Source organism: Nicotiana tomentosiformis, chromosome 7 (genome assembly GCF_000390325.3).
Source record: "Nicotiana tomentosiformis chromosome 7, ASM39032v3, whole genome shotgun sequence".
NCBI lineage: Eukaryota > Viridiplantae > Streptophyta > Magnoliopsida > Solanales > Solanaceae > Nicotiana > Nicotiana tomentosiformis.
In genome coordinates, this window is record NC_090818.1 from 40140730 (window position 1) to 40284908 (window position 144179).

General features: G+C 38.0%; 5 protein-coding genes and 1 long non-coding RNA gene across 8 annotated transcripts in view; 5 read left to right on the forward strand and 1 right to left on the reverse strand.

The window, feature by feature from the left end:
- The first annotated feature begins 33159 nt into the window (after nt 1–33159).
- On the forward strand, nt 33160–34164 carry LOC104112541 (uncharacterized). The gene is made up of 2 exons (XM_009622491.1): nt 33160–33451; nt 33563–34164. Exons 1-2 carry the CDS (start codon nt 33160–33162, stop codon nt 34162–34164), a joined length of 894 nt encoding a protein of 297 aa, XP_009620786.1.
- Nucleotides 34165–44940: 10776 nt separating this feature from the next.
- Nucleotides 44941–63987, forward strand: LOC104096997 (uncharacterized). Its single transcript, XR_686454.2, has 4 exons — nt 44941–47578; nt 60236–60303; nt 61823–61883; nt 63763–63987. It is a non-coding gene; the product is annotated as an uncharacterized lncRNA (long non-coding RNA).
- Nucleotides 63988–86468: 22481 nt separating this feature from the next.
- On the reverse strand, nt 86469–89613 carry LOC104093283 (D-amino-acid transaminase, chloroplastic-like). 2 transcript variants are annotated; one of them, XM_009599011.4, is made up of 5 exons: nt 89108–89613; nt 88913–88980; nt 88052–88227; nt 87113–87786; nt 86469–86899 (listed from the first exon to the last, which is right to left on the reverse strand). In XM_009599011.4, exons 1-5 carry the CDS (start codon nt 89142–89144, stop codon nt 86802–86804), a joined length of 1053 nt encoding a protein of 350 aa, XP_009597306.1. In that variant the 5' UTR covers nt 89145–89613; the 3' UTR covers nt 86469–86801. The 2 variants fall into 2 exon arrangements, with proteins under 2 accessions (XP_009597306.1, XP_009597307.1); XM_009599012.4 differs by having other exon boundaries at nt 86657–86899; nt 88913–88977; nt 89108–89253.
- Nucleotides 89614–101303: 11690 nt separating this feature from the next.
- Nucleotides 101304–104103, forward strand: LOC104107827 (pentatricopeptide repeat-containing protein At4g18520, chloroplastic). The gene has a single exon (XM_009616735.4). It carries the CDS (start codon nt 101783–101785, stop codon nt 103646–103648), a length of 1866 nt encoding a protein of 621 aa, XP_009615030.1. The 5' UTR covers nt 101304–101782; the 3' UTR covers nt 103649–104103.
- A 25390-nt stretch (nt 104104–129493) lies between these two features.
- On the forward strand, nt 129494–132093 carry LOC104107826 (protein CUP-SHAPED COTYLEDON 2). Its single transcript, XM_009616734.4, has 3 exons — nt 129494–130051; nt 130407–130690; nt 131324–132093. The coding sequence occupies exons 1-3, from the start codon at nt 129871–129873 to the stop codon at nt 131861–131863; spliced, it is 1005 nt and encodes a 334-aa protein (XP_009615029.1). The 5' UTR covers nt 129494–129870; the 3' UTR covers nt 131864–132093.
- Nucleotides 132094–141674: 9581 nt separating this feature from the next.
- The window catches only part of LOC104107825 (uncharacterized), a 13697-nt gene continuing 11192 nt past the window's right edge, over nt 141675–144179 (forward strand). The window contains exons 1-4 of one of the 2 annotated variants that reach the window (XM_009616732.4): nt 141675–141873; nt 141979–142042; nt 142207–142315; nt 143695–143757. In XM_009616732.4, the coding sequence (XP_009615027.1) occupies nt 141804–141873; nt 141979–142042; nt 142207–142315; nt 143695–143757 (306 nt within the window). In that variant the 5' untranslated portion in view covers nt 141675–141803. The remainder of the gene's footprint in view (nt 141874–141978; nt 142043–142206; nt 142316–143694; nt 143758–144179) is intronic. The other variant, XM_009616733.4, reaches the window with a different exon arrangement.

The following is a 144179-nucleotide window of genomic DNA, read 5'->3' on the forward strand; positions in this document are numbered from 1 at the left end:
GACGCTACCATTCAAACCTTATGCACCGCGCATTACAAAGAGTTCGGGAAACAAACTCTTTCAAAAGCGTTTCTAAGAACTATGCCAAGTGGGCGGTGTTGTATTAGCTGATCTGCCCTCTTCATAGGCTTACCACGAACACCGGTGGTGAATTATCTCTCCCAAGGCAAATTTCTTCTTTTGTTATGCTGACTCAACACTGTTGAGCTGACCCATTTCTTAACATACTCTTCGACTCTTCTTTGGGGTAACCCTTACCCCTATTTATACACAACGATCATAAAAGTAGAGATCCATACAGACAAATCTTGTCATGAACCACATAGTCCAGACTCTCGTCAACAAGTGTACTTACTCCGAAGCACCCCAAAATCCGCAACAGTGACGTCCACGCTGAGTAGACCTTCTACAAATTTAGAGTTGTTTCTATAACTCCTTTGATATTGAAGTATAGGATTATTAAGGAGGCGTACATACCGCAAGTCCTAACCTTATCCTCCACAAATCTCAGGTCTTAAACATGTGTAAATTTTAGGGAACTTTTCAGTACCACATATATACATTTCAGGCCAAAACTGATATAATACATGACCCCGCAATCCACCCATTGGTAGTGGACTCCCCCCACTCGGCGCGAAGTCATAGGTCACAACGTCCAATGATCCTCAATAATAACCTTCACAGCTTGTATAAATCAACCAGACGCCAACGTCCGTTGCAACCCCACATGATTCACTAGGTGATCTCTCAATACGTCCGCATCTTCAGTCAGAACCACACGTTGAGGCAATGTTTGAGCATCTCTGGCTCCCTCATAGTCCATATACGACATTACAACCGTTGACGCACAACTGATACCGAGTGCGCAATGTCATACACGAGTGGATACAAAGGAATATAAGATATATGTTTCAAGCTAAATCAATGCCGCACGATAAGGAGTCAAAGAAGTGAATATTTCCTAACAGTTCCATAGCCTCTCGAAGATAAGTACAGACGTCTCCGTACCGATCCGCAAGACTCTACTAAACCTGCTTGTGACTCATAACACCTATGAACCTAGTGCTCTGATACCAAATTCCCTCTGTAGGATGTCGTGATGGCACCTAGTCTCTAAGACTAGGTAAGCCTATCAATGCGGAATAATAATAAATATCTTAAATAAATAAACTACAATTCAAACAATTTTAACTCCCAAAACCCGGTAGAAATAAGTCACAAGCTTCTAAGAATTTATTCTTTATGTCTCTATACATCAGAGTCTAAAGCAAATAAGGAAGACAACATAGTAAGATAGAAGGGGACTCCGGAGTCTGCGGACGCTGGTAGATATACCTCGAAATCTCCTTGTATAGCTAGTTTACTAATGCGTGGTCTGATAAGATGTACCTGGATCTCCACAAAAAGATGTACAGAAGCGTAGTATGAGTACACCACAGCGGTACCCAGTAAGTGCCAAGCCTAACCTCGGTAGAGTAGTGACGAGGTCAGGTCAGGCCATGCTGGAGAATAAATAATGGCATGGTAAAATGTTTAAACAATATTATAAGATAAAATGATAATGAAAATGAATCAAGTAGTATGTCACATTTAATTACATCAAATAATGGCAAATAAATACCTCGTTGAAACAAAACAAAATTCTTTTCAACTTTAAGAAAATCACAACAATAATCAAAGACAACTACGGCCATAAATCAATATCAACAAGGGAACTCCCGAGGTACCGCCTCGTAGTCCCAAATCATAAATAAATTCACAATATCTCATTTCCTTATATCACCGCGGGAGCCTTCACAATTTATTTAAAGAAAACATTTTTTTCCGAAATAGCATCCCGCGTTTTAGCCACCCTTATCACACCGCATGACTTCTAGTAGTCACCCCTACTAGCCACGCGTATCAAGCCACCCTTATCTCACCGCATGCGTTTCAACACCCAGACCTTATACCACCGCATGCGTATCAATATCACAATATATCACAATTTGCACCTCAAGTGCTCAAATAATTTAACTTGCCAAAATAATTCAACAACAATATTTTTTCACAATAAAGAGCTCACGGCTCATGCCAAAATAAATCATCAATAATAGTTTGCCACAATAAAGAGCTCACGGCTCATGTCAAAATAATTCATCAATAATATTTTTTCACAATAAAGAGCTCACGGCTCATGTCAAAATAATTCAACAATAATATTTAATTTAAAGAAAATCAACCTTCAAATAATGCACAGAATAAAAGAAACCAAGTTTCAACTAAACAGGTAAAATAATTAGTAAGAAAAGATCTAACAAATTTGAAGTATATATCTCAGATCAATGATGAAGAATATAACAAGATAAAATAATTTAATAAATGCGCAACAGTGATCTACACAATTTAAAAATATAATCTTTCACAATTTAGCCCGTGTACACACTCGTCACCTCGTGCACACGACTTTCAACACATTTCAATAATCACATCAATACCAATCCTAGGAAAAATTTCCCTCACATAAGGTTAGACAAGTCACTTACCTCGACTTGCTCCAATTTAACCAAGTATTATGCTTTTTCCTCGATTTTCCGACTCCGATCGACTCGTATCTAGTCATAATTAATTCGATACAGTCAACAAAAATTATAGTAATCAATTTCATAAGAAAATATTATATTTTCATTAAAATTCAAAATTAGCTCAAAATTTGCCCGTGGGGCCCACATCTCGGAATCCGGCGAAACTTATAAAATCCAACAAGCCATTCAATTACGAGTCCACCCATACCAATTTTACCAAAATCCGATAACAACTCGACCTCCAAATCTTAAATTTTTGTTTTTGGAAGATTTTGCAAAAATCTTGATTTTTCTTCCATAAATTCACGGATTCATGATGTAAATGAGTACGGAATCATGAAATATAATCAATATATAGGATAAGGAACACTTATCCCAATATTTTCCCGTAAAAATCGCCCAAAAATCGCCCAAGAACCGTGCTCCAAAAATCCAAAACGAAATGAATGAAATGACCATTTTTGGTCCTCAAGTTTCTGCCAATCCGTCACTAAAAGTCCATTTTTCGTCACTAAAAGTCCACCAGAAACTGTTCTACCAGCCTTCCTTCAATCCGTCATAACTTTATTTACAAATGTCTAAATGATGCATGGTTTAACTTTCTGGAAACTAGAATCCAACGACTACAACTTTCATGTTTTGCAACTTTTCTGATTCCTTATGAATTGTGAGATATAAGCTTCCAAAGTCGGCTCCATGCATCAGAATTTCTGGCGAAACTGCTCTACTAGCCTTCATTCAATCCGTCATAACTTTCTGTACAAATGTCCAAATAATGAATGGTTTAACTTTCTGGAAATTATAATCAAACGACTACAACTTTCATGTTTTGAAAATATTCTGATTACTTATGAATAGCGATATATAAGCTTCCAAAGTTGGCTCCACGCACGAAATTTCTGCAACAGAAATTTCCAGCACTCTTTGTCCGAAATCCATTCCGTTTACCTTCCGAAATCCACCCGAGACCCTCGGGACCTTAACCAATTATTCCAACATGTCCCAAAATACCATACGAACTTAGTCGAGGCTTCAAACTACATCAAACAGCATCAAAACGACAAATCGCACCTCAAATCAAAATCAATGAACTTTGAACTTTCAAATTCTATATCTTGTGTCGAAACACATCAAATCAATTCGGAATGACTTCAATTTTTACACACAAGTAATAAATGACATAACTGAGCTATAAAAATTTTCAGAATCGGATTTCGACCCCGATATCAAAAAGTCAACCCCTCGGTCAAACTTCCCAAAAATTCAACTTTCGGCATTTCAAGCCTAATTCCACTTCGAACTTCCAAATAAAATTCCGATCACGCTCCTAAGTCCAAAATCACCATACGGAGTTGTTGGAATCATCAAAATTCTATTCCGGGGTCATTTGCACATAATTCGACATCCGGTCACTATTTAAACTTAAACTTTAAATTTTTCATCAAAATTCCATATCTCTGGCTAGAGACCTCAGAATTTGATTCCGGGCATATACCTAAGTCCCAATTCACGATACGGACCTACCGAAACTGTCAAAATACCAATCCGAGTCCTTTTACTCAAAAGATTGACCAAAATCAACTCAGTTGTCTTTTAAACATCTAATTCACATTTTAATCTATTTTTCACCTGAAAACTTTCTGGAAAATTTTTACGGACTGCACACGCAAGTCTAGTAATGATAAATAGTGCTTTTCGAGGTCTTAGAACACAAAATTAATTACTAAATTTAAAGATTACATTTTGGGTCATCACAATTAGAGGATCGGGTTGCATGCCGCAACAGAATTAATTATAATGAATATATTGGAGGATCGGGTTTCACGCCGCAACAGAATTATTAAAAAGTCCATATTAGAGGATCGGGTTGTACGCCACAACAAACTTATTAAAAGTTCATATTGGAGGATCGGGTTGCCCGCCACAATAGACTTATTTAAAAGTTTATATATACTTGATTGAAATAAATATATGACAAACTTGATTAAAATGAGTATATTAGAATAGCGGGTTGCATACCGCAATAGAATGGAATATGAATATATTGTGAGAGCGGGTTGCACGCTGCAACGAAAATTGATGGAAATGCTAATTAGTTATGATTGCTGAGTTGGCTTCAATTATTATAAATGAGTTACCTGATTTATTTCTATTATTTGTTATTGTTACTAATATTGCGTACATGTTAATGTAAGTGACCCGTCTTAGCCTCGTCACTTCTTCGTCGAGGTTAGGCTCAGCACTTACCAGTACATAGGGTCGGTTGTACTGATACTACACTCTGCACTTCTTGTGCAGATTTCGAAGTTGGTCCCAGCGGCGCACCATAGACTTGCTCGGATTTCAGCTACTCGAGGAGACTTGAGGTATAACTGCATGGCATCCACAGTTTTGAAGTCCGCGTCTATTTTACTTTAGTTGTTTGTTTATTTCCAGGCAGCTTTTTTTTATTCAGACCTTTATTTGTATTATTCTAGAAGCTCGTTGTAACGACCCGGCCGATCATTTCGAGAGTTATAGCCCCGTTTTCCCCATTTCTACTTCTTTTTGTGTTATTCAGCTATATTATGTCATATCGGGTTAGTTGGTTCGGGTCCGGAAGGAACTCGGAGTGAAATGAGATACTTAGTCTCATAATTGAAAAATTTAAGTTAGAAAAGTGGACCGGATATGGACCTATGTGTAAACAACCTCGGATTTGAATTTTGATGATTCCAATAGCTCCGTATGGTGATTTTGGGCTTAGGAGCGTGTCCAGAATATTATTTGGAAGTCCGCAGAGGAATTATGCTTGAAATGCCGAAGGTTTAATTTTTGAGAAGTTTGACCGGGGAGTGGGGTGACCTTTTGATATCGAGATCGGAATCCGATTCTGAAAATAGGAATACCTCTGTTATGTAATTTATGACTTGTGTGCAAAATTTGAGGTCAATCGGACGTGATTTGATAGGTTCCGGAGTCATTTGTAGAAATTAGAAATTTCAAAGTTCATTAGGCTTGAATTGGGGTGTAATTCATGGTTTTAGCATTGTTTGAGGTGATTTGAGGGTTCGACTAAGTCCGTATGATATTTTAGGACTTGTTGGCATATTTGTTTGAGGTCCCGAGGGGCTCGGGTGAGTTTCATATGGTTAGCGGGTTGGATTTTGGACCAGGAACTATGCTGGAATTTTTGTAATGCACCATCTGGTTTCCTTCATTGCGTTCGCGAGTGGAGCCTCGCGTTCGCGAAGAGGAACTGGGAGGCTGGAAATATTTGCTCTTCGCGTTCGCGAAGAGAAACACGCGTTCGTGAAGGGTGGACTGGGTGTGCATCGCGAACGCGAGAGGTGTTACGCGTTCGCGAAGAAGAGAGGATGCAACCGAAGACCCCCAGGAAATTGGTCTACGCGTTCGCGTATGGGGGGGTGTCGCGTTCGCGTAGTGAGGAGGAAATGAAGTATTGCATTCGTGATGGGTTGAACGTGTTCGCGTAGAAGGCATTGAGGCAGAGGCATTTTGTGCTTCGCGAACGCGAGGGTGATGTCGCGTTCGCGAAGGAGGAAATTGGACGAGAGTTATTTTGTGCTTCGCGAACGCGAGGCACTGACCGCGTTCGCGAAGAAGAAAAGTCTGGACAGTGAGTTTACGATTTTGGGTGATTTTCAGAGGAAACAACGGGGTAATTATTCTTAACTCAATATTGGTTAAATTACCCGAATCCTTGGTTGTTTTTATCATTTAAATTGGTGAATTGAGTTGGGGAAAATTTGAAAACCCTCTTGGTTTAAATTGAAGATTTGAGGGTCGAGTTGGGGTTGGATTTTTGTAAAATTGGCATGGTTAGACTCGTGGTTGAATGGGTTTCCGGATTTTGTAACTTTTGTCGAGTTCCGAGACGTGGGCCCCACGGGCGATTTTTGAGCTAATTTTCGGATTTTTATGGAAAATCATTATTATCTTGTGGAATTAATTCCAATAAATTTTATTGACTAAAATGAATTATTTATGACCAGATTCGAGGCGTTTGGAGACTAATTCACAAGAAAAGGACGTTACAGAATAAGAATTTTGCGGTTTGAGGTAAGTAACGATTGTAAATCTAGTCCTGAGGGTATGAAACCCCGGATTTTGTATCGTTCTACTATTTTTAGTGACGCACATGCTAGGTGACAGGCGTGTGGGCGTGCACTGTTGGGTATTGTGACTTGGTCCGTCCCGTAGTAACTATAAGGTCACATACTTTGCTGAAACTATATGATACTTATATGTTTTAGAAAGAGTTTCTGTAAATTGGGCTGAATACCATGTTTGGGCCTTGCGCCAGTGCTGTTTGGACCCTTAGGGGCTTTATCTTACTATCCTCTCATTGTTTTCAATTGAAAATCTATAATCTGTCATGTTTATACTTGTTTACCGCATAACTCAGTTTTTGTGACTCTATTTTGATGCATATAAATGTTTTAGGCCGAATGCCCTGTTTTACTGAAATGCCCGAATGGCTTGAGAGGTTTATGACTGAGTGAGGCCGAGGGCCTGATTTGTGAGGATATTAATGGGATTGGGCTGCACGCCGCAGCATGTTTGATATCGGCCGAGGGCCTGATTATGAGGATGAGTATGGATCGGGGCTGCCCGCCTGCAGCATACTTTATTATTATAGCACGTGAGTTGTCCGTACAGATTATAGCGCTTGGGCTGAAGGAGCCCCTCCAGAGTCTGTACACACCCCCAGTGAGCGCAGGTACCTACTGAGTGCGAGTGCCGAGTGTTGAGTGACTGGGAGGCATGGGTGATTGTGAGGTATTCTCGAGTGGCAAGAGTGATTGTGAGGTATGCCCGAGTGGCACGAGTGACTGCGAGGTTTTCCCGAGGGGCTGTATATGAGTGATGTTTTGCCCGAGGGGCTCTTTATGATTTCATCATTTTTTCTCACCTTTGCATTGAGCCTTTGTTTGAAAAACTGTTGGAAAAAATATCTTTAAATGATTTTTACTGGAACTAGGTCTAAACGAGATGATTTGATTCAAACACTGATTTTTAAAGCATGTTGTACTTTACTGAGATTTTATGATATGAACGTTATATGCTTTATTGCTCGTCACTACTGCTCAATCTTTATTTATTGTTGTTACTTACTGAGTTGAAGTAGTCACGTTACTCCCTGTACCTTGTGTGCAGATTCAGGTGTAGCTGGACACGGTAGCGGTTATTGAGTGTTCTGGTAGCAGATTTTCTTGGAGATAGCAAGGTAGCTGTTTGGCGATCGTAGCCCTTGCTCTTCTCTCTCTTATCTTCCTTTAGTTGTATTTAGTTATTTTCGAGGCTGGGTTAGCCTTGATATTGTTAGACAGTTTATAGTAGATGCTCATGACTAGTGACACCCCGATGTCGGGCTTTTCTTTCCACACTTTTATTTTGATTAGAACTCCTTTTCGAAGGTTTTTATGTTAAATAACATTAAAATTATCTTTGAAATGAAATTATCGGTTTGTTTTGGAAATGAGTCGGCTTGCCTAGTTCCATGATAGGCGCCATCACGATAGGGGTTAGTTTGGGTCGTGACAGATTGGTATCAGAGCCTAGGTTACATAGGTTTCACGAGTCATGAGCGGGTTTAGTAGAGTCTTGCGGATCGGTACGGAGACGTCTTTACTTATCTTCAGGAGGCTGCAGAACCTTTAGGAAACTTCACATTCTTGAATTCTTGTCGTGCGAATCTGTTAATTCTAGTAACTAAACATCTGTTGTTTCATTCTCTCACAGATGGTGAGGACTCGTACTACCGGTCATGAGCGCCAGCCACCAGTACCACCAGCCAGGGCCACGAGAGGCCGAGGCCGCGGTAGAGGCCGTGGTAGGGGAAAAGGTGCAGCCCGTACAACAGCTGGGCCAGTACTTGCAGATCCACCGGTTGTCCCAGATCAGGACCAAGTTCCAGTTGTTGATGCACCAGCTCAGGCACTACCTGTGCCTATTATGATTCCAGGCCTTCAGGAGGCCCTAGCTCAGATTCTGACAGCGTGTACTGGCCTTGCTCAGGCGATCTCTATTTCGACGGCCGCAGCCACTTCTCAGGCCAGGGGAGGCACTCAGACTCCCGTTGCTCGCACACCCGAGCAGGTTATTCAGGGACTTCAAACATCGGAGGCACCACCAGCCCAGCCGATTGCTATTGCTCAGGATTATGTGGTTCCTACTATGACTGAGGATGATCAGCGTAGGTTGGAGAGGTTTGGGAGACTTCAGCCACCACCTTTCAGTGGCACAGAGAGAGAGGATGCTCAGGACTTTTTGGACAGGTGTCAGAGGATACTACGTACTGTTGGTATTTTGGAGACTTGTGGGGTCTCATTCACTACCTTTCAGTTTTCTGGGGCTGCACTCAGATGGTGGGAGACTTACGAGAGGTGTTGGCCTGTTGGCGCAACACCCCTTACTTGGCAGCAGTTCTCCGTGGTCTTTTTTGAGAAGTTCGTGCCTCGATCCCGCAGAGAGGAGTTGCGCAGACAGTTTGAGCGACTTCGCCAGGGTGATATATCTGTGACACAATATGAGATGCGGTTCTCTGAGTTGGCCCGTCATGCGATCTGGTTGGTTCCCACGGACAGTGAAAGGATCATGAGGTTTATTGATGGTCTCACTTATCAGCTACAGTTGCTCATGACCAGAGAGAGGGTTTTGAGTGCTACCTTTAATGAGGTTGTCGACATTGCTCGGAAGATTGAGATGGTTTGCGGTCAGGAGAGGGTTGCGAGGGAGGCCAAGAGGCCTCGTGGTCAGGGTGGATTCAGCGGTGCTTCTTTGGGGGGTCAGTTCCAGCACGGTAGAGTCGCCATTTCAGATAGGCTCAGTCAGCTCAGCCATTTCATCAGGGTGCATCATCTGGCCATGGTTCTCACAATTCTCACCAGGGCCACTCAACACTTCCCTTCCAGTTCAGAGCTCGTCCCATGCTCCACCTGTTCATGGCCCTTCCATGCCAGGTTCTTCTACCAGTCATCCCGGTGCTAGGGGTTCCCTTCAGTTTTCGCCACCAGCACCAGGGAGTTGTTTTGAGTGTGGGGATCTTGGGCATATGTGGAGGCAGTGTCCTCGTCGTCATGGAGGTCTATCTCAGCAGAGAAGTCAGCCTCCGACTACAGCACCAGTTACCTCACCACCCGCCCAATCAGCTCGGGGTGGAGGTCAGTCAGCTAGGGGTCGCCCTAGAGGGGGAGGCAGATCAGGGGGTGGTCAGGCCCATTTCTATGCTCTCCTTGCCAGACCAGATGCTATTGCTTTAGATGCTATGATTACAGGTATTGTCTTAGTTTGTCATAGAGATGCCTCAGTATTATTTGACCCTGGCTCCACGTATTCATATGTTTCCTCGTATTTCGCCCATTTTCTAGATATGCCCAGTGAGTCCTTAGTTTCATCTGTACATGTATCTACTCTTGTGGGCGATACTATTATTGTGGACCATGTATATCGGTCATGTGTGGTGACTATTGGGGGTCTAGAGACCCGAGTAGATCTATTGTTGCTCAGTATGGTTGACTTTGATGTGATATTAGGTATGGATTGGTTATCTCCATGTCATACTATTCTAGATTGTCACGCTAAGACGGTGACGTTGGCTATGCCGGGAATTCCGAGGGTTGAGTGGAGCGGTTCTGTAGATTATGTACCAAGTAGGGTGATTTCATATTTGATGGCTCGACGCATGGTTGAGAAGGGTTGCCTATCTTATTTGGATTTTGTCAGGGATGTTAGTGCAGAGACTCCTGTCATTGATTCTGTTCCGGTGGTACGTGATTTTCCGGATGTGTTTCCTGCAGACCTGCCGGGCATACCGCATGGCAGGGATATTAACTTTGGTATTGATTTGGTGAGGGGCACTCAGCCCATTTCTATTCCACCGTATCGTATGGCACCGACGAAGTTGAAGGAATTGAAAGAACAACTTCAGGAACTCCTTGATAATGGGTTTATTCGGCATAGTGTGTCACTTTGGGGTGCACCGGTTCTATTTGTGAAGAAGAAGAATGGTTCCATGAGAATGTGTATTGATTACGGGCAGTTGAACAAGGTCACAATCAAGAATAAGTATCCTTTGCCTCGCATTGATGATTTATTCGACCAGCTTCAGGGAGCAAGGGTGTTCTCTAAGATTGATTTGAGGTCCTGTTATCACCAGCTGAAGATTCGGGATTCAGATATTCTTAAAACAGCTTTCAGAAACCGATATGGCCATTATGAGTTCTTGGTGATGTTTTTTGGGTTGACCAATGCCCCAACATCGTTCATACATTTGATGAACAATGTATTTCAGCCGTATTTGGACTCATTCATTGTTGTATTCATTGATGACATCCTGATGTACTCTCGTAGCCAGGAGGAGCACGCTCAGCATTTGAAGATTGTATTGCAGAGATTGAGGGAAGAGAAGCTTTATTTAAAGTTCTCCAAATGTGAGTTTTGGCTCAGTTCAGTAGCATTCTTGGGGCACGTGGTGTCCAATGAGGGTATTCAGGTGGATCCGAAGAAGACAGAAGTGGTACAGAATTGGCCCAGACCGTCCTCAGCCACGGAGATTAGGAGCTTTCTTGATTTGGCGGGTTACTACCGTCGCTTTGTGGAGGAATTTTCATCTATTGCATCGCCCTTGACCAAATTGACCCAAAAGGGTGCTCCATTCAGGTGGTCGGATGAGTGTGAGGAGAGCTTTCAGAAGCTCTAGACTTCTTTGACCACAACTCCAGTGTTGGTTCTACCATCAGCTTCAGGTTCTTACACCGTGTATTGTGATGCCTCAAGGATAGGCATTGGTTATGTTTTGATGCAGGAGGGTAGGGTGATCGCCTATGCCTCACGCCAGTTGAAGACCCATGAGAAGAACTATCCTGTCCATGATCTTGAGTTAGCAGCCATTATTCACGCCTTGAAGATTTGGCGTCATTATTTGTATGGGGTTCACTGTGAGATCTATACTGATCACCGGAGTCTGCAGTATCTGTTAAAGCAGAAGGATCTTAATTTGCGTTAGCAGAGATGGTTGGAGCTTCTTAAGGACTATAATATCACTATTTTGTACCATCCGGGGAAGGCCAATGTGGTCGCCGATGCTTTGAGTTGTCGGGCAGAGAGTTTGGGGAGTTTAGCATATCTTCCAGCAGCAGAGAGACTATTGGCATTGGATGTTCAGGCCTTAGCAGGCGAGCTTATCAGATTGGATATTTCGGAGCCTAGTCGGGTATTGGCTTGTGTGGTCTCCAGGTCTTCTCTTTATGACCGTATCAGGGAGCGTCAGTATGATGACCCCCACTTGCTCGTTCTTCAGGATAGGGTTCGGAGAGGTGATGCTAGGGATGTGACTATTGGTGATGACGGCGTGCTGAGAATGCAAGGCCGGATATGTGTGCCTAATATAGATAGGCTTCGAGAGTTGATTCTTGAGGAGGCCCACAACTCGCGATATTCCATCCGTCCGGGTGCCGCGAAGATGTACCAGGATTTGAGGCAACACTATTGGTGGAGGCGGATGAAGAAAGATATAGTTGGGTTTGTGGCTCGGTGTCTCAACTGTCAGCAGGTTAAGTATGAGCATCAGAGACCGGGTGGCTTGCTTCAGAGATTAGAGATCCCAGAGTGGAAGTGGGAGCGGATCACCATGGACTTTTAGTTGGGCTCCCACGGAATTCGAGGAAGTTCGATGTTATTTGGGTTATTGTGGATCGACTGACCAAGTCCGCGCACTTCATTCCAATTAGTACTACTTACTCTTCAGAGCGGTTGGCTGAGATTTACATCCGAGAGATCGTTCGCCTGCATGGTGTCCCGGTTTCCATCATTCCAGATAGGGGCACTTAGTTCACATCACAATTTTGGAGGGCCGTGCAGTGAGAGTTGGGTACTCAGGTTGAGTAGAGCGCAACTTTTCACCCTCAGACGGACGGGCAGTCCGAGCGCACTATTCATATATTGGAGGACATGTTGCGTGCGTGTGTCATTGACTTTGGGGGTTCATGGGACCAGTTTCTGCCACTCGCGGAGTTTGCATATAACAACAGTTAGCAGTCGAGTATTCAGATGGCTCCGTACGAGGCTTTGTATGGGAGGAGGTGTAGATCTCCGGTCAGATGGTTTGAGCCAGGTGAGGCTAGGCTCTTAGGTACAGACTTGGTCCAGGACGCATTAGATAAGGTGAAATTTATTCAGGAGCGGCTTCGCACGGTGGAGTCTAGGCAGAAGAGCTACGTGGATAGGAAGGTCCGTGATGTGTCTTTTATGGTTGGGGAGAAGATTTTGCTGAAGGTATCATCCATGAAGGGTGTTATGAGGTTTGGGAAGAGGGGCAAGTTGAGTCCCGGGTTCATTGGGCCTTTTGAGGTGCTTTAGAGGATAGGAGAGGTGGCTTATAAGCTTGCCTTGCCACCCAGCTTGTCGAGTGTGCATCCAGTGTTTCATGTTTTCATGCTCCGGAAGTATATTGGAGATCCGTCCCATGTTTTGGATTTCAGTATAGTTCAGTTGGAGGGTGATATGACTTATGATGTGGAGTCGGTGGCTATTTCGGATCGGCAGGTTCGAAGGTTGAGGTCAAAGGATATAGCTTCAGTGAATGTGTAATGGAGAGGTCAGCCTGTGGAGGAGGCCACATGGGAGACCGATCGGGAGATGCAGAGCAGATATCCACGCCTATTCGAGACTCCAGGTATGTTTCTAGACCCGTTCGAGGATGAACGGATATTTAAGAGGGGAGGATGTAACGACCCGGCCGATCGTTTTGAGAGTTATAGCCTCGTTTTCACCATTTCTACTTATTTTTGTGTTATTCAGCTATATTATGTTATATCAGGTTAGTTGGTTCGGGTCCGGAAGGAACTCGGAGCGAAATAAGACACTTAGTCTCATAATTGAAATATTTAAGTTAGAAAAGTGGACCGGATATGGACCTATGAGTAAACGACCTCAGATTTGAATTTTGATGATTCCAATAGCTCCGTATGGTGATTTTGGGCTTAGGAGCGTGTCAGGAATATTATTTGGAAGTCCGTAGAGGAATTAGGCTTGAAATGCTGAAAGTTTAATTTTTGAGAAGTTTGACCGGGGGGTTTACTTTTTGATATCGGGGTCGGAATCCGATTCTGAAAATTGGAATACCTTTGTTATGTCATTTATGACTTGTGTGCAAAATTTGAGGTAAATCAAACGTGATTTGATAGGTTCCGGAGTCGTTTGTAGAAATTAGAAATTTCAAAGTTCATTAGGCTTGAATTGGGGTGTAATTCATGGTTTTAGCGTTGTTTGAGGTGATTTGAGGGTTCGACTAAGTCCGTATGATGTTTTAGGACTTGTTGGTATATTTGGTTGAGGTCCCAAGGGGCTCGGGTGAGTTTCGAATGGTTAACGGGTTGGATTTTGGACTTTGAACTGGAATTTTTCTGATGCACCATCTGGTTTCCTTCATCGCGTTCGCGAGTGGAACCTCGCGTTCGCGAAGTGGAACTGGAAGGCTGGCAATATTTGCGAAGAGAAGCTGGTGGACTGAGTGTGTGGGGGGGTGTCGCGTTCGCGTAGTGTGGGGGGAACGAAGCATCGCATTCGCGATGGGTTGAACACGTTCGCGTAGAAGGAACTGAGGCAGAGACATTTTTTTGCTTCGCGAACGCGAGGGTGATGTCGCGTTCGCGAAGGAGGAAATTGGACGGGATTTATTTTGTGCTTCGCGAACGTGAGGCACTAACCGCGTTCGCGAAGAAGAAAAGTCTGGGCAGTGAGTTTAAGTTCTGAAAATGGGACTTCGTCCCATATTCAGTTTTTCACGATTTGGAGCTCGAAATTTAGGCGATTTTGGGTAATTTTCAGAGTAAACAATGGGGTAAGTGTTCTTAACTCAATATTGGTTAAATTACCCGAATCCATAGTTTTTTTATCATTTAAATTGGTGAATTGAGTTGGAAAAAATTTGAAAACCCTCTTGGTTTAAATTAAAGATTTGAGGGTCGAGTTGGGGTCGGATTTTTGTAAAATTGGTATGGTTAGACTCGTTGTTGAATGGGTTTCCGGATTTTATAACTTTTGTCGAGTTCAGAGATGTGGGCCCCACATGCGATTTTTGAGCTAATTTTTGGATTTTTATGGAAAATCATTATTATCTTGTGGAATTAATTCCAATGAATTTTATTGACTAAAACAAATTATTTATGACCAGATTCGAGGCGTTTGGAGACCAATTCACGAGAAAAGGACGTCGCAGAATAAGAATTTCGTGGTTTGAGGTAAGTAACGATTGTAAATCTAGTCTTGAGCATATGAAACCCCGAATTTTATATCATTCTACTATTTTTAGTGACGTACATGCTAGGTGACGGGCGTGTGGGCGTGCACTATTGGGGATTGTGACTTGGTCCGTCCTGTAGCAACTGTAAGGTTGCATACTTTGTTGAAACTATATGATACTTATATGTTTTAGAAAGAGTTTCTGTAAATTGGGCTGAATGCCATATTTGGGCCTTGCGCCAATGCTGTTTGGACCCTTAGGGGCTTTATCTTACTATCCTCTCATTGTTTTCAATTGAAAATCTATACTCAGTCATGTTTATACTTGTTTACCGCATAACTCAGTTTTTGTGACTCTATTTTGATGCATATAAAAGTTTTGGGCCGAATGCCCTATTTTGCTGAAATGCCCGAGTGGCTTGAGAGGTTTATGACTGAGTGAGGCTGAGGGCCTGATTTGTGAGGATATTTATGGGATCGGGCTATACGCCGCAGCATGTTTGATATCGGCCGAGGGCCTGATTGTGAGGATGAGTGTGGATCGGGGCTGCCCGCATGCAACATACTTTGTTATTTTAGCACGTGAGTTATCCGTGCAAATTATAGCGCTTGGGCTACAGGAGCCCCTCCGGAGTCTGTACACACCCCCAGTGAGCGCATGTACCTACTGAGTGCGAGTGCCGAGTGCTGAGTGACTGGGAGGCATGAGTGATTGTGAAGTATTCTCGAGTGGCAAGAGTGATTGTGAGGTATGCCAGAGTGGCACGAGTGACTGTGAGGTTTGCCCGAGAGGCTGTATATGAGTGATGTTTTTCCCGAGGGGTTGTTTATGATTTCATCATTTTTGCTCACCTTTGCATTGAGCCTTTGTTTGAAAAACTGTTGGAAAAAATATCTTTAAATGATTTTTACTGGAACCGGGTTTAAACGAGATGATTTGATTCGAATACTGATTTTTAAAGCATGTTGTAATTTACTGAGATTTCATGATATGAACGTTATATGCTTTATTGCTCGTCATTACTGCTCAGTGTTTATTTATTGTTGATACTTACTGAGTTGGCATACTCACGTTACTCCCTGCACCTTGTCTGCAGATTCAGGTGTAGTTGGACATGGTAACAGTTATTGAGAGTTCTGGTTGCATATTTTCTTGGAGATAGCAAGGTAGCTGTTTGGTGATCGCAGCCCCTGCTCTTCTCCCTCTTATCTTCCTCTAGTTGTATTTAGTTATTTTCCAGACTGAGTTAGCCTTGATATTGTTAGACAGTTTGTAGTAGATGCTCATGACTAGTGACACCCTGATGTCAGACTTTTCTTTCCGCACTTTTATTTTGATTGGAACTCCTTCACGAAGGTTTTTATGTTAAATAACATTGAAATTATCTTTGAAATGAAATTATCGGTTTGTTTTGGAAATGAGTCGGCTTGCCTAGTTCCACGATAGGCGCCATCACGACAGGGGTTAGTTTGGGTCGTGACACTCGTGTACTTGTGACACCAATTCTGGGATGGTATTTAGACACCGTTGTTTTTATGAATTATTCACTACATTTCAGACTTTACTTCCGCATTTGTTCTTTGTTATTAATAAATTTAAAAATTAATTTAAAAATAGATAATATTATTCTAACGTTGGCTTGCCTAGCAAGTGAAATATTAGGCGCTATCACGGTCCGAAGGTGGGAATTTCGGGTTGTGACAGTTCGTATCAGAGCACTAGGTTACATAGGTCTCACGAGTCACGAGCAATCTTAGTAGAGTCTGAAGGATCGGTACAGAGACATCTGTACTTATCTCTTAGAGGCTATGAAGTTTAGGAACAATATCTCTTCTTTGTTATTCTGTCGTGTGAATTTATTCTATCATCGATGATTGAACCATTCTATTCTCTCGCAGATGGTGAGAACACGTAATACCTCTATCGATGGATAGGGACCAGAACCCCCGGTGGCAACTATGGCCAAGGGTAGAGGTCGAGGTCGTGCTAGAGGCCGAGGTAGAGCTCAGACCAGAGCTCGAGTAGCTGCACCTGTTGTAGAACCTCAGGTAGACTTTCAGGAGGAGGTTCCAGTTTAGAATGTTCCAGTTGGACCAGTTCAGGTCCCGGAAGGATTCATAGCTACTCCAGTGCTTCAGGACACTTTGGTCCATTTGGTGAGTCTTATGGAGGGTGTGGCCTAGAATGGTACATTTCCAGTGGCACCAGCCTTCTCACAGGCTGGGGGAGGAGCATAAATTCCCACTACTCCCGCTCCGGAGCAGATAGATCCCCAGAATCAGGCTCCAACAGCCCCGCTAGTTGGGGTAGTTCAACCAGTTGTTGCGGCACAACTGGATAAGTTTACTAAGCTCTTTCCAGTTCACTTCAGTGGTACACCTTCTGAGGACCCACAGGATTATGTTGAACACTGCCACGAGGTGCTGCGGGACATGGGTATAGTTAAGACAAATAGGGTTGATTTTGTTGTATTTCAGATAACGGGTTCCGCCAAGAGGTGGTGGAGAGATTATACATTGACCAGACCAGTTGGAACACCTGCACTTACCTGGGAGCAGTTCTCTCAGCTATTTCTAGAGAAGTTCCTCCCTATCACACTGAGAGAGGAATTCCGCAAGCAATTTGAGCGTCTACAATAGGGCAATATGACTGTTACTCAGTATGAGTCCTGTTTTGTGGATTTGGCCCGTAATGCTCTCCTTTTACTACCTACTAAGGGAGAGAGAGAGAGTGATGAGGTTTATTGAGGGACTCACTCACCCTATCAGGCTTCAGATGGCCAAGGAGACCGGAAGTGAAATTTCTTTTTAGGCGGCTGCTAATGTCACGATGAGGATCGAGATGGTTCTTGCACAAGAGAGAGGGCATAGGTCTGATATGATGCCTCATCAGTTCAGTGTATTTGATGGTGCCTCGTCTGGAGGCAGGGGTAATTTTGGTAGGGGTCATCCTCCCAGACCATTTCATTCAGCACTTCATGCATCTCCCAGTGCTTTATGGAGTCATAGTCATATTATTCCTTACTAGGGACAACCAACATTTAGTGTACATTCAGCTCCTATCAGTGCACCACCACTCCAGAGTTACTATAACGGTTATCCGGCCCATCTAGGTCAGCTTCAGCTTCATCAACCACGACATCAGGATGGGTGTTATACGCGTGGGAACATTGGCCACATCAGGAGATATTGCCCTAGATTGGCGAGTAACCGATCTCGGCAAGATTCTCGTGCCATCATACCGGCACTGGTTGCTTCACCGCCTGCTCAGCCAGCTAGAGGTAGGGATCAAGCAGCTAGAGGTGGAGGTCAGTCCATTAGAGGTGGAGGTCAAGCCATTAGAGGTGGAGATCAGACCGTTAGAGGTGGAGGCCAGCCAGTTAGAGGCCGTCCCAGGGACGTAGTTCATAGTGGTGGGGCCCAACCCCAATTTTATGCTTTTCCAGCTAGGCCTGAGGTCGAGTCATCTGATGCTGTGATCACATGTATTATTCCAGTTTGACATAGAGATGCTTCAGTTCTATTTGATCCAGGATCTACTTATTCCTATATGTCCTCCTATTTTGCTTCATATTTGGTTGTGCCTTGTGATTCTCTGAGTTCTGTATGTGTATCTACACCGGTGGGAGACTATGTTGTAGTAGATCATGTCTATCGTTTGTGTGTGGTTACTATTGGCAATCTTGAGACTAGTGTGGATCTTCTACTTCTTGATATGGTAGATTTTGATGTCATCTTGGGTATGGATTGGTTGTCCCCTTATCATGCTATATTGGATTGTCATGCCAAGACAGTAACCCTAGCCATGCCGGGGTTACCTCAGCTAGAGTGGAAATGAACTCCTGGTCACTCTGCCAGCAGGGTTATTTCTTATATGAAAGCTCATCGTATGGTAGAGAAAGAGTGTCTAACCTATTTGGCTTATATTCACGATCCCAATGCGGATGTTCCTTCTATGGACTCAGTACCAGTTGTTCGTGAATTTCCAGAAGTATTTCCTACGGATTTGCCGGGGATGCCACCCGGTAGAGATATTGACTTCTGTATTGATTTGGCTCCGGGCACTCAACCCATCTCTATTTCACTATACCGTATGGCCCCGCCAGAGTTGAAAGAATTGAAAGAGCAGTTACAAGACTTTCTTGATCAGGGATTCATTAGACACAATGTCTCACCCTGGGGTGCACCAATATTATTTGTAAAGAAGAAAGATGGCTCTATGTAGATGTGTATAGATTATCGGCAGTTGAACAAGGCCACTATCAAAAGCAAATATCCGCTGCCAAGAATTGATGACTTATTTGATCAGCTTCAGAGTGCCAAGGTATTTTCGAAGATCGATTTGAGATATGGTTACCATTAGTTGAAAATTAGGGCATCCAATGTCCCTAAAATAACCTTTCGGACTCGGTATGTGCATTACGAATTCCTAGTGATGTCATTTGGGTTGACAAATGCCCCAGCAACATTTATCGATTTGATGAATCAGGTGTTCAAGCCTTATTTGGATTCTTTTGTGGTTGTATTCATTGATGATATCTTGATTTACTCCAGCAGTCGAGAAGAGCATGAGCAGCATCTTCGAAGTATGCTTCACACTTTGAAGAATAATCAGTTATATGCCATGTTTTCAAAATGTGAGTTTTGGTTAGACTCAGTTGCCTTTTTGGTGCATGTGTATCGGCAGAAGGCATAAAGGTGGATCCTAAGAAGATTGAGGTTGTTTAGAATTGTCCTAGACCTACTTCAGTTACAGAGATCCGGAGTTTTCTGGATTTAGCAGGTTATTATCGTCGGTTTGTGGAAGAGTTTTCATCTATAGCAAGCCCATTGACCAGACTGACCTAGAAAAGTGTCCCATTCAGATGGTCAGACGAGTGTGAGTTGAGTTTTCAGAAACTCAAGACTGCTTTGACTACGGCGCCAATGTTGGTATTACCCACAGGTTCAAGATCGTATACAGTATATTGTGATGCATTTCACATTGGGCTTGGTGCAGTATTAATGCGAGATGACAGGGTGATTGTATATGCGTCGCGGCGGTTGAAGGTTCACGAGAAGAATTATCCTGTTCATGACTTAGAACTGGCAGCCATTGTTCATGGGCTGAAGATTTGGAGGCATTACCTCTACGGTATCTCGTGTGAGGTATTTACTGATCATCGTAGCCTTCAGTACCTGTTCAAGCAAAAAGATCTTAATTCGAGGAAGAGAAGATGGTTGAAGTTGTTGAAACACTATGATATTACCATTTTGTATCACCCCAAAAAGGCCAATGTGGTGGCCGATGCTCTGAGTAGAAAGGCTGTGAGTATGGGCAGTCTTGCATATATTCCGGTTGGTGAGAGGCCATTAGTTGTATATGTTCAGACTTTGGCTAATGCGTTCGTGAGGTTAGATGTTTCAGAACCCAGTCGGGTTCTAGCTTGCACAGTCGCTCGGTCTTCTTTATATGAGTGTATTAGAGAGAGGCAGTATGATGATACTCATTTACTTGTCCTTAAGGAAACAGTAAGGCACGGCGATGCCAAACAAGTTGCTGTGGGGGAAGATGGAGTTCTGCGAATGCAGGGTCGTATTCGTGTGCCTAATGTGGATGGGCTTCGTGAATTAATTGTTGAAGAGGCACACAGTACTAGGTATTCTATTCATCCAGGTACCGCCAAAATGTATCAAGATTTGCGGCAACATTACTGATGAAGGAGAATGAAAAAAGACATAGTTGCATATGTAGCTCGGTGTCTGAATTGTCAGCAAGTTAAGTACGAGCATCAGAGACCTGGTGGTTTGCTTCAGGAGTTAGAAATTCCTGAGTGGAAGTGGGAGGGTATCACTATGGATTTTGTTGTTGGGATCCCACGGACTCAGAGAAAATTTGACGCAGTTTGGGTCATTGTGGACAGGTTGACCAAGTCAACACATTTCATTCCAGTGGCAGTTACCTATTCTTCAGAAAGGTTAGCTAAAATTTACATTCGTGAGATTGTCCGCCTTCACGGTGTGCCAGTGTCTATTATTTCAGATCGAGGTACGCAGTTTACCTCACATATCTGGAAGGCTGTACAGCGCGAGTTAGGCACGCAGGTGGAGTTGAGTACACCAATTCATTCACAGACAGACGGATAGTCAGAGCGCACTATTCAGATATTGGAAGATATGTTCTACGCTTGTGTTATAGACTTTGGAGGTTCTTGGGATCATTGCTTGCCACTTGTGGAGTTTGCTTATAATAATAGCTACCAGTCGAGCATTCAGATGACTCTATATGAGGCATTATACGAAAGGCGATGCTGATCTCCAGTTGGTTGGTTTGAACCGGGAGAGGCTCGATTTTTGGGTACCGATTTGGTACAGGATGCCTTGGATAAGGTCAAGATTATTCAGGATCAACTTCACATAACTTAGTCTAGGCAAAAGGGTTATGCCGACCGTAAAGATCGTGATATTGCATTCATGGTTGGAGAAATAATATTGCTCCGGGTTTCACCTATGAAAGGTGTAATGAGGTTCGGAAAGAAGGCCAAGTTGAGCCCTAGGTATATCGGACCCTTTGCAATTCTTGATAGGGTGAATGGAGTAGCCTACAGGCTTGCATTACCACCTTGTTTATCAGCGGTTCATCCGGTGTTCCATGTGTCTATGCTCCATAAATATCATGGTGATCCGTCCCATGTGTTATATTTCAGCTTAGTCCAATTGGACAAAGATTTGACTTACGAGGAGGAGCCGGTGGCTATTCTAGCCCGGCAGGTCCGACAGTTGAGGTCTAAGATTTATCCTTCAGTTCGAGTGTAATAGAGAGGTCAGCCGGTAGAGGCATCTACCTGGGATTCCGAGTCGGACATGCTGATTAAATATCCACACCTTTTCTCCAGCTCAGGTACTTTTTCTAACTCTGTTCGAGTACGAACGTTTGTTTTAGAGGTGGAAAATGTGATGACCTAAAATGTCATCTTTAAATTTAATAAGTAATTCTATGTTCTAAGACCTCGAAAAGCCCTAATTATCATTCCTTGACTTGTGTGCGCAGTCCGTTAAATTTTTCGAAAAGTTTTTATGTGAAAAATGAATTAAAATGTGAAATAGAGCCTTAAAACTCAATTGAGTTGAATTTGGTCAACACTTTTAGCAAATGGACCTGGATCAGTGTTTTGACAGTTCCAGTAGCTTCGTGTCGTGGTTTGGGACTTGAGCGTATGCCCGAAATTAAATTTGGAGGTCCCTAGCTCAAGTTATGACCATTTAACGGAAACTAGTAATTTAAAGGCTAAAGATTTTCAAGTTTGACTACGGGGTTGACTTTTTGATATCGGAGCCGGAATCCGATTCTGGAAATTTGAATAGCTCTGTTATGTCATTTAGGACTTGTGTGCCAAAATTGAAGTCATTCCGAATTCATTTAATATGTTTTGGCACGAGATTTGCAAATGGAAAAGTTTAAAACTCAAAGTTCGAATCGAGGTGTGAATTGCAATTTTGATATTATTTGACGTGATTTTAGACCCCGAGTAAGTCCGTATTATGTTACAGGACTTGTTGGTATATTATAACGGGGTCTCGAGTACCCCGAGTGTGATTCGAATCGAAATCGGAACAAGAATTGGACTTAAGCAAAAATCTGAAATTTGGCCTTCTGGTGTAATCGCACCTGCGGATATTTGACGGTAGGTGCGAGCTCACAGAAGCGAGCCTTCGATCGCAGATACCCCCGGGCGTGGCTGGGCATAAGTACCCAGGTGCGAAAACCTGCACGCACCCGCGCGTCCGCAGAAGCAGACACAATAATCGTAGAAGCGGAGGTCAGCACAGGTGCGCATTTTTCCTCTGCAGGTGCGAGGCCTCGCCTGGCAGCCCCATTTCGCAGATGCGGGATTTTTCTCGCAGCTGCGAGCTCACATGTGTAATCCCAGGCACCGCAGGTGCAGAAATGCCTGGGCAGTGCATATATCGAAGAGTCCGATATTATTTTCATATTTTGGTCATTTTGAGCTCGGTTAGGCGAAGGTTTGGGCGATTTTTACGGGAAACATTGGGGTAAGTGTTCCTTATCCTATATTGATTATATTTCATGATTCCATACTCGTTTATATCATGAATCCGTAAATTTATGGAAGAAAAATCAGATTTTTCTAAAATCTTCCAAAAACGAGAAATTTAGATTTGAAGGTCCATTTGATATCGGAATTGGATAATTTTTGTATGGTTAAACTCGTAGCGGAACGGGTGTTCGGATTTCGTGAGTTTTTTCGGGATTTGATGTGGGTCCCAATGTCGAATATTTTAATGAATTTCGGATTTTTATACAGAAAATTAGTAAATTCATATGGAATTAATTCCTATGATTCGTATTGAGTATATTGAATTGTTTATGAATAGATTTGAAGCTTTTGGAGATAAATTTAAAAGGAAAAGATGTGGTCGAGTAATTGATTGGAATTTACAAAGCGAGATAAGTGTCATGGTTAACCTTGACTTGAGGGAATAGAACCATTAAATTATTTGTTATGTGAAATGCATGTGAATGACGTATAGGCGAAGTGACGAGTGTCTATATATCGTCAAATTAATTGTTTGAATGCTTACTTGAAAAATCATAAATTATTTTAAATCATGAACTAATTATTATAATAATAGTTTCTCTCCTATTCTTTGTCAAAAATTAATTCTTGAATTTCTTCATTAATTGTTACATGCTATTTGAATTATGTGTCTTAATTGTTATTTGACATTTAGCATATTAAATATTAAACTGCATATTTTCTTTCTGATTTCCATAATAATTTGCTATTTGTCTTTATTTGTTTCATAATTAAATCATAATTATTGTATGCATGTTGTCTTATAATTTTATATTAATTATTGTATTTATTGGGGAAATTTCTTCTATAAGAACTGGTAAACGAATATGTTGGATGAGCGGGTTGCACGCCGCAACAAAATTGATTATAATGAATATATTGGAGGATCGGGTTGCACGCCGTAACAGAATTAATTATAATGAATATATTGGAGGATTGGGTAGCACGCCGTAACAGACTTATTAAAAAGTTCATATTGAAAGATCGGGTTGCACGCCACAACAGACTTATTAAAAGTCCATATTGGAGTATCGGGTTGCACGCCGCAACAGACTTATTTAAAAGTCTATATATACTTGATTGAAATAAAAATATGACAAACTCGATTAAAATGAGTATATTAGAGGAGCGGGTTACACGCCGCAATAGAATGGAATACGAATATATTGTGAGAGCGGGTTGCACGCTACAACGGAAATTGATGGAAATGCTAATTAGTTATGACTGTTGAGTTGACTTCAATTATTATAAATGAGTTACCCGATTTATTTCTATTACTTGTTGTTGTTACTAATATTGCGTACAGGTTAATGTAAGTGACCCGTCTTAGCCTCGTCACTTCTTCGTCGAGGTTAGGCTCAACACTTACCAGTACATGGGGTCGGATGTACTGATAATATACTCTGCACTTCTTGTGCAGATTTCGGACTTGGTCCCAACGGCGCACCATAGAATTGCTCGGATTTTAGCTACTAGAGGAGACTTGAGGTATAACTGCATGGCGTCCGCAGTTCTAAAGTCCCCGTCTATTTTACTTTAGCTATGTGTTTATTTTTAGACAACTTTATTTATATTATTCTAGAAGCTCGTGCACTTGTGACACCAATTCTGGGATGGTATTTAGACACCGTTATTTTTATGGATTATTCACTATATTTCAGACTTTACTTCCGCATTTGTTCTTTGTTATTAATAAATTTAAAAATTATTTTAAAAATATATAATATTATTCTAACATTGAATTGCCTAGCAAGTGAAATGTTAGGCGCCATGACGGTCCGAAGGTGGGAATTTCGGGTCGTGACATATTGTTTATACTACTAGTTTATCTATATCTATCTCTCTCTCTCTCTCTCTCTCTCTCTCTCTCTATATATATATATATATATATATATATATATATATATGTAATTAAAAACACGAAGACCATTAGCGAAATATTATTCGCCTTTTTTACCCTTTAAAAATCGATTTTACATTGGTTAAAATTATAATTTGAATTACTTTCCTAATATTTAGGACTTTAAACTCAAGTCAAATTTTATTTACTAAACCATTCCTTATTGAATTACGTAAGAAGTCCTAAATCTTTCCTAAATTTTATGACCTCTTCAATTAATAAAAGAATATTAATGTTACTATATCAACCTATGGTACACGTTAGAAATATAGTGATAAAAACTTCTTTTCAAAACTTCTCCATATGTACATGTTAGGTTTGTCTTTTCCCCCCTTAAATATAATTAATCATTTAAGTTAGGTTAGTATAATTCTATTAGTGGTAAATATTTATACAATTATGAGAAATAAATATATCGACATAAATCTACATTCTATGTTAGATATAATGATAACTTCCATTAATATTTTATAGGCTATAGATTACAATTGATTTTCTGCATATTAAATGAGCTAATATCTTAATTCTATATAATTGAAGTATTTTAGTAAAAATAAAAAACAAAATAGAGAAAGAATAAGTACGAAACTATAACTAAAATCGATAATTTTGACCAACACTTCTTCAATTTTCCTTCTTATTTAACATAGATTTATAACCGTTATAAATTAAAACCAATTAACTCTATATGATTTAATTATTTTAGCAAAAATATTTAAAAAATAGAGAAAGTTTTTTGTGAAAAAAATATGTTTTGGTCCTATGGTAATATATAATAGTATGTCCATTACCCTTTAGTCAAACACCCCTTTTATTAAACTTACTTACCAAAATTTAAATACAAATTCTAATTAACACTTTGATTATGTATAGATTATTTCAATATCCATAATTATTATACTATTTTACTCAATATCAAATTCTAGAAATATTTTCAAATGATAATTAACAATTGGATATCAGGTATACATAGTTTACTAATATATATAAATTTTAAAGTTTTATATGTATTAATAGGGTACACGCTCATAGGACGTATCCCGAAACTAGTATAACTTAAATACTTAAATTCGTCTTGAAAAACCTCTAGCAAGGCATTGGCACGTTCCTTGACTTGGGATTGCGCAAGGCCATAGTAGTTTTTTTTTACATACAAATCGAACTAATTAGTGCACACTCGTGTTTTTTTTTTAACCGTCCATAAGGATATTATAATGCATATTAAACGTATGATATCTATAGACAAAAATTATGAGCAACACGTAGGAAAACTATTTTTGATCACCACTCAGCAGTCAGCAGGGGATCTTTTGAATAAATCATATAATGACTCCAACAGGAAGCTTCACCAACTTTACGGCCATATTTCCAATTCCGGCACAGCAAATACAATAAGGACACAAACAGCTCAACAAGGACCTGCAATATTAAGAACCAAAACCTCAAAAAGAACTAAGCTAACAACAAACATAAATGCATAGGGGATCAAAATTTAAATTTATACGAGTTATTCACATTTATATTGATGAAAATAGATAGAGTACGAATAATATGCTTGAAACTTGCCTACTCAAATGACCTAAATGTTAAATGTATGGTCCTATAATTGGGAGAATATAAAAATGGCACAGATGTGCTCAGACACAAGTGTTATAGACCCTCATTTTCAATTTATATGAATCTACTTATTTGGATACTGTATTTATGGAAAAGACATGACACATGGACTATCAATAAGTTGACGGGGCATGGTATGTGGAATATCGATATAACGACAAGTGGTGTTCTAAATTAGATGAGTTAAAGAATGCGAAAAGGGCACGAGAGAAATACTCACGGGGTTACACTGAGGAAAAAATCAAACATGACAGCTGTAAAGGAGAAACAGAAACGAAATGAATAAAGGCTATTAAGAAGGGAAGATACACAAACCTGTCATAAATAAGGAAGGGAAATTGGTGCAGTTACAAGGAATCTTTAATCATAAATATTTCCGTTACGGTTGTACATGGTAACGGGTAATCAAGGCAATTAATATCATTAGTGAGCCCAAATTAAATAAGGAAACCGTTATAATTGTATGCTCCTATATAAGGACTGAAATCTCATCTGTAATGGCAAGAAGCAATTATTATTGAAATTTATACAGTTATTCTTTGCTTTACTCTCAAAGTTTTAAGCCGTAATTTTGGGAGTGATTATCAGTTCATTTCACATTTTCTATGTCAATTATTTTCACTCGTTGATTTATTCTTTCAAATTGTTGAGAAAGTGAAATAAATCTTGGTTATCAGTAGCCCAATTTCTTCTAGATATTGACTTTGATAGAGAAATCCATTTTTGGTTAAACAAATTGGTTCCGTTACCGGAAATCTGATAATCTGTTCACTTTCCAGTCTTTAACAATCAAATATGTCAACCGTTAATGACAACAACCAGCTGAACCAACAAGGTGTAACTCCACCACACCACACACCTACGGGATCCCCTCAACAGTCTCATGGAAGTTCGCCTGAAAGATCCATTTTACGTACTGATGATCAACACGGAAACGACCAAACTGTGGAGCAAGACGCTCTAAAGTAATTGATTACAGAACACGTGAACAATGTACTACAAGCTTTTGTTAGAGGATTACCCAATGCGGCGCAAACTCCTCCACCAGTTAATACAGTGACTTTGGAGAACCCGCGTTCAGGGCTTGATAATTCTGGAAGTGGAAAAAATCCTAATGAATCTCGTGATAGAGGGTCAGGTACTCCAAATAATTCTAATTTACAAAGTTCAGTGCTAACTTTGCAGAAACAGTTGAAGGAACAGAATGATCGCATAGAGCAGATACCATGCATACTACCCGTAATCAAATGGGTGAATATTGTCAAGTATTCACAACAACCCTGAAAGCCAAGTGAGACACCTTTACCAATTTCCAAAAAGTTTAAAATGTCTGATATTCACAAATATGATGGAACACCTGACCCTCGAGATCATGTAACTGCGTTCACTACTGGCGTGATAGGCAATGACTTAACCAAACAGGAAATCGAATCGGTTTTGATTAAAAAGTTTGGTGAAACACTTACAAAGGGAGCGTTAACGTGGTATTTTCTTTTACCCGAAAATTCTATTGATTCTTTTGCTGAGCTTGTAGATTCATTTATAAAAGTACATTCGGGGGCTCATAAAGTTAAAAAAGGATGGAAGACATCTTTAAGGTTAAACAAGGGAGTACGTAATTGCTCACGGAATTCGTAGATAGATTACAGGGGGAGAGAATGATGTTACCTCGAGTACCTGATAACTGGGCGGCTATGGCATTCGCGAGCAACTTGAACAAGAAAAGTTCAGAAGCCACGAGGAGGCTGAAAGAAAGTTTGCGAGAATTTCCAGCAACAACTTGGAACGATGTGTAGAACAGATACAATACGAAGTTGCGGATAGAAGAAGATACGGTCGCACAGCCAAGGACCGATGATAGGCCTGGATCGAGATGTTCAGAATCAGAAAGAAGGTTCGGTAAAATAGGTACGAGCCGTAAATGGGACCTGTAGGTCAAAACTCTAGATCTAAATAGGAGAGTGCACAATTCGATTCAAGACCAAGGCAAAAATACACGAGTTCTTCAGCCAGGTTCAAAAAGGAACGAGCCCGAAGCAATGATTCCAATACGCAAACAAGAATAGGAAATTATAGCTTTAACATCAGAACCTCCGAGTTAGTAGTTGTTTTAATAGGTATGAGGGATAAGGTGCGATGTCCTAAGAAATGAGATCAGATCCAAGCAAATGAAATCCAGATTTTTGGTGCGAATTTCATAATGATCATGGCCATAAAACAACAGATTGTAGGCTTCTGCAAGGAGAGGTCGAGCATTTGTTGAAGCAGGGTTATCTTACAGATCTGTTTAATGAGAAAGGAAGACAATCATACATAAAGAACAGACAAGAGCCCCCAAAAATCTCCATCACCAAAAAGAACAATCAACGTAATAATTGGGGGAGATGAGGTCAATGGAGTAACATATACATGCACAAAAAAGACATCAAAAGTCACGGTCACTCAGGGAAAGCGAGTTCGCCATGTCTTGGATAGCGACAGTATAACATTTGATGATGAGGATGCAGACGGCTTGATGATTCCTCACAAAAATGCACCGGTAATATCTTTACTTGTACATGATACTAACGTAAGACGAGTTTTGATTGATTCAGGTAGCTCAGTGAACATCATTTTACTGAGGGTAGTGAATGAAATGCAAGCTAATGATAAGGTCGTACCAAAAGTGTGGTCCTTGTCCGGGTTTGATAATTCAAGTGTTATACCAAAAGGGGAAGTTGTACTAACCACATTTGTAGAAGGGGTCGTCAAGGATACAAGGTTCCAGGTGATAGACTTGGACATGGCCTATAATATAATTCTAGGAAGACCGTGGATTCATGATATGGATGTTGTCCCTTCCACATTGCATCAAGTTATCAAATTTCCTTCACAATGGGGAATCTGTCAAATCCGTAGAGATCAACAAGCTTCAAGAAGTATCAACTCAGTGGTGATCGCAAGCACGGTAGCCAATAATGCAGAAGCGAAATAGCAATTACAGAATTCGATTGAGGACACTGTTGCGAAAACCTCAACAGAAGACACGCAAGGACAGACTGATGTTGATTTGAGACCCAATGTTATTCAAGAGCCAGAAGAAAATGAAAATATTAAAACAAATACCGAGAAGCTCAAAGCTATAATATTATTTCCCACTAGCGAGACAAAAGCTTACGTCGTAGCAAATTTAAGCCCAGAAATGAAAGGTAAGTTAATTGAATTTTTACGAGCTAACGCAGATTGCTTTGCTTGGTCGCACTCAGATATGACAGGTATACCACTGGAGGTGATGACTCATAAGCTGAATGAGGATCCTTCACACCCACATGTTAAGTAGAAGAAAATAAAGCATGGGTCCTTAAAAAATCAAGTGATCCCGGATGAGGTACAAAAGATGTAAAAATTGGTTCAATACGAGTGGTAAAGTACCCTGACTGGTTAGCCAGTACTGTTGTGGTTCTAAAAAATGGAAAATGGTGAGTTTACGTAGACTATACTGATTTAAATAAGGCTTGTCCTAAAGATTTATTTTCTTTACCACATATAGATTAATTAATTGATTCTACTGCAGGTCATGAACTTTTATATTTTTTAGACGCATATTCAAGTTATAACCAAATAAAAATGGACCCTATAGATGAAGAAAAAATTTTGCTTGTAACAGACACATGGACTTATTGTTACAAAGTAATGCCATTTGGCTTGAAAAATATTGGAGCTACATATCAAAGATTGGTGACTAAAATATTCCAAGAACATCTAGGAAAAATTATGGAAGTCTACATAGACGATATGTTGGTCAAGTCGACACAAGCAGAGGATCATTTTCAACACTTGTCAGACACCTTTGAGATTCTCCGCAAGTACAACATGAAGTTAAACCCGGGAAAATATGCTTTTGGCGTGGTGTCAGGTAAGTTTTTCGATTTTCTTGTTTCTAACAGGGGTATTGAAGTGAATCCCGCACAAATCAAAGCTATTGAGGAGATACCATATATACTCACGAGCAAGAAAGAAGTGCATAGATTAACAGGCAGGATAGCAGCTCTAGGGAGGTTTATATCAAAGTCATCAGAAAAAAGTTTTAAATTCTTTTTAGTGCTGAAGAAGCAAAACCAGTTTGAATGGACTGACGAGTGCCAGCAAGCTCTCAAGTACCTAAAGTCATGTCTATCAAACCCCCTTCTATTGGCCAAATCAAAAGACAATGAAAGATTTCTCATTTACCTTGCTGTGTCAGAAGTAGCGGTAAGTGCGGTGTTGGTACGTGAAGATAAAGGTAAACAATCCCTAATTTATTATGTTAGTAAATCTTTACTAGATGCTGAGATACGGTATCCACACCTAGAAAAGCTCGCGTTAGCTTTAATTATGGCCTCTAGGAAGTTACGACCTTACTTTCAATGTCATCCTATTTCTGTTATACATGTCATCCTATTTCTGTTATAACTGCTTTCCCCTTAAGAAACATACTACATAAATAGGAATTATCAGGTAAACTAGCTAAATGGGCAATAGAAGTCAGTGAGTCTGATATCATATATCAGCCTAGGACTGCAATAAAATCGCAGGTGTTAGCAGATTTAGTAGCGGATTTTAGTACGGATTTAGTTCCTAAGGAAGAGAAAGAACTACAGGTGTTTACCAGAGCTAATCCAGGGACTTGGACTCTGCTTACTGACGGTTCCTCAAATGTTAAAGGAGCAGGTTTAGGAATTGTTCTAATACCACCCTCAGGTGAAGTCATAAGACAAGCAATAAAATGTTATACAACCACTAACAATGAGGCAGAGTAAGAAGCCGTGATTGCAGGCTTGGAATTGGCACGAGAACTTGGTATCGGATAAATTGTGATCAAAAGTGACTCGCAACTGGTGGTTAATCAAATACAGGGGACTTACATGGCAAGAGAGACGCAAATGCAGCAATACCTGGGGAAGGTACGAGAATTACTTGGACAATTTCAGACATGGAAAGTCGTGCAAATACCTAGGGAGAAAAATGCAGAAGCAGACACATTGGCAAATCTCGCATCTATCGTGAATGTAACAAATGCAGAAAATTTCATTGTGATAGATTTGTTTCATTCGACACTCGATCAAATCCAAAATGAGGTAAATTTTAATAATTTAACTTGGGATTAGAGAAACGAATTTGTGAACTTCTTGCAGTATGATATCTTTCCTGAAGATAAGAGGAAGTCAGAATTGCTACGGCAGAAAACTGCTTGATATTGCTTAATTCGTGAAAATTTATATCGTAAAATGTTTGGTGGACCTTAGGCACGGTGCCTCGGTCCATCACAAACGGAGTATGTAATGAGAGAGGTACATGAGGGGCATTACGGTAATCACGTCAGGGAAAGATCGTTGGTGAAAACATTAATAAGAGCAGGATATTATTGGCCAAAAATGGAAGAAGAAGCAGAAAACTTTGTAGCTAGGTGCGATAAATGTCAATGATATGCCAATTACATGCACTGACCGGCACATCTGTTGCATTCAGTTATTTTACCATGGCCCTTCATAAAATGGGGCATGGATATCTTAGGGCTATTGCCTCAAGCTAAAGGTACGGTTTCTGTTAGTTTTAACAGACTATTTCTCAAAATGGGTAGAAGCAAATGCTTTCAAACATGTGCGGGAAAAATAAGTTGATGAAGTGGCCCCCAGGCCAACAAACATGATCCTAAGGGATTATGCCAGAACAGATCAGTTTGACTGTGAATCAAGTGTTAGAAGGCCACTAGTGGCCGCTAATAATTTGAAATCTGAACTGGCTTAATTCAAGCCATACAACAAAATTGTGTATTTAATGGAGAAACCAATGAGGATCCTCATACTCATTTGATAGATTTTCTTGAATTGGTTGAAACAGCAAAATACAATGGTGTCTCACTAGATGCAATTAAGCTACACTTGTTTCCCTTCTCTTTAAAAGGAGAAGCAAAATTATGGCTACGTAGTTTACCTAGAGGATCTATTACAACATGAGACCAAATGACTCAAAAATTTCTTAATAAATATTTTTTCCCAGCTAAAGCCACTAAAATGAGGCAGGACATAACTAATTTTATGCAAACTAACACAGAGTTAGTCTACCAAGCATGGGAGAGACTGGAAGCTATGTTAAGAAACACCCACATCATGATATCCCTGAGCACATGTAATTATATATTTTTTATCATGGCTTAAAGCCATCAACAAGAAATGTTATAGATGCTGCAGCTGGAGGTGCCATAATAGGAAAGACTACTGCAGAAGCTTTACATTTACTAAATGTGATTTCTGAAAATGCAGTTCAATAGCCATCTAACAGAGTTATCCTTAAGAAAGCTGCAGCCATAAACCAATCTGATGTCCTGACAACCTTGTCAAAACAAATTGCTTCTTTGACTCAAAAGTTTGATACTATTTAGGTAAATTCTCAGCAAAATATTGGGTTTGAAAATTATGATATATGTGCAGGAAATCATCAGAACCATGAATGCCAAGCGAGCAATCAAGTTGAAGAACAAGTGAACATGATTGGATACAAAGGCTACCAATATGGTAATTCTCTGGCCCAAAAGCACCCTGGTTTCCAATAGAGTAATCCCAATGGAGCAGAAAATGCTCAGCATTTTCAAAAACTACCAACACAAGCACTACCTGGATTTCAAGGATAAAACAGGATGCAACAAAATTTTAGGCCATATCAACCTAGACCATAACAACATGCACCAACCTTGGAAGACTTGATGTACAAGTACATCAAAACAACTCATGAGAAGATGGGAAGTCAACATGCTTCTTTCAAAAACTTGGAAATTCAAGTAAGTCAATTGGCCACTATAATTTTTGAAAAGATCCATGGACCATTGCCCAGCAATACAGAGAAAAATTCAAAAGAACATGTCAAAATAATTGCCTTGCGATCAGGTAAAAATCTTGATGATCCATACCCCGACAAAGAAGGTAAGTTAAAGGAAGATCAAGCTCAGAATCAAACTGTTGATAATAGCAAGAAAAGAGCTGAATTTGAGACAAAGAAAATGAGTGCTCAAGAAAGTAACGAAAATACCAGTGATGAGCCAATTCCTTTTCCATAGAAAATTAGAAGGGAAAAACTTGATCAACAATTTTCTAAATTTTTGGAAATTTTGAAACAATTGTATATCAATATTCCTTTCACAGATGCTCTGACCCAAATGCCATCATATGCTAAGTTTTTAAAAGAAATTCTTTCCAGCAAAAGAATTAAGAGAACTTCTGTGGTTAAGCTAACAGAAAAATACAGTGCGATTTTGCAAAATAAGTTTCCACAAAAATTTGGAGATCCATGTAGTTTTACTATTCCTTGTACTGTAGGAGGAACTCATTTTGAAAAGGCTTTATGTGATTTTGGGGCGTCAATCAATTTGATGCCTTTTTCAATTTTTCAAAAGTTGAAACTTGGGGATATAAAAAATACAGTTGTTTTTTTACAGTTAGCTAATCAAAGTACAAAAAAGGCAAAAGGAATCATTGAAAATGTTCTTGTTAGAGTTGATAAGTTTGTATTCCCAGTAGACTTTATAGTCATGAAAATAGAAGAAAATACTGATATACCTCTTATTTTGGGTAAACCTTTTCTAGCTACAGGAAGAGCCATAATAGATGTACATCAAGGACAATTGATCTTGAGAGTGGATGAGGAGAAAGTAATTTTTGATATGCAAAAGATGATGAGATATCCTGATGATGACTCATCATCTTCTTATTTTATCATTGACCTGCTTAATGATCTTGCAGATTAATACAAAGATGATCAGTTATTTTCAGATTCATTGAAAAAATATTTAGCAAAATCTGGCACGACTAATGATGAGGATGCCACAATTAGAAAAGAAGCTAAAACCTTAGAAAAAGAAGAATAGGGAGAAGATACACTATCAGAAACAGTTCAATCAAAAACTGAACTTAAAGCACTACCCTCTAATTTGAAATATGTTTATCTTGAGAATGAATCTTTTCCAGTAATTATTTCATCTTTGTTGACTAATGAACAAGAATTGCAGTTGATCAAGGTACTGAAGGAACTTAAAAAAGCTTTGGGTTGGACAATTTCAGATATCAAAGGAATCAACCCAGCCATATGCACACATAGGATACTGATGAAAGAAAGCTACAAGCCGATTGTTCAACCACAAAGAAGGCTAAATCCAGCAATGCAAGAAGTTGTGAAAAGAGAAGTGGTAAAACTCTTGGCAGCTAAAATCATTTACCTAATCTCAGACAGTCCATGGATGAGTCCAGTACAGGTAGTACTAAAAAAGGGAAGTATGACTGTTGTAAAAAATAAAAATAATGAGCTCATATGTAAGGCCCCGTAAAATTTTTCCTAAAAATACGGATTCCGTGATGCCAAAGTAGGCGTAAAGGTTAATAATAGTAAAAATTCTTCGAGGCGAGCTTGCGAGCTGCGGTTCAAACTTTTTGGATTGAAAAGTACACTGGGAGTTAAAGGAAAATGTTGGGCTGAAGTACGCATTTCTGCGGCCCATTCTGCGGCCACAGAACCACTTTGAGGACCGCAGACTGGTCGCAGAGTGGGGCAGATTTATGGGCATTTTTTATGTCCAATTTCGCGGCCATTATGTGACCGCATAAACATTTTGCGGGCCGCATTCTTGTCATATATCCCACCTTGAGATTTTTCGGAGGGAGGTTCTGAGGTGCACTATGCGACCGCAGAACAGGTCTGTGGGCCGCTTAGTAACCGCAGACCAGGTCAGTTTCTTTCCAGCTCTGGCACCCATTTTCGCGGTCATTTCGTGGACCGCATAACCATTATGTGGTCGCATATGCGACCGCAAAACCCGTTCCGGAGCTTCAATTTTGGGGTTTTAAAACTCGACCCTATTTCATTAAAACACATCCCATGGACCATTTTGATCATATTTTCTGATATCTTTAGAGTGAGCTAGAGGGTCCTAGTGGGAGAAGTGATCTTCATCACATTGCTCTTCAATTCTCACTTAAAATCTTGAAGATTATCAAGAGAGGCACCTAGGTCTTCTTTCTAAGATGTAAGATTCTATCACCCAAACTCTTAATTTCAAAATGTAACTAGAATGGGCCATTAGTAAGGTAATTCATGGGAATGGGAGTGCTTACCTTGCATGCATGTATCCTTGAAGTATGTGGGAAGATTGTGAGCTAAAAATAGTAGAGAGTGGGTTGAGAAATGATGGAATCTTCCACAAAAGAGCCTTAGGACCTTAATGCGCACCAAGTGTTTGATAAAATGCTCAAATGAGCTAAAACCATGATCATCTTCCTAATTTTTGGTTCAACTTTTTATATTTCTAAAATAGATTGAAGTTGCTAAGAATTCCGGATCATTTTAGAGTTGAGAAGTTCAATTGAGGTATTTTGGCTAAACCCTCTTCTTCTTAGAATCGAACCCCACAGTGTTTATGTAATTGGAGTAAGCCCTTGATCATTATAGAATTGGCGATTTCTAATGTGTTTGTGTTGGAAAATTTAAGTTCAATCCTTATTCTAAATGCTTCATCATGATATCTTGTTATTTGAGGATGCGTTCAAAATGTGGAATATGTGCTAGCAATGTTAAGACTTCATGTCAAGTTCAAAATAATGGTTGTTATGCCAAGTTGTATGAAAAGCTTCTATGTGTCTAAGATTTCCTAAATTGCTCATATGTGAATTTAACGTCTTGAATGGGAAGCCTTATTGTTGTTGATAATAATAATGTTGGGATGTGGAAAAGAACTTGAATTATGGAATACGGTCTAGCGCCAAGAATAACTTTATAATTGGGGCCACTCGTGCCATTATATTGAAAGTATGGGAAAGAAATATGAATTGAGATGACTGATTGAATATGGGTGATGTCTCAAATGAGATGGCCTAGCTAATCGAGCCGAGATCGGACTCCGTGTAAGAACACAGTGGTATTGTGAATGAAATTATAAAAATGGTTGATGTCTCAAATGAGATGGCCTAGCCGATCGGGCCATGATCGGACGCTATGCCGCACACATGGTGGCATTGTGCTAGAAGTTATAATAAAATTGTGGTAATGTCTCAAATGAGATGGCCTAGCCAATCGGGCCGAGATCGGACTCCGTGTAAGAATACAGAGGTATTGTGAATTATGAAATATCGGTACTAAAGACCACCCAACCTAATAATATGGAAATTGACTCGAAAACGTATATGATCCTTAACTTGTTGTTTTAATATTATTTGAAGCCCTTATTGAATTCTTGATTGTTCCTCTTGTATTATTATTCATTCTATTGAGTTGGTGTTTAGTTTTACAAACTAGTGCTATTCGACGGTACTAACGTCCCTTTTGCCGGGAGCGCTGCATCTTTAAATAGATGCAGGTGGTTACATAACAGACAGTGTTGATCACAGATAGTGATGCATCCTCTTCTCAGCGGACTCGGTTAGCCCCATTTCTTTCTGGGGTCTTGTATTGTACCTTTTGTTCATATTGATCACTTTTGAGGTATAGCCGGGGCCTTGTTGCCGGCATTATCTTTACTCTCTTTTGTATCTTTAGAGGCTCCGTAGACACTATGTGGGCTGTATATGGGCGTTGGGAATGTTAAACAAGTATATGTTGTGTTTGATCACTTGTTCCTCTCAGACTATAAGAATCGGTGTATTTTGAGACTTAAAGGCGAAATAACTAATGAAACGGATTAATATTGTATGCATGAACTTCCTTCTGTCTAATTAATGAAATTACGTCCTTTCTTGATCATGGGTTAATTGGGTAGATAGTATCTAACAGGCTTGGTCGGCCGCGTTCACTCGGTTGAGCGCCGGTCACGCTTCCCGAGGTTGGGGCATGACATCATACCTACCCGGACAGTCCCATGATGGAGAGTCTGTATTGATTACAGACGGTTAAATGATGCTACCATAAAAGATCACTTTCCTTTACCCTTCGTTGATCAAATGTTGAAAAAGGTAGCGGGTCATGGTTTTTACTATTTTCTTGATAGTTACTCTAGCTATAATCAAATTCCAATAGCCCCTGAAGATCAAGATAAAACAACATTCACTTGTCCTCATGGTACATATTCTTATAGAAGAATTCCTTTTGGGCTATACAACGCACCGGCCACTTTTCAACGTTGCATGTCCGCCATCTTTTCAGATATGACAGAAAAACTTTTAGAAATTTTTATGGATGATTTTACTCTGTGGAAAAACTTTTGAAAATTATTTGCATAATTTGACTCTTGTACTTGAAAGATGTGAAGAGGCAAATTTGATTTTGAATTGGAAAAAATATCATTTTATGATTAAAGAAAAAATTATTTTAGGGCACAAAATCACTTATGAAGGAATAGAAGTAGATAGAGCAAAAATTGATTTAATTGCAGGATCCCTCCCAGAACTGTGAAAGGCATCAGAAGTTTTTTGGGACATGCTAGTTTTTACAGGAGATTCATAAACAAATTCTCAAAAATTTCAAAAGCTCTCACAAATCTTTTGATGAAAGATGTGCAGTTTGAATTTTCTGAAAATTGCAAGAAAGCTTTTGAATCGTTTAAGGAAAAATTGACCAAAGCACCAGTTATTGTTTCTCCAGATTGAAATTCACCATTTGAAGTTATGTGTGATGCAAGTGATACTGCTGTTGGAGCCTGTTTTTGGATAGCAAAAGGACAAGATCTTTCATCCAATTTACTATGCCAGAAGAAATTTGAATGAAGCTCAATTAAACTATGCTACAACAGAAAAAGAACCACTGGCGGTAGTAATAAATTTCGTTCTTATTTAATTAGAACAAAGGTCATTATTTTTACTGATCATGCAGCATTAAAATATCTTTTGGCAAAAAAGGAGGCAAGGGCTAGACTGCTAAGATGGATACTTTTGTTGCAAGAATTTTATCTTGAAATAAAAGATAAGAAAGGAACAGAAAATCAAGTGGCAGACCATTTATCTAGATTGGAATTACCACCCGTTGAGACAATCGAAATCAGAGAAGAATTTCCAAATTAACATATTTTTCTATGCAAAACAGGCACCTTGGTTTGCTGACATTGCAAACTACCTAGTAGGACATTGGATACCAAAGGAGTTTTCTCCGCAACAAAAAAGGAAACTAAGGACCGATGCTAGACATTACTTCTAGGACAATCTTTATTTGTTTAAATTTTGTTCAGATAATATTGTGAGAAGATGTGTTCGAGAAGCAGAGATGAAAGATATTTTGAGTCATTGCCATGACAGAGCAGTTGGTGGACACCACAGTTCCACCAGAACATCTTCCAAGATTTTAAAAGTATGATTCTATTGGCCTACTTTATTCAGAGATGCAAGATCATATGTGTTGACATCTGACAAATGCCAAAGGGCAGGTAATATTTCAAAAAGAGATGAAATACCTTTAAATTCCATACTCATATATGAAATATTTGATGTTTGGGGTATAGATTTTATGGATCCATTTCCTTCCTCACAATCATGTCGATACATTTTGATAGCTGTAGATTATGTCTCAAAATGGGTAGAGGCAATTTCAACAACAACGAATGATTCTAAGGTTGTGTGCAAATTCCTTAAGAGAAATATCATCACTAGATTTGGGACTCCTAGAGTAATAATCAGTGACCAAGACACACACTTTATGAATAAATAATTTTCAACGTTGTTATCTCGATATGGGGTCACATACAAAACAGGCACACCCTACCATGCGCAGACCAGTTGTAACGACCCGACTTGTCGTTTTAAGAATTTAAGCCTCGTCTCACGGCATAAGGCCCTGAGCAGCTTCTTATTATGTGTATTGACTTACGTGCGCGGTTGAATTTAGTTACCGGATAATTTGGAGTAATTTGGGATACTTGATCCCCAAAATAGAAGCTTAAGTCTTAGGATTTTTATCGTAGTCGGAACTATGTGAAGACGACTCCGGAATGGAATTTTGATGATGTCAATAGCTCTGTATGGTGATTATGGACTTAGGAGCGTGTTCAAAAATTATTTGGAGGTCTGTAGAGGAATTTGGCTTGAAATGGCGAAAGATGAATTTTTGGGAAGTTTGACCGGGGGTTGACTTTTTGATATCGGGGCCGGAATCTGATTCTGAAAATTGGGCCGGAATCTGATTCTGAAAATTGGAATAGCTTCGTTATGTCAATTATGATTTGTGTGCAAAATTTGAAGTCATTCCAGATTGATTTGATGTGTTTCGTCACAAGATATAGAATTTAAAATTTCAAAGTTCATTAGGCTTGAATTGGGGTATGATTGGGACTCGAGCAGGTTCGTGTTATGTATTGGGACTGGTTGGTACAATTGGACGGGATCCCGGGGGCCTCGGGTTTGATTCGGGGTGGTTTCGGACCAAGTTTGGGTGTTTTGATGCTGCTGGTTCTGGTGTTGTTCTTCGCGTTCGCGAGGAGCCTCTCACGTCCGCGAAGAGGGATTTTGCTGTTGGGACTTTGTTCTTCGCGTTCGCGAATAAGGAAATCTCTATTGCAATAGTCTGATTTTGGAGGCTCATATCTCGCAATCTATAAGGAATTTGGAGATGATCTAAAAATAAAAATTGTAGCCCTTTGTGTCTAGTTTTCAGAAAGATAAACCATTTATCATTTGGAGTTGTGTACCAAACGTTATGGTAGATAAACTATAGGATGTCTGGGAAGAGTTTGGAAATCTCTGTTGCACAGGGCTGATTTTGAAAGATTATATCTCGCAATCTATAAGGAATGAGGAAATGAGCAACAAATAAAAGTTATAGTCCATTGAGTCTAGTTCCCAGAAAGTTAAACCATTTGTCATTTGGAGTTTTGTGTAAACAGTTATGACCATTATACTAGAGGCTGTTTGAGAAGAGTTTAAAAATGGTTGTTGGAGAATTTGTTCATCGCGAACGCGAGGAAAGGGTTGCGAATGCAAAGAACAAATCCCTGGGCAGCAGAATAAAGTGCAGATTCGTCTCATTCTTCCATTTTTGGAACAAGGAAGCTCGGGTGAGGCGATTTTTCGAGAGTTTTTCAAGGAAAACATTGGGGGTAAGAATTCCTAACTTTATTTTGGTTAAATTACATGAATCTAGTATTGTTTTTATCACTAAATTAGTGAATTGGGTTGAAAATGGTAGAAATCCTCTAGACTTTAATTTAAGACTTGAAGGGCGATCCGTCATCGGAATTTGATAATTTTGGTTTGGTTGAACTCGTATCGGAATAGGTGTTCGGATTTCGTAAAAATTTTGTCGGGTTCCGAGGGGCGGGCCCCGCGCTGATTTTTTAGAATAAAATTTTAAGTTGGTATTTTATTATTCGAAATTATTTTTCGATGAATTTTAATGAAGTTGTACAATTAATTTGGATAGATTTGAGATGTCCGGAGGTCAATTCAAGCAAGAAGGCGATTTTGAAATATCGGCATAACTTCAATAAGGTAAGTATCTTGCCTAACCTCGAGTGGGGGAATTACCCCTTAGGCATTGAGTCTTATGTGGAAATTGTGTGATTTGAAATCCGTGTACGCGAGGTGACGAGTACGTACTAAGGCTTATATGTGCAAATTTTATTAGTTTAAAGTTTTAGGCATTCTTATGTATTAAATTAGATAATTGTTGGCATTAGTAAATTCTTGAATTATCACGCCTCATTCCTTATTTGTCAAGTTTGTATTTTATATAATAACTTGGTGTAATTGTCATTTGGATTTTATGTGAATTACGTGTGTTTGTTGATTTGATAATTTTCTTGGAATTAAATTCATGATGGAATCCTTATCTGCAAATATTTATTAAATAAGTTTAAATTGAGGAGTAAATATAATTATCAAGAATTTGGATTGATAAAGGTGTTGCCCTATACTGAGTATTTTTTACCTCTGTTGATTGTTTTGAGGTTTTATATACGTTGTGTGGAGCCTTGGGCTATTTGTTGAAGAATTTATTGATTCTGCTACATATTTGGAATTTGGTTTTGGTCAATGGCAAATTGTGATATGAATTGCTATATTGTGTTGTAGTTTAAACATTCTCCTTGATGTTATTTATGCTTCCTACCTTGCTTGTTAATGATATACATGTGCTTGGTAAGGAAAAGTGTAAAGCACGAAGGGTGATGCCGTGCCATTTGAGAGTGTAAAACACGAAGGGTGATGCCGTGCCATTTAAGAGTGTAAAGCATGAAGGGTGATGCCGTGCCATTGAGAGCGTAAAGCATGAAGGGTGATGCCGTGTTATTTCATTTATATTATCAGGTGAGGACGAGAGTAAAAGTACGAAGGGTGATGCCGTGCAATTATTTTTATATTATAATATATTTATGGCACGAAGGGTATTTCCGTGCAAGCGAGGACGAGAGACATACATTATAATATGATATCGTTTTGTTGTGTATACATTCATACCTTTATCTGGAGATGTTATTGTGCACCTATGTTTTCTATGTGACTTGTAGTCGTTGTTGCTTCCTGTGTGCCTCCGTGTTATTTCTTTTATTGTTTTAGGCATTTCTCCCACCTAGTTGGTACTGTTATATGTATGCACGGTAAAAAAGATATAAATGCACGAAAGGTGTTACCGTGCTAATTGATTTGATCTACATATATGTATTGGGTGAGAATGAGATAAGTGCACGGAGGTATTGCCGTGCCATTTGATGTGATATGTTGAATATATTTCTCACGTTAGGAAAGTTAAATGAGGTGTCACAAGGTGACTTTTATTTGAAAGAATTATATTGGAAAGATATTTACTTGAAAGAAGTATATTTAAAAGATATTTACTTAAAGAATTATATTGGAAGGATATTTACTTGAAAGAATTATATTTGAAAGATATTTTCTTGACAGAAGTATATTTGAAAGATAGTTACTTAAAGAATTATATTGGAAGGATATTTACTTGAAAGAATTATATTGGAAAAATATTTACTTGAAAGAAGTATATTTGAAAGATATTTACTTAAAGAATTATATTGGAAGGATATTTACTTGAAAGAATTATATTATAAAGATATTTATTTGAAAGAATTATATTAAAAAGATATTTATTTGAAAGAATTATATTTGAAAGATATTTACTTGAAAGAATTATATTCGAAAGATATTTATTTGAAAGAATTATAATGGAAGGATATTTATTTGAAGGAAGTATATTCGAAATATATTTATTGAAAAGGATTATATTCTAGAGAATTTTATTGAAAAAAAAACTTATAGATAAAGATGTATATTGAAAGGATTTGATTAATTGGTTGTATCTGTGTTTATTATTCGTTTGAGTAATATTTACGGTATTCCTGTTGCCTTGCTGTTTAAATCATTAGTTGATAATTTATTTCTATTATTTTGTATATCATATTGCACAAGTTATTAGATTAGTGAGTGTCTTCATTGTACCTCGTCTCTACTCCACTGAGGTTAGTCTTGATACTTACTGGGTACCGACCGTGGTGTACTCATACTATATTTTTGCACATTTTTGTGAAGAGCCAGGTATTGGAGATATCGGACTCGGACAGAGTTAGAGTGGGGTCGCAAGAATTTAAGGTAGAGCTTCTTGGTCGTCGCAGTTCCTTGGAGTCTTTCCATTTTATTGTACTGTTATTTATTATTCAAACAGTATTGAGTATTCGATCCTTGAGATTATTTTATGTATTCAGTTAGAGTTCGTGACTCAGTACTACCGGTCTTGGGAGGTTGTATGTTCTTATTCGTTCCCCTGTTAGTTTTGGTTGCTTATTATAAAGTTTCAAAAAAAAGGGGGCTTCGAAATATAATAAAAATCGGCTTACCTAGTCTTAGAAACTAGGTGCCATCTTGACGCCTGTGGTGGAATTTTGGGTTGTGACACCAGTGGTCAAGTTGAGGTTTCTAATAGAGAATTAAAAAGAATCTTAGAAAAGCCTGTTGGCACATCACGTAAGGATTGGGTTTTAAAGTTAGATGATGCATTGTGGGCCTATCGAACTGCATTTAAAATACCTATTGGGACTTCACCATATAGACTGGTTTTTGGAAAAGTATGTCACTTACCTGTTGAAATAGAGCACAAGGCTTTTTGGACAATGAAAATATTGAATCATGATATAACCGGTGCTGGCAAAAATAGAATGTTACAAATTGATGAGTTCGATGAATTTAGGCTGAATTCTTATGAAAATGCTCGTATGTATAAAGAGAAGGTGAAAAAGTGGCATGACAAAATAATTCACCACAAAGAATTTCAGATCGGTGATCAAGTGCTTTTTTATAATAGTCGACTGCGACTATTTTTGGGAAAGTTTAAATCCCGTTGGACTGGGACATTTGTAATTATAGATGTTAACCTGCAATTGAAATTCAAAGAATCAGTGGATGGGAGAGATTCAAGGTAAATGGGCACATGTTGAAGTTGTATTTTGGAGGACAGTATGAAAAGCAAGCTCTTGTGCTTGAAATACGGTGATGAAACAGGGAGCAAGAATAAGTCGAGCCGTCGACGTTAAACTCAGAACTATTTTTTTTACACCCATAGACACTGAGGGTGAAGCAGTGGAGCCTCATAAGCCCAATATATATATATGTTTGATCAATTACTTAATCAAATAATCTAGTTAATATCCAGGTTATTATACAACCAGAACTAAAATGAAGGCCTCTACAAACACAGTGTCATCTGCACAAGAGTAAATCCAAGGTGATCGGTATGCCTAAGTAACTGGTTGGTTAACTATTTGGTCATAACTAATCTAATATTGGCACATGTAATTTTCTCGTTTATATTTAAACTAGGACCCCATAACTGGTAAGATCTAAAATATTTCCAGTCTATTTGCACATAGAATATGTGCAGTCACAGTTTCTTTCAAACTTTCTTTTGTGATTGTAATTTTGAAAGCCAAAACTATTTTTTTACTTTATGTTTATATAGTAATATTCCTAATATATAGTTAGTTTGTTACATAAATAATACTTAAATCTTTTATTTATATATACATATATATATATATATATAACTTGAAATATTATTTTGAATTCCTAAAAGACAGAACGTAAGGATGCCATCCCTTAAATAAGGATGTCATCCTTATTTTAACTTTCTTTTGCCCTCTTTTACCTAATTATATAGAGTTTAAAGTGGGGGACCAATAAAAAAGATAAAAATCTTTTAGCTACCGTTTTTGTTAATAGCCACCACAATGAACACTTGTTCTTCTTTTCTTCTTCTTGTTACCAGCCACCACCATGAACGACCCTTCTTCTTCTTCACTCCTTCTCTTCTTCTTTCTCCATTCTTCTCTTAAACATTATTGACTACTCTATCTTTGGCTCTGCACTTGTTCTTTCTCTTCTTCTTCTTCTTCTTCTTCTTCTTCTTCTTCTTCTTCTTCTTCTTCTTCTTCTTCTTCTTCTCTTCTCTTAATCATGGCTAAGAAATCTGCTAGCAACCCTCTATAATCTGAAACATTGGTTAACCCCAAAAGAAAAGTCATCCATGAAAGGGGCTTGGATTTCGACCCAGAAGCAGGAGCAATGCAAGAGTTTATTGTCCAAATAATCAACAAGCATAAGTGGGAAGAATTTGCACAATCTCCGGGTAACTTTGTTCTTGACTTTGTTACTGAATTTTACCAAAATCTGAATAAAGAGAAGAATGAAAGCATTGTTAAAGGAAAGAAAATTGATTTTTCTTCTGAAAAAATCAATGAGATTCTTAATCTTCAATTTGTGGATGACAGTGAGGCACAAGAGTTTTTTAAGGTTCCAAACTTGGAAATTATTGATGAAAAGTTGTGCCCTTTTGGAGCAAATTGGGGATATGATACAAGGGGTAATAAAATCAGAATGAGAAGTGTGAATTTAGGATATAGAGCTAGAGTTTTGTTAGCTTTTATCAGCTCTAGGTTTATTCTTAATTCAAACAGTTCTAAGATTTATTTGAATAGAATTACTCTCTTGTATGTTGTGAGTATAGGACTACTATTGGATATTGGAAAGTTGATAAATGAAAACATGAAAACTTATGAATGTTTGGGGTTTCCTAGCACGATTACTAAGTTGTGTGCTTCTGTTGGGCTAAAAGTTACAAGCAAAAAACTGACTCTGTCAAACAAATGAATTGGAGAACGCTTCTGCTCTCAAATTGATCCGACTGATGGTCCTAAAAGGAAGACAGAGGAAGAGGAACCTTTGGAGAGGAAAATAGTTTCACATAACAAACAAGATGCTTGGCCTTTGGCGGTAGAGGAATTGAAAAATCAAATGAGCCAAATGGAGAAAAGAATAAGGGAGGCAATCGGGGCTGGTTTTAGTGATCTAAAAAATGAAGTGAGACAATTGAAGGAGAGCCAAAATGAAAGGTTTGATATAGCAGAACATATAGATAACTTCTTTTTCTCTCGCTGCCCCTTTCCTACTGAAAGTCATGCCTATTTTTATAGGAAAAGAAAACCATATACTCCAAGGATGCCATCCTCGAATTGGGGATGTGATTCTTCATCTGGGATGTGGTCTGGGATGCCATCCTCTATTCTCAATTTCCTCCAGCTTTCTCTTCCCATGGATGACAACCCTGGATGGAGGATGTCATCCTTGGCCCTCTGTCTTTGCTTCTGCTTTCTTTGCTCTTCTTTCTATTTTCTTCTTCTTTTTCTTTACCTGCAATACTTAATATATATTTGTACCAATATTGAAATAAAATAATACAAATAAAAGTAAAATATTTATTTGTTTAATACTATATATACCAAAAAATATATATATAATTTATACTTATCAGCAGGTTCGATGGTCTGATTTCGGAAGCTTATATTTTTTGATCTATAAAAAATTTGGAGATGATCCAAAAATGAAAGTTGTAGCCCTTTGAGTCTAGTTTTCAGAAAGGTAAACCATTCATCATATATGTAACGATCCGTCCGGTCGTTTTGAGTTCTAACATGCCGTTCGGCGGTTTGAGGCCTTGAGTAGTTTCACTTCAGGTACTATGACTTGTGCGCATGGTTGGAATTGAATTTCGGAAAGTTCGGAGTTGATTTGGAAAGAAAACTCTCATTTCAGAAGCTTTAAGTTGGAAAAATTGACTAAGGTTTAATTTTTGAGTAAACGACCTCAGAATCGGGAGTGAAAGGTTCCAACAGGTTCGTATGATGATTTTGGACTTGGGCGTATGTCCGGATCAGATTTTGGATGACCCGGGAGTGTTTCGGCGCCTATTGTGGAAGGTTGGCATTTTGGAAGAATTTCATAAATTTGGGTTGAAGTGCATTTCAATGTTATTAATGTCAGTTTGGGATTCTAAGTATGGGAATAGCTCTGTATGGTAATTCTGGTATTGGGAGCACGTCCGGATATGGATTTGGAGGTCCGTAGGTCATTTTAGAGTCATTTGGCAAAAGTTAGAAATTTGAAGGTTTTTGAGAAATTTGATCGGGAGTGGACTTTTTGATATCGGGGTCGAATTCCGATTTCGGAAGTTGAAGTAGGTCCGTAGTGTCGAATGTGACTTGTGTGCAAAATTTGAGGTCAATCGGACGTGATTTGTTAGGTTTCGGCATCGAATGTGGAAGTTCGAAGTTCATTAAGCTCGAATTGGGGTGCGATTCATGATTTTGATGATGTTTGGCATGATTTGAGGCCTCGACTAAGTTCGTAATGTGTTTTGGGATGTGTTGGTATATTTGGTTGAGGTCTCGAGGGCCTCGGGTGAATACCAGATGGTTAACGGATCGAGTTTGGACTTGGAAGAAGTGCCGAGGCAACTGATATCTGGTGCAATCGCACCTGCGTTAAAAGGGCCGCATGTGCGAGCCCGCAGGTGTGGCGATGTGGTCGTAGAAGCGACATTTGGATGGAGCTGGGATGGCCATAGATGTGAGGATGTTTCCGCATCTGCGAGCCCGCAGATGCGAGGAAAGCTCCGCAGAAGCAGAATGTGAGCTGGCAACTGGAGTAGCAGAAGCGGAAGGTTTCCGCATGTGCAAGACCGCAGGGGCGCGTTTGGCATCGCAGGTGCGGAGCTGTGCTGGGTAGAGGGTATGCGCAGGTGCAAGGTTTTGGCCGCACCTGCGAGACCGCAGATGTGGTGAAGCCGTCGCAGGTGCGGTAGTCGGGCTGGGCAGTGTTCTTTTTAAACAAAGGGGTTGGATCAATTCCACTTCATTTCGTCCATGGAAGCCGATTTTGGAGCAATTTTGGAGTGCCATCTACATCAACTATTACGGGGTAAGTGATTTCTTCACATTGTGAGTTAAATACATGATTTTTATATGGATTCAAGCATGAAAAATTGTAAAAACTTGAGATTTTGAAGAAAAACCTATAAATTGGTATTTTTGGATTTTGACCACGAAATTGGACATGGAATTTAAAATAAATTATATATTTGAGTTTGTGATGTTATGGGTAAAGTTCATCTTCGAAAATTTTCGGAATCCGGGCACGTGGGCCCGAGGGTTGCTTTATTGACTTTTCGAGCGGAGTTGGGAATTTGTCTAAATTGATTTGTTATGAGAATTAGAGTGCATTTTTAGTGGTTTGCACATTATTTGACTAGTTTTGGAGAGGCGGCTATCGATTTGAGGTGTTAGAGGGGCTTTGGAGCCGGTTATAGAACTTCGGAGCGAGGTATGTCTCCTGTCTAACTCTGTGAGGGGGAAATTACCCTTAGGTGTTGTATATTGATGTGTGCTACTTGTTGTGGGGGCTACGTACGCGCGAAGTGACTAGAGTCCGTACATAGATACATTCATGTTATTGTCCGGGTAGGCTTAGGTTCACATCATGCTATAGCTGTACTATTTGAGCAGTCTCCCGCCTATTAAATTCCTCTGTTTTACATTACTACTTGAGATTAGACTTGCTATTGTAGAGACTTCACGAGTTCATGATTAGTCACCGAATAATTTTACTCCTCTTACGACATGTTTCTGTGATATATATGTTTCATTGAAAGGATTTTGTTAAATAAATTACAACTCACACGTTTATTCGTGAGTGGGGTCAAGGACCCGTCAAAGATCCTTATTCTAATGGGATCGGGCCGATTGCCTCGGCAAGATTTATGTCATGATCTAATTTTCTCATAGGTCGTGATGGCGCCCAACACCATTGTTAGGCAAGCCAACACTGATAAATCTAGTGGTTTCCACTTTTAATATGTTTGCAAAATGAATAACTTTCCTCATTGATAAAGGTTTTAGAAATTTACTACTGTAAAGTAATTAAACAAAAGCAACTGAGTGTGAATCGAAGTCATAACAATAAATCCAAAATCATAAGTCTACTAGTGTGTACCAAGACATGGTGTCAGAAGTGTGTGGGCTACTAGCAGAATATACAAAAGAATACTAATCTATTGTCTCAAGGAAATAGACAGAAATATAAATCCAAAAGAGAGATTCTGGCTGCTGCTGAACGGCTCGGAAGGGCAGCTCACTGTGTAGTCTCGTTCTAGAAGTCAAGTGTGCGCGCCGGACTGGTAACCAGATGCACCTACCTCAGATCCTGCACATCAAGTGCAGAAGTGTAGCGTGAATACATAAACAACATGTACCCAGTAAGTATCTAGTCTAACCTCGAAGAAGTAGTGACGAGGGGTCGACTTCGACACTTACTAAGGGCCAAAAACATAATAATGTGAGGTTCTAATTAAGCATGTAATATACAATGATAATAGCACTAAAAACAAGAAGTAAGTAGGCAAATCCTTCTTTCAAGTAAGAATCAGACCTTTTCTTTCATCTATTCCTTTAACCTTTCAAGTCCGTAAAACATTATTAAATATAAAGAAGGGATTTCGGTATCACTACGCACGAGTTATGCCGAGGACGTACGGCCCGATCTAAGTATACATAATAATATATTGTGCACTGCCGAGGGTCGAACGACCTGAACCATATAATATATCAATAAATCTTGCCGAGGCGAACGACCCGCTCCCATGAGAGTAGTGGAAGTTTACCCCACTCGCGGAACATATTTGTGAAGCGGTTGAACATATAATTTCTCAATTCATCGTAGTATTTCTCAATTCCTTTCTAAAAATAAGAAATTCAACTTGGAGCTTTAAATATTGAAACCCTCAACTTCCACTTTAATCCAACAACTAGTAAGCATAAACAAGCAATGGTATCAACAAAATATGGTGTAAGCCTAAATCTACTCGGACATAAGCATAAATAGTAGTTATGCACGGACTCTTGTCACATCGTGCGTACGTAGCCCCCCCACAAATAGGAGTACATATTGATTAAGTTCACCTATGGGGTTAATTCCCTCTCACAAGGTTAGAAAAGAGACTTACCTCATCTCAAAGCCTACTTCCCGGTTCAAGAATGCGCTCACACCCTCAAGTCGATGCCGAATCAATCCAAACTAATCAAATAATATATAAACTAATCAATACGTGCTCAAGAGTTCGTATTCTATCTTTTAAAGAGGTTAACCAACCTTAAAAACAAGATTCTAAGAATTCACCCCACCGGGCCCACGTGCCCGGATTCCGGAAATTTTCTAAGAAAGTTGTTACCCATAACCTTAGGAAAATAAATATATGATTTTCACTAAGTTCCACAACCATTTTCATGGCAAAATCCCATTTTTATTATACCCCAGGTTTTTCATCTAAACCCCTGATTTCTACCAATTGTCATGTTAAGATCTACTCTTAATCTATGTATTAAACTCACATTAAGTATCAATTACTTATCTCACAAAGCTAGGTTGAAATCCCCTCCTTAAAAGCTCTCAAATCGCCCAAGAGTTGAAGAAAATGTGATAAAAATGGCCTAAGTCCCCTATTAAATGAACCCTCACTGCCCAGTGACTTTGGCACCTGCGGTGCTTTGGACCGCATCTGTGGCAATTTCCTCGCAGGTGCACCTTTCCCTCACTTGGCCAGGCTCCGCATCTGCGGAAAAGGAGGCCCGCTTCTGCGAGCCTAGTCGCACCTGCGACCATGGCTCTCGCACCTGCGCTCACGCAGGTGGTCACAATCTTCTGCATCTTCGGATTCTGGGTTGCCCTCCATTTCTCGCTTCTGCTGCTCGTGGCTCGCACCTGCGATCCCGCACCTGCGGCTAGCCAAGCGGAAGTGCTATTATGAAAATCTGGGAGCTTTAGCTGTTGCTCCATGCTCCCAACTTGGTTTAAGCCTCGTCCGATTGACACTCGGCGCCCCCGGGGCTCCGCCCGAACATACGAACAAGTTTAGAGTCATAAAACTGACTTGCGCTAACTCTCGGAACGCCTGAAATAACAATAAAACTAAGAATCGCACCCCAAAACCAATTGAATCAAACTTACAAACTTCAAGTTCTTCTATTCACTCAAAATGCGCCGAAACATACTTAGACAACTCGGATTGACACCAAATTTTGCGTGCAAGTCTTAAATGACATTACAGAACTATTCCTGATATCGGACCTTGATAACACCAAAACCCGCTCCAAACCAAATTTAAATACCTTCTTAAACCTCCAAAGAACCAACTTTCACTATTAGGCACCGAAACGCTCTCGGGTCATCCAAAACCCATTCCGAGCATACGCCCAAGTCTGAAATCATCATACAAACATATTAGAACCGTCAAATCCCAATTCTGAGGTCATTTGCTCAAAACGTTGACCGAAATCAAACTTAGCCTTTTAAGGCCAACTTAAGGAACCAAATATTCGAATTTCTACCCGAACCTTTCCAAATTCTCGAACTAACCATCCCCGCAAGTCGTAAAACAGTAAAAGCACATACAGAGAGTCTTATTTAAGGGAACAGGGTTCTAAAAAGAAAAATGACTAGTCGGGTCATTACATTCTCTACCTCTTAAACAAACGTTCATCCTCGAACGAGTCTAGAATCATACGAGGATATCTGCTCCGCATGTCCTTCTCGGACTCCCAAGTTGCCTCCTCGACTGGTTGGCCCCTCCAATGGACCCTCACCGCGGAAAGAGACTAGAATGAGTGGTAAAATCACCACTCATCACTGCTTCTCATAACCCAGGCTCTCATCTAACTGAATCGTGCTGAAGTCTAACACATGTGACAAGTCAGCATGATATCTCCGGAGCATAGACACGTGGAAAACCGGATAAACTCGCGATAGAATGGGAGGCAAAGGCAAACTCAAAAGCAACCTCCCCAACTCGCCTCAACACCTCTAATGGGCTTATAAACCTTGGGCTAAACTTGCCCTTCTACCCAAACCTCATGATACCCTTCATCGTCTAGACTTTCAAGGGAACCTTCTCGCCCACCATAAATGATAAGTCACAAGCCTCCCGATCCGCGTAAATCTTCTATCGGGACTGTGTTGTACGAAGTCACTCCTGAATCAACTTTACCTTTTCCAAGCCATCCTTAACCAAATCAATATCATACAACCTAGCCTTGCTGGGCTCAAACCATCCAATGGGAGAATGACATCGCCGACAATATAAAGCCTCGAACGGAGCCATCTCGATGCTGGACTGGTAACTGTTGTTGTAAGTAAACTCGACCAACGGCAAGAATCGATCTCATTGCCCTCCAAAGTCAATATCACACATGCTCTGAGCATGTCCTCTAATATATGAACTGTCCGTTCCAACTCACCATCAGTCTGCGGATGAAATGTCGTGCTGAGCTCTATGCGGGTTCCCAACTCACTCTATACCGCTCTCCAAAAATGTGAAGTAAACTAAGGACCTCTGTCTGAAATGATGGAAATGGGCACATCATGTAGCTGAACTATCTCCTGGATATAAATCTGGGCCAATCTCTCTGAAGTATATGTAGTCATCACAAGAATAAAGTGTGCCGACTTGGTCAATCTGTCAACAATGACCCAAACTGCATCAAACTTCCGCAAAGTCCACGGCAACCCAACTACGAAGTCCATAGTAATGCGCTCCCACTTCCACTCATGTACAGTGATCTGCTGGAGTGGACCTCCTGGCCTCTGGTGCTCATACCTAACCAGCTGGCAATTTAGGCATCTAGCTACATACTCAACTATATCTTTCTTCATCCACCGCCACCAATAGTGTTGCCTCAAGTCACGATACATCTTCGTAACACTTGGATGAATGGAATATCGAGAACTATGTGCCTCCTCTAGAATCCTCTCCCTTAGGCCATCGATATTAGGAACACATAGATGACCCTGAAGCCGCAGGACACCATCCTCGCCAATAGAAACCTCTTTGGCACTACCCTGTAGTACCATCTCTCTGAGAACCAACAAGTGCGGATCATCAAACTGTTGAGCCTTGTTCCGCTCCAATAGTGAAGACTGGGCAACGATGCTAGTAAGAACTCGGCTGGGCTCTGAAATATCCAACCTTACAAGTCTTTTAGCCAAGGACTCAATGTCTAAGGCTATTGGCCTCTCCTTTGTTGAAATGAATGCCAAGTTATCCATACTCTTTGCCTTCCTGCTCAAGGCATCCGCGACTATATTCTCCTTGACCGGATGATAAAGAATGGTGATGTCATAATCCTTCAGTAACTCAAGCCATCTACGGTGCCTCAGATTGAGATCCCTTTGCTTGAACAAATGCTGCAAACTGTGATGATCGGTGTAAACCTCACAAGACACCCCATATAGAAATGCATCCAGATCTTAAGAGCATGAACAATCGCGGCCAACTCCAAATCGTGCACAGGATAATTCTTCTCATGGGGCTTCAGCTGACATGAAGCATATGCAATAATTCGTCCCTCCTGCATCAATACACAACCCAAGCAACCACGTGAAGCGTCGTAATACACAATATACATACCCGAACCGGAAGGCAACACTAGGACTGATGTTGTAATCAAAGCTGTCTTGAGCTTCTGGAAGTTCGTCTCACAATCATCGGACCAACGTAATTGAGCACCCTTCTGGGTCAATCTAGTCAAAGGTGCTACAATAAATGAGAAGCCCTCCACGAACAAGCGTTAATAACCTGCTAACCCCAAGAAGTTCCTGATCTCGGTCATCGAAGTAGGACGAGGCCAACTCTGAACTGCCTCAATCTTCTTGGGATCCACCTTAATGCCCTCTCCTGATACCACATGCCCCCAAAATGCCACAGAATCTAACCAAAACTCACACTTGGAGAACTTAGCATATAGATTCTGTTCCCGTAAAATCTGAAGCACCACTCTCAAATGCTGCCCGTGCTCCTCCATGCTACGTGAGTAAATCAAAATGTCATCAATGAAGACAATGACAAACGAATCAATATAAGGCCTGAAAACCATGTTCATCAAGTCCATAAATGCCGCTGGGGCATTAGTCAGGCCGAAAGACATCACTAGAAACTCAAAATGGCCATATCTAGTACGGAAAGCAGTCTTCGGAACATCTGAGTCCCGAATCTTCAACTGATGGTACCCTGATCTCAAGTCGATCTTGGAGAACACCCTAGCACCCTGCAACTAGTCAAACAAATCATCAATACGCGGCAACGGGTACTTGTTCTTAATGGTGACTTTGTTCAACTGGCGGTAATCAATGCACATTCACATATTCCCATCTTTCTTCTTCACAAATAATACTGGTGCACCCCAAGGTGATATACTCAGTCTGACGAACCCTTTGGCTAGCAATTTCTCAAGTTGTTCCTTCAACTCCTTCAATTCTCTCGGAGCCATACGGTACGGTGGGATAGATATAGGCTGGGTACCTGGAGCCAAGTCAATACAGAAGTCGATATCACGATCTGATGGCATGCCTGGGAGATTAGAAGGAAACACATTGGAGAACTCCCAGACTACTGGTACTGAATCAATCGTCGGAAACTCTGTAGTAGTATCCCGAACATAGGCTAGATAAGCCAAGCAACCCTTCTCAACCATGTGTCGAGCCTTCATAAAAGTGATAACCTGACTAGATGTACTGACAGATGAATCATTCTACTCTAATCTAGGCAACTCTGGCATCGCTAAGGGAACAGTCTTGGCATGGCAATAAAGGATGGCATGATATGGGGATAGCCAGTCCATGCCCAGGATGACCTCAAAGTTGGTCATATCAAGCAACAGAAGATCCGCTCTAGTCTCGTATCCACAGAATGTGACCACACAAGACCGATGGATCCGATCCACAACAACAGAATCGCCCATAGATGTGGACACATAAACAGGAGTACCCAAGGACTCATGAGGGATATCCAAAAAATGAACAAACGAGATGACACATACGAATAGGCAGACCCTGGATCAACTGGTATTCAAGCTTCCCTACCGCAGACAGAAATAATACCTGTGATCACGGCATCTGAGGCCACTACATCTGGTCTGGCCGAAAAAGCATAAAATCTAGTTGGAGCGCCGCTGGATGGCCTCCGCGTGCCTGACCTCCTCCCTAGGACAACCCCTACCCACCTGCCGTCCGCCTGTGGGCGGCCGGACGGCTGGTGCGGCTACTAGAGCTGTAATCATGGGCTGCTGACCCTGCTGCACTGCCTTGCCCCGAAGTCTAGGGCAATGCCTCTTCATGTGACTAGAATCCCCGCACTCATAACAACCGCTCAGAACGGTGGACTGCTGCCCTGAAGTCTGACCCTGATGGCCTGAATACCCACCGGGAGGACCCTGGATAGCTGGTGGGCGATATGAACTCTCTGGCATGGCACTGAAGTAGGCACTAGAAGTACCCACTGAAAGAACCATGAATAGCTGGCAGGCGGTAAGAACTCTTCGGCATGGCACTGAAATAGGGTCACGCCGGAATACCTTGAGGATGTGGTGGTGCTAAATATGGGGGCCTGCTAGGCTGACCCCTCCCAAAATGACCTCTTTCCCCTGCTGGGGAACCTCTGAATTCTCTAGAAAAAATGTGATACCCCTCTGACGGTAACCCTCAATCCCCCGAGCAATCTCCACTACCAACAGATAAGAAGTCCCTATCTCAACCTCCCGGGCCATACTAGCCTGAATACTAGAGTACTACCCCGCAACAAACCTCCTCACCCTCTCTGTGTCAGTAGGAAGTATTATAAGTGCATGGCGAGACAACTCAGAGAATCTCGCCTCATAGTCGGTTACTGACATCTGACCCTGCTCGAGCTGCTCAAACTGACACCACAACTCTTCCCTCAGGAAGGGTGGAATATACGTGTCCAAGAATAGGCGGGTGAACTGGTCCCAAGTCATGGGAGGAGAACCCGCTGGCCTGCCAAGGAGATAGGACGTCCACCACCTACGTGCTCTGCCCTCCAACTGGAAGGTAGTGAAATCCACCCCGTAAGACTCCAATATGATCATGTTGTGCAGTCTGTCCTTGTACATATCAATGAAGTCCTGGGGTCCTCATGTTGCTCACCCCTAAAGACCGGAGGGTGAAGCCTAGTCCATCTGTCCAAAAGCTTCTGCGGCTCACCGGCCACAGCTGGTCTAGGCTTAGGTACATCTGCTGCAACGGGCTGGGCCCCACTCACGGGTAGTGTACCCGGGGTTTGATATACGGCAGCTGCATGCCCAGGTGCCTGAGCAGTAGGGGTCTGTGTTCCCCTCCCGCCTGAAATGTGACTGGGTCTGCTGGAAATAATCCAGCCTGGGTCATAGAATCCATGAAAAGCAGCATACGGCCCATGATCTCCTGAAAGCCCGGTGCTGACGTGAAATCTACTGGGGCTGGCTCTACTACGGGCACCTCGCACTGCTCATCCATAATGGGATCCTCTACTAGCTCCGCTGGCGGTGCAACCGTGGCAATTATGGGACGTCCTCGCTCCCTACCTTGGGCCGGTGCACTCCCCCGGCCTCTGCCTCGGTCTCTAGCCACATGGGGAGCAGCCCCTCCCGGGTTTGGAACCACCATCTGTGAGAGAATAAGAGGAAGAAACTTAGTACACCATCAACCGCACGATAGTAGATGAATAAAGAATAGTTTCCTAACACTCCATAGCCTCTCGAAGATAAGTACGGACGTCTCCGCACCGATCCGCAAGACTCTATTAGGCTTGCCCATAACTTGTGAGACCTACGTGAACCTATTGCTCTGATACCATATTGTCACGACCCAATTGCCTCATAGGCCGTGATGGCGCTCAACACCGTTGTTAGGCAAGCCAACACTGATAAATCTAGTGGTTTCCACTTTTAATATGTTTGCAAAATGAATATATTTCCTCATTGATAAAGGTTTTAGAAATTTACTATTGTAAAGTAATTAAACAAAAGCAACTGAGTGCGAATCGAAGTCATAACAATAAATCCAAAATCATAAGTCTAATAGTGTGTACCAAGACCTGGTGTCACAAGTATGTGGGCTACTAGCAGAATATACAAAAGAATACTAATCTACTGTCTCAAGGAAATAGACAAAAATATAAATCCAAAAGAGAGACGCCGGCTACTGTTGAACAGCTCGGAAGGGCAGCTCACCGTGTAGTCTCGATCTAGAAGTCAAGTGTGCGCGCCGGACTGGTAACCAGATGCACCTGCCTCAGATCCTGCACATCAAGTGCAGAAGTGTAGCGTGAATACATAAACAACATGTACCCAGTAAGTATCTAGTCTAACCTCGAAGAAGTAGTGACGAGGGGTCGACTTCGACACTTACTAAGGGCCAAAAACATAATAATGTGAGGTTCTAATTAAGTATGTAATATACAATGATAATAGCACTAAAAACAAGAAGTAAGTAGGCAAATCCTTCTTTCAAGTAAGAATCAGACCATTTCTTTCATCTATTCCTTTAACCTTTCAAGTCCGTAAAACATTATTAAATATAAAGAAGGGATTTCGGTATCACTACGCACGAGTTATGCCGAGGACGTACGGTCCGATCTAAGTATACATAATAATATATTTTGCACTGCCGAGGGTCGAACGGCCTGAACCATATAATATATCAATAAATCTTACCGAGGCGAACGGCCCGCTCCCATGAGAGTAGTGGAAGTTTACCCCACTCGCGGAACATATTTGTGAAGCGGTTGAACATATAATTTCTCAATTCCTTTCTAAAAATAAGAAATTCAACTTGGAGCTTTAAATATTGAAACCCTCAACTTCCACTTTAATCCAACAACTAGCAAGCATAAACAAGCAATGGTATCAATAAAATATGGTGTAAGCCTAAATCTACCCGGACATAAGCATAAATATTAGTTATGCACGGACTCTTGTCACATCGTGCGTACGTAGCCCCCCCACAAATAGGAGTACATATTGATTAAGTTCACCTATGGAGTTAATTCCCTCTCACAAGGTTAGAAAAGAGACTTACCTCATCTCAAAGCCTACTTCCCGGTTCAAGAATGCGCTCACACCCTCAAGTCGGTGCCGAATCAATCCAAACTAATCAAATAATATATAAACTAATCAATACGTGCTCAAAAGTTCGTATTCCAACTATTAAAGAGGTTACTCAACCCTAAATGCAAGATTCTAAAAATTCACCTCCGGACCCACGTGCCCGAATTTCGGAAATTTTCAAAGAAAGTTGTTACCTATAACCTTAGAAACATAAATATATGATTTCTACTAAGTTCAATAACCATTTTCGTGGTAAAATTTTATTTTTATCAAAACCTAGGTTTTTCATTTAAACCCATGATTTCCATAAATTTTCATGTTAAAATCTACCCATAATTCTATGTATTAAACTCACATTAGGTAGAAATTACTTACCTTCAAAAGCTAGGTCGAGATCCCCTTCTTAAAAGCTCTCAAATCTCACAAGAGTAAAAGAAAATGTGTTAGAAATGGCCTAAGTACCGTATTAAATGAACCCTTCTGCCCAGCGATTTTCGCACCTGCGGTGCCTTGGCCGCATCTGCGGTCCCGTACCTGCGGAAAAAATCCCCGCAAGTGCGCATTCCTCTCACCTGGCCAGGCTCCGCATCTGCGGATCATTGGGGCAGCTTCTTCGAGCCCGTCCGCTCCTGCGATCAGGTCCCTCGCACCTGCGGTCATGCAGGTGCGCCAAATATTCTGCATCTGCGGTTGCTGGACTGCCCTTAATAGTTCGCTGATGCAGCTCTTGGCTCGCACATGCGGCTAGCCAAGAGCAAGTGCAATTATAACAGAACTGAAGCTTTATCAGCAGGTCCAAACTTCCAACTTGGTCCGAGACCCGCTCCAAACCAAATTTAAAGAACTTCTAAACCTTCAAAGAACTAACCTTCACTATTAGGCACTGAAACACTCCCGGGTCATCCAAAACCCGATCTGAGCATACGCCCAAGTTCAAAATCATCATACAAACCTATTGGGACCGTCAAATCCCGATTCCGATGTCGTTTACTCAAAATGTTGAACGAAGTCAAACTTAGACTTTTAGGGCCAACTTAAGGAACCAATTGTCCCGATTTCAACCCGAACCCTTCCAAATCTCAAACTAACCACTCCCGCAAGTCATAAAACAGTAAAAGCACGTACGAGGAGTCTTATTTAGGGGAATGAGGTTCTAGAAAGCAAAACGTCTGGTCGTTACAATTTATGTACCACACTCTCATTGGAGCAGGCCGTTCGCCTCGGCAGTTTAATAGATGCATCTATGGTTCGTGCCGTTCGACCCTCGGCAGTGCACAGTTTAAATATTTATGTTAGATCGGGTCGTACGCCTCGACATTTCCTATAACATATCCTCATGGAATCGTGCGAAATATTTGGCAAGAAGCTAGTGTATCCGTGAATTTTCCTGATTTGAATTATGACAATCTATTTGAGGAGATCCACTACATCTATATATATGCTCCGGTTAAGGAGGGGATTTCTAATGGAGAGCTTGAGTTCATTGCAAAGAGGGGAATTTGTACCACGTAGTTTATGCTTGTTTATTTCACTTATTTACTCTGCCTCATATTTATTTACCTCTTTACTGTACCTGATATTATTGGACCACTAGTAAGTGTCGATGTCGGCCCTCGTCACTACTCTTCCGGGTTAGACTAGATACTTACTGGGTACACATTGATTTACGTACTCATACTACACTTGCTGCATATTTTTGTGCGGGTACATATATGTCTAGTGGCCTTGTGAGAGCAGAGACATATTTATATGTGGGGACTTAGGTGAGCTGTATTCTATATTACGATCCACAACCAGCATAGTCTCCCTTAGAGTATTTATATTATTTTTTCTTCCTGTCCAATTTGTATTCCGGACAGATGCTGTATTTTATTTTACATTCCTAGTTTATGCTCATGCACTTGTGACACCGGGTTTTCGGGTGATTATGGGTTGTTCAATATTGAGATTGTGAAAATACTTTCATTTACTGTGGAAATTCTACCTTTTATTATTAAATTGAAGGAAATCATGATTTCACATACTAAAATATAGTAATTAAGTTAATTAATTATTGTTGGCTTGTGTGACAGCGGTGTTAGGCGCCATCACGATCTATAATGGATTCTGAGTCGTGACAATATGGACATTTGTACAAAAAGTTATGGTCAATTTACTAAAGCCTGGTAGTGCAGATACTACTGAACTGCGACCGCACAATTTGGGTTGCGGTCGCAGAACCTAGAATGTGCGGACCGCACAAAAAAAATGTGTTCAGCACTTCGAAGGTCAGATGTGGTACCATATAAACGAGGTTTTCATCGCATTTTTTATTTTTGGACCTAGAGAGCTCGGTTTGTGGCGATTTTTCGTGGGTTTTTCAAGAAAATCATTGGGGTAAGATGAAAATTTGGAAAAAATTGTAGAAATTTCATAAAATGAATTTTTGGGATTTTAAGGTCGATTCGGAGTCGGATTTGAGTGAAACTAGTATGGTTGGATTCATATCGGAATGGGTGTTCGGATTTTATAAAAATTCTGTCAAGTTCTTAAAGGCGGGCCCCACGTTGTCTTTCAGTTGACTTTTTAATAAGAAACTTTAAGTCGACGTTATATTATCCGAAATTATTTCTGATGAATTTTAATGAAGTTATACAATTAATTTGGATAGATTTGAACTGTCCGGAGGTCAAATCAAGCAAGAAGGCTATTTTGGAATATCGGCCTAACTTCAAAAAGGTAAGTATCTTACCTAACCTTGAGTGGGGAAATTACCCCTTAGGCATTGAGTTGTATATGCCATTTGTGTAATGTGAAAGCCGTGTACGTGAGGTGACGAGTACGTACTCGGGCTTATATGGGCAAATTTTATTGGTTTAAAGTCATAGGCATTTTAAGTATTAAATTAGAAATTGCTGGCACTTATTAAATCCTTATTTGTCATGCCTCGTTCTTTGTTTGTCGAATTTGTTTTATATGATAATTTGGTGTAATTGCTACTGTAATTTTTATGTGAATTCTATGTGCTTGTTGAGTTGACATCTCCTGAAAATAATTTTATTATGGATTTTCCATCTGTAAATAGTTTATTAAATATGTTTTATTATGGATTTTCCATCGGATTTAAGAAGCGGTCGTTCTTGCAGCGTTATATTTCCATCTTTGCAGTTGCATATTTACTTTTGGGACTACGAGGCTGTTCCTCGGGAGATCCCCCTGTCTGCATATTTATTTTTGGGACTACGAGGCGGTTCCTCGGGAGATCCCCCTGTCTGCATAATTACTTTTGGGACTACGAGGCGGTACCTCGGGAGCGCTCCTGTTGTTTACCTTTATTTGCTATGTTATTTTTTTCTATAATTTCTCATTCATTTCATTATATTATTATGTCTTCTGCCTTGTGAATTGTCCGTGCATTTGTGATATGAAATGTGGGCATGAGGTGCCACGAGTAAATAATGATAATATTGGCACGTGAGTTATCCGTGCGGTTGTGATAGAGATATGGGCACGAGGTGCCATGAAAATATGAAAGTGGGATGAGATCCGTAATTTTTATGATTTTGAAATGAGGTATCACATGGTGACTTTTACTTGAAAAGAATTATATTCGAAAGATTTTTTTTGAAAGAATTATATTCGAAAGATTTTATTTGAAGAATTTTATTCAAAAAATATTTATTTGAAGAATTATATTCTAAAGATACTTATTTTAAAGGATTATATTCGAAAGATATTTATTTGAAGGAATTATATTCAAAAGATATTTTATTTGAAAGGATTATATTCGAAAGATATTTATTTGAAAAATTATATTCGAAAGATATTTATTTGAAAGGATTATATTCGAAAGATATTTATTTGAAGGAATTATATTCGAAAGAAATTTATTTGAAAGGATTATATTCGTAAGATATTTATTTGGAAGGATTATATTCTAAAGATTTCTATTCGAAAAACTTGTAGATAAAAGATGTATATTTTGAAGGACTTGATTAATTGGTTGTGCTTATGTTCATTATTCATTTGGGCAATATTTATGGTGTTCTTGCTGCCTTGATGTTTATATCACTAGTTGATTATTGTTGTTATCACTACTATTTGTCTTTCTATTATTTTTGTATGCTATACTACACAAGTTATTTGACTAGTGAGTGTCTTGACTATACCTCGTCACTACTCCACCGAGGTTAGAATTGATATTTACTGGGTACCGACTGTGGTGTACTCATACTACACTTCTGTATATTTTGTGCAGAGCCAGATTTTGGAGATATCCAAATCGGGCAGAGATTAGAGTGTGATCTCAAGGATTCAAGGTAGGGTTGCTTGGTCGTCGCAGTCCTTTGGAGTCTTTCCACTTTATTGTACTGTCAACTTTTATTGGAACATTATTGTATATTCGATCTTTGAGATTATTGCATGCATTCAGTTAGAGTTCGTGACTCAGTATTATCAGTCATGGGAGGTTGTTATATTTGTTTCCGCTTATGGTTTCGACACTTGTATTAAATTATATGTTTCAAAAAAATGGCTTCAAATAAAATTATAATCGACTTACCTAGTCTTAGAGACTAAGTGCCATCACGACGTCTGATGTGGGATTTTGGGTCGTGACAAAGCGGCACCACAGATGCGTCGCCTCGCTCGAAGAAGCAGAAAGAGGAGGGGTCAGCGAGCTCCGTAGAAGCGAAGCATTTTCTGCGATGAATAGGTCCGCAGATACGGAGAGAGGCATCCTGGCCAAGGTCCCAGGTTCGCGAGGCGAGCCGCACAAGCGGGCTCGCAGATGTAGGACTTGGCCGCAGGTGCGAAGGGTCGGTGGGTCGTGCGTGTTCCGCAGATGCGGACAGTTGACCGTTGAAGCGGAGATCCTTCCGCAGGTGCGGAAAAACTGTTGGGCAGAAGGGGTGCATTTAAGTCGAGACTTAGGCTTATTTTTTCATTTCTCTCACTTGTTGGTCGAATATATAGCTCTTTAAGGAGGGATTTTCACCTAGCACTTTGAGGTAAGTGATTTCTATGCAATATGAGTTTAAAATATAGATTTTGGGTAGATTTTAACATGTAAAATTGTAAAAATTATAGGTTTAGATGGAAAACCTAAGTTTTGGATCAAAATGGTATTATCCACGAAAATGGTTATGGAATTGGGTAAAAATTTTATATTTGAGTTCATGAGGTTATGGGTAACATTTATCTTTGAAAATTTCCAGAATCCGGGAATGTGGGCTCGGGGGTGAATTTTAAGAATCTTCCAATTTGGGTTGGGTAATTACTCTAAAAGTTAAATTATGAACTTTTGAATATGTATTGACTAATTTATATAACATTTGACTAGTTTCGGATTATTCGACACCGAGTTGAAGCTTTAGAACGAATTTGTGGGCCGAAAAGTGAGTTTTGAGACGAGGTAAGTCTCTTGCCTAACCTTATCAGAGGAAATTTACCCCATAGGTGATTTAAATTACTATTTGCTTCTAATTGTTGGGGATACATACGCACGAGGTGACGAGAGTCCGTGCGTAGCTACTAATTATGCTTATGTTCGGGTAGCTTAGGACCCAAATCATGAAATACTTGTAATATTTGCACCCTACTTGTTAATTAAAGTGCCTAAATTATATTGAAAACTTGTTAAGGAATTTGTAAGGACCTAATTATACTTACTTGAGTTTTTGGCGGGTTACTCTATCGTTAATAGAAATTGTACTTCCTTGTGCATTAGCCTTGTATTAGCTTCTAAATCAGTTTTCATAATTATCCTCTCTTCTTGTGGAGTGGGCCGAACGCCTCAGCAGTAGATAGATGCATTTATGGTTCATGCCACTAGACCCTCGGCAGTGTACACATTATTCTGGATTGGGCCGTACGACCTCAGCATAAATCTTGCGTAATAAGACTCGGAGCCTAATTATACTTGATATTATTTTATGGCTTGAGAGGTTGTAATTGTTAATGACAGAATTTGACTTGGAATTTACAGTTAGTGAAAGAATTATGTACTTACTGTTTGTTATTGAGTTATTATTATTGTTTATATAACCCATGCTTATTTAGAATTTTTGTATTTTATTGTTAGCCCATAGTAAGTGTCGAAGTCGACCCCTCGTCACTACTTCTTCGAGGTTAGACTAGATACTTACTGGGTACATATTATTTATGTACTCACGCTATACTTCTGCACTAATCGTGCAGTATATAAGGCAGGTGCATCTGGCAGTCATATCGGCGCGCACCTTCGTTACCCTGATGCCTAGTGGTGAGCTGCTTCCTGAGCCATTCTGCAGCACCTAGAGTCTCTCTCTTGTATCTATTTTCTGTCTACTTTATTTCAAATAGTAGTTAAAGTTTTGTATATTCTACTAGTTGTTAATACACTTGTGATACCAGGTCTTGGCACACCTACTAGTATACTTTATGATTTTGGAGTATTTATGTTACTATATTTGTCTACTCAGTTGCCTTCGTTTTATTTTATTAAATTTTTTACTCCTTAATCTCTTAATAAATGTAATTTAATTACTTGGAAATTTATAAAAAGAGTAATCACATGGTCAGTTCACCGTTGGCTTGTCTAGTGGAGACATTGGGAGCCATCACAACCTATAGGAGAAATTGGGTCGTGAAAACGGAAGTCAAGAATTTCTTCGAAGACTTCCATGGTTGCTGAAAAAATGAATATGTGGTTACATGAAGGAATTCAAGGCAACAAAAAAACACTTATGTGCAAAGTTCCATTTTTGTGGAAAAGACATGTTTTCTTTACCCACTAGTGAGGTCAGCAACAAAGCGGGCGTACCAGCCACGGTCACGATCATCCTTGGGGCTAACTAAAACCCTTTTACTTCTACCCACGAGGGAAAAGACCCCTTCACGAAACAACTTGGGAGAGTAAAGATGAAGTAAGTGATGGAAGGTAAAAGGAGCAAAAACCAAATCCGGCAAATAGCGAAGGCATGCCACAACCCTCCACACGATGGGACTAATCTGGCCAAGGCAAACATTAAAATAGCGACCAAACTCGATGATCACTGGATCAATGGGAGGCTTGAACCCTAAAGTGAAAGGGTAAGTATAAACGAAAGAAAAGCCACTATGATAAGAGGTGATTCTTTGATTGGCACCAGGAATTAAAACTGGGAAATCTGGTTTTCAATGACATTCTCGTCAAACTAAAGAAAGAAGAACGTGAGTGATTAAACTTGGGTAACGTTCAGCAGGGTTAAGGGATGCTATAAAAGAAACTTGATTCTTCATGGTCTCAATCTGACACATAACAAAACTCTTGAGGAACAATCTCAGAAACCGTAGGCTCACGCATAGGTTCATTCAGGTCCCTATTTTTAGAAAAATATCTAAGGGTCAAAGGAGCCCTAAGTCTAGAAGAAGATGGTCTAGCGGAACTACTTTCCACCTCTCCTACTCCTAGTAGGGGCTGTAGAAGGAGAAAGCTCGTCGACGATCAGAACTTGTGAGGGTCTGATGTTGAAGAAGACATGTTTAACAAAGAAAATACAGAGGAAAGGTACAGAAATACGAAGAAGGGTTAAGGTGGTGGATACAGAGAAGAAGGAAGAAGGTTTCAAGAAATCAAAAAGGATGAAATATTTATAAGGAGATACAACCGTCGTTAAAATTGGTCATTATGAAGTGTCATAATGGAACCGTCACTTCGTGACTGACGCAGCCGTAGAAAAAACCCTAAAAAGCGTTGAGAAACTGCAAAACCAATCATAAGAAGCCACGTGGCATGGACATTAAATGAATGTGACATACGTCACATCGATTCTTAAGGAGGCATAATGATACTCGAGAAACGACGGTAAATAATTCCCGCCACAAAAACTTACCACTTCCCGAATATTCAGAAAGTGGGGGGGACTATCTGTATTGGTGAAAAAATACATGATATGTGGACTATCAATAAGCTAATAGGGCATGGTATGTGGAACATCGATGTAGCGATAAGTGGCATTCTAAATTAGATGAGTTAAAGAATGCAGAAAGGGCATGAGAGAAACACCCACAGGGTTACACTGAGGAAAAAACCAGACCTAAAACCTATAAAAGGAGAAACAGGAACGAAATAAATAAAGGCTGTGAAGAAGGGAAGATACACAAACATGTCATAAATAAGGAAGGGAAATCGGTGCAGTTACAAGGAATCTTTAATCATAAATGTTTCTGCTACGGTTGTACATGGTAACAGGCAATTAAGGCAATTAATATCATTAGTGAGCCCAAATTAAGTTAGGAAATCGTTATAATTGTATGCTCCTATATAAGGACTGAAATCTCATTTGTAATGGCAAGAAACAATTATTATTGAAATTTATATAGTTATTCTTTGCTTTACTCTCAAAGTTCTAAGCCGTAATTGTGGGAGTGATTATCAGTTCATTTCATATTTTCTTTGACAATTATTTTCATTTCTTGATCTATTCTTTCAAATTGTTGGGAAAGTGAAGTAAATCTTGGTTACCAGTAGCCCGATTTTTTCTAGATATTGACTTTGACCGAGAAATCTATTTTTGGTTAAACATATACAGAGTTTAAGAAAGAAACGAAGTCGTTTGAAACTTGTGATCTTAAACATGTAATAACATTTGTTTAGCTTTAAAAGTTTGAAGTTTATGCTTTTAAACATGTTATAACATTTGTGTGACTATAAAAGTTTCTTATTAATAGTGAAATGTGAAGTTTAAGTTAAATTGTATCCAAATTTAGAGATCAGTCATTCTTCTTTAAATGGGTTAAAAAGAAAATAAATTCACATAAATTGAAATGAATTGAGTAATCGTTAACACGCACAATTTAGATTGAACAAACGAGAGAAAAAGTAAGAAACATGGTCATGGAAAGAAGAGAACGAACCCGAGGAGCCAGACAACGGCTCCGACGAGAGACAAGAGTAATGCAATTAAAGCAGAAGGCAAAGCTAATAAGAATGCCAATGGTCTGCAATATACCATATTCTTGTTCTTCTTTTTCTGTCACGACCCAAAATCCCAACCTGTCGTGATGGCGCCTATCTCGATACTAGGCAAGCCGATAATCTCAATAAACCAAAACTTCTCTTTAAGGTTGAAAATATAACATTTAAATACAATACAAACACTCCCCAAAACATGGTGTCACTGAGTACATGAGCATCTAATATGAATACAAGTCTGAAAAATATAGTCTATAATAGTCTGAGACCAAATACAATAAATAAAGAGATAGAGAAGGAGAGACAAGGTCTGCGGAACACAACAGCTACCTCAAAATCTCCTGAAAATCAACCGCGCAAAAGGGTCAACACCCGCTATATCCGGGTATACCTGGATCTGCACACGAAGTGTAGGGTGTAGTATGAGTACAATCAACTTAGCAAGTAACAATAATAAATAAGGAATTGAAGATAGTAACGAGCTACACAGTTATGGTTCATTTCCAGTAATTCCAGCAAAGAATAGACATGCTATCAAATCTGGCAGTTTAATGTCAAATCAATTTTTATACAGTTCTTATTCATGTAATCCGTATATCAACAATCTTTCAGAGATTTCACAATAATGACAGATAGCAACTAAGTGCAACAATAAATGGAAATCAAATACAACCTCTTAGGACAACAATCACTCATTGGGCTCCCAACCCTCATCACTCACTCTCAATGGGTACCCGCGCTCACTGGGGGTGTACAGACTCCGGAAGGGCTCCTACAGCCCAAGCGCTATAATCTGCACAGAAAACTCACGTGCCATAATATAAATATCTGGATCCGCACGGCCAACTCATGTGCTATAGTATAATATAAGGATCTGCACGGCCAACTCACGTGCTCCACGGCCAACTCACGTGCTATGATATCAATATCTCACAATCAGGCCCTCGACCTCTCTCAGTCATAAATCTCTCCAGTCTCTCGAGCTCTCATTATTCATGAAATCAGCCCAAACAACAATGATATGATGTATCAATAATAATAACAGAGACTCAGATAAAATATGCAAGTAAAAACTGAGACTGAGTACATATAGAATTTAGCAGGCAATTCAACAAGTACGCGACCTCTGTGGGTCCCAACAGTACTATCACATAGCCTAAGCATGATTTCTAACATGATTTACATTCAAATCTTATCAACACATAGAGAGCATATAGCAAACAACAAATTATTCAACTTTACAGTTTTCCCGGGACGGACCAAGTCACAATCCCCTCGGTGCACGCCCACACGCCCGTCACCTAGCATGTGCGTCACCTCCAAAATAATCACATGATACCAAAATCCGGGGTTTAATACCCTCAGGACCAGATTTAAAACTGCTACTTACCTCAAAACGTGAAACTCTTTACTCTGCTATGCCTTTGCCTCGCAAATCGGCCTCCGAATGCCTCGAATCTAGTCAAAAATAATTCATTTCAGTCAATAAAATTTATTGAAATTAATTTCATAAGAAAATACTATGTTTTCATAAAATTCCGAAATTTAGCTCAAAAATCGCCCGTGGGACCCACGTCTCGGAACCCGACAAAAGTTACAAAATCCGAAAGCGCATTCAACTACGAGTCTACCCACACCAATTTTACCAATATCCGACCTCAACTCGACCCTCAAATTTACAAATTTTATTTCCAAATTTCTAAGTTCCAATCTCCGATTTACACCTCAAAATCATGTAATCTAGTCGAATCATTCGATGATAATTCAATATTATGGAGTAGAAATGATCACAAGGGACTTACCTCAAGTTTTCCTTTAAAATATATCAAAAATCGCCTCTCCTCAAGCTCCAATTTGTCAAAAATGGCGAATGGGACGAAGTCCCTGGTTTTATAATTCTGCCCAGACAACCTCGGTTCTGCCTCGATCTTGGCCTTCGATCCTAGGCCTCGATCCTGGGCCTCGATCCTAGGCCTCGATACTGGCCCTCGATCCTGGTCCTCAATCCTAGGCCTCGATCCTGGCCCTCGATCCTAGGCCTCAATCGTGGCTTCGATCCTGATCCTCGATCATGGCCCTCGACCCTGACCTTCGATCATGTCTTCGACCCTGCCTTCGACTGTGACCCTCGACCCTCGGCTCAACCCTGGGCTCGATCATGGCTTCGATCGTGGCCCTCGACCCAGGGCTCGATCATGGCTTCGATCGTGGCCCTCGACCCTGGGCTCGATCATGGCTTCGATCGTGGCCCTCGACCCTGGGCTCGATTTCTGGCTCGATTCTGAGAGATTTCTGGGCTCGAATCTGGCAGAAGAAATTTCCAACAGAAGGAAATTGCAGCAGGTATTGCAGTTCAATTTTTGATCCGTTAACCATCCGAAACTCGCCCGAGGCCCTCGGGACCTCAACCAAATATACCAACAAGTCCTAAAACATCATAGAACTTAGTCGAATCCTCAAATCACCTCAAACAATGCTAAAACCATGAATTACGCCCCAATTCAAGCCTATTGAACTTTGAAATTTCTAATTTCTACAAATAACGCCGAAACCTATCAAATAACGTCCGATTGACCTCAAATTTTGCACACAAGTCATAAATAACATAACATACCTATTAAAATTTTTAGAATATGATTTCAACCCCGATATCAAAAAGTCAACCCCTCGGTCAAACTTCCCAAAAATTCAACTTTCGGCATTTCAAGTCTAATTCCTCTACGGACCTCCAAATATTCTTCCGGACACGCTCCTAAATCCGAAATCACCATACGGAGCTATTGGAATTATCAGAATTCGAATCCGAGGTCGTTTACATATAGGTCCATATCCGATCCACTTTTCTAACTTAAAATTTTTTCAATTATGAGACTAAGTGTCTCATTTCACTCCAAATTCCTTCCGGACCCGAATCAACTAACCCGATAAGTCATAAATCAATATCAAGGTATAAATTGAGAAGTAAATGGGGAAATGGGGTTATAATATTCAAAACGACCGGCCGGGTCATTACATTCTCCCCCTCTTAAACAAACGTTCGTCCTCGAACGAGTTTAGAATAATACATGGAGTCTCAAATAAGTGTGGATATTTGTTCCGCATCTCCTGCTCCATCTCCCAAGTAGCTTCTCCGACTGGCTAGCCTCTCCACTGCACCTTCACTGATGCTATGTTCTTTGACCTCAGCTTTCGAACCTGCCGGTCTAAAATAGCCACCGGCTCCACATCATAAGTCAAATTACCGTCCAACTGTACTGTACTGAAATCCAGAATATGAGATGGATCCCCGACATACTTTCGGAGCATGGATACATGGAACACTGGATGAACACCTGATAGACTAGGTGGCAAAGCAAGTTCATAAGCCACCTCCCCAATTTTCTTAAGTATCTCAAAAGGCCCAATATACTGAGGGCTCAACTTGCCTTTTTTCCCGAACCTCAACACTCCCTTCATGGGTAAAATCTTGAGCAGAACCTTCTCCCCAACCATGTGAACAACATCACGAACCTTCCTGTCGGCATAACTCTTCTATCTAGACTATGCCGTGCGAAGCCGTTCTTGAATTACTTTGACCTTCTCTAAAGCATCCCGAACCAAGTCCGTACCCAATAGTCTACCCTCACCAGGCTCAAACCAACCCACCGGAGACCGACACCGTCTCCCATATTAAGCTTTATACGGAGCCATCTGAATGCTTGACTGGTAGCTATTATTGTAAGCAAACTCTGCGAGTGGCAGAAATTGATCCCAAGAACCCCCAAAATCAATGACACAAGCGCGTAGCATATCCTCCAATATCTGGATAGTGCGCTCGGACTGTCCGTCCGTCTGAGGGTGAAATGTTGTACTCAACTAAACCTGTGTGCCCAATTCTCGCTCCACTGCGCTCCAAAACTGTGAGGTAAACTGCATACCCCGATCTGAAATAATGGACACCGTCACACCGTGTAGGCGAACAATCTCGTGAATATAAATCCTAGCCAACTGCTCCGAAGAATAATTAGTATCGACTGGAATAAAATGCGTAGATTTGGTCAACCGATCTACTATCACCCAAACAGCATCAAACTTTCTCAAAGTCTGTGGGAGTCCAACTACGAAGTCCATGGTAATACGCTCCCACTTCCACTCTGGAATTTCAAGTGTCTGTAGCAATCCGCCCGGTCTCTGGTGCTCGTACTTTACTTGTTGACAATTTAAACACCGAGATACAAACCCAACTATATCTTTCTTCATCCGCCTCCACCAATAGTGTTGTCTCAAATCCTTATACATCTTCGCGGCGCCTGGATGAATAGAGTACCGCGAACTGTGAGCTTCCCGGAGAATCAGCTCACGCAAACCATTTACATTAGGTACACATAGCCTGCCCTGTATCTGTAATACACCGTCATCTCCAATAGTGACTTCCTTGACATCATCGTGCTGAACCGTGTCCTTAAGGACAAGCAAATGTGGATCATCATACTGGCGCTCTCTGATGCAATCATATAAAGAAGACCGAGAAACTATACATGCCAAAACTTAATTCGTCTCGGAAACATCCAATCTAACAAACTGATTAGCCAAGGCCTGAACCTCCAAGGCTAAAGGCCTCTCTTCTACCGGTAAGTATGCTAAGCTGCCCAAACTCTCTGCCTTACGACTCAAGGCATCGGCCACCACATTGGCCTTTCCGGGATGATAGAGAATGGTGATATCATAATCTTTAAGCAACTCCAACCACCTTCATTGCTGCAAGTTAAGATCCTTTTGTTTAAACAAATGCTGTAGACTCCGATGATTGGTATATACCTCACACTGGACACCGTACAAGTAATGCCGCCAAATTTTCAAGGCATGAACAATAGCTGCTAACTCAAGATCGTGGACTGGATAATTCTTCTCATGTACCTTTAACTGTCTGGAAGCATAGGCAATCACCCTACCGTCTTGCATAAGTACTGTGCCGAGACCAATCTGCGACGCGTAACAATACACAGTATAAAACTCTGAACCTGTAGGCAACACCAATACCGAAGTTGTAGTCAAAGTTGTCTTGAGCTTTTGAAAGCTCTCTTCACATTCATCCGACCACCTGAACGAAGCACCTTTCTGGGTCAATTTAGTCATAGGCGATGCAACAGACGAGAAACCCTCCACGAAACGATGATAATAACCCCCCAAGCCGAGAAAACTCCGAATTTCAGTAACTAAGGATGGTCTGGGCCAATTCTGAACTACCTCTATTTTCTTCGGATCCACCTTAATACCTTCACTGGACACTATATGTCCCAAGAATGCCACTGAACTAAGCCAGAACTTACACTTAGAGAATTTGGCATAAAGTTTCTCGTCTTTCAGCCTCTGTAATACAATACCCAAGTGTTGTGCATGCTCCTCCTAGCTACGTGAGTACACCAGAATATCATCAATGAATACCACGACAAATAAATCAAGATATGGCTGAAATACACTATTCACCAAATGCATAAATGCTTCTGGGGCATTGGTTAGCCCAAAAGACATCACAAGAAATTCATAATGGCCATAACGAGTCCTGAATGGCGTATTTAGAATATCCGAATCCCGAATTTTTAATTGGTGATACCCAGACCTCAAATCAATTTTGGAGAACACCCTCGCTCCCTGAAGCTGGTCAAATAAATCATCAATACGCGGCAATGGATATTTATTCTTGATTGTAACTTTGTTCAACTGCCTATAATCAATGCACATTCGCATAGTACCATCTTTCTTTTTCACAAACAGAACCGGTGCACCCCAAGGTGACACACTAGGCCTGAAGTTGCTTTTTTAATTCTTTTAACTCAGCCGGTGCCATACGATATGGAGGAATAGAAATGGGCTGAGTGCCCTGCACCAAGTCAATACCGAAATCAATATCCCTATTGGGTGGCATACCCGACAGGTCTGCAAGAAATACATCCGAAAAGTCTCGCACGACTGGTACTGAATCAATAATAGGAGCATCTGCATCAATATCTCTCACAAAGGCCAAATATGACAAGCATCCCTTTCCAACCATACGTTGGGCCTTCAAATAAGAAATTACCCTGCTAGGAACAAGATCTAGAGAACCCCTACATTCAACCTTTGGCAACCCCGGCATCGTTAACGTCACGAATTTTGCGTGACAGTCCAGAATAGCATGACATGGAGACAACCAATCCATACCCAGGATTACATCGAAATCAACCATACCGAGTAATAAGACATCAACTCTAGTCTCCAGTTCCCTAATAGTTACCACACATGACCGATACACACGATCCACAATAATAATATTGCCCACCGGTGTAGATACACAAACAGGTGAAACTAAGGACTCACATGGCATATCCAGATAATGAGTAAAATATGATGATACATATAAATAAGTGGAACCATTGTCAAATAATATAAAAGCCTCCCTGTGGAATACTGAAACAATACTTGCGATCACTGCGTCTGAGGCAACAGCATCTGGCCTGGCAGGAAGAGCATAGAATCGAGCCTGCCCGCCTCCTGATCGGCCTCCCCCTCTTGGGCGACCCCTAGCTGCCTGATCCCCACCCCGAGATGGCAGGGCGGGTGGTGTAACTGCTGGTGCTGGTGCCGTCAGTCGAGAACTCTGCTGTGAAACCCCACTCAATAGCCTAGGACACTCTCTCTTGAAATGACCAAATTCTCCTTACTCGAAACAACCCCTCCTCTGACGGAACTGCTGCTCCTGATAACCCGAGGAATGACCTGCAGAAGCCTGTGTGGACGAGGCATGATGAGAACTCTGCACTGGTAGTGCACTGAATGAAGACTGGCCTGAGTGAGCACTGTAAGAACCATAGCTAGCGGATGCACCACGATGAGCTGGACGACCCGTCTGTGCATGCCTGTAAGAACGACCCTTACCACGGTGAAACTGACCCCCTGAAGGAACACCGTTGTAATCACCCGGACCACGAGGACTCTCAGCTTCTCTCTCTCCATGTTCCTGGCTACGAACCATCTTTATCTGTTGAGCAATGTCCACTACCTCATTAAACGTAGCACCATATACTCTCTCCCTATTCATAAGTAACCGCAGCTGATATGTGAGGCTATCAATGAACCTCATAATCCTCTCCCTATCAGTGGGAACCAACCAGTCTGCGTGACGAGCCAACTCAGAAAATCTCATCTCGTACCGCATCACGGACATATCACCCTAGCGAAGCTGCTCAAACTGTCTGCGCAGCTCTTCTCTGCGGGACTGAGGTACGAACTTCTCCAAAAACACCACGGAGAACTGATGCCAAGTAAGGGGTGCTGCGCCAACAGGCCTACGTCTCTCGTAAGTCTCCCACCATCTGAGTGCAGACCCAGAAAATTGAAAAGTAATGAATGAGACCCCACTGGTCTCCAGGATACCCGCTGTCCGAAGCATCCGTTGACACCTATTCAGAAAATCCTGAGCATCCTTTGACTCAGTACCGCTAAATGGTGGAGGTCGAAGCCTCTCAAATCTCTCAAGTCTCCTCTGCTCATCATCTGCCATAACAGGAACTACTGGGCCTGAGCAGCTGCAACCAGATGGGCTGGTAGTGCCTCCAGTATCTGAAGTCCCTGTACTACCTGGTCTGGAGTACGGGCAATGGGGGTTTGAGTACCTCCACCAGCCTGAGAAGTGGCAGGTGCGGCCTGAACCGAAATCACATGAGCAAGACCAGTGCATGCTGCCAATATCTGGGCCAAAGTCTCCTGAATGCCTGCAATCTCAATTGGCACAGCTGGTGCCTGAGCTGATCCTGTCGGCTCAACTATATCTGGAATCTTCTCCTGAGCTGGAACAACTAGTGGTACTACAGGTGCTATTCCAAATGTGGTACAAGCTACACCTCAACCTCTACCTCGGCCCCGGCCTCTACCACGACCCCGGCCTCTCGCGGCCCTAACTGGTGGCTGACCGTCCGATCCGGTAGTACGTGTCCTTACCATCTGTGAGAGAATAAAATAACAGAAATTTAGTTTTCAGAATCAACAAATTCGCACGACAGAATACAAGAAAGTGAAATTTTCCTAAGGGTACTGCAGCCTCTCGAAGATAAGTACAGACGTCTCCGTACCGATCCACAATACTCTACTAAACCTGCTCATGACTCGTGAGACCTATGTAACCTAGGCTCTGATACCAACTTGTCACGGGCCAAAATCCCAACATGTCGTGATGACGCCTATCTCGATACTAGGCAAGCCGATAATCTCAATAAACCAAAACTTCTCTTTAAGGTTGAAAATATAATATTTAAATACAATATAAACACTCCCCAAAACCTGGTGTCACTGAGTACATGAGCATCTACTATGAATACAAGTCTGGAAAATATAGTCTATAATAGTCTGAGACCAAATACAGTAAACAAAGATATAGAGAAGGAGAGACAAGGTCTGCGGAACACGGCAGCTACCTCAAAATCTCCTGAAAATCAACCGCGCGAAATGATCAACACCCGCTATGTCCGGGAACACCTGGATCTGCACACGAAGTGCAGGGTGTAGTATGAGTACAACCAACTCAGCAAGTAACAATAATAAATAAGGAACTGAAGATAGTAACGAGCTACACAGATATGGTTCATTTTCAGTAATTCCAGCAAAGAATAGACATGTTATCAAATCTGGCAGTTTAATGTCAAATCAATTTTTATACAGTTTCTGTTCATGTAATCCGTATATCAACAATCTTTCAGAGATTTCACAACAATGACAGATAGCAACTAAGTGCAACAATAAATGGAAATCAAGTACAACCTCTTAGGACAACAATCACTCACTGGGCTCCCAGACAACAGCCTCTCTAAGTCATAAATCTCTCCAGTCTCTCGAGCTCTCATTATTCATGAAATCAGCCCAAACAACAATGATATGATGTATCAATAATAATAACAGAGACTGAGATAAAATGTGCAAGTAAAAACTGAGACTGAGTACATATAGCATTTAAGAGGCAATTCAACAAGTACGCGACCTCTGTGGATCCCAACAGTACTATCACATAGCCTAAGCATGATTTCTAACATGATTTACAGTCAAATCTTATCAACACATAGAGAGCATATAGCTAACAACAAATTATTCAACTTTACAGTTTTTCTGGGATAGACCAAGTCACAATTCCCTCGATGCACGCCCACACGCCCGTCACCTAGCATGTGCGTCACCTCCAAAATAATCACATGATACCAAAATCCGGGGTTTAATACCCTCAGGACCAGATTTAAAACTGCTACTTACCTCAAAACGTGAAACTCTTTACTCTGCTATGCCTTTGCCTCGCAAATCGGCCTCCGAATGCCTCGAATCTAGTCACAAATAATTCGTTTCGGTCAATAAAATTTATTGGAATTAATTCCATAAGAAAATACTAATTTTTCATAAAAATCAGAAATTTAGGTCAAAAATTGCCCGTGGGGCCTATGTCTCGGAACCCGACAAAAGTTACAAAATCCGAAAGCCCATTCAACCACGAGTCTACCCATACCAATTTTACCAAAATCCGACCTCAACTCGACCCTCAAATCTACAAATCTTATTTTCAAATTTCTAAGTTCCAATCTCCGATTTACACCTCAAAATCATGTAATCTAGTCGGATTATTCGATGATAATTCAATATTATGGAGTAGAAATGATCACAAGGGATTTACCTCAAGTTTTCCTTGAAAATATATCAAAAATCGCCTCTCCTCAAGCTCCAATTTGTCAAAAATGACGAATGGGACGAAGTCCCTGTTTTTATAATTCTGCCCAGACAACCTCGGTTCTGCCTCGATCTTGGCCTTCGATCGAGGTCCTTGATCCTAGGCCTTGATCCTGGGCCTCAATCCTGGGCCTCGATCCTGGCCCTCGATCCTAGGCCTCGATCCTGGCTTCAATCCTGATCCTCGATCATGGCCCTCGACCCTGGCCTTCGATCATGTCTTCGACCTTGCCTTTGACAGTGATCCTCGATCATGGGCTCGATCATGGCTTCGATCGTGTCCCTCGACCCTCGGCTCGATCATGGCTTTGATCGTGGCCCTCGACCCTGGGCTCGATCATGGCTTCGATCGTGACCCTCAACCCTGGGCTCGATCTAAGCTCATATCTGGGCTCGATTCTAAGAGATTTCTGGGCTCGAATCTGGCAGAAGAAATTTCCAGCAGAAGGAAATTGCAGCAGTTGTTGTAGTTCAATTATTGATCCGTTAACCATTCAAAACTCGCCCGAGGCCCTCGGGACCTCAACCAAATATACTAACAAGTCCTAAAACATCATACGAACTTAGTCGAATCCTCAAATCAACTCAAACAACGCTAAAACCATGAATTATGCCCCAATTCAAGCCTATTTAACTTTGAAATTTCTAATTTCTACAAATAACGCCGAAACCTATCAAATCACATCCGATTGACCTCAAATTTTGCACACAAGTCATAAATGACATAACATACCTATTAAAATTTTTAGAATATGATTTCGACCCCGATATCAAAAAGTCAACCCCTCGGTCAAACTTCCCAAAAATTCAACTTTCGGCATTTCTAGTCTAATTCCTCTACGTACCTCCAAAAATTCTTGCGGACACGCTCCTAAGTCTGAAATCACCATATGGAGCTATTGAAATTATCAGAATTCGAATCCGAGGTCATTTACACATAGGTCCATATCTGGTCCACTTTTCTAACTTAAATTTTTTTTAATTATGAGACTAAGTGTCTCATTTCACTCCGAATTTCTTCCGGACCCGAACCAACTAACCCGATAAGTCATAAATCAATATCAAGGCATAAATTGAGAAGTAAATGGGAAAATAAGGTTATAATATTCAAAATGACCGGCCGAGTCATTACATTTTCCACCTATTGCACCAAGTAATTAACCCGAAATGACAATAAAGGAGCAATAAATATTCAAAGTTGAAAAGGATTTATGCTGAGGGACGACTTTAGAAAAATCATAAGAGTTCAAGAGAGGTTGTATTACAATGGTTTAACTGTTTGTTTGGATAAACGATAAGTTGGCGGTTTTCACCTTTAACAGAGCATACCATATATGAAACGAATCGAGCATTAGCTTTTCAAATACCATTACAGATTTATTTTTTATTCTTTTTAAAAAAAATACCATTAAAGTTGTAAATCTTTATTTTTCTTCCCCCATTTTCCTTTTTTCTCCTCTCCATTTCTCTTTTCTCCATTTTCCCCAAGTTCTAGTGTAGATTAGAGACACATGGTATTGAGAACACATGTGTATTTATTCTTTGTACAGATTAGTTGTAGTGTAGTTGGTACAGCTGTACACAACTGTACATATGTACATAATATAAATAGGCGTAGATATGTTTTGTACTAAGCAACTTTTATATTTTGTATCTTGTACACTTTAGCTCTGTTAATTTCTAATGAAAGAGAAGGTTCCAGAAGACTCTCTGCCTAGGTCCTTCTCAATCCTCCATTAGAGCTCATTCGAGGTGAGCTTTTCCTCTTCATTTCTTCTACTATTCTGTCATGGTATCAGAGCTAGGATCTCAATCCTAGGCTCAATCAGTCGATTATTCATTCGATTATATCTCTACGATACTTTTTTATGCGAGTAGCAAAATTTCCCCAATTTTCGATCCTCTATAAGTATGGCTATTGACGAAAACACGACGGATTCCACAAATCTGCTTCTAGATTCGACAAATCCACTCTACATGAATTCATCTGAAAGTGCGGGTTCTATGCTTGTACCGGTACCTTTCGAACGGATCGGGATATAGGTCATGGAGAAGAGGAGTTCTCAGAGATCTCTCAGTGAAAAATAAGGCGGGATTCATAAATGGGAAATACAGGAAATCGGATTCCAAGGACCCTAATTATGATCAATGGAAATGATGTGACGATATGGTCATGTCGTGGATTCTGAATTCTATCTCAAAGGATTTAGCGGATAGTCTACAATATGTTAATGATGCTCAGGAACTTTGGCAGAAACTAGAGGATAGATATGACCAGGCAAACGGAGCGAAGCTGTATCAATTGCGGAAAGAGATAAATGATTTGAGTCAAGGAACCCTAGACATCACTGGGTATTACACTAATATAAAGAAGCTCTGGGAAGAGCTAAACACGTTAAATGCACATGCTCAGTGCAAATGCAATTGTACATGTGGTGCTAAGGCAAATATGCAGAAGGCTGATGTAAGGCCCTGTAAAAGTTTTGCATATGAAAAATAATGTTTCGTAGTGCCGAATTGGTTTTACGTGTTTTGGCGGAAAAATACGTTTCTGCGGTCCATTATGCGACCGCAAAATCACTCTGCGGGCCACATAATGGCCGCAGAAGTGAGGCAGAAGAGGGCCAGTTTAGATTAAATATGCGGTCGACAATGCGACCGCATAACTGTTCCGCGGTCACTATGCGACCACAGAACATGTATGCGAGCTGCATAGTGACCGCATACACAGACAGATATTTGTAGTATTGGACACCGATTATGCGACCGATATGCGGTCCGTATAACCATTATGCGGTCGCATATGCAACCGCAGACCTTGTTCTGGAGCTTCATTTTTGGGTTTTTAAAACGCGACCCTACTTCGTTAAATACACGTTTTGGGCTATTTTTGAGCTATAATCTGATATTTTAGAGTGAGAGAGAGTGACCTAGAGTGAGAAGGTGTTCTTCAATAATTGTTCTTCAATTCTTGCTCAAGTTTTGGAAGATTAAGAAGGGAAACTCACTAGGTCTTCATCCTAGAGATAAGATTCTACACCCTAACCCCTAATTTCAAAATTATCTGAAAATGGGTAATTAGCAAGATAATTTTTGGGCATGAGAGTTGTTTATTTTACATGCATGTGATATCAAGGGGTGTAGGAAGATTGCTGAACTAAGCATGGTAAAGATTGGGTTGTGGGATGATGGAATCCTCCATAAAAGGACCTTGAAACCTTATGCACACCTAGTGTTTGATAAAATGCTCAAATGAGCTAGAACCATGATCATCCTCCTAATTTTGATTCAATTTGTTATATTTCTACAATAGATTGAAGTTGCTAAGAATTTTGAAATATTTTAGAGTTTAAGGAAGCTCAATTGAGGTATGTTGGCTAAACTCTTCTCTTAGAATTAGATTCCATGATATTCATGTAAAATATGTAAGTCCCGAGTGGTTCATTATAAAATTGGCTATTCCGAGTAAGACTGTGTTGAAAAATATATGTTCAGCAAGTAACCCGAACGCTTTATTTATGTTGTGTTATCAATTGAGGATGTGGTAAAATATGGGTTGTGCATTAATAATGTTTCGACTTCAAGTCAAGTTCAAACGAAGGCTATTATGCCATTTTTTTGCGAAATACCTATATGTGCTTTAGACTCTTAATTGCTCACAGGTGTACTACACACCTTGAATTGAATTGTTGTTGTTGGTAATGATGACGTTTATGTTTGAAAGTGAAAAGGTGAGCATGAAATACTAAATATGGCCAACGTGCCAAGAATGATCTTATAAATTATGGCCATTGGTGCCAATGAAATGAAAATATGTGAAAGTAATTTGAAATGCGATGATTGATACAAAAAGGTTGATGTCTCGAATAAGACAGCCTATCCGATCGGGTCGTAATCGGACATCATGCCGCACACATGGTGGTGATTGTGCTGGAAATTGTAATTGAAATTGTGATTATGGTTGATGTCCCTAATGGATAGCCTAGCCGATCGGGTCGTGATCGGACTCCGTGTTAAAGACGGTGTTACTGATACTGAAAGTAATTGCGGTTGATGTCTCTAATGAGATAGCCTAGCCGATCGGGTCGTGATCGGACTCCGTGCTGAGAGTACGGTAGTATTGGTATTGTGAATAATGGTATTGTGAACAATGAAATATCGATACTAAAAATCTCCCAATGTGAGATATGGAAATTAATTGAAATACTGTCTTGATCCTAAATTGAGGTTTGGTGTTGATTAAAGCTTCCATTAACATTATGATAATCTTGTTTGTATTATTTGTCATTCTATTGAGAGAGTGTTTAGTTATACATACTAGTGCTATTCGACAGTACTAACGTCCCTTTTGCCGGGGGCGCTGCATCTTTAAATGGATCCGGGTGGTTCCACAATAGGAAATATTGATCAGTGATAGCAGTACACCTTCTTCTCAGCTGACTTGGTGAGCCCCACTTCATCCCGGGGTCATGTATCTTTTGTTCTTTGTGTATTCTGTTTGAGGTATAGTTGGGACTTTATTGCCGGCATCATCATTGAACTCTTCTTTATCTATAGAGGCTTCGTAGACGTAGTGTGGGTTGTATATTGGTGCTGGAAAAGACAAACTATGTTATGTTGTGGTTATATTACTTGTCCTATTTGAGACTTTAAAAATGATGAAACCCATTAATAATGAATTGGTATAGTAGACATGATCACGTTTTTGTCTAATTAATAAAAAATATGTATTATCTTCATTCGTGGATGAGTTTGGGTAGAAGAAAATCTAACAGGCTTGCTCGGTCGAGTTCGCTCGGTTGAGCGCCGGTCGCGCTTCTCGGTTTTGGGGCGTGACAGCTGAGTATGACAAAAGGTTGATTCAGTTCTTAATGGGGATAAACGAAGTTTATACTGTGGTAAGGGGAGTATTCTGATGATGAATCTGTTGCTTTCACTCGCACAGGCTTTTTTAATCCTTATCCAAGAGGAGAAACAAAGAGAGGTCAAACCAAACAATCAGTTTGTGATTGAATCTACTGCCCTGAGTGCAAATAGGTCAGGAGGAAATTCTTTCAGAACAAGCTATAATCAACAATCAAATACTTCAGACAATGCTGGATATATAGACTATAATCAACAAGGAAACAGAACTGGGAACAATAACTACAGGGGAGGATATTCTGGGAGCAGACCCCGGCCTTTTGTGACTATTGTAAGAAACTAGGTCACACTAAGGAAAGATGCTACAAATTACATGGTTATCCATAAGATTCAAGGTTCAACAAAGGAAAGAGACTTGCTGCCAATGTACATGGAATTCAAAGTGAGAATGGCATTGAAGGTGAATATGTAGACAATGGCCAAGTACAATAACATGATCGAACCATGCAAAACCTTACAAAGGAACAGTATAACCAACTGCTGAGCATCCTGGAGAATTTTCATGCTGGAAATGGAGGAAATGAACTGAAAGCAGGAGCTGTGAACTTTGCAGGTATTTCAGCTTGCTCAACTTCCTTTGATTCTGGTACTAACTCATATGAGTGTTTTAGATCAATTGTTGATTCGTGGATACTTGATTCTGGGGCATCAAATCACATGACCTATAACAAATCCATGTTGACCAATGTGAAAATTCTAGTATACCCTCTCTTAGTTACATTGCCTAATGGTTATAAGGTGAAGGTGACATTGATGGGAGATGTAGTCATGAGTCCTAGTTTCACCCTGAAAAGAGTCATTTTTGTCCCTAGTTTCAAATTCAGCCTAATTTTTATGCATTGCTTAACAGTTCAACTTGATTTCTTTGTTATATTTACCAAATTTGCTTGTATCCTTTTGCAGTCCCCTTCACTGAAGAGGCCTCTGGCAACTGGTAAAGGTAAAGATGGTATGTACCTTTACACCTCAGATTCCTGCAAGTCTAATTCCTTGGTTAATGCCAATTCATCTAGTTCATCTAATAAAGGTGATGCAATCACTAAATCTGTTTCAGATGTTCCATCTAGCCTAACTAGTAGTAATAATATTGTCTCACACTCTGTTTCACATGTTGTACCTAGTTCACACAACTCTGTTTCACACACTTCTTCTCACGAATGCAATAAAGTTGTCACAAATTCTCATATGCAATGTAAAGGAAATGCCAATTCTACATACAATGCACCTATGTTTGATAAATATATGATTGATCTCTTGTGGCGCAATAGATTGGGACGTGTACCCTTTGCCAAAATGAGAGGAATTGAATCCATACTTGTTCATTTTCACTCAAACAACCCTTCATTTGTCATATATGCCCAATGGCTAGACAAAACAGATTTTCCTTTCCAGAAAGAACTATAGTCACAACCAAAATATTTGAAATCCTACATGTTGATTTATGGGGGACCTATCATGTCCCAACACATGATAGGCATAAGTACTTCATCACCCTAGTAGATAACTACAGTAGGTGTACTTGGACACACCTGCTTAGATGCAAAAGTAATGCTCTGCAGGAAGTCAAGGCTTTCACTGCCATGGTAAAGAATCAATTCAATTGCTCCATTAAGACCATTAGAACTGACAATGGTCTTGAGTTCATAAACTCTGAGACTGCTTCCTTCTTGCAGTCCTAGGGCATTATACATCAGAAAACATGTCCCTATACGCTCCAACAGTATGGCATAGTAGAAAGAAAACACAAGTATCTTTTAGAAACAGCCAGGGCATTGTTGTATCAGTCTAAACTCCCCATGCAATACTGGGGAGAATGCATTCTCATCTCAACCTATTTGATTAACAGACTCCCTTCTACTACCCTCAAAAACAAATGCCTATTGGAGTTACTTTAGAAAAGAAAACCCAACTATTCTCACCTTAAAAGTTTTGGACGCCTTTGTTTTCCTACAACCCTCAAAACTTACAAAGATAAATTTGAAGCAAGATCCTTACCTCATATTTTTGTGGGATATCCCTTTGGGACAAAGGGAAATAAGGTACTCAATCTAGTCACAAAGAGAATTCATGTATCAAGAGATGTTGTATTCCATGAAAGTGTATTTCCTTTTGCTTTGCATTCTGATTCCAATAGAGTATTTCCCTCATTTCCACGAGTAAATTCAGATTTGGCACAAGACATGTTTCCTCCTCACGAGTCAGTATCTCTTCCTAGTTCACCTAGTCCATATCTTCCAGCTATGTCACCTGACTCCTCATCACCAGGGCTGAGTGAATCCAATTCTCATACAACTTCAAACTTTGAAGAATATTCTACCTTGTTTGACAACAATCAGCATGAGACATCTACCAATAATACTCCCAACTTAATGATTCAACAACCTAATAAAACATCAGGAAGACCCTCCAGAACTCTCAAAGTCCCTACCTATTTGAAAGATTATAACTACTCATTCCCCAAGTTACAGACAAGCCACCTTAACTCTCCTTCCAGCAGCAACCAAAGCACTACCTCACTTTCTTTTAATGTATCTATACCTAATGCCCAATGTGTTTCACTCAATGCTTTGAGTTCTGATAGTCAGCAATTGATTAAAAACGTTTTACATGGGACTGAGCCCTGTTCATATGAAGAGGCAGCTGCTGATCCTGCATGGCAAACAGCTATGAATCAGGAATTTGAAGCACTTTATGCCAACCATACTTGGAGTTTAGTGCCACTTCCAGTTGGAAAAAGAACAATAGGTTGTAAATGGGTATATAAGGTGAAGTACAAGGTAAATGGGAGCATAGAAAGATTTAAAGCAAGGCTAGTAGTAAAGGGATACACTCAGCAGGCAGGGGTAGACTATACAGAAACTTTTTCACCAGTAGTAAAGATGACAACTGTTTGAGCTCTAATTGGGACAACAGTGAAGAAAGGATGGGAGATCTTCCAACTAGATGTCAACAATCCATTCCTCCATGGGGACCTCCATAAGAAAGTATATATGGAAGTACCTCCAGGTCTTGTTGTGGAAAGACCAGGCTTAGTGTACAAATTGAATAAGTCCTTATATGGTCTAAAACAAGCAAGCAGGCAATGGTATGAGAAGTTGACTGCAGCACTCTGTTCCAGAGGATACACACACTCCCTACTCGACTATTCATTGTTCTACAAGAAGCATGGAACTTCAGTGGTGTTTGTGGCTGTTTATGTAGATGATGTCCTGATAACAAGGACTGATTTACAGGAAATAGAAGCACTGAAGGCTTTCTTACATGAGACCTTCAAAATAAAGGACATGGGAAGGCTACATTATTTCCTGGGATTGGAGATTCTGTACAAGGATGATGGGGTACGAATATCTCAAAGGAAATTCACAATGGATCTATTGACAGAGTTTGATTGCACCAAGTACTCTACTTTAACTTCTCCACTTGACCCTTCAACTAAGCTAAGTGCAGATGAGGGGTCTTTACTTCCTGATCCTTCTCACTATAGGAGACTAGTAGGAAAGCTAAATTTCTTAACTAATATAAGGCTTGACATATCTTATAGTGTGCAGCATTTGAGTCAATACATGCAGAGTCCAACGGAGCCACACCTGAAAGTCGCATACCATGTACTTAGGTACCTTAAAGGTGATCCAAGCTTAGGGATTTTTCTATCCAACAGCAAAAACTACAGGGTTCAAGCCTTCTGTGACTCAGACTGGGCAACCTGCCCTGAGTCAAGGAAATCAGTTAGTAGATATGTTGTGTTGCTAGGTGATAGCCCTATTAGCTGAAAATCTAAGAAACAACACACTATTTCATTATTCTCAGCAGAAGCAGAATACAGAGCAGCTAGACAAGTTGTGGGAGAATTAGTGTGGTTACTTAGGCTGCTTGAAGAATTGACAGTTCTCTTAACATTACTTGTCTCAGTTTTCTGTGATAGCCAAGCAGCTCTCCACATAGCTAAGAATTCTGTATTTCATGAACGTATAAAATACATAGAAGTGGACTGCCACTTTGTGAGGAATCAACTACACGAGGGATTCATCTCATTACATCCCATTTTCACACATGAGCAGCTGGCAGATATATTCACCATGCCTCTTACATGGATCAAACATTGTAATTTACTTAGCAAGTTGGCTGTGAGTTCCTCCCTTCCAACTCGAGGGGGGTATTGAGAACACGTGTGTATTTATTCTTTGTACAGATTAGTCGCAGTGTAGTTGGTACAGCTGTACATAACTGTACACATGTACACAGTATAAATAGGCGTAGATATTTTTTGTACTAAGCAACTTTTACATTTTATATCTTGTACACTTTTAGCTCTGTTCATTTCTAATGAAAGAGAAGGTTCCAGGCCTATGTCCTTCTTCATCCTCCATTAGAGCTCATTCGAGGTGAGCTTTTCCTCTTCATTTTTTCTATTATTCTGTCACATGGCATATGTTAGAATTAATGCCTAAGATTTAATTGATTAAAACAATGCCCTAACCATGGTTTAAATATTTAATAACTTGTCCGTAAATATACTAAAATAAATTTGTTGGAATCAAAGTTAAAAACAATCACTGTATATTTGCTCTTTCATAGAGTCCAAGTGAAAAAACAATCATTATAACGTATCTACAATTCATTCCATTTACTTTTGAATATGAACTAATTATACATCTAATATTATATTTTAACTCATTTCCTACTCCGACAAGAAAAATTCCCTATTAGAATTATTACATCGTCTACAAAGAGGTTTTTACCTTTGATTCCAACAACAAAAAAACTACACTGAACAACTTCTTCAAGTAGTGAGGAAATTCTAGATGATGTAATTTGACGTTTTTTTTTATTTGGACTCCACACAAAAATAAAAATAGCATCACTGTAATTGTAATAAAGAAAATTACAGTGAATTGTGTATGGAATATGCAAAATTTGTTTTGGCGCGAAGAGGGAGAAAAGAGATTAAATAAATGGGAGAAATAATCGGGTAAACTGATAAAGAAGCAAATAGATACTGTTTAGGAAAAGAAAAAGTAGGAAGAGAGAGAAAAGTTTTTAATATATTTATGGACAAGTTATTAATTACTTAAACCATGGTTAGGGTCTTGCTTTAGTCAATTAAATCTTTAGTCATTAATTCTGACCTATACCATGTGTATTACTCATTTGCTTATATCTAACATATTTATATATAACTTTATAAAGAAATGCATCGTAACTATTTTATTTAGAAATTACTACTTTTGTTTTTCTTAATTCATACAACATATCAATGAAACCATTACCAATTATCTAAGTGATTACCACGCCAAATTGGGAGGTTGAAGTGGTTAACACACCACAGGAAAATAATACAAATTCATTTGAGCACAACGTATTGTATAGAGAAAGAAAAGATTGGAGCAGTATTCTTAATTCTTTCAATCGATTCCAATTTCCAAACATAAAAATAGAAAAGTACATGTACCAATACATTGCAAGACTATTTAGTTGATTATGCAATGCTGGGGAACCTCCACAAATAAAGCTTATTAAGACCTACTCCTGTGCCACAGAACCAAGAAGCAGTGATGCAACAATGCTGTTACCACCCACTACTTAGAAAACAGAATAACATTGATTTCAAATCCATTCAGAGCATTCTATCAGAGCATATTCTTTAATTTGAGTTGAGTTCCTACACATATGGAACTGGAATTCTCTGTGTTTCTGGGCCAGCTTCCATATCTTCCCAGAGTACATCCGAGAGTGCCATCGTCAATTCTCCAACTTCCCCTGTCACAATAAACAATGTTATTCTTCTCACAGATGCTTGCAAATTACAAATCATCCATACGCAGCTAACTTTACTATCAATGGGTGGACATAAACTAGAATGGTAAGCCAACGTTTTCTGGTTTCCATATAGTATATTGCATATTAAGCGTGCTCATCATACCAACTATTGTTATAAAGGAAGTGAGAAGAAAAGTAGTTGAGTGGACTTACCATTTCCAATAGGTTTCTCATCCCACATGATGATAGGTAATAAAGGAAGTGTGCTTCCAACATACATCATTTCAGCAGCCTTTTTGGCATCTTCGATCGTGATGTCAGTAGTTTTGACACTTCTCAAACGTCCCTGCTCGACCAACTTGGGTGCAAGTTGAAGAAGCCTCATAGCAGTACACCCACTTAAGATCTTATCAAAGCTAGGCAAGATAAGCTCCTTCTCAGCTGTTATGAAAGCAACATTCACATTTGGACCTTCGGCGATATAACCTTCTTCGTCAACCCAAATAGAAGCAAATGCTCCCTTATCCTCGGCTTCCATTTTGGAGAGGACATTAGGCAAGTAGTTCACATTTTTCATAGTGGCAAAAAGAGGTGATTTCATGGGGATTGCAGACGTTATCACTTTTACCCCTTCTTTGCATTGTGAGAAATCCTCATCGATCACGACAGCATAGAATGCAGATGTTGGGCAACCAGCTGGGGAGAGTAAGAAGTCCCCAGGCCCTGCGCTCAACCAATATCTCAGAGTGCCTTTCCTCATCTTTGATGCTGCAGCAAGTTGAATTAGAATGCTTTTAAGTTCTGAAAATGTAAATGGAGACGCGACTCTGGCTTTCGATGCTGATCTAAGGAAGCGGTTAAGATGGACATCCAATTCATACAGATATCTGCACTAGAAAACCAAAGAGAGGCTGAAGTAACCACACAATTGTAATGCTTAGTAACTTGGCTCACGGACTCTAACATAAAGTTAGAATTAGGAATTGTGGGGGGGGAGGAGGGGGGGAATAGACTGAAAAGGAAAGTGCATTGTATATCAGAATTATAGGAATTGAAGCGCACTATTCCCAGAGTCTAACATAACTTGATGCTTTCAAAGATCAATTGACAAATTATAACATCATTGTTTAAGGAACTAGACTAGACTCATACCCGTCCAAAATAATAGCGGTGTCAAAGACACCATGTCCTCGATGAACCATGTGATCATCCATTGGAATAACCATCATTGCTGGATCAAGAATGATTCCGCCAAATATGCTAGAATACATTGCTGGATAAGGTTGCTGCTTCACTGAATTCCATTTCTCGTGCAACTTTTCAAGTAACTGTTTCAATAAAAACATCTAACTATAGTCACGACACACTAAAAATGTGGATGACTATCAATGGATATAGTCGAAATATTGCAAACATACAGGGGAACTTCTTTGATTCATTTTCTTTTGCTTTAGATCATTAACTTTATCATATACTGGAGCACTGCTTATGGCTTAAACACAATCTTGTTTTGGAGGATAAAGCAATTATACTTGCTCTTATTTTGCCATAAGAACTAGCCCCTCAAGGAGGCTCCCCCCACACTATAGTCTATACTTACTCTTGAACTGCATCGAAAGGAGCAAAATAATCTCCCATACCCTCAAGTTGAAAAAAGGGCAGCCTGATGCACGAAGCACCCCCTTCACACATTCACAGGTCCAGGGAAGGGCCGCACCTCATCGGGTGTAATGTAGGTAACCTACACTAATGCCCTCAAGTCATATGTTATATCATAAAACTATTATCTATCAACTCTTTCTACATTTATTATTATTATTATTATTATTATTATTATTATTACTATTATTATGATTATTTATACATCCTGTTAGCTCCAATTTTCCAATATATACGGGTGCAGAACAAATAATTGCTCTTTGGAAACTACGATATTGTCATTAACAAGCTAATAAGGCAAACACAACAGTATCTAGTCAAGCTAAAGATAAAGAGAGATTTCACAATTTTCACCTCTTCAGAGGATGAGAACACATGAACTTTGAAATCTTCCACATTCTTAGTCGCTGTTGCTATAGCTGCTGCTCGGGAAAAACCATATCACAAACACCAAAGAGCAAGTTATGTTTGACAATCATCAAAACTAGTTGGAGCAAATCCAATGAGAACAAAAAAAAGTTAGAAGAGAGAGAGAGAGAGAAAGAGTACCTGAAGTCTGATCATAAGAAGAGTTGGAGGCAGCCATAGCGCAAAAGATTGAAACTTGACAAAGAAATAGGAGATGGGTGTTGAAAGTGAGGTGAAGGGAATGAGGAGGAGCAGAGTTTTATAGTACTAGTCGAAAACAGATGACATATGAGACGAAAGCAGTCCCTTGGGTTCCATCATACGACTGTAAAGAGTAGAAAAGAATCAATTTTTTGACTTATCGTTTGGAGTTGGTACTAGGAGCCCATTTAGACATTTGAAAATTTTTCATTTTTTAGCGAAAATTTTTTCAGAAATCAATGTTCTGCCATAAATTTTCAAGATGGATTTTGAATTTTAGAAAATTTGAAAACCTCGCAAAAATTCAAAAACAACCCAAAACTTATATTATGTCCAAACGCCCACTAGATTATTTTGGAGTTTGGACAGTGGTTTGATGCTTAACGACAGAGCTGCCGTCCAACTACTATTTCTTCAAGAAAATTTGCTCTTGTGTGATTCAAAATGGTCATTTTTCTATTTCAATCGGATGTATGGGCTTTTCGTTTCAGAGCACATATGAAATGACCTTCCAATCGATGTTGCGAAAAGTTTATGTAAAAGGAAACAGTGCTATCTTTCGCATGTTATACAATGTTTTTTTTCCTCTCTATCTAAAACAAAATGACATTATTTATCGTTACAGAATTTTGATTTTTTCAAATTCTTTTTAAAATATTTTAACTTCATAAGTTGTGATTTTATTGTACTTTTAAATAGCCCTTCAGTAAGTTAATTTATTTTAAAAGTACGCATTAACTTTTTCGGAATAGAAAAAAGTAATCATTTAGAAAGTTAAATAGCTTTTCTTTAATTAAAGTTTCTTAAACAGTACTCCCTCCCTGTCCAAATAAGTGACTATTTTACCTTTTTATTTTGGTCTCAAATAAGTATCTATTTACATATTCAAACAACAACAACAACAACAACAACAAACTCAGTGTAACCTCACAAGTGGGATCTGGGGAGGGTAGTATGTACGCAGACCTTACCTCCTACCTTCAAGAAGGCAGAGAGACTATTTCCGAAAGACCCCCGGCTTAGGAAAAATAAAAGGAAGGGCAACAACAATTACACCACTATAAAATCGAATCAAAAATACAAAGATACAAAACTAAATTGAGTATTGTAATCGGAAGGCCGAAACGAAAGCAACGACAAGTAATCACATAAATCAAAGAATACGAAAGTACATAAATAACGTTAACTCATGTACTAAAGCTACTGTTACAAACAAGGACAATGCTAGACGACATATTCTAACTCTTTACCTTTATTCTCAATGTCCACACCTTCCTATCCATGGTCATGTCATCGGTGAGCTGGAGCAACGCCATATCTTGCCTAATCAGCTCTCCCTAATACTTCTTCGGCTACCTCTACCTCTACCTCTCATCAAGCCCTCCAGGGCCAACCTCTCACACCTCCTCACTGGTGCATCTACGTCTCTCCTCTTCACATGTCCGAACTATCTAATTCTTGTCTCTCACATCTTGTCCTCCATAGGGGTCACACCTACCTTATTTCGAATAACTTCATTTCTAATTCTATCCAGTCTGGTATCCCCGCACATCCATCTCAACATCTTCATTTCAGTCACCTTCATCTTTTAGACATGGGAGTTCTTGATTGGCTAACACTTAGCCACATATAACATAATCGATCTGACCACCGCTCTATAAAACTTGCCTTTAAGTTTAGGTAGCATATTCTTATCACACAAAACATCTGAGGCGAGCATCCATTTCATCCATCCCGCCCCAATACGATGTGTAACATCCTCGTCGATCTCTCGATTCCCTTATATAACTGACCCAAGGTATTTAAAACCCTCTCTCCTAGGGATGACTTGAGAATCAAGCCTCACTCCTTCGTCCTCACCCTGAGTCGTCCCACTGAACTTGCACTCTAAGTACTCTGTCTTGGTCCTGCTCAACTTGAAACCTTTAGACTCCAAGGTCTGCCTCCAAATTTCTAACCTCCCATTAACATCGCATCACATCTCGTCAATCAGAACAATATCATCTACAAATAACATGCAACACGGCACCTCTCCTTGTATATTGCGCGTCAACGCATCGATCGCCAAGACAAATAAAAATGGATTGAGGCTGACTCCTAATGCAACCCCATCATAACTGGAATTTGTTCTGAGTCCCCTCCTACGGTCCTCACTCGAGTCTTAGCTCCATCATACATGTCTTTAATAACCTAATGTAAGCAACATGAACACCTCTAGCCTCCAAACATCTCCACATAACCTCCCTTGGCACTTTATCGTAAGCCTTCTCTAGGTCGATGAACACCATATGTAAATCCCTCTTCCTCTCCCTATATTGTTCCATCAACCTCCTAACAAGATGAATAGCTTCCGTAGTCGAACGTCCTAGCATAAATCCGAACTGATTTTCAAAAATATCCACAATCTTCCTCAATCTCAGCTCCACCATCCTCTCCCAGACATTCATAGTATGGCTTAGTAACTTGATGCCTCGGTAGTTATTGCAACTTTGGATATCTCCCTTATTCTTATGCAGCGGGACCATCGTACTCCATCTCCATTCTTCGGACATCTCTGTCGTCCTTATTCAAGAAGGAATTAATTCCTTCCTTATTCAAGAAGGAATTAATTTTATCTTTTCAAAATTTGCCCTTATTTACATATTCCAATGTGTCAAGGTAACAATTAATTAAGGTTAATTTAGCGAATACATCTTTTTTTCTCTAAGAGTTAGTATTTCCTTAATGATGTGCCAAAGGTAAAATGGTTACTTATTGTGGATCGGAGGGAGTAAAGCATATTTGTCCAAGCTTCCAAAAATCTATTTATTTTTAAAAATATTTTTTCCAGAAGTATTTTTCAACAAAAATAAAGTACTTTTTGTGTTTGGTAATTCAGTTTGAAAATTTTTAACAATATTTGGAGCAATAATTTGTGTTTGGCCAAAGTTTCAAAAGTATTTTTGGTAAAAAGAAAAACTACTTTTCCCTATAGCTTCTTTCCAAAAGCAAGAAAAAATATTTATGTTACTGCTAAAAAGCATTTCTCTGTCTTGGTTAAATACTTTATATTTTCAAAAAAGCACTTATTGACAAAAAAAAGTATATTCGGCCTCCCAAAAGCTTGGCCAAACACGCTCTTAGCTTATGAAAATAACTTATGCTACTACTTAAAAGCATTTTTTTTCTAAAAGTTAGCCAAACACCAAAATTCTCTAAAATAAGCAATTTTTGAAAAAAAAAATGTACTTTAGCTTCCTAGAAGCTTGGTAAACATGCTCAAAGTAGTCCCTTAAGGATGCTCTGAACAGTTTTTATCCTTTAAGTTTGCTAAAACTTAATAATTTTGGTCTTTATAAAATCAACGAACTATGTCTATTAGATTTGACGAGAATCGTAAAAAAAAAAAAAAAAAAAAAAAAGAAGGAGAGAGGGGGGGGGGGGGGGGGATGGGATCAAATAGGGAGCTTACATTTAAAGGTGCATTTTTTGTTGTTTATGCTATATACATAATTGAGGGACAATGGAGAGGTGATGTGGCGCTATTCACAGCTAGGATTTGGCTTTTTCTTTTTTCTTAATTTTCCAGCGTTTTCATTCAAATTTTTCCAATTTAGGTGTCCTAAAAAAATTTTAAAAGTCACGTCTTTAGACATAAAAGAATAAAAACTGAATAGACATATTTTTAGACTTTAATTCCCTTATTTGGCCTTCCATGCTTCCTCTTCTTTCTACCAACAACGGTTAACCTCAAAACCAAATATGGCATCTGATTCAACGTTTCTTGCTTTTTTGGTTCTTCTTCGTGATCTTATAATGCCTTTTAGTTTATTTCTGATTTGTAAAATATTAGGATAGATTACTTAAAGTGTTTGTACAACATCTTCACTAAATTGCTACCATAGTACTAATTATCTTTGTCTTCAATTATCAATTTACTTCTCCATTTTATCATATAAAGTTTGTATATTCTTTTTCTTTTTTCCTGTTAAATGAGTGTTGATTTGCAATATTATCACCTCTATCCCTAAAGTATTAAAGAGTGTCAATCCCTCAATAAGAGAAGAAAAAGTGTGACGTTGACAAATAGATAATGCGATTGGTATTTTGGTATAACTTAATTGCTATTGTTATTTAGAGAAGAAAAAGTGTGACGGTGACAAATAGATGAATGAAAGATGTGATAGGTACTTCGGTATAGTTGAATTTTTTTTCCTGTTAGATATATCAAACTTATATATGTATACAAGTAAATGTCATCCAGATGAATGAATCACTCTATGTGAACACAAGTAATGTATATTTCAGAACAGATAATACCAGGTTTACTCTCTATGCTATTTTTACGGACAAACGTTGTGTTGTCTTTAACAGATCCGGTCACAAATTAATTTTTTAACAGACATATTAATTGGTTGAATAATGTGTTATCATTTCCTGCACTATTTTACTGTTAGTATATTCAACATTCATATTATATCTAAGGCCAAAAATAGTTAATGAAAAGGATAAACTTCCACTCTTTTTCTTTTGCTGTTGACTTTCCAATTTTTCTGCCTGCATATGCAGGTTGATGTTGTTGTTGTTGTTAGGATAATGAAGACCAGAAAAACTCAGTATGACACTGAGAAGTATTAGTTGCATACTGATTGCTCTAGATTCAGATATAGGGTTAACTGATAGTTGTTGGAAACCTGAGCACAATAGAGGATAACTGATAGGTATGGAAAGTTGATCACAATTTTTAACTAAGTCTTAATCAATATAAAGAGCAAATGTATATATTAATATAATTCTGGGCTTCTTTTCTTAACAAGAAAAAAAACTAATTGGCACTCCTCTGGTGTTGGTCTCTATTTACAGTGATTTCTCTAATAGGGCTCATCTCTCTATGCACATTTTCAAGAATTTCATTCTCACTTCATGCTATTCTACTCCACAAGTAAATTTAACTCCATATTCCATGAATTGAATATAATAGTATACTTTGTAGTACAAGTAGTATAATTAAATCTTAAGAGCACTTCAATATTTACTTAAGTTCTCATTTTGTTTTGTGTAATAGAATGTTCTGACTTTTCATTGCTGAAATGTTTTCTCTTTACAATGGATTTGATGTTTTGTGTAAGCAAGGAATAAATAATTAATATGGAGTAGGAGGTGGCTACAATCATTTTGCTAAAAGGTTCTATTTGTTATAAAATATAACTCAAAGTAATAATATGAAATAAGGAAAAACAAGTTAAGATATATATAGAGAAAGAGAGAAAAAATTCTTATTTTTTCTTCAATTGTGTGTATTTTCCTATCTATTACAAGGCCTTTATATAAGCATGAAAAGTGAAGAAAATATGTCATTGAATATGTCATTAAGCATTTGAGATGAAGATCATGGAGGAAGAGCAGACATCCACCATAATTTGATATTTCTTATAATACTCCCCCTTGGATGTCCATAGATAATATGTCTCGTTAAAACCTTATTAGGAAAAAAAATCCTAGTGAAGGAAAAAGAGTACACATGTTTAGGAATACACTTTTTGGTTGCCTCATTAAAAACCTTACAAGAAAAACCCAGTGGGACAAAACCTTGTAAGGTAAAAAGAGTACACCGCGTATTAACTCCCCCTGATGAGAGCATCAATTCACATCCTTGAGCCTTCGCATCCCAATCTTGTACACTAGTTTCTTGAAGGTTGACGTTGGTAGAGATTTGGTGAACAAATCAACCATATTATCACTTGAACGGATCTGTTGCACACTGATATCACCATTCTTTTGAAGATCATGTGTGAAAAATAACTTTGGTGAAATGTGTTTTGTTCTATCTCATTTTATGAATCCTCCCTTCAATTGAGCTATGCATGCTGCATTGTCTTCATACAAAATTGCGGGTAGTTTATCACACTTCAAACCACATTTGTCTCGAATTAGGTGTATTACAGACCTCAACCATACACATTCTCGACTTGCTTCATGAATAGCAATTATCTCAGCGTGATTAGATGAAGTAGCCACGATTGATTGCTTAGTCGATCGCCAAGATATTGCAGTGCCTCCACATGTAAATATATAACCTGTTTGAGATCGAGCCTTGTGTGGGTCAGATAAATACCCAGCATCGGCATAACCAACAAGATCGGGACTGCAATCATTGCCATAAAATAAGCTCATATCGGTAGTCCCTTTTAGATACCGCAATATGTGTTTGATTTCATTCCAATATCTCCTTGTAGGAGCAGAGCTATATCTTGCTAAGACATTAACTGAAAAAATTATGTCAGGCCTTGTAGTGTTAGCAAGATACATTAGTGCACCAATTGCACTAAGATATGGTATTTCAGGACCAAGAAGCTCTTCATTCTTTTCTTGAGGTCAGAACGGGTCCTTATTCATATCAAATGATCGAACAACCATCGGAGTACTCAATGGATGTGATGTAAAACCGTTTCAATACCTTTTCTATGTAGTCAGATTGATAAACAAAAATCTCATTTGTCAAATATTCAATTTGCAAACCGAGACATAATTTTGTCTTTCCGAGATCTTTCATATCGAATTCCTTCTTTAAATAATCAATTGCCTTTTGGAGTTCTGTAGGAGTTCCAATAAGGTTTATGTCATCAACATATACGGCAAGTACAACAAACTCCGATGTTGTTTTCTTTATAAAAACACATGGACAAATGGCATCATTTATATAACCTTCCTTTAATAAATATTCACTAAGGCGGTTATACCGCATTCTTCCTGATTGCTTTAGACCATACAAAGATCTTTGCAATTTGATTGAAAACATCTCCCTGGACTTTGAATTATGTGCGTCAGGCATTTTAAATTCATCAGAAATTTTCATGTATATCTCATTATCAAGTGAGCCATAAAGGTAGTCTGTAACCACATCCATTAAATGCATGCCAAGCTTTTCATGGACAGCAAGACTAATAAAATAACGGAACGTTATAGCATCCATAACAGGAGAATACGTCTCTTCATAATCGACACCAGGCCTTTGTGAAAATCCTTGTGTAACAAGGCATGCCTTATATCTTTGTACCTCATTTTTTTCATTCATTTTACGTACAAAGACCCATTTATAGCCAACAGGTTTAACACCATTAGGTGTTTGGACTACAGACCCAAAAACTTCACGTTTCGTAAGTGAATCCAACTCATATTGGATTGCTTCTTGCCATTTTGGCCAATCACGTCTTTGTCGACATTCTCATTGAGGTTCAAGATCCTCATTATCTTGCATAATGCTAGATGCAACATTATATGCAAATACATAATCCACAACTATATTCAATCGATTCAAATCTGTCTCAATATCGATTGGGTTTATTGATAGTTCCTTATTTTCTTGAGTCTCGGGCTCATTGATTTTCTCATGAATTTCAAGATTGGTTAAATCATGGGTTTCTTTATGAGTCTCATTCGTAGTGTCATCTTGATCATTTATTTTTTTTTTTCCTAGGATTTCAATCCTTAGAACCTAATGGTCTACCATGCTTTAGGCGTGCTTTTGACTCATTAGCTATGACACTAAAAGATTGTCCAACAGGGACATCAATACGGATTGGAACATTCTCTGCAAGGATATGTGATTTCGTTATCCTTTTCAGATCCGTAAATGCATCTGGCATTTGATTTACTATTTTCTGCAAATGGATAATTTTTTGCACCTTTTTTCACAAATAGAGGCATGTGGATCAAGATGAGATAATGATGGATTTTTTCACGAAATTTTCCGTTTGATTTCACCAATTTCTCTCCCTAATTTTGGGGAAAATGCCCAATCGAATCGACAATCTGCAAATCGAGCAGTGAACAAATCTTCCGTTAATATTTCGAGGTAGCGAATAATAGAGGGCGATTCAAACCCAACATATATTCCTAACCTTCTTTGGGGACTCATCTTGGTGCGATATGGCGGTGCTACAGGCACATATACAACAAATCTAAAATTTTTTAGATAGGATATATTAGGTTCATGACCCAAAACTAATTGCAACGGGGAATATTTATGATAATTTGTCGGTCTGAGATGAATTAGCATTGATGCATGCAAAATGGCATGACCCCAAACAGAAGTGGGTAATTTCATTTTCATGAGTAACAGTCTTGATATCAATTACAGACGTTTAATCAAAGACTCTGCAAGGCCATTTTGAGTGTGACCATGAGCTATAGGATGTTCCACTTTTATCCCAATTGATAAGCAATAATCATTAAATGCTTGGGATGAAAATTCAGCAGCATTATCAAGTCGAATAGACTTAATTGGATTATCGGAAAACTGTGCCCGTAATCGAATTATTTGTGCCATTAATTTTGCAAATGCCAGGGTGCGAGATGACAATAGGCACACATGAGACCATCTAGAAGATGCATCTATTAAGACCATAAAATATCTAAACGACCCACTAGGTGGGTGAATAGGTCCACAAATATCACCTTGTATACGTTCCAAAAACGCAGGGGACTTAATCCCAACCTTTGTTGGTGATGGTCTAATAATCAACTTGCCTTGATAACAAGAAGTGCAAGAAAACTCATTATTTAAAAAAAAATTAAATTCTTTAATGCCCATTGAGTTCTTTATAACTCGTCTCATCATAATTGATCCAGGATGTCTCAATCGATCATGCCAAAGTACAAAAGTATTGGAATTAGAAACCTTTTAGTTTACGATAGAATGTGCCTCAATTGCACTAATTCTTGTCCAATACAGGCCACAAGATAAAGATGAGAACTTCTCAATAACCCTTTTCTGACTAGAGACATTCTTGGTAACGATGAGATATTCGAGATTATTCTCATCTATTGTCTTAATATGAAATCTATTTCGACGGATATCTTTAAAACTCAACAAGTTCCTCTTGGACTTGGAGGATAACATTGCATTCTCTATGATAAGTATTGTTCCCTTAGGCAGAGTTATATTAGCTCTTCCAGAGCCTTCAATTAGATTACTACTATCAGAAATTGTAGTAACATCTGCCTTACACATACTTAAATGAGAGAAATATTTCTTCTCTTTGAATATTGTATGTGTTGTACATGAATCAATTAAGCAAATATTTTTACAATTGAACTTTGATCCAAGTTTGTTTTGAAAGATATCCATATTTGCTTCCCGTGGTTTGACATATAAAAGAAGTATATGAATAAATATTAGTATTTTTAGAGAAAAAGGAAAAGAAATAAAGTTAAACCAATAATTCAATAGTGACCTTTTAATACATTTTCTAGCAAATTTTAATTATTATACAAATAATTATGCAGCAAAAAATAATACAATTATAAGTACATGAAAAATAAATTAAGGGTGAAGTAACAAAAGTTGTTCCAGGGTACTTGTAAACCTCTTCTTAAAGAGAATTAAAGTAACGTAAAGGAAAATCAAAAGGAATTAAAAGATCAGTGAGACTAGGACACTAATTACTTAGATATTACTCCTTGTTTGTGAAATTTAGGAAATACATATATTTTTAAAAACTACATAAGAATTATTATTAAGTGCAATAAAAATTACAAGATGTTTATTCATTAGATACTACGAATAGGAAAACATAAAAATTAAAATACTCAATCATATTTAACAATAGATCCATCACCGATCAAGTGGTTTATTTTTCTATCAGAGTGCTCAAAAAAATCTGCCACATCCAAGTGGGTGATGTCAAATTCATTATCATAGACAAAATTAGCTTCAGGAGCTTTATCCTTTAGAGATGCTTGATAAAGTTCAATCAAATATTTTGGTATGCGACAAATATTTGCCCAATGCCGCAACGATAACATTCAGTTTCTGAACCATTTACCCTTGGCCCTTTCCACTTTTGGTGGTTATTTTTCTTTGGGGGTGATTAACACCAGAAAAATTTCTTCCTTGGCCACGGCCACGGCCACGATCACGAACAGGGCCACGACTTTTTTCACGCTTATAATAATGGGAATACACCTCATTCACTTCAGGCAATGGTGTAGACCTAGTGAGTCGATTTTCGTGATTTCTCGTGAGCAAGTCATTGTTTCGTTCAGCCACAAGGAGAAGAGAAATCAACTCAGAATACTTCTTGAAACCTTTCTCTCGGTACTGCTGTTGCAAGACTATATTGGAGGCATGAAATGTTGTGAATGTTTTTTCAAGCATATCATAATCAGTGATAGTATCTCCACAGAGTTTCAATTTAGAAGCAATTTTGAACATCGCAGAATTATATTCAGAAACAGACTTAAAGTCTTGGAGCCTCAGATGAGCCCAATCATATCGTGCTTGTGGAAGAGTGACCAACTTTAAGTTGTCATATCTTTCCTTTAAGTCATTCCACAAAACAAGTGGATCTTTGACTGTGAGATATTCTATCTTCAACCCTTCATCAAGGTGATGGCGCAAGAAAATCAAGGCCTTAGCACAGTCTTGGGTAGATGCTTTATTTCTATCTTTAATGGCGTCTCCAAGACCCATTGCATCTAAATGGTTTTCAGCATCCAACACCCATGTCATATAGTTCTTGCCCGAAATTTCAAGGGCAACAAACTTTCTTTTCATAATATCACTTATAATTAAAAGAGGAGAAAAGTTATACCTTAGTCTTCTCAAAGAGATTCTTGAGACGGTAGAGTCCGGTGTTGATAATGTATTATAAAATATAACTCAAAGTAACAATATGGAACAAGAAAAAACAAGCTAAGAGATATATAGAGAAAGAGAAAAGAGATTCTTATTTCTTCTTCAATTGTGTGTATTTTTCTATCTATTACAAGGCCTTTATATAGGCATGAAAAGTGAAGAAAATATGTCATTGAATATGTCATTGAATATGTCATTAAGCATTTGAGATGAAGATCATGGAGGAAGAGTAGACATCCACCATAATTTAATATTTCTTATAACACTGTTCTGTTTTTTAATTATTTTGTATTTATGCTCCATATATTCTAATCTTCAATTGAGGATTTAATGTGATTTCTGTTTCCATTATTTTGAGTCATAGGATACAAGAAGTTTGAAATCAACATAAAATGAAAATAGAAACTTCAAAGCCTTTTCTCAGCTGACCTCCTCTTCTCTGCTTTCTCTTTCTGTGCATGTATTTCAGTTCACAAGCATATCCGAATATGAGTCATGATCTATTCAGTAGATTTGGGATGTTTAGAAACATATATACATTACTCATGTATAATTATTAATGACTCTTTGATGACAGTTCTAATGGTTGCATGAATATATTGATTGAAATTGAAAAGAAAGAGATCAATTTGTATCTATCAAGAGTGAAGGAAAGATTGAGCTATCGATGTCGCGATTGAGCTTTGCTGCTTCCACAGGACTTACCAAGACGACAATAAAGTATTGTTCACAATGATTTTTTTTCATAAAATGTTACAAGTTCTTAAAGGTTATATGTCCAATTCTTCATGCCCATTGTATTTGAGAAGTTTCAAGAGTTTCACGGAAATAAATATTATTTACAATAACTATAGTACTATTATTTGTGAATAATATTTAAGTAGGAACATGAGGCAATAGGATATATATAAAAATAGTTTTTCAATAAAATGTGTGTCAACTTCTCTTCCAACTGAGAAGATTGCGTTTCAGCACAACTTCTATTCTTGGCATTAAAAAAGGAGATTGCTATCGAGCACATTATCATTATAAACCTACAGACAATGTGATGCTTTTTCTTAGATTTATTTGTTTTATGTTTTCACATGTAATAACTTTTTTTTTTTTAGTTTTTGTTATTATAAAAACATAATGTCTTCCATTAAATTTATAAAAATAAAATTGTGAATTTAGTGATATCTCACCCCGCATGAAGCGCGGATGAATTAACTAGTTTTTGGTATATTTCTAAAGTCGTGTTTAGCTCTTTAGGTGTAAATTTCTTCTATTTTTGGTACATTTTTTTTGTATCTATTGCAGTTTTTTATATTGTATTTTTTAGGGTTTGATAGAACTTAATTAGAGTTTAAGATTAATTTTTTTAATCATAAATTCTGTTAAATCTAATAGACATAAATTTGATAACTTTTTTTTATTGAGACCAAAACTTACTTCAGGGATCAAAGTATTCAAAGGGACTACCTAATAGACATAGTCGAATTTATTGAATTCTGTCACTTTTGCAAGATGAATGGAGCAGTAATTACAGATACTTTTGAAAAAAGGTCCCCACGCCTTGTTCGAAATCCTCACCACCAACACCGATACTTTCCTCAGATTTTCATCTACGCGTCATGTGACACGCAGCAGAGTTAATCATAAGGCAAAAATATCTTTGCGCCATTCAACTTTTCTCCTCTGTGTTCTACTCATTGCTCTTCGTCTTCGAGCTTTCTTTTACAGCGCTATAAAGCTTATTCCAGTCCAGTGCTGACGCTTTTTGTGGCTCATGCCTGTCAAATTTTTTGCTTTCCTTCTGTTCCATTCCTTCTTGCTTGCTGCTGCACTTTTGGGGCAAAGTGGGGCACTTTACTGGGGAATTCTCAATTCTTGAAAATTTACTACACTGATGCTTAAGCATAAAACCTGCTCCTGAATAGAGTCTGAACGACCCTGCAAGTTTTATTGGTGGGAAAGCTGAGTTCTTGCAGCCAATTTACCAACTCATCTACCGGGCCATGTTTTCACCTGTGTTTTGCTTGCCAACAACAATTCTTCAAATTCACCCATCTTACTCTTCAAATAACACAAGCCGCCTCAAAACCCACAAGTGTAAAAGCTATACTGACAACAACAAACTCTCTTGTTTCTCAGCTCAGTATGATATTTCTGCAAATACAGAACGCCCACTGGGCTGCTCTCGAGACATCGAAATAGTTACTCAATTGGAAGTGTCTTATGATGAAACTTCTTCTAGTTCTGATGTTTCAGTGAATAATTTTGTAGCTGACTCCAGTTTTCTTGGCCGTTTGCTTCAATCTAGTTCTAGTGTAAAAGAAGTTAAAATACTGCACGCTATACTTTTGAAGTGCATGATAAGTAGTACTATATTCATTGAAAATAATTTGATTAGCGTGTTGGTGAAATTTGGGAGATTGAATGATGCTCGTAAAGTGTTCGACCATATGCCTGATAGAAATGTGGTTTCTTGGACAGCTATGCTTAATGGGTATATAAGATTTGGGTTAGATGATGAAGCTATGGATTTGTTTGGTGAATTTGTACGACGTGGTTTGCAGTGGAATTCCAAGACCTATGTGTGCGTGTTAAGCATGGCTGGGAGGAACTGTGATTTTGAGCTGGGTAAGCAAGTGCATGCTGGTATTATAAAGGGTGGATATAGTAATTTGATTGTGGATAGTTCTATTGTGTCCTTTTACGCTCAATGTGGGGATTTAGAAGGCGCTTTCCGCGTATTTGACGTGATAAAAAGGCCTGATGTAGTTTGTTGGACAACTATGATTACTGCTTGTTCACAACATGGGAGAGGAAAGGAAGCTTTACTCATGTTTTTGCAGTTGTTCTCTGATGGGTTTGATGCTAATGAATTTACTGTCTGCAGTATTCTGAATGCGTGTGGGGAGGAGAGGGAATTAAACTTCGCGAAGCAACTACATGCGGCGATTATTAAGAATAGGTTTAGAATGGATGTCTTCATAGGCACTTCATTGGTAGATATGTATGCGAAGTGCAGCGAGATAGATGATGCTAGGACAGTGTTTGATGGGATGGGGGAAAGGAACACAGTGACGTGGACGTCCATTATTGCAGGATATGCTCGTAATGGTCATGCGGAAGAGGCCATAAGACTCTTCCGGATAATGAAAAGGCGAAAGATTTTTGCTAATAACTTGACTATGGTAAGCATCCTTCGAGCATGTGGCCTACTTAGAGCGTTACCAACTGGAAAGGAAGTGCACGCACAAATTATCAAGAGTGATCTCCAAGATAATATTTATTTAGGAAGTGCTTTAGTGTGGCTTTATTGCAAATGCAGTGAAAATTCAGTAGCACATAAGGTCCTTCAAGACATGCCTATTAGAGATGTAGTTTCGTGGACTGCTATGATTTCCGGTTGTGCTCATGTAGGCCATGAGTATGAGGCTCTTGAATACCTGAAGGAGATGCTAGGTGAAGGTGTTTCCCCCAATCCATTTACTTACTCATCGGCCCTGAAAGCATGTGCAAAGCTGGAAGATATTGAGAGAGGGAAGCTTATCCATTCCTCAATAAACAAGACACCTGCTCTGTCCAATGTGTTTGTGGGCAGTGCATTGATCAATATGTATGCAAAATGTGGACATATTCCTGAGGCAATTCAAATATTTGATAACATGCCTGAAAGGAACTTAGTTTCTTGGAAGGCAATGATTGTTGCTTATGCTAAAAACGGATTCTGTGGAGAGGCATTGAAGCTCATGTATCGCATGCAAGCAGAGGGTATTGAGGTGGATGATTATACCCTTGCGACTGTCCTCACAGCGCGTGGAGAATTTAAGGAAAATATCAAGTCCAAATCGAAGTATTTCTTGAGCCCAAAATAGTTCTATAGTTTAGACAGAAATGAGGTCGGTCTTAGAAGTTTCAGCAAATCTTCAAATGAATGTTCATGGTTCATTCATGTAGCAATGACACCTGAAAAACACCAAATGCTGCTTCATATTTTGGAGCCAATTACTGAAGTCTGGTTGGTAGCTACTTGTCCATGGCTATCTTCAGGACCTTCAATGAACAAGTCTAGTAGTCCCTGGCTAGCCGGTCTTGCTGAAAAAAAAATGAGGTGAAGTTTACTGGAAACTGCTGAGACTGTGCCTTCAGAGGTCCGTAATATCCCAAATTGTATCTTCTAACCTCAGTGATACTCTGTATTATAGTCGTCGTTAGGTGCCTGCAGCCATGTATTATTATATTAAGATCATGTATATCATTATGCGATCAGAATGTTTGTAGGACTTGCACTTTTGCTCGGTGAAAAGAAAATATTTTAATGTTAAAAACATATTGTTTTAATAGTATTTCATCCAGAGGATTGTCTTCAAGTGTTTAGTGAGAACTACTCATTGATGATTACTTGAAGCAAAAAAGATGAATTATTTTAGATCGAAGCAAGTAAGAGCTAAAGCCCAGCTCCTACACACTAGTGGATTATGAACTCAAAATTGACACTATTTACATTGTATGTGGCACTCAATATGTATAATATAAAAGAGGTAGTGTATTGGAAATTATATTGACAGTTCAAATGTAATCGCCATGCAACTATGCTCTGAATTCTGCAATTGCCATAGTCAATGTTGCATATACTAACAAGTTAATACAATTAGTTCTTAACTGGAAGGAGTTGAACAAATTCCTCCTCAGCCAGCTTGAAAGTCGAAACCTCTCTACTGTCACTTAGAAGTGAAGTGACAGATTCTCTCTGCAACTGTGTTGCAGATGTTAGAGAAATTCAGTTGAAAAAAAAGAAGCATAAATATACTCACCGCTACAGTCATTGATCCTTCAGTTTAATGTGGGCAACTAATGCAGGGAATCTCCATCAGCTTTTCACACAAATATCTGAAATCCACGTTAACATGTTAATGGTCCTCATTAATGAAAAACTTCTTCAGTTTGCTCAATATACGAGGGACAGCTGCCTACACATTCTCCCACAGATTAACTAGTCGTCTAACCAACTTACCAAAATGTGAAACTGCTCTAACTAATCAAGATTAGGAGAAAAGTTGTATAATTGCTTTGATATTAAAACATTTTTTCTGGAGCTAATATAGCACCACAACAAGCGAGAAAAATTTGAATGTTGCAGTAGGAAAGGAAAATCAAATAAACCATAAACAATGAGACATTGGGGATGATTTGGAATATTTGTATTTTGATATCTTTATTATGTCACTATGCCTCGTTAGAAATTGATAACAAACTGGAAAGAAGTTGGACTAACTTTTTTTCCTGATGCCTGGTCGTGTCTGGATTAGGTTAGGCCCAAGTTCTACAACAAGACCATTGATAGTAGAGGAGTCTTCCTTACCCAATCTCTCTATTTTCTTTTTCAACTATTACAATAATAACAACTATATCTCACTAAAACTATTTGCGATTGTCTATATAAATCCTCTATAATCATTCTACTCAAATTGAGTACTACTCAATAAATTTTTATAACATAAAAGTTTAGGAATTCTTCAAATCTCACACCTGTGTCTAGTACACTAACATACATAACAACATCTATAATAACGTCTTAGTTCCAAACAAGTTGTGGTCGGCAATATGTATCCTCGTTCCTTTCATTTAGTTCTACTCATGATCATTCCTTTCATTTGGCATATATGTGTGTGTATGAACAGGAACAACAAAACCATGCTGATTAGAAAAAGGCAGAGAACCTTTTCAATTGAGATCGTGTGAAAAGCAATTACCCCGGATGAGGTTAAGAAAACGACTTGTACTAAAGAAAAGTTTAGAGTTTTGATCACTTAAGATTATAACTGTACACAATACGCAAAGCTAATTACTCCTTGGGTTTTCAAGCTGGATACTGAGCTTTTGGTAACCTAAGTTAATGGTATTGAATACAACAACAAACCCCGTAAACTTCCACAAATGAAGTTTGGGTGTACGCTAACCTATCTTTACCTTACGAAGGTGGAGAGCCTGTTCCGATTGAAACTCTTCTTTATTATTTAACTTGTTATGCACAATAAAAGTTTATTTATTCTCACCATTTATTTCGACTTCCACATGTGGAGCCCTAAAATGGCATATTTTAACAACGAAATGCTCTTAATGAACTTTTAAAATTTATCTTCTAAAAAAGAAATAGGTCTTTTTATAATTGAAGATATTTAATCTATAGCTAATAAAATGATACCAGTCAATAATCAATTAGGAAAAAACAAAACACTAAGGATTGTTTGGTTGAGCAACAAGTTATACAGGGATAATAATACAGGAATTAGCAATGCAAAAATTAGTTATGGAGGAATAGTAATACATGACTTATTTTTATCGGACGTCTACTTCTTTATACTAAAAAGTGGATATAAAGAGTACTGATAATGGTTTTGAGGAAAAACCAAAGAGTAATTTTGTCTTTTAATTTTAATATGAGCAAATCCATATTTTAATATAACATATACCATTTTATAGTATGTTTGGCCAAACTTCTAAATTCAACGTACTTTGAAAAGTATTTTTTTAAGTAGTACTTTTTAGAAAAGTACTTTCGGTGAGAATTAGTTTGTGTTTGACAAGTAATTTGAAAAGTATTTTTGAGCATCAATTATTGTTTGTCTAAACTTTTTAAAAAGTATTTCTAAGTGTATTTTTCTCAAAAGTGTTTTTCAAAAAAAATTTTTGGAAAGAACCTACTCTTTCTGCTTCTCAAAAAATGTTTCTGCTTCTACTAAAAAGCTCTTTTTTACTTCTAAAATATTGTCCATACACATTAACTTTCGGAAAAAAAATACTTTTGGTCAAAAAATAAACACTTCGACCGAAAAGAAGCTTGGCCAACTTATACGATGATTAGCTATGCAGCTTTCACTATACAAACCAATTGATGTTTGGCTAAAAATTCATGTATTTGCCTCGATCTCATTAACTTTAGTGTGAATATTTGTGACTCGAGCTTAATAATGGTATTTATTTGTAAGGAGTAAATTGAAAGTGATTTGAAAAGTTTGCATGCAAATTGAAGTAAAAACGGAAGAATTTGGAGGAAGTATGACTTTGATGCCCAGGTTTGCGCAAGGCGCCAACCAAAACGTCGTTGATAGCATGCCAAAAAGTTCGCTGCCCAGTTTCGCGCCATGCGCAAACCGTGGCGCCCAAGGGTGAATTTCACCCTAATTTGGCTGGGACTTGACAATTTCAACCCTACACGACTCCAGCATATATAAAAGGGGCTCTAAACTTATTTTTAGGGGAGGGGCGTTTTTTAGAGGAACTTTTGATGAAGGAGAGCACAAAGCCGCCGTGGAGGCCGAGTTTCATCTTTTCTTCCACCAAACTTAGTATTTTTTATGTTTCTTTGTATGATTTATTGTTTGGCTACCATATTTATGTGGAGCTAAACTTCACGTTCTAATTTGATTGCTTGATTACCAATTGAATACTATCTCTGAATCTAGAGGTGAACTCGAAAGTGGGAACTCTAAATTACACATAGGATTGAGGTAGAGGTTCTTGAACTTGGGCATCGGGGAATGGATTGACGGTTAGGATAGACATATCCTAATTGCCTTGCTTGGTTATTATACGGGAATTATAAAGGCATTCTCGTTGATTCTAACTCTATAAACATATAGATGTTAGGTAAATAAGAGATCGACTATAGGTGTTAGCTTGAATACGCAAGTAAGTGATCGATAGATTATTATGAGCAATATTAACTCTGTGAATCAATAAATCAGAAAAATTAATTAGTCAATTCAAGCGAACAATACGATAGGAATGTCAGATAGCTCATAACCCTAGATCGTTTTCATCACATTGATAACGTAAAAATCTGCTCTTTTTTTGTTCAAAGTTCACTATTTGTGTTTTCTTTAGGCAGAATGGTCTAAATGGCACCTATACTTGTGCCACTTTGTCATGTCGGTCTCAAAACTTAACAATTTGCCAATTGAACACTTACACTCCTTCAAACCGAGTATAATAAATGCTTATGACAGGAGGCTGCCAGTGCGTGTAATACAATCTCCTACACGTATGATGCCACGTCAAGAAAATTAAATCACGTAGGCTCCAAGTCATTTATTATGGCCACATAGGAAAATAATACGGGAAATAATTATTAACCTCCCCCCTCCCTCCCTCCTAAACCCAAAATTTCCCCTCATTTTACACTTACCCGCTTAGGTAGGGATTAGAAAGTATCGAATCACCTCTTCTCCGTCATCGTTGCCGGAACTTTCATCATCGCAGTTGTTATCGAAGTTTGTGGGGAAAGTTTATTCATCTGGTCTTCATCTTTTTGTCTTTATTGATCTTCATTTCCCTCAATATATGGGGCCTTTGCTCTGTTTAGGATTTTTAGGGGATTGATGGGTTAGATCGTAATTACTGTTTAATTTTCCTCAATATATGGGGCTTTTGCTCTGTTTCGTTACATTTTGAAGTGAAAACCCTTTTTAATGTAGTGTCATGCATGTAATGGAATATTTAGTTATTCCTTTTATTTTTTGGATTTTTTTTTGTCAAATCATAATTTCATCTTAGATTTATGGCTTTTTTTGTGAAGTTTGTTGGGTCTCGTTCTTGTTAGTGGTCCACCAGAGTATTTCTGAATATTATAGGGTATTATGGGGACGAAAAAGGAATCTTGAAAGCTTTTTTACTTAAAAATCTCTCTTTATTGTTGGTTTGTTTATGGAGTTATGTAAAGGGGCAACTTTTGATAACAAATAGTCTTTGATAACATAATTTTTTTTTGTTACTTTGCAGGTATGAGAATGTAACGACATGGCCGGTCGTTTTGAGAATTTAAGTCTCGTTCGGCGGCATAAGGCCCTAAGAAACATCGTATTATATGTATTGACTTGCGTGCATGGTTGACTTCAATTACCGGATGATTCGGAGTGATTTGGGATACTTAGTCCCTAAAACGGAAGCTTAAGTCTTAGGATTTTGACCGTAGTTGGAACTGTATGAAGACGACTCCGGAATGGAGTTCCGACGGTTTTGTTAGCTCCGTTGGGTGATTTTGGACTTAGAAGCGTATCCGGACGGTGAATTTGAGGTCTGTAGATGATTTAGGATTGAAATGGCAAAAGTCAAATTTTTGAAAATTTTGACCGGAAGTGGACTTTTTTATATCGAGGTCGGAGTGCAATTCCGAGAGTTGGAACAGCTCCATTACATTATTTGGGACTTGCCTGTAAAATTTGATGTCATTCCGGGTTGATTTAATAGGTTTCGGCACGAGTTTTAGAAGTTAGAAGATTTGAAAGTTCATAAGTTCGATTCTTGGTGCGATTCGTAGTTTCGACGTTATTTGATGTGATTTGAGGCCTCGAGCGCGTCCATTTAGGTTATGTAACTTGTTGGTATATTTAGACAGGGTCCCGGGGGGCCTCGGGTGAGTTTCGAATGGGCTACAGGCCATTTTCTTCTATATTTGGACTGCTGATTTCTGCCATCTGGTTTCCTTAATCGCGTTCGCGTAGTGTAATTTGTGGAGAATGAATTATTGTTCTTCGCGTTCGCGTGATTTCATTCACGATTGCGAAGGTTTTCTTTTCCCCTCCTTCGCGTTCGCACCCGTCTCTTTGCGTTCGCGTAGCTCAGCTCCTAGGCCATCAATTTCCTTATTTGCGATCGCATATCTTGTTCGCGATCGCATAGCACTAATTCCGGGCAGTAATTATTTCTTCTCCATGTTCGCGAGGTTATCTTCGTGTTCGCGAAGAACTTCTTGGCAGCCTCATTTTTTTCTTCGCGAACGCGATCCTTCCTTCGCGTTCGCGATGCATAATTATTTGGGCAGAATATAAGATAGGGTTAGGCCATTTTTATCATATCTTGACTTGTGGAGCTCGGTTTTGAGCATTCTTTGTGGGTTTTTCAAGAAAATCGATTGAGTAAGTATTCTTCACCTAGAATTTATTATATTTCATGATTTTATATTTATTTTTATCATTTAATTTGTATTTTGAGATGAGAAAAATGGGAATTTTTGAAGAAAACTTTCCAAATGAAAAATCATGATTTGAGGGACGAATTAGTATCGAAATTTGATAATTTTAGTATGGTTGAACTCGTATTGGAATGGGTGTTCGGATTTTGTAAAATTTGTCGAGTTCCGAGGTGTGGGCCCAAGGGTCGACTTTTGGGTCAATTTTTAGATTCTGATAAAACATGAAGTTTTATGATCCGGAATAGTTTCTTATGAGTTTTATTTGTATTTTAAAGTTATTTTGATTAGATTTGAGCCGTCCGAAGGTCATTTCACTCGAGAAGTTCATTTTAGAGTATCGGTTTGTCTTGTTTGAGGCAAGTATCTTGCCTAACTTCGTGTGGGGGAGCTACCCCTTAGGATTTGAGTCTTCTATGTTGATTGTAGTCCGTGTACGCGAGTTGATGAGTACATGCTCGGACTTATTTATTGAAATTGGCCTTTAGGGGTTCATAGGTCCTTGCATTCATTGAATATGTAGTTGTACTTATTATGATTACGTTCCTTAATTACTAGTTTCATCTTTACCTGCTTAATTAGAATCGATTGCTTCATGATCCATTCTTACTCTTTACTTGATTCATATGTTCCTTAATTGAAATTGTTATCTCCTTCATTACCATGTTATCTTTTCCCTAACTACGTATCATTATTTTAAGTTGTAGTTGTCCCTTTTTGTAAATGTTCACCCTTAATTGAGGTTATGGTAATTTTTCTCGCTGCCTACATTTATTTGAATTGGTTGTATCTCTTCTGTAATTGTCCAAACTTAAAAGAAGCTCAGATATCCTATGCCTTAGTGGACTTGCCCTTATTCGGAATTATTTGACTCGTGTTAGTTTCTTATTGTTGAACCGTACATTGTGGGATCATTGTAACATATTGTCTCTTTCCCTGCTGAGTTGTTCTTATTATGCCTAGTATTCTTTATTATGGTTATTCCTTGTGAACTAGTTCTACCGTTTCTTGTGATCGAAGGTTCTTGAGTTGATTTACTTACCGTACTTTGTATTATTGTCATTGTTGTTGTAGTACTTGTTGTGGTGATGCACGTGATTTTTGCTGTGCGGTTGTTGTTATTGTGATGCACGAGGTTTCTGCCGTGCGGTTGTTGATATGGGGTTGCACGAGGTTTCTGTCGTGTTGTTGTTACTATTGATATTTGCACATGCGGTGTGATAAGGCGAGATATATATATATATATATATATATATATATATATATATATATATATATATGTGTGGGTTGCGCATGTGGCGAGACAAGGTGGGAACATTATTATGCACATGTGGCGAGACAAGGGGGGCATTTATTTTACTATTGCACACGTGGCGAGACAAGGTGAGGTGTGTCAAGGATTGATTTGTGATGACTTGTGATGGCGTGGGGACATTCTTGTTGTTGATACTTGTGTAGTGGTGCACTTACCTGTGTGAGTTTTATCTTGTGGAAAGTTGTGTAAAAATATTCTACGTGTTGTCCATTTCTTTTTCTGTACTTACTAGCTAGCATGAACTATGTTAGGACACTTGCACAAGCATACACGTAGTTGAGCACTCTTATCGGTTAAGAAGTTTTCTTGATATTGCTGAGTATAGATGTACACCCTTGCTTATTTTCCTACTATGTGAGAATGGCTCTATTTGGCACGCGAGTCGTCAGTGCGGTTATGAGGTGTAATGAGGGCACAGGATGCCAAGTGTTAGGGTTTAGTTATTGAGACCTTTGAGTTGTGATTTGTCCGAGGTTATGACTTGTACTACCGATTTGGGAATTGTAAATTTTATAGAGATTTTCATTTCAAAAATTATTAGATGTTATTTAATTATTGTTGTTATTCAGTAAATGTTAGGTTTACCTAGTCCCTAAGACTAGATGCTATCACGATACCCAGCGGAGGAAAAATTGGGTCGTGACAGATAAGAAAATGGCTTCAAGCCTAGTTTACCTACAAATCCACCGTAGTGGTAATTTTGTATCGGACCCTGAGCTAAGTATGCAAATGGACTAACTTGTCCTCAATTAGCTATAGTTGATGTTGATGGGCTGCATATATGTTGTTTCACAAGTTCGCTAGGGACTTAGGATTCTTAGAAGTTGATTAGTTTGGATGCAAAGTTAACAAAAGGGGTGGCTATTACATTTTTAAAACAGATGATGATGTGTTAAAGTTTCTTAATACATTGAAAGATGGTGACTTTGTTGATGTTTGTATTGTCCATAAAATTAGTAATCGTATTTTTGTTGAGGACATAATTGAACCGGACCCCACTCTACAAACACATAGGCATGACAGTGGGTTAAATGCTAGGGTTGATGTGTCACCTCCCAACAATGATATAAATAGGACTGAAAGTGATAAAGATAAGGGTAAGGGGCAGATATAAATGGAGAGATAGAAGAATCAGATGAAGTGAAGGTAATAACTTCTTATCGTATCACCTTCAAACATCAGAATCTGATTTTGATGAAGACTTTGATGATTCTGAAGAGTCTTTCTCACTGTTTGATATAGATGAGAACATTGAAGAGTGTAGTGATTTGGAAAATGATTCAGCTGAAATTAGACAGTCTAAAATCAACAAAAAGAAGGATGCCCAGGTAAATGTAGATGAGATACCATCTGGTCCAGTTGGTATAGATTATGGTTTTGAAGATATGCAAAAGAACAAAATGGGAAAATATGAAGGGAAACTAGGAGGGGATGACCAGTATTTTGATAGCTCATATCCATGTAGTGAGTGTAGTGATGATGAAAGAGAACTTGTTGGCCCTGATGAAGTAAGGGATGCACCAGCTAGGAATCCAAGTAAGAAAGTCTACTTTGACACAAGTTGCAGAAAAATATTATTTGAACTATATATGATATTTGAGAATGTTGTACAATTTAGGGAGGCATTGCAGACCTATTCTATTCAAAAAGTTATGAACCTTAAGTTGAAACCTAATGAGAGGGAAAAGGTTAGGGCAAACTGCACAAAGAAAGGTTGTCCATGGCATATTCTTGGCAGCATAGAAGGTAGCACCCGTAATTTTAGGGTGATTACATACTACCCTGTCCACAAATGCTACAAGAAGACAAGGAACAAGATGTGTAACCCACCATGGATTTCAAAAAACTTCAAAGACAGAATAATAGTGAGACTCAAATTAAGATTCATCTAATTCAAGCCTTAATTAGGAAAGTATATGGTTTGTATGTGAGTAAAGCTTAAAAGAAACTTAGATATCTTATGCCTTAGTGGACTTGCCCTTAATCGGAATTATTTGACTCGTGTTAGTTTCTTGTTATTGAACCGTACATTGTGGGACCATTGTTACTTTCCCTGTTGAGCTGTTCTTATTACGCCTAGTGTTTTTTATTATGATTATTCCTTGTGAACTAGTTCTACCGTTTCTTGTGATCGAAGGTTCTTGAGTTGATTTACTTAACGTACTTTGTATTATTGTAATTGTTATTGTGGTACTTATTGTGGTGATGCACGAAATTTCTGCCGTGCGGTTGTTGTTATTGTGATTTACGAGGTTTCTATCGTGCGGTTGTTGATATGGGATTGTACGAGATTTCTGTCGTGCTGTTGTTACTATTGATATTTGCACATACGGCATGACAAGGCATATATATATATATATATATATATATATATATATATATGGGGGAGGTTGCGCATGTGGCGAGACAAGGTGGGAACATTATTATGCACATGTGGCGAGACAAGACAAACATTTATTTTACTATTGCACACGTGTCGATACAAGGTGGGTTATGTCAAGGATTGATTTGTGATGACTTGTGATGGCCTGGGGGCATTCTTGTTGTTGATACTTGTGTAGTGGTACACTTACCTGTGTGAGTTTTATCTTGTGGAAAGTTGTGTAAAAATATTCTACGTGTTGTCCATTTCTTTTCCTGTACTTACTAGCTGGCATGAACTATATTAGGACACTTGCACAAGCATACACGTAGTTGAGCACTCTTATCGGTTAAGAAGTTTTCTTGATATTGTTAAGTATAGATGTACACCCTTGCTTATTTGCCTTCTATGTGAGAATGGCTCTATTTGGCACGCGAGTCGTCAGTGCGGTTATGAGGTGTAATGAGGGCATAGGATGCCAAGTGTTAGGGTTTATGTATTAAGACCTGTGAGTTATGATTTGTCCGAGGTTATGACTTGTACCACCGGTTTTGGGAATTGTAAATTTTATAGAGATTTCCATTTCAAAAATTATTAGAGGTTATTTAATTATTGTTGTTATTTAGTAGATGTTAGGTTTATGTAGTCTCTAAGACTAGATGCCATCACGATACCCAACGGAGGAAAAAATTGGGTCATGACAGAGAATAAAATGGCTTCAAGCCTAGTTAACCTACAAATCCACCATAGTGGTAATTTTGTATCGGGCCCTGAGCTAAGGTATGCAAATGGACTAACTTGTCCTCAATTAGCTACAGTTGATGTTGATGAGCTGCATATTATGTTGTTTCACAAGTTCGCTAGGGACTTAGGATTCTTAGAAATTGATTTGTTCAGGAGACCTTACCACATTTCCTGAGTATGTTTGTTACATTGGGTGAGGCAGGGTTGATTCCGGTTACACCAGCTATTTCACAGACTGGGGGAGGAGCTCAGACTCCCTCCACCCACACTCCAAAGCAGCGAGTTCATGTTGGTCAGGTTCCAGGTGTCATGGTGACACAGCCTGTGGTCCCAGTACAGCCTGTGGTTAGGGCAGCAACATCTGAGGAAGAACATCTTAGACTTGAGAGGTACAAGAAGTACCACCCTCTTGCCTTCAGTGGATTAGCGACAGACGATGCCTAGGGTTTCGTGGAGGAGTGTCACCGTATTCTTCGTACTATGGGTATTGTGGAGACGAGCGGGGTTGCTTTTGTTACGTTCCAGCTCAGGGGAGTGGCTTATCAGTGGTGACGGGCATATGAGTTAGATAGTCTGGCCGAGTCAGCTTCACTTACATGGGTTCAGTTTTCAGAGATGTTCCTGAGAGAGTTTGTACCTCAATCCCTTCAAGATGCATGGCACGCGGAGTTTGAGCAGCTGCGCCAGGTCACTATGTTAGTATCAGAGTATGCCGTTAGATTTAGTGATTTGGACAGACATGCACCTGCATTGGTCGTTACAGTTAGAGAGCGTGTCCGTAGATTCATTGAGGGGCTCAGACATTCTATTCAGTTCAGCATAGCTCGGGAGTTAGAGTCGGATGTTTCATTTCAACAGGTAGTAGGGATCGCTCACCGAGTAGAGGGCATGTGGGATCAAGAGAGAGGAGACAGGCGGGGCCATAAGAGATAGGACAGGCGAGGTCAGGAGAGAGAGGACAGGGAGGCGAGGAGGCCTCGTAGACCGGAGAGATCTATTTGTCCTTATTTTAGAGGCAGGGTACGGTATAGTAGAGGTTTTGTGGGTCAGCTAGTTCAGTTCGCACTTCAGGCTTCGTACAGTATTTTAGGTGCTAATGGGTCTCAGAGTACCGTACCGCACAGTTCCCATAGCCACGTCAGCAGAGAGGTTGCTTCGAGTGTGGAGATACCAGCCACAAGGGTGAGAGATTGTCCTAGACTCCGGACAGGTGTGTCACAATGGAGTATTCAGGCGAGTAGAGGGAGACCAAGAGGGGAAGGCCCGGCTCGTTGATGTGTTTCATATAGTAGGCTTGAGGCCGTTGCGCCAGATGATGCCATACAGGTATGCTTTTGATTGTTACAGAGGGACACCATTCGTATTTTATTTCAGTTCTGCTTATCGGGGTGAGTCCCCTATTTTTGCTCCACCTATGGGTGAGTTCATGACTTAGTATTCTGTATATGTGTTTGCCCCTATTGGGAGACTCTATGAGTGGTAGCATCTGTCTATCGTTTGTTTCTATTCATTATTGAGAGTTTCGAGACTATAAGTGAATTCCTGTTGTCCATTATGGTAGGTTTGATGTGATTCCTGAGTAATTTGGTTACGATTTGTGATTTGATACTCTACCGGGGTGAGAGTTTAGTAAGTGTTGTGATTTTATTGGCAGAATTGAGTTAGTGGAAGATTTCCATTAGTATGATATGTATTCGACTTATGATTCCGAGTTGAGGGTGAGACCCTCGTGATTCCATGTGATTTGATATGTTTGAGCCGGGCTGCGTGTCGCGGTGGAAGTTATATCAGGATGAGATCCTTGTGATTTGTTCATATACTTTAATTTTTCCTTTTAAATTGATTTGTAGTATGGTACTGATAGAGAGTTTTACATGTCGGGCTTGTTTGATATTTCTCTTATGTATTTCTCTTTATATATTCAGTCATTTTCGTTCTGTGCTTCTTGAGTTTTAGCTTGCGGGGTGTGTGCCCGGTGGTGTTAGTTGTGACTTGTTGATTCGGGTGTATAGTTAAGAGGTCTTCATGTTTCTTGCATCGTTTTCAGTGTTGTGAAGGTTTGAAACACGGTTCTATCGATGTTGGTAGAAAAGATAAATTACAGTTGAGATGTTGTCAGGCTTATGTGGATTGGGGTGATGTGGGGTCACCCGCGGGTGTATGTTGGATATGTGCTTTTAGTGATTTGAAGACTACGAGGCGATTCTTGGCACGTTCGAGGATGAATGTTTGTTTAAGAGGGGAAGGATGTAACGACCCGCCAATCGTTTTGAAATTTAAGTCTCGTTCGGTGGCATAAGGCCCTGAGCAGCTTCGCATTATGTGTATTGACTTGCGTGCATGGTTGAATTTAGTTACCGGATGATTCGGAGTGATTTGGGATACTTAATCCCTAAAATGGAAGCTTAAGTCTTAGGATTTTGACCGTAGTTAGAACTGTATGAAGACGACTCCGGAATGGAGTTCTGGTGGTTCCGTTAGTTCCGTTGGGTGATTTTGGAATTAGAAGCGTGTCCGGACGGTGAATTTGAGGTCTGTAGCTAATTTAGGCTTGAAATGACGAAAGTCGAATTTTCGGAGATTTTGACCGAAAGTGGACTTTTTGATATCGGTGTTGGAATGTGTTTCCGAGAGTTGGAACAACTCCATTATGTTATTTGGGACTTGCCTGCAAAATTTGACGTCATTCCGGGTTGATTTGATAGGTTTCAGCACGAGTTTTAGAAGTTGAAAGATTTGAAAGTTCATAAGTTCGATTCTTGGTGTGATTCGTAGTTTCGACATTGTTTGATGTGATTTGAGGCCTCGAGCGAGTCCGTATTAGTTTATGGAACTTGTTGGTATGTTTAGACGGGGTCCCGGGGGGCCTCGGGTGAGTTTCGGATGGGCTACAGGCCATTTACTTCTATATTTGGACTGCTGGTTTCTGCCATCTGGTTTCCTTAATTGCGTTCGCGTAGTACATTTGTGGAGAATGAATTATTGTTCTTCGCGTTCGCGTGATTTCATTCGCGATCGCGAAGGTCTTCTTTTCCTCTCTTTCGCGTTCGCACCTGTCTCTTTGCGTTCGCGTAGCTCAGCTCCTGGGCCATCAATTTCCTTATTCACGATCGCATATCTTGTTCGCGATCGCGTAGCACTAATTCCGGGCAGTAATTATTTCTTCTCCACGTTCGCGAGGTTGTCTTCGCGTTCGCGAAGCACTTCTTGGCAGCTTCATGTTTTTCTTCTTCTCGGACGTGATCCTTCCTCCGCGTTCGCGATGCATAATCATCTGGGCAGAATATAAGATAGGGTTAGGCCATTTTTATCATATCTTGACTTGTGGAACTCGGTTTTGAGCGATTCTTTGTGGGTTTTTCAAGCAAATCGATTGGGTAAGTGTTCTTCAACTAGAATTTATTATATTCCATGATTTTATCTTTATTTTTATCATTTAATTTGTGTTTTGAGTTGAGGAAAATGAGGATTTTTGAAGAAAACTTTCAAAATGAAAAATCATGATTTGAGGAATGAATTGGTATCGGAATTAGATAATTTTAGTATGGTTGAACTCGTATTTGAATGTGTGTTCGGCTTTTGTAAAATTTATCGGGTTTCGAGGTGCGGGCCCGGGTGTCGACTTTTGGGTCGATTTTTAGATTCTGATAAACATTGAAGCTTTATGATCCGGAATAGTTTCTTATGAGTTTTATTTGTGCTTTAAAGTTATTTTGATTAGATTTGAGCCGTCCGGAGGTCATTTCACTGGAGAAGTTCATTTTAGAGTATCGGTTTATCTTCTTTGAGGTAAGTATCTTGCCTAACTTCGTGTGGGGGAACTACTCCTAGGATTTGAGTCTTCTATGTTGATTGTAGTCCGTGTACATGAGTTGACGAGTACGTGCTCGGACTTATTTGTTGAAATTGGCCTTTAGGGGTTCCTAGGTCCTTGCATTCATTGAATATGCAGTTGTACTTGTTATGATTACGATCCTTAATTACTAGTTTCACCTTTACCTGCTTAATTAGAATCGATTGCTTCATGATCCACTCTTATTGCTTAGTTGATTCATATGTGCCTTAATTGAAATTGTTATCTCTTTCATTGCCTTGTTATCTTTTCCCTAACTGTGTATCTTTATCTGAAGTTGTAGTTGTCCCTTTTTGTAAATGTTCACCCTTAATTGAGGTTATGGTAACTTTTCTTGCTGCCCACTTTTATTTGAATTGGTTATATCTCTTCCGTAATTGTCCAAACTTAAAAGAAGCTTAGATATCCTATGCCTTAGTAGACTTGCCCTAATTCGGAATTATTTGACTCGTGTTAGTTTCTTGTTGTTGAACCGTACATTGTGGGACCATTGTTACATATTGTTTCTTTCCATGTTGAGTTGTTCTTATTATGCCTAGTATTCTTTATTATGGTTATTCCTTGTGAACTAGTTCTACCGTTTCTTGTGATCGAAGGTTCTACAGTTGATTTACTTACCGTACTTTGTATTATTATCATTGTTGTGTGGTACTTGTTGTGGTGATGCACGAGATTTCTGCCGTGCGGTTATTGTTATTGTGATGCACGAGGTTTCTGTCGTGCGGTTGTTGATATGGGGTTGCACGAGGTTTCTACCGTGTTGTTGTTACTATTGATATTTGCACATGCGGCGTGACAAGGCGAGATATATATATGTGGGTTGCGCATGTGGCGAGACAAGATGGGAACATTATTATGCACATGTGGCGAGACAAGGCGGGCATTTATTTTACTATTGCACATGTGGCGAGACAAGGTGGGATGTGTCAAGGATTGATTTGTGATGACTTGTGATGGCCTCGGGAATTCTTGTTGTGCATACTTGTGTAGTGATACACTTACCTGTGTGAGTTTTATCTTATGGAAAGTTGTGTAAAAATATTCTACGTGTTGTCTATTTCTTTTCCTGTACTTACTAGCTGGCATGAACTATGTTAGGACACTTGCACAAGCATACACGTAGTTGACCACTCTTATCGGTTAAGAAGTTTTCTTGATATTGTTGAGTATAGATGTACACCCTTGCTTATTTGCCTTCTATGTGAGAATGGCTATATTTGGCACGCGAGTCATCAGTGCGGTTATGAGGTGTAATGAGGGCATAGGATGCCAAGTATTAGGGTTCAGGTATTGAGACCTGTGAGTTGTGATTTGTCTGAGGTTATGACTTGTACCACCGGTTTTTGGAATTGTAAATTTTTGTAGAGATTTCCATTTCAAAAATTATTAGATGTTATTTAATTATTGTTGTTATTTAGTAAATGTTAGGCTCACCTAGTCCCTAAGACTAGGTGCCATCACGATACATAACGGAGGAAAAAATTGGGTCGTGAGAGAGAAGAAAATGGCTTCAAGCCTAGTAAACCTACAAATCTACCATAGTGGTAATTTTGTATCGGACCCTAAGCTAAGGTATGCAAATGGACTAACTTGTCCTCAATTAGCTACAGCTGATGTTGATGAGCTGTTATGTTATTTCACAAGTTCGCTAGGGACTTAGGATTCTTAGAAGTTGATTAGTTTGGATGCAAAGTTAACAAAAGGGGTGGCTATTACATTTTTAAAATAGATGATGATGTGTTAAAGTTTCTTAATACATTGAAAGATGGTGACTTTGTTGATGTTTGTATTGTCCATAAAATTAGTAATCGTATTTTTGTTGAGGACATAATTGAACCGGACCCCACTCTACAAACACATAGGCATGACAGTGGGTTAAATGCTAGGGTTGATGTGTCACCTCCCAACAATGATATAAATAGGACTGAAAGTGATAAAGATAAGGGTAAGGGGCAGATATAAATGGAGAGATAGAAGAATCAGATGAAGTGAAGGTAATAACTTCTTATCGTATCACCTTCAAACATCAGAATCTGATTTTGATGAAGACTTTGATGATTCTGAAGAGTCTTTCTCACTGTTTTGATATAGATGAGAACATTGAAGAGTGTAGTGATTTGGAAAATGATTCAGCTGAAATTAGACAGTCTAAAATCAACAAAAAGAAGGATGCCCAGGTAAATGTAGATGAGATACCATCTGGTCCAGTTGGTATAGATTATGGTTTTGAAGATATGCAAAAGAACAAAATGGGAAAATATGAAGGGAAACTAGGAGGGGATGACCAGTATTTTGATAGCTCATATCCATGTAGTGAGTGTAGTGATGATGAAAGAGAACTTGTTGGCCCTGATGAAGTAAGGGATGCACCAGCTAGGAATCCAAGTAAGAAAGTCTACTTTGACACAAGTTGCAGAAAAATATTATTTGAACTATATATGATATTTGAGAATATTATACAATTTAGGGAGGCATTGCAGACCTATTCTATTCAAAAAGTTATGAACCTTAAGTTGAAACCTAATGAGAGGGAAAAGGTTAGGGCAAACTGCACAAAGAAAGGTTGTCCCTGGCATATTCTTGGCAGCATAAAAGGTAGCACCCGTAATTTTAGGGTGATTACATATTACCCTGTCCACAAATGCTACAAGAAGACAAGGAACAAGATGTGTAACCCACCATGGATTTCAAAAAACTTCAAATACAGAATAATAGTGAGCCTCAAATTAAGATTCATCAAATTCAAGCCTTAATTAGGAAAGCATATGGTTTGTATGTGAGTAAAACTTCTTGAAGAAGAGCAAAAATGATTGTTATGAAAGAGAACATGGGTGATTACAAGAAAGAATTTGCTAGGCTTCATGATTATGTTGAAATGCTAAAGTCTACTAATCATGGCACTACTGTAGTGATAAGGACATCTAAGAATGTAGAACGTGACAAAGAGGTGTTTATGGGAATTTATATCTTAAAGCATTAAAAACTGGATGGTTAGAAGGGTGCAAAAATATAATTGGCTTTGATGGTGCATTCCTAAAGGGAACATGTAAAGGTAAACTGCTTTCCTGCATTTTCAAGGATGGAAATAATCAAATGTACCCTGTGGCTTGGGCAGTAGTTAAAAAAGAATCAAAGGATACATAGTCTTGGTTTATCAGATGTCTCAAGCATGATCTGAACTTGACAGAAACTGAAGGAGAAGGGCTGACAATCATGTCTGATATGTAGAAGGTATGGTTTCTAACACTTTGTCTTTAAAGTGTAATTGTTTTTATTTATGTGTAAGTTATAACAATATAATATTGTTGATTGTAGAGTATTCATCTAGCAATAACTCAGTTATTTTCAAATGCTGAGATGAGGTGGTGTGCTAGACATATCTGGGCTAATTGGAAGCAAACTTGGCCTGGTGAGGAAAGAAGAAAAAAATTCTGGCAGTGTGCAAGAGCTACATTTGAAGTTTACTTTAGTAAGAAGTTGGATGAAATGGATCAGCTTGGGGGAGATATTGTTCAAGACTTACTGAAATACAACAAAGAGACATGGTGTAGGGCATACTTCAAAGAACATAGTAAGTGTGATATAGTGGAGAACAACATGTGTGAGACATTCAATAGTTGGATATTGGCAGCTAAGCACAAATCTATCATTACTACGTTAGAGGAAATTAGAATCAAGTGTATGGAGAGGATGAATAGCATGAGAGAGTTTTTTGGAAAATGGGTGGGTGATATATCACCCATGGCTATGGAAATACTTGGAGAGAATGCTCAAAGGGCAGCAAAATATGAAGTCAAATTTAATGGTGAAACAGGGTATGAGATCCAGGATGGGCCATATAAACATGTTATTGACTTTAGGAGGTGTTCATGTACTTGTAGATCATGGCAACTCAAAGGAATTCCATGTGCACGTGAAATTAAAACAATGCATTATAAGAACTATGAGGTTGATCCATATGTTGACTATTGGTATAGGAAGGACACCTACCTTAAGGCATACAACAGATTCATTCAACCTTTAACTAGTATGAATTTGTGGCCAAAAAGCACACTACCAGCTATTGAGCCACCTGTTATAACTGCAATGACATGAATGCCAAAGAAAAAAAGGAGAAAAGTTGTTGATGAACCAAAGACGAAGTTTGGGAAGTGTACAAGGATAGGGAGACAAATGAGATGTTCTTTGTGTAAGACTCTTGGACATAACAAGACAGGATGTCCATCAACAATAAGTATTAATGTTCTTTGTGCTCATTATCATATGAATTCAATTACTAGTGTTTGTTTTGTTATGTGTATGTAGAGAAACAAAGGGGGAAGGGCTGGAACTAGTTCAGTTGGAGGTAAAATTGCTGAAAATTCTTCATCAACAGCAACAGGTGGAAGGGCTGGAACTAGTGGAAGTGCAGCAGCTGGAAGTGCATCAGCAACAGCAGCTTTAACTACGAAAAGTGGCACTTTCACGCAACAAATCACTGATCCAAGCACACAACAATCAACTAATATTGTTGGAGGTCCAAAAAGGAAGACCAATGAGCCTAGAAGAAGTGGTGCAAATGTGGGGTCTAAGAGACCAAAGGCAGCAGGATATGGTGTGCTATTTGATTCAAGTGGCACTATAATACAAAGGGTAAATATTTCCACTTAATTACACAATCAACAGATATGGTTTACTAGATAATCCCCTACTCACAACCTTTTATTTTTGTGCAGTCTGGAACTACTGACAGAGTAGTACACAATCCTTCTACACTCATAAGTTCTGCCCCTACCAATATTGAACTTAAGTTCAAACCCCCTAGACTAAAATGGAAGGGTCGAGCTGCAGTTACACAATGGCAACTGCAAAAACAGAGTTACAGGAGGGCAAACTCTACTGCAACCACTCAAGTCACACCAAAGACACAATCCACACCAAGCAACCAAGCCACAACAGACATTAATTGAAGTGATCAACTGATATTTTGAAGACTTAATGATAGATATTTTTGTTAATTGCCTATAGTAGACAATATTTTGTAAAGCTACTTCATTATGTATTTTTTGTTGACTGCATATCGTAGATAATATTTTGTAAAGTAACTTCCTTATTTTGGATATTTTATTAACTGCATATAACATGCCATGTTATTAGTAGTTCATGTACTTATTGTTGTAATGGAACCTTTGTCAATATATTTCATGAACAAAATTTTACATCAACACAAAATATGTAGCCTAAACCCAAGAAATAAGAAAGTACGCTATCAATCCTAAACACATAACATAAAAGCTAACATTAGAACAACTACAACCGTAATTATAATAGCAGCAACTCTGAACTTTGACCTTACTTGTCTTCTCTTGACAATGGCATCGATCACTCTTCTTAATAAGACCCGCATGAAGAGTCTTGTAGTATTCTTCCTCAATCGAATGATCAACCCATCGGAAAAAGCCACAACCTTTACCAATCTCATATCTTCGGTAGCATAGGAACCTTCTTCCAGGATTGGTGGGTGTTCGTGACATTTTAAGATCTGCAGCAAGTCCACAATAACATAAAGGTTCCTTCTTCATTGTCGAAGGAGAAGACGCAGCAATAGCTTAGTTTTAGCCGGAGAAGAAGAAAAAAATCGACTTTCAAAAGAAAAGGAGATGGCACAAATTGATGGGCAATGAAGAATCTCAGCAAAAAATTATATTTTTCACTGTTGAAGCTAACACGAGAAAGAAGAAGGCATCAGATTTGAATAGAAATCAGCTTCTATAATGTTTGACAATGGAGAATAAGGTAGAAAGAAGAAGATGACTGTTAAATAGGCCACATTATTACCGTTAGGTCTTTTTCAACTGCCCTCACGCCCGTTACAGGCGTGTGAATCACGCACTAAAGCCAAATATGACACATAGGATCAGCCTTGTGTCATAAATATTTATTATACACGGTTTGAAGGAGTGTAAGTGTTCAATTGGCGAATTGTTAAGTTTGGGGATCGGCATGACGAAGTGGCTCAAGTATAAGTGTCATTTACCTTATACCTCAAGCCAAACGAGCACTTAGTGCATATAAATTTCTGTGGAATTAATGTTTGTTTACTTGTTTAATTTGAGTTTACAGGTCTGCCGTACTGTTATTGTCATTCATGCATATAGATCTCCTGAATCGCTTTCGAATTATCTTTACCAAAAAAGAAAAAGGTTCGGCAATTACCTGGACGATGTTGTTAGTTCAAAATACTAAGCAAAAATTATGGGAAATGTTGGTTGAGACGCGAATCTAAGATTTATAGTCTGTTTGGCCAAATTAGAAAAATCTGTTTATTTTGAGAAGTATTTTTTTTAAAAGTGCTTTTCGAAAAAAGTACTTTCGGAGACAATCAATTTGTGTTTGGCTAATCAATCTGAAAAATACTTTTGAGCAATAATTTGTGTTTGGCCAAACTTTACAAAAAGTACTTTTAAGTATCAAATTATGAATAAGGACATGAAGAGATGTACTTAATAGTTAATATTATATGAATAAATAAATAATCTCAAATAATTATTATTAATGATAATAATTAAGTTTTTTTATTTTATTTAAGTAAAACATGAAAATAAAATTAAAAAGTACTTTAATTATTTCAAGATGATTTAAATATATCAAAAAATCATTTAACAAATACAAAAGCATTCATCTCAAAAGTCACCATATATTAGAAAACTATCCTAAAAAAAAAAAAAAAAATATTAATACATTAGGAGAATTCAATAATATAATCTCTAATCATAAGTATTGGGTTTAAAATAAGCAAGGTTATTTTACTGTATACCATATTTTGCTAAGGATATTCTTGATAAGAAAAAAAGTCAAAATTGCTTTTGCTTCTTTCCAAATGCATTTTTTTCCTCAAAAAAACTTGGCCAAACAACTCAAGTTAAGAAAAAAATGCTTTTTGAGAAAGAAAAAAAAAACATTTTTGGGGTTTGGAGAAGCTTGACCAAACATGCTATTAAGCTCTATGGGTTCAATCTTTAAGGCTATTAGCATTGAACTCATTGTATTTTTATAGTTATGGGTTTAAACCTATAATTTATTATAATTTTAATAAATCTTTACACATAAATGTATACTCTTCATCAAACGTATTGGGTTCGTTGAACCCGATACCGATATATTATATCCGCTTGTGACTGCAATCCACAATTTGCACAACTTAAGTACACGATTGATATTAAAATTCAATAAATAGCCCTTCTTTCACAAAAGAAGTTTTAATTTGTTTATTCTGGATGTGGTTCAAGTTTCTCTGCAATTTGTTTAATTTGTCTATCAATTTGTACATTTGTTGGACAAAGGGAAAATTTGTATTTAATGAGATATCAAACATAGTCCAATATTTTCCTATTCGGGGCAGATTCTAATGGCAGCTTCAACTGCACTTTCTTTTTTGCTTTCTTCTATTTCTGTTTTGGTTTGAAATATCAAACTGGTAAAATTTTATGAGTGAGAATCGAGGGAATGGTTAACCAATTGTTCACGCCAACAGAAAATTAATACTCCGTATTATTTTCTCCTTTTGTTTTTCATTACATATTATTTTTGGTACATTTTTTTATGGTAGGTGGGGTCGGTAACATTTAATAATAACACGTCGTAGTTGGAGGGCGGCGGGTGACTTCAGACTGCCGTCATGTTCCATCTTCTCCTACAGTTTTAATTCTCGATCTTTGGGCTACTTTTGCTTTCTACTTCACTCAAGGTTTTTTTTTTTTGTGAATTAAAGCTGGGTTCTATTACTATTTGAAAGAAAGATAAACAGAAAAATAGTTAAAGAAAGTCAACCGTTTTCACTGGTGTCGGAAGCCAAATCCAAGTAACGGAATAAACCAAGATAATGCTTCATGTATTAATTGCTGAAGTTGAGTCGATAGGTTAGGAACTTAGGTGATAGAAAGATTTCAAGACTTAATTTCATTTTATTTCAATATATGCAGGATTCTGCTCCCTCAAGCTCAACGTCTTCCAAATAATTTTTTCAGGAAATGTTGGAGTACACTCCTCCTTAAAATAGAGATAATTACATTCACGATTTTAAATTGAATTTAAGTTAATAAAAGTGCAAATATTTTTTTGCATAATCGGTGCATTTTAACTTATTATGGTAGATTAGTAATTATTTTCATCAAGTTACTACCACTTTATTTGTAAGTATGTTATAACCAATCTGAATGTCTATATATAATTTTTTAGCAATGTGCATAGAAAATCCTTTTTGCTTCAGCAGATACAAATTAGTCTAAATATGAACATCCAAAACTTGTTAAGAATATACTTAACTCAAGCAAAAAAAAATGTGAAGAAATTACGATGTGAAAACGTTTGGCAAGCCTATACAGGGATTGCCTAGAGAAGAAAAAAATCTTAAATCTATATTATCCTACAAAAGTCCGGTAATTAGGAAGAGTTTATGTTGAAGGGCGGCCTTAGTGTAACTAGTAAACTTTGTGCCATGCAAAAGGTCACGGGTTTGAGCGTATGATAGAATACTTTTGTGGTCTGGTTCCTTCTCGGACCCCTGTTATAGCGGAATCTTACTGAACAGAATTTATTTTTTTATAGGAAGAGTTTAATTTGGCTAATCCAGTACATATAATTCGAGGGAATGAGGAGAAAGGAAAAGCATAAAAGTCCAACGTTCAATTTCAAGGATCCAAAAGGAGAAGAGGATTTGAACTTTGAAGAGATAATTTGGCTTTTTATGGTAACTAGTGTGAAGCCTAAGTAGCCAACCTACCAAAGGCCCCAATTGAGAAAGGTGAAAAGATGGCACTTACACACAACTACTACAAGTAATTAAGTAAGTAGGCGTAGCATGCAGATTGACTAGATGATTTGATATAAAGCCTGCCTGCTGATATATACATAAACTACTGCTTTTTGGTATATCAAAATCCGAGCATGACGCGTCATTTAGATCTTAGAGAGAGCATCCATCTGTTTCTCTTCTTATTCGTTGATAGTGAGTGATGGATGGGATTGATGATGAGATTCATGCATGTAACGAATCATTTCTTCTGTTGATTTTCTAAGTACTTATATACATTTTCTCACCTATATTCTCATATCCCTCATCACAAAGAAAAAGGCTGTAATTAACAACAATCAATTCTTTTGAAACGAAGAAACAAGAAGTATTAAACCGGAAAAAACTTGAATTATAAGGAACAACATCTTAAAGCGTGGGGCCTGAGTGGGTTTGGGGTAATCCTAGTTCACAGTGCAACTTGCCAGATCACTGTGAGTTTGATAATAACAGAAACTCATCGTAAAGACAAAATGTAAGTAAGCTGATCATGAAACAATATATATCAACTCTGTTTAGTTTCTTATTAAGTAATCTGCTAAACTATATGAAGCAGGAACTAGATTTTATAAAATATACAGCTTATAAACTTCTATGAGAGAACATATATATGCAGCAATTGTATATTCTACTTTTACGGAAACCGTATCTGGGGTTTGGATATCATCATTAGGATCTCAATGTAGCTTTATTCTTTTGGCTTATATGCTTTTTGTTCGTTAGCTTCAATTTAAGCTCATACCACTTCCTTTGCAAATGGCGGAGCTGTGTGACAGTTTCTTTTTACTTAATCATATTTTTAAACTCCATACTTTTACATGGGGATTTGACCATTCTTTCTTTAATGGAACAAGAACATGAACCATTTTCTTTTATGTAATGGATGATGATGAGACTAAAAATACTACTTAATTTTTTTGTCTTTTGATTAGTCTGCGAACTTTTACTTAGAAGTTTCAAAATATAAAAAATAAATACATGAAAAGGGGTTCAACATATAATCTGTATACATAAAAATAATAATTGCGTTACACAATATAATTTTTTTGTAAAATGATATCAATTGATACCTCTTAAATGCACGTGGCTCTGTTCCTAATTTTGATACCATATTAGATGTATGTTATCACTTTTAAAAAAATATTTACTTAATTAGACGTTCCACAAAATTTGTAGCTGCCTGGGTATGCTAGCATTTTATTCACGGATTGTCTCGGTTTGATCACCAGTTTCAAACTTTTTCTTTGTCATTATATTGTCAAGTGATGCTTGGATCATTCAATCCACAACATGAATAGTTAAGATTATTATTATGACCTGAAATATTGACAATAGATGGCCTTTTTCTTTTCATTTAATATTTAATATAAGCACCAATGAACAGAAAAATCAGGAAGAGTAAGTGGAGAGTAGGAAAAAGAGTGGCAGGGGGAGGTTTGGATGGATTTTTAACCTTTGTCTCTGTGAAATTCGATTATTTTTAATCTTGTACTGTGCTGACACAAAAGATATGAAACAGCTTTATCGATCCATGGTAAAATCTCCTTTTTACTCTACTCTCATCTTACTATTCTGTAATCTCTCTCTCGTTTTCTACCAAAAAGACCTCCCATTTTAAACTACTTTCTGTTCCTTCCCTTTCATTTTCTTCACTGACAGAGGAATACCTGCACATTTCCTCACGCACGCACGCATACTCTAAACAGAACACCCCCTACCCTCTCCCTACACCCAGAGCCCACTCCTCATAAGAATACAAATAACTTTACTTATATGATTAGTACTCCATATTTTAATTGATTACAATTTATAACTAATGTCATATATAATTTTCTAGTTCTACATTTTCTCCATATTTTTTGACATGGACCATACATACATAATTTTTAAATGTGTAATGATTTTAGAAACGACTTTAAATGTTGAACCCCTCGAATTTCTTTAGAATCCGCCTCAATTTATAAAATACATGTCATTATAACCAACTACAACTTGAATAAATATAAGACACTTAATAAAGATTTTATTTTTATTTACCATAAAAATAAAAGGCAAAATACATAAAGTCCCCTTTAACTTGTCCCAAAAACTCGATTGAACTTAGTGGGCGTTTGGATATAAGAATTGTGAAATTTCGAAAAAAAGTAAAAAAAAAAATTCAAGTTAAAATGCTATTAAAAAATTAGAGTTGTGTTTGGACATAAATACAATTTGGAACTATTTTTAAATTTTTGTGAGTGAGTTAAAGTAAAAAATTTGAAAAATAATTTTTTGGAATTTCCTAAACTCCAAAATTCAATTTGAAATTTAAAATTTTAAAGACCATTTCGAATAAAAGGTGAATGGGCGTTTCTTTACCCCATAGACGCATTTGAAGTGTTCAACCGAGTTTTGATTTGTTATGAATCAATAAAGTTCATCTATTACATTTTTATTTACTGATCTAATGGGAGGATTAAATTTACGATCTCCTATGAAAAAAGTTTATAACTAAAGAATAATTATTAAAATACTAAATAAAATAAAATTATTAACTGTCATATTATAATATTATCCGATTGTGTAAGATAGTTATACATTGTGATTGTGGATAAGTTAAATTAAAATATACAAAAAGGTTACATCATCCTCTTCCCCTACCCATAACCTTGGGCTAGTTATCACAACTCACAAGCCTACTTAAAATGGCCTCTTTTTCCCTCTCTCATTTCTGTCTAGGCTTATCGATATGATAATAAGGGCCGTAGTAGAGTAGAGTACAGAGAGATGATCAGAGAAACAGAAGAGGACAGGGCAGTTGCACAGATTTTTCCAGCGACATCATCCATCCTTATGATTTCCCTCCCCCTAATCTTTCAGCAAATCCCATGAATATCCAGCCCATCTATATTATAACCCACTACTCATTTTCCATTTCTCAACGTCAACTTCTTCTAGCGAGTCTCAAACAATATGCTCTATCTATTTTCCTAGTTTCTTGTTGTATTTTCTTCTGTTAGCTAGTCATTAATTCCTCTTTTTCAATGGAAAACTACCAGCATTACGACTGCAGTGATGGGAACTTACCCCCCGGTTTTAGGTTCCATCCAACTGATGAAGAACTCATCACTTACTACCTACTGAAGAAGGTTCTTGACGGCAACTTTACTGCTCGAGCCATTGCTGAAGTTGACCTCAACAAATGCGAGCCCTGGGAGCTACCTGGTATACTAATTTGGCCGCACAAAATATTTCATTATTTACAAAATAATGGTTGGGCTGTCAGTATTTGCATATGACCGACTTCGGTAGTATTTAAAATTCTTGTGAAATGTTGAATATTGTTTTTGTTTGAGTAGTTTTCAAGTGAAATAGTAACACTATTTTTTTACTTAGAAAAACTTTGCTTTTTTGGGTAAAATTTATTTTGAGACACAACTTCTATGTTCAAATGTTTTCTTCTTCTCAGTTTCAACACAATAATGTTGTCCAAGCTTACAAAAGATCACAACTTCCCTCTTAGTTATTTACTAAAGGGTTGAATTGTAGGTCATCTTTTTCTACTCCATTTATATTGCAGGGAAAGCCAAGATGGGAGAAAAAGAGTGGTACTTTTTCAGCCTACGTGATCGGAAGTACCCTACGGGGCTGAGAACTAACAGAGCTACTGAAGCTGGTTACTGGAAAGCTACAGGAAAAGACAGGGAGATTTACAGCTCTAAGACTTGTGCACTTGTGGGCATGAAGAAAACCCTAGTTTTCTACCGAGGTAGGGCTCCTAAAGGAGAGAAGAGCAACTGGGTTATGCATGAATATCGCCTTGACGGCAAATTTGCCTATCACTACATCTCAAGAAGTTCCAAGGTACGTACTGCTCTATAATGTGTATTTTTTACGAAATAAATTTATGGTGTCTTTAATTTGTTGGTGTAAGCACACTAAGAGTGGTTGAAGAAATAGGTGTTTTCTACCTTTACAAATACAATGTGTCTTTGATCAAAAATACCAAACCAAATGTATTTAACTCCTGCAACTATATGTATACTAGTAGTATTTTAAGTTACTCATACTTTTTGAGAATAAGAGAAATTTACTGGACATATATTCTGTGCAGAAATATCATTGATATCACTGCTAAGAAGCAGAGATTTGAAGCAGAAAAGATCTGTGAAACTTCGTTTTCGATGTCTCAGTTGCTCGCGTAATTTCACTGTAACTCAATGATGATAAAGTTGGACGTCGTAATCTGAAAAAAAGAACATAATAAAGGCAAGAGAAGAATTTGCCTCCATTAAACTGTCATGTTACGTTGATCGCGATTTAATGTATTTCTCGAGCTTATCTTGGTAGCCTTGTCAAGGAGTAGCATGCAGTGCTTACGTCGAATCAGTCCATTCGATTTTGACTTTTAACGTTATGACATTACTTTCTGTTTTATATCTATTTTTCAATGCAATGATGAGCTTTTTACTCAAGATTTTCGATTTTCTTCTACAGGACGAGTGGGTAATTTCAAGGGTCTTTCAGAAGAATGGTTCCACTGTCGGTGGCAATTCAAATGGTGGCAAGAAAAGGTTAAGTTCAAGTATCAACTTGTACCAGGAAGTAAGTTCACCGTCTTCTGTTTCTCAGCTTCCACCGCTCCTTGACTCCTCTCCCTACAGCAACACTGCCACTTCTGCTGTCATTAATGCTGATCGTGAGAGCTTCCAAAAGGAGCACGTGCCCTGTTTCTCCACAACTGCTACACACAGTTTCGACCCGAGTTCTGTCTTTGACATTTCGTCGAACAGCCTGCATGCACTGCCAGCTCCTAATTTCAGTGCCATTCTTGACTCTTCCACTAATTTTACCCACTACACAAGGAACTCAACTTTTCCCAGCTTAAGGTCCCTTCATGAGAACCTGCAGCTTCCGTTGTTTTCCAGTGGAGCTCCGGCCATGCACGGTGGTTTTTCTGCGTCAATGGCCAATTGGCCGGTGCCGGAGACTCAGAAAGTTGAACAGTCTGAACTTGATTGTATGTGGAGTTACTGAATGGATATGCATTTAAGTGTAACTTTATTTAACTGTGATGTTCTATATTATCAGTACTTGATTAGTAAGTTAATTAGTTTTAATGTTCTGAAGTGTTTCCTTTTGGTTGGGTAAGGAATGTACTGTGTGGCAGCTTTAGTAGTATTGTCACGTTGTTGTAAACGTTCGGCGTAACTTAATGCATGTATTATTTTGCTGTCTTTTCGTACGTACTACATTTGAGGTCCAAATTGCTCAGAACTCCAGACTATCATTGAGAAGAGATAGTGACTTTATTAATTAAATTTAACTTATCCTTTTGCTACTATTATTTTGCTTATGAGTCTTCCATTTTGATCCTTTATCATTCGACATAATGTTATACAAAAAATGTTTTTGGATGCCAACGAAAAATAATTTTCAAAAAGAGAAAAGTAGAAATTTCAGAAACAATTAAACAATTTACGGGTAAACGAAACCACACTAAGCTTACATGGAAGTAGTTCATAAACCTTATAGTCCATCATGTAATCATTTTTACTCTTTTTTTTATATTTATAAATCATGTTTTTTCTTATTTTTATATGCTTTCTTTGCTCCCTCTATTATTATGGCTTTAGGGATCGTTTGGTATTAGGGGAAATAATGTATGTACTAACTTTGGTATTATTAATTAATCTCTTATTTGGTTGTAATATTTTTCAATCTATTTAACTAATACTTATATTAATTATACACCCTATTTATGGAGTACTATTTTTATACATAGTAAACAATGGCAATAGCATTATCATGGTTTTTAATACATGGATAAGAATATATAAAGACAGAATTATTATTTCAAAACTTTTAATACACCAAACCAAATAACGATACTATTCTACACTTACCAAACGACCCTTACAGTTAGCCCTTTTTGAAAATGTAGAATTACTTATTCTCTTCTTTTCACAAATTTTCTATTACTATATATGAACGAACTATTAATCTGCTTGTTACTGTAGAATATCGTAAAATATTATGATTACAAGTTTACAACAGTTAGATATTTGAAATGTTGACGGACTTGGAAAGCAAATGGTGTACGTTCTAGTTTTTCTATTTTGAAAAGCTCTCATCCATAACACGATTAATCTAATACACCTTTTTCTTATTCAATTACATAAAGCCGAATTCTTTTTCTTAAACTCGCAAAATACAGTTCTGATTAACTAATCTACGCTGTATACGATATAAGAAAAAAAAAGTAACTTGAACTAATAAAGTATCATCTTACATTCCACAAATGTGGTATGCATAATTCAAGTATATTCCTGCAACTCATCTCAAGAAATTTTATTTTTTGAAGTGTATTCGTTCAAAATCGAACCGTAACGGATAATCGAACCGCAAAATTAACTTATTGGTATTGAGTTATCGGATTAGCGATTGTTGAACGAACTAAAATGTTATAATTAATTGTTTATCGTTTCGGGGGCGGATTACTCAATTTTCTTATCGGATAAAACGTTAACCCATTAATAATTATTATATTTATATTTCTATCCCTATCTATATATAAAGTATTTAATTAACTAGTTTGTAGCATTTTACCATAACTACTTTGTAACATTTTAAAGAGCGGAGATGCTACTTTATGATTGGAAAGAACAGTCAGTTGGAATTAAGACAAAATCGTGGGAGAAGATTGAAGAGTACGATCTCAGTCATAACTAGTTTTACGAGTTCAACTAGTTACCTTAATTTTACATTTCTAGTAACTTTTGAGTTTTTTGGATACGGTATAAATAAGAATAATACTGTTGTGGCTTCGTTATCTGTATACTTTTGATTTTAGCAAAATTACAGGAGTTAATAATAAAGTGTTGTAATTGTCAAAAATTTGGTCATTATTTAAAGAAATGTATATTTTTAGCCGAAAATTACTAACCCGATACTGAGTCGGCCGATATCTTATCGGTTGACAACGAATCAGTACATTTAAAGTCGACGGCTGATAAATCGAATGTAAATATCCGACCGATCCGCCCGATCATTAAATAACTTCTTCTTAATATAACGCACCAAAATGATTTTAGGCTCAGTGGCTCAGTAAATACTTAACCTAAAAGAGGTCAAAAGTTGGATAGGATGTGTTAATTGTCTAGTAGTTTCATTTTGTATTTTTTTTTTAAATAATTATTTCACTGAATTATTCGATGAAGTGGTGTCCATTATCACTGCTTTTCCTTAAGGTAAATTTGCCGCTGATAATAATACTTGTACGATGGTTCTCCAAAACGTGAATATCCGAATTGTGATGAATGGAATTAAGAAGAAAAAGAAACCAATGTTCTATTCTCTGCCAGTGTACAAGTCCCGGCAGTTTGGTAAAATACTTAAAACCATAACAACCTAACCTTTTGGGGGCGAAATGATTGTTCAATGCATATCATTACATAAATAACCAATGGAAAAAGATGAACTTTTAATTTGGGATGCATTCGTTATTACTATGTCCAGTCTCCTGGTTCTTTTAGGCTAGAAGGCACGATAAGTTCCATAACAAAACTGCAAATATGCCGTGGCTAAAGTTACGAAAGTAGACATGAAATTCATACCTGCTAAAGAACAGTTTCGTGATTAAGAAACTATAATGGATTTCAGTAAGTAATTTTATGTTGTTTTGTTTCAAACAATAGTAGTTTCGTGATTGAAATGACGTTTTTTACCCTTCGCGTTGGAGTTCGTAAAAAATGAAAGGCAAGATATGATCATACGTATGGATTGTAGCGTAGGTGAGGAAATAAGGAAAGGCAAAAGTCAAAACACAAAAAAGTAAGGCTAGGATTTGCCTTAGCTAGGAAACTTATAATCATGAATGGGGATCTCTATTCAGTGCGCTGTTCGTTTGTTCTTGTCAATACGTGACCTCTCAAAGTTTCCCTCTTGTTTCAAGTGGGATATACTGCTACATAAAATATTACTTTCCATGTTCCATTTTATGTGTTGTTATTTAAAAATAAAAAAAAGTAATAGTGGGATATACTGCTACATAAAATATTACTTTCCATGTTCCATTTTATGTGTTGTTAATTAAAAAAAAAAAGCAATCTTTTTTTATTTTTAAAATAATTTAATTTTAAATTTGTGGTTTTATAATAATCATACCAAATGTATAACATGCTTAAAATTACGAGTTTCTAAATTTTTTTCCTTCCGTCTTAAACTCATATTTAATCAAACAAAATAACATAAAATAGAATCAATAATTGTGTTGGAAAAAATATGATCCCTTAACCCTAATTAAAAGTTTTGAATTAGAACATTGAGAATAAAAGTAAAGAGTGTTCGCTCTTTAATTTATTAATACGCCATTCAGATCAAAAGTAATCACGTTTATTCAGTACTGAATATTATCTGATTAATTATAAAGGTTTCACTTAAAATAAAAAGTAAAACGGAGGGGAAATCGGGAATGGGATCTCCAATCATGTTGCGTTGTTCATTTGCTCTTGTCAATTAGTGACCTCTCAAATTTCCTTGCCTTGTTTTATGTGGGGAGCTAGTGTAGTATAAAATATACTGTTCAGTTGTCCATTGAGTTGTGAACTCAGAACTTTGGAAACCAGACAGGACGTGGCATTTAACGTGTCACCATTGGCACTGTTGCAAAATGAGAAGTCTGCAGCGTAGCCAGCTATCAAATGCACTAAAAGTAAAGAAAAAAAGTTGAAAAAACATATCATAAGATCAAGCTTATCTTGTATACGTCACTTTGTAACAATATCTAAATGCACAGAATGGAAAGCAGAGTGGATGAAGTTAACAAACTTTTAAATTCTATGCAGGAGTAAAAATATATCAAGTACAAATAAATTTTTAATAAATAGTAGTAATATCTAATAATTTCCCACCTGGTAATATCTAATAATTAACCTCTTAAAAGTAGTACTAACTAATAACCGTAATGGGTCTAATTATATTAATAGTGTATATAATTTAAGTTGGAAGTTAATGGAGTGTTAGTTTGTTATTTTCCTTTTTTTCGTGTTTAATTTATTATTTTCCTAAAGCACGCACTACAGTATTTTGATTTTGAATTTCTCTTTTTGTTTCGACTTAAAACATTCTAAAAAATGACCTTGTAACATTTTCAAACCGTAGTACCTTACCACTATAAAACGAAACTCCGCAGTACTACTAATTGGATCTTTATCCAACTACATTCCATTTCCTAATCTCTCCATTTGTTCAAGTTTCTATTTGAATTGGAGACACTTTACATGAATAAAAATCAATAGATAAAATTTAATTGAATAAAATAAAGCCTTAACTATAATTAAAGTATTTAATTTCTTCTTTTATTCACTCACAAATAATATCTTTTGCAATCCCATAATTATAACTAACATTATCTAAGATTCCTTCTCTCTTTTTTATAGTAATTTTCTTCCTGTGAGTTTTTTTTTTTTTTTTTTCAATTCTACAAAATCTTTCATTCTTATTAAAAAAATAAGACATATATCATTACTATACATATATCACTACAAAATCTTTCGGTCAAAAATCCGACCGAAAAAATGACCGAAGTCGGACGATTTTTTAAAATATTTTATTTTTTAAATTTTTTTTACGAACCAACCGTCTTCGGTCGATTTTTTTGGAGAAAAAATGCGGGAAACTATTTTAGCATCTCGCAAAATTTATTTTTTAAGAAACCGATCGAAATCGATCGGTTTTTTCATATAAAATAAATTAAAATTAATATTCAAAAGACCGACCAAAATCGGTCGGTTATTTCAGTCAGTCATTTTAAAAAACTAACCGATTTCGGTCGGTAATTTTATATTTTTAATAAAACCGACCGAAATCGGTCTGTTACTTTCGCGTGAAAATGCAATTAAAGAGAACAAATAAATTAAAAGAAAGTCATAAACCAAAATGTATCAATAGTCTAGTGGTATTATCCTGCCATAGTACAAACCCTGGTTTGAGTCCCGGACGGTGCATTTTCTAGTTGCACAATTAAAAATATCTACCGAATTGGGTCGGTTTTTTCGGCAAATTTTTCTTTTTGGATCGCTTGTGAAAAATAATTTACCTACCGAAATCGGTCGGAAATTGCGACCGACTTCGGTCGCTATTTTTTACCGGCCAACTTAATTTCGACAGATTAAAGTAGGTCGATTTTTCCAACATTCTAACCGATTTTAATTGGTATTTCTTGACGGTTTTAGGCAATTTACTAGTAGTGACATTAGAAGTAAAATTCAGCTTTGATAATAATTAAAGAACTGTACAAATATTAGAAGTAAGTTCTAATCTTGTGTTACTTCTAATTGTTCTATTAGAACTAAAATTGGTGCAAGATTGGATCTTACTTCTAATATTTTTTTATTTTTAATGAGAATGGAAGATTTTGTAGAATTGAAGAAAAATATTAACTCACAGAAAAAAAATTATTACAAGAAAGAGAAGAGGAATCATAGATAATGTGTAGCTATAATTATGGGATTGCAAAAAATATTATTTGAGAATGAAAAAAAAAAGAATTATATACTTTAACTATAGTTAGGGCTTTATTTTATTCAATTAAATCTTATCCATTAATTTTTAATCATGCAAAGTGTCTCCGATCCAAGTAGGAACTTGGAGAATTGGAGAGATTAGGAAATGGAGGAGAGTTGGACCCGATCTTTATCCAACTCCCTTCCATTTCCTAATCTCTCTATTTCTCCAAGATCCTATTTGGATTGGAGGCACTTGACATGGTTAAATATCAATGGATAATATTTAATTGAATTAAATAAAACCCTAACTATAGTTAAAGTATTTAATTTCTTCTTTTATTCATTCTCAAATAATATCTTTTGTAATCCCATAATTATAGCTAACATTATCTAAGATTCTTTCTCTCTTTTTTTGTAGTGATTTTCTTCCTGTGAGTTAATTTATTTTTTTTTCAATTCTACAAATTTTTTTATTCTTATTAAAAAATAAGACATATATCACTGCTAGAAATTCGGCCAAAACCAACCGCGACCAACCGTCCGACCGAAGTCGGTCGGTTTTTTATTTTTTATTTTTTATTTTTTTTTACGAAAACCGACAGACTTCGTTTGTTTTTTTGTTTTTTTTTGGGCACAAAATTGCGGGAAATTATTTTAGCATCCCGCGAAATTTATTTTTTAAGAAACCGACCGAAATCGGTCGATTTTTCATATAAAATAAATTAAAATTAATATTAAAAAAATCAACCGACCGACTGAAATCGGTCGGTTATTTTAAAAAATCAACCGATTTCGGTTGGTAATTTTATATTTTTAATAAAACCGACCGAAATAGGTCGGTTATTTTCGCGTGAAAATACAATTTAAGAGTACAAATAAATTAAAAGAAAGTCATAAATCAAAATGTATCAATAGTCTAGTGGTAGAATAGTATCTTACCATAGTACAGACCCTGGTTCGAGTCCCGGACGGTACAATTTTTAGTTGCATAATTAAAAATACCGACCGAATTCGGTTGAAAAATAGCGACCGACTTCGGTCGATTTTTTCGGCAGATTTTTCTTTTTGGATAGTTTGTGAAAAATAATTTACCAACCGAAATCGATCGGAAACTGCGACCGACTTCGGTCGCTATTTTTTACCGGCCAACTTAATTTCGACGGATTAAAGTCGATCGAAAATCGATCATTTTTTTCAGTTTTCCAACCGATTTCGATCGGTATTGCATTTTTCTAGTAAGTGGTATTAGAAGTAAATTCTAGCTTTAATAATAATTAAAGAACGATACAAATATTAGAAGTAAGTTCCAATCTTGTCTTACTTCTAATATTTTTTTATTAGAACTAAAACTGGTGCAAGATTGGATCTTACTTCTAATATTTTTAATTTTTAATGAGAATGGAAGATTTTATAGAATTGAAGAAAAACGTTGACTCACAGAAAAAAAATTATTACAAGAAAGAGAAAAGGAATCTTAGATAATGTGTAGTTATAATTATAGGATTGCAAAAACATATTATTTGAGAATGAATAAAAGAAGGAATTAAATACTTTAACTATGGTTAGGACTTTATTTTATTCAATTAAGTCTTATCCATTAATTTTTAATCATGCAAAGTGTCTCCGATCCAAGTAGAAACTTAGAGAAATGGAGAGTTTAGGAAATGGAGGGGAGTTGGACCCGATCTTTATCCAACTTCTTTCCATTTCCTAATCTCTCCATTTGTTCAAGTTCTTACTTGAATTGGAGACACTTTACATGAATAAAAATCAATGGATAAGATTTAATTGAATAAAATAAAGCCCTAACTATCGTTAAAGTATTTAATTTCTTCTTTTATTCATTCACAAATAATATCTTTTGCAATCCCATAATTATAGCTACCATTATCTAAGATTCCTTCTCTCTTTTTTGTAGTAATTTTCTTTCTGTGAGTTAAATTTTTTTTTTTCAATTCTACAAAATCTTTCATTCTTATTAAAAAATAAGACATATATATATTAGAAGTAAATTTCAGTTTTGATAATCATTAAAGAACGGAACAAATATTAGAAGTAAGTTCCAATCTTGTCTTGCTTCTAATATTTTTGAATAGAACTAAAATTAGTGCAAGATTGGATCTTACTTCTAATATTTTTTTATTTTTAATGAGAATGAAAGATTTTGTAGAATTGAAGAAATACGTTAACTCACAGAAAAAAAATTATTACAAGATAGAGAAGAGGAATCATAGATAATGTGTAGCTATAATTATGGGATTGCAAAAAATATTATTTGAGAATGAATAAAAGAAAGAATTATTTACTTTAACTATGGTTATGGCTTTATTTTATTCAATTAAATTTTATTCATTAATTTTTAATCATGCAAAGTGTTTCTGATCCAAGTAAGAACTTGGAGAAATGGAGAGATTAGGAAATGGAGGAGAGTTGGACCCTACTAATTTACTAGCATTTCCTTAAAAATTACCGTTCGAAGTTTAGTGCCGTAAAAGAGAGAAAATTGCTGGAGTGAGCCGGGGGATATTTTTCTTAAGAAAATGGTATTGTATAGCACCGGTCTTAAAATAATAGACGAATATTTTTTTTTTTTTGTATATGTATACATTCTGTGTGTTATATACAAAAATTATATAAAATTTATACATATTTTCGATTACCGAATTTAAATAGTTTATGGCGCGGGTTAAAAGTAATAATACCCCTATTTTCTTCTTTAAGGAATATTGAAAATATAATATCAATTAAGATAATTGATAATTTCTAGAGTAAGGACCGGTTTGACCATAGATTTTGCCAAAATAAACTTGGGTTTTATTTGGCAAACACATATTTGGCCATAGATTTTGCCTACATTTTGGCCAAATCCCAAATCTCAAAATAGCTGATTTTGAGACAAAATATCACTATTATATTTTTTAAAAATTGCCCCAAACTTTTATATTTTATAAAAGAGCCCACCATTTATTATTTTGTAACGATGTTGCTTCGTCTTCTCGCTCATCTGATAGTGTATCATGTAGTTCATTATAAAAATGATAATTTTGTATCAAATTTATTTATGTTCAGGATTATAGTTTGCGATAATATAATGAATATTATTGATAATAGTACTGTTAGGTATTTGTGATAGTTTTTAGAACTTGTGAGTATAAGTCATATTTTATATTTTGACTGTTAGGTATTTGTGATAGTTTTTAGAACTTGTGAGTATAAGTCATATTTTATATTTTGACTGTTAGGTATTTGTGATAGTTTTTAGAACTTGTGAGTATAAGTCATATTTTATATTTTTTCAAACTAAACTTCACCCAAAACAAATGCCAAACACATTTTTATCTTTAAACTAAACTTCACCCAAATCAGAATTTTTAGAGTAAATTTAAAAATCTATGGCCAAACGTTAGCTAAGATTCATTCACAAAACAGGCAACACCAATAACCAAGTTTCGGTCAATAATAAATTGATATGATGCACGTGAAATCTTTTTCTTTTATCATGTTTTATTTTGTTATTAGATTTGTAAAAACTTAATTGATTGTACGCGTTGCGATATTTACTAGCGTTTGTACATAAATTTGGTTGAAACTTGAAATTATTTTTTGAAATTATGTTGAAAAATAATTTAGAAGTTTGAAGTTATATTTGGACATATATTTTATTTGAAAATAAATTGAAATTTTATGAGCGAAAGAAAAAATTTCACCGAAAAATTACTCTAAATTAGTTTTTGAAAACTTTTTAAAAATTGATTATATTTCATAAACAAATAATATATTTTTTTATATAAAAATAACCAAAATTTATGGCCAAATGAAAACTTCTTCTATCGTTCAATACCCATAAATTTAATTTCACCTGTTTTCATCCCGCAAGTGCATCACGACAAACAATCGTAACAGCAAAAGCAAGGGTAAAAAAATATATGTGGAGAGTTAACCTAAATAATTATTCATTCAAATTGTTATGAATACGTTAAAGTGGATGTCCATGGAATACTCTTAGACATCTCTATTCGTGAATCATTTGAGTTCATGTACTTAGTTAATTCATTATTTAATATTTGTAATCTTTAGGTGTATTCTTGTAATTTTTTATGTATCTTATATCCTATAAATAAGATATTTTTTATCCTATGAAGTACACAGAAAAAACATACTTAAATAAGATAACTTCTACATTCTCCTCATATAGATCTTGTCTCCGTTAGTATATTGTTCTATTTTTCTCTCATTTCTTAATACAAGTATATATATATAATTTAGGTACTTTATATGTTTGGGTTTTCTGTCAATTCACTTTGAGTATAAATTTCCCCAAAAAAAAGAAGGTAGAAACACAGTAAACGACACTGGAGACTGGACATTGCGAGTGTGGCGCAAGTAAGCAGAGTTTTAAAAAACCGATTCAGCAGTTCTCTCTCTATTGTACTCTCTAATCCTTCTCATTTCCGCTGCAAAAAATAACAATGGAGGAAGAGTACTCAGTGGATCCAGCTCAGTTACTGGAAGCTGCTACTGACTTTGCGTATTATCCTGGTATTTCTACCGTTTCCCTCTTTCTTCCTACAACAATCACTATTTTTACTTGTTTCTCCTATTTGGTAATAAGCATATGGTTAATTTGTATCATCCAATTTTCAGGCGCTCATTCCGATGCTTCAGCTCAAGACTTTCTCAATCGATTTCCTCTTCCTGCCATTATCAAGTATCTCTATTTCTCCTTTTCTCTTTTTTTTTGGGGGGGTTGGAAATAAAATGTTTAAAGCTATATATAGATAAAAATCCTTTACGTTTAACAGAAATTAAATACGGAGCTTAATTAGTTCTGAATTTTTAGCTTGCTGATTGTGGACTTTAAATTGCTTTCAGTGCTTTGCAAACAAAAGCAGAACACCCTGGCCTGGAAAATGCGTTGGTTGATTGTTTAGAAAGGCTTTTCAAGACAAGATATGGAGCATCACTCATTCCACACTACATGGTATGGCAATAATGGTAGTACTAATAAGCTCGGTTCGAAGCTTCATATTGGAATGAGTTCTGTGTTTCTGGTATCACAAATGTGTGAAGTATATAGGCTATCGCCTCTGTTCCAATTTATGTGTGCAAAGTTTGTATCCGAACAAAGTTTAAGAGAACTTGTGGTCTTAAACATTCCATAACATTTGTATGGCTATAAAAGCGTCTCATCAAGGGTAAAATGAAAAGTTTAAGTTAAATTATTTCCAAATTTTGAAAGCTGCCATTTCTTTTTGGAACGAACTAAAGAAGAAATTTTTTCACATAAACTCAAACAAAGGGAGCATTTGGTTACTAATAGTTTAAACTATATGTTGGGGATGTGAAGCACTTGATTGATAAGTTTTCTATTTGGATTTAAACCTGCGCGCTCAAGAGACTTTTGGGTTCTATCTAGTTGAGCGAAGGAATAACGCGAAATCACAGTGAACGGGAAAGTTAAAGAAAATTTAACGAACACTCACTTGTCATTAGTGTTTGTTTTTGTGAGTTTGAAAGAAGTCGATCGTTATCTCGACATAGACAGCTATAAATTTAAACGAATTTATAATGATAGGGGTACAACTTCCTTCCTAAAAGCAATGTAAGGAATAGAAAAAGGTTTAGTTTCTTGCTGTTCTTTTTGCTTCCAGCTATTCAAATGGTGCTTAATCTTATTTATCATGTTAACTTCTGTTCATGACTGATTTATAAAGATCTTGATCAATAGCGATCAAGGATGGTTTACTCTTTTACAAGAGTTCCATTCATTGTAAACACGTAAACTCGTAAACTGTACCCAGTATTTTCACTGATTTGACTTTCATTTATTGTTAGAATTGCAAGGGCAAAAAATGAAGCTTAAAAATGGAATAAGAAAAATAGAGAAGGAAGTCAACATCATAAAATGTCTGGAAGAGCTATTCAAAAACTTTTCAAGAAAACCAGAAACAGAAGCATTTGGATTACAATATCTATTGGTTTCCGGAAATCAAATCAAAACCTTTCTGAAATAAAAAACAATCCAAAAAGTACGGTTTTCCTAACAGCTAACTTTTCACTAAGTTGTTTTCAAAATATTTTCAGAAAATCTAGTCCTCTCAATATGAGCCAAAATCAAATCCAGAAAATTGATCTTAAACAGCAATAAGGAAATAGATTGGAATATATCTGAGTAGGGATCCTTGTGTAGTCTTATAGAGCTGGTCTATTGAATGTCAATCTGTATTTATGTTTAATAATTTATTCCCTTATCCATCTCTGTGCTACTTATATACTTTTACACGTGTCCATCATTATAGATTTTGAGATAAATCATTACTTTTCTCTAAATTGCTTGGTCTGATTTGTGCTTTGTTGCAGCCATTTGTAATTGTTGGTCTGGGTGCAGAGTCTCAAAAAGCCAGACGTTTAGCTTGCCAAACAGTAAGTGCTTCTGTGATAAATTCAAGGCTTTTTTGTTTAGCCTAAAGTATGTGCATCCGTAAATTTAATTTAAGATATTATCTCTTTTTTTTTCTTTTTTTTTTTCCAGTTTCTACCCAACTGAGCTGTGTGAAAGATTATTATCCTGAAAACATGTCGTTAACTCTGTAGGATGCGGTTGGTATATGAGAGAACTGGATAGTGATGACAAATGGATTTAACGGATTGCAAATTTCCGTAGATGTGTTCTGGCTAATTTAAGCAGGATTGATGTTAATCTGAAATTGACAACCTAGCAAGTTTAGACTTTTCATCCTATGAGAAACATAATATGTGAATTAGTTTTTGGAATTGCTGAATTTTCTATTATATGTTATTACGCATTCTAATCGTGCCGGAGAATTCAATTATCGTATCTATTA

Coding starts and splice junctions, on each gene's coding strand:
- LOC104112541 (XM_009622491.1), top strand. CDS start 33,160: ATGGGAAGTCAACATGCTTCTTTCAAAAACTTGGAAATTCAAGTAAGT. Junction 33,452..33,562: donor AGAAAGTAACGAAAATACCA/GTGATGAGCCAA, acceptor TTCCTTTCACAG/ATGCTCTGACCCAAATGCCA.
- LOC104093283 (XM_009599011.4), bottom strand. CDS start 89,144: ATGGCTGCCTCCAACTCTTCTTATGATCAGACTTCAG. Junction 88,228..88,912: donor TGTTCTCATCCTCTGAAGAG/GTGAAAATTGTG, acceptor TTATTGAAACAG/TTACTTGAAAAGTTGCACGA. Junction 86,900..87,112: donor TGAGAAACCTATTGGAAATG/GTAAGTCCACTC, acceptor TTATTGTGACAG/GGGAAGTTGGAGAATTGACG.
- LOC104107827 (XM_009616735.4), top strand. CDS start 101,783: ATGTTTTCACCTGTGTTTTGCTTGCCAACAACAATTCTTCAAATTCAC.
- LOC104107826 (XM_009616734.4), top strand. CDS start 129,871: ATGGAAAACTACCAGCATTACGACTGCAGTGATGGGAACTTACCCCCC. Junction 130,052..130,406: donor CGAGCCCTGGGAGCTACCTG/GTATACTAATTT, acceptor TTTATATTGCAG/GGAAAGCCAAGATGGGAGAA. Junction 130,691..131,323: donor ACATCTCAAGAAGTTCCAAG/GTACGTACTGCT, acceptor TTTCTTCTACAG/GACGAGTGGGTAATTTCAAG.